Source organism: Acinonyx jubatus, chromosome X, assembly GCF_027475565.1.
Source record: "Acinonyx jubatus isolate Ajub_Pintada_27869175 chromosome X, VMU_Ajub_asm_v1.0, whole genome shotgun sequence".
Classification (NCBI taxonomy): domain Eukaryota; kingdom Metazoa; phylum Chordata; class Mammalia; order Carnivora; family Felidae; genus Acinonyx; species Acinonyx jubatus.
Window position 1 is genome coordinate 41,026,060 of NC_069389.1, and position 144,179 is coordinate 41,170,238.

At 39.7% G+C, this 144,179-nt stretch overlaps 1 protein-coding gene, 1 long non-coding RNA gene and 1 pseudogene across 5 annotated transcripts; 2 read left to right on the forward strand and 1 right to left on the reverse strand.

Moving 5' to 3' along the window:
• Window positions 1-1,656: 1,656 nt before the first annotated feature.
• LOC113597540 (uncharacterized) lies at window positions 1,657-22,863 on the reverse strand. Its single transcript, XR_003418318.2, has 3 exons — window positions 22,653-22,863; window positions 21,837-21,937; window positions 1,657-2,307 (listed from the first exon to the last, which is right to left on the reverse strand). It is a non-coding gene; the product is annotated as an uncharacterized LOC113597540 (long non-coding RNA).
• An 84-nt stretch (window positions 22,864-22,947) lies between these two features.
• On the forward strand, window positions 22,948-115,510 carry ZNF81 (zinc finger protein 81). Of its 4 annotated transcripts, none has more exons than XM_015080999.3 (6): window positions 22,948-23,068; window positions 24,531-24,558; window positions 28,870-29,108; window positions 83,988-84,114; window positions 92,869-92,964; window positions 104,219-115,510. In XM_015080999.3, the coding sequence occupies exons 3-6, from the start codon at window positions 29,037-29,039 to the stop codon at window positions 105,925-105,927; spliced, it is 2,004 nt and encodes a 667-aa protein (XP_014936485.2). In that variant the 5' UTR covers window positions 22,948-23,068; window positions 24,531-24,558; window positions 28,870-29,036; the 3' UTR covers window positions 105,928-115,510. The 4 variants fall into 4 exon arrangements, with proteins under 4 accessions (XP_014936485.2, XP_026909772.1, XP_026909773.1 ...); XM_027053971.2 differs by having other exon boundaries at window positions 22,954-23,195; XM_053202273.1 differs by having other exon boundaries at window positions 22,965-23,048; window positions 104,219-115,509.
• A 7,446-nt stretch (window positions 115,511-122,956) lies between these two features.
• Window positions 122,957-124,236, forward strand: LOC106982823 (zinc finger protein 205-like; annotated as a pseudogene).
• The last annotated feature ends 19,943 nt before the right edge of the window (window positions 124,237-144,179 follow it).

Here is a 144,179-nt window from a genome sequence, read left to right on the forward strand (position 1 = left end):
TCCATCTCTCTGTCTGTACTTCTCTCTCTCTCTCTCATTCTCTCTCTCTCTCTCTCCCTCTCAAAAATAAATAAACATTAAAAAATCCTACAAAATACAAGAATAGTACTGGACACAAAATAAGAAAACTAATAGTTATTATTTTAGAATATGATACAAAATTTAAGCACATGGAGAGACAAACCATATCCCTGGACAGAAATATAATAAAATAAAGACCTCACTGCTTCAAGGTTAACCCTATTGAAGTAATGAAGTGCCAAACAGCATTCCAATTCTTTTCCAATTTGGTAAAACAATTTCAAACTCTATATGGAATTTAAAAAGCCAAGAAAATTATGTAAAGAAATACTGAGAGGGTCTTTGAACTAGCAGATATTAAAAATTACATTAGGGGTGCCTGGGTGGCTCAGTTGGCTAAGTGTCTGGCTTATGACTTCAGCTCAGGTCATGATCTTGTAGTTTGTGAGTTCAATCCCTGCATCAGGCTCTGCACTGACAACATGGAGCCTGCTTGGGATTCTCTCTCTCCCTTTCTCTGTCCCTCTCCCACTTGTGTTCTCTCTCTCTCAAAAAATAAATAAATTAATTAATTTTTAAAAAGTTAAAAAAATTAAAAACTTACAATAACAATGAATGCAATCAAAACAAGGATAAATCAGCCAGTAAAATATAGGGAAATGTCCAGGCATTGATCTTAATGCATATAGGAATAGATATAACACTGGTGATGTTCAAATGAGGGAGTACAGGAAAGTTCAATATGTAAAAGCCAGGGGAGGGAGAGAAGAGGAATGAACAAAGGATACAGGAATGCACAGAAGGAATCTAAGGCCCAATTAACCAGAAAAGATGTTCAACCTCACTGAGAGGTGGAAAAAGTAACACAGAACTAGGTATAATTATTCACCCCTCAGAATGATAAAAATGAAAAGTACAACATCATTCCGTGCTGGAGAGGATTTGGGAAAATGGGGTATTTATACATTGCTGGTATGAATATTTCATAAATCTGTATGTTTGTATACATATATATTACATGTATTGGGTATGTAATATATATTATATATATATACATATATACTTATATGTGTATATATACATATATGTACATACATACATATATACATACATATATATGTATACATATATATGTATGTAATATACTGTATATGTATACGTATATATATGTATGTAATATAATGTATATAAAATTTTTGAGAGTCAACTAGCAATATCTAATATAAAAATATACACACCTGTACCTCATAAGTTTCAAACAATACACAAAAATTGACACAAGCAAAACGAAATGCACAAAATCACTGTCACACTGCCCTCTACAGAGCAAGTAGGTGACAAAAGACCAGAGAGAGTATACAAGTTTTGAAAACCAGAATTAACAACTGGGGAACACATATTCTTTTAAAGCAATAAATGGAATATTTATGGGAAGATGCAAAGGACTTTATCATAAAGGCAAGACTCCACAGGTTTCAAGAAACATTCATGCCACAATTCACATTCTCTTACAAACTGAGAAACTAGGTTAGAAATCAGTAACAGATTAACTGTTTATTGCAAATAGAAATGCACTTCAAATGACACGTGTGAAATGAAAAAAAAATCGTAACTGAAATTTTGAAATATTTGGAAATGAACAATAATACCATATAATGTATCTTTTGGGCCTTATATGGAAATGTAAGGCCTTAAGGCTTACATTAGAAAAAGTTAAAGCTGAATAACAATTAGCTGGGCATCCAATGTAAAAGACCCCAACACTGAATCCACACAAGCCCCATCACCAACACTGATGATCTGCATAACTCAGCACAGTAGACCAGGAGAGGTAACTACTGAAAACTCACCTCAGCCCGGCTCAAGTACTAACCCGCATGCCCCTGAAAACCCCTTCTCTTCTGAGTTCTGACTTTTAATAGCACGGCGTCCAAGGGAGGAATGGGTTGGGCGGGTGTCTGGTGCGCATGCTCAAAAGCACCTGCGAAGCTACGGTCTGCAGTCAACAGGGCGCAGTTACCGAGCAGTCTGTGAAAGTTTCCTTACCATCCCCAGTTCTGTTGGGCTCAGAATATGACTGTTCGCAAGTGGCGCTGCTCCGTGGGGACTGCCATCTTGGAAGGGTGTCCATGCCGTATGGTGGAAGAAACTTGCCTTCCATCTCTCTAAGTAGAACAGTGGGGCTGCCCTGGGAAGAGGTGGCCAGCCCTTCTTTGAGTAGACTTCTTGGAGACAGGAGTCTCTGGAGTTATGCTCTGGAGCTCTTCTGGAGACACTATGGGGCGCCTAAGGGACAGAGCACAGGGGAGAGGGGAATCATTACTAATGAAAAGAGTGAGAACCTAAGTGACTCTGAGAGGTAATACTGGGGGGAAGGGGAGAAATGTCACAATAGTAGCCTCCCCTGGGTGATATTATAGAGTGTTCTAGAAGGGATGCAGTAGGAGCATATAGTCCCCCACCCCCCAGATAACCACAGGAGAGGGGAGAAATGTCTGAGTCGTAGCATCTAGTCCCACCACCTCAGGCAGGGGAGTGAGGGCCTAAAGGTGACTGTAATCTCAAACAGCCCCTACACCAGCCAAACCACCTCAACTAAAATAATAATAGGCATCAGAAAAAATAAATTTTACACTGATATGTCAATGGTTGTTTTCTCTATCTAAATGTAATGTGTCAATAAAAGCATCTTCTAGGTCACTATTATTCATACCTCCTTATGAAATAAAACCTAAGTAATAATTATGCAGGTGAAGCAATTACCACAAATTTTCAACACTGCTCTACAGTGAGTTTGCTGCCCCTTAACACCTCAAATATGGAAATTACGGAGATGCCATTGACCCTCCGGTGCAGAGGTAACTATGTCTTCAAAGGATGAATTGCTACACATTCTTCAAAACCCAGCTCACATATCTCTTATGGGAAGCCCTCCCTGACTGGGGTAGGAGAGGCCACACCAGCTGAAGGCCCTTCTGACTCAGCGGGTGGAGAAAGCTTTTTGAAAAGACCTAGGCCTGAGCTCTGGTATTCTCCATCTTTGTGCCCTCAGACCAGTCACATCCTTTTTGGACCCCGGTTCAACATTCTGGACAGTAGTGGACTGGACTCTCTAATGACCAAGTACTCTGTCCCTCCCACAGCCCTGGATTGGATAATAGTTTGTTGAGTGAGCAAATAAAAGAAGAAATTGAATCTTTAGAAGCTTGCTAGCATACAGCCATGTATAAAAAACAGCAATAATGTCAATTTTGTTAGGTTGATAATGGTAACGTCAATTTTATTATGTGTGATGGTTATGCTAAAAGAAGGGGGATGCCTGGCTGGCTTAGTTGGGAGAGCGTGTGACTCTTGATCTTGGGGTCATGAGTTTGAGCCCCAAATTTTGGGTATAGGGATTGCTTAAATAAAAACTTTTAAAAAAGGAGGAGGAGATGAATAAAAAAATGAAAGCAAAGTATCCTTAGATGCTAGAGATTCATCCTGAAGTATATGGGTGAAATGATATGAAGTCTGGTATCAGCTTTCAAATACTCAAACAAGGGAGGATACGAGTGAGGAGTAGAAGAGTGAGGGGTAGAAGAACAAGAAAGACAGAATGTTGATAACTGTTAAACATCAGTGACAGGTACATGGGGATTTGGTATGCTATTTCATCATGAAAAGTCTTTCTTTTAAAGATTTTATTTTTAGGGGTGCCTGGGTGGCTCAGTCGGTTAAGCATCTGTCTTTAGTTCAGGTCATGATATCGGGGTTCGTGAGTTCAAGCCCCACCTCAGGTTCTGTGTTGACAGCTCCGAGCCTGGAGCCTGCTTCAGATTCTGTGTCTCCTTCTCTCCGCCCCTCCCCTGCTTGCGCTTTGTTTCTCTCTCTCTCTCTCTCTCTCAAAAATAAATAAACATTAAAAACAAAAATTTAAAGACTTTAAGTAATCTCTACACCCAACATGGGGCTTGAACTCACAACCCCAAGATCAAGAGTCACATGCTCTATCAACTGAGTCAGCCAGGTGCTTCTGAAAAGTTTTTTTTTTTTAATTTTTAAATGTTTATTTAGTTTTGAGAGAGAGAGAGAGACAGAGTGCGAGTGGGGGAGGGGCAGAGAGAGGGAGACAGAGAATCCAAAGCAGGCTCCAGGCTCCGAGCTGTCAGCACAGAGCCTGACGGGGGGCTTGAACTCATGAACTGTGAGATCATGACCTGAGCCGAATTTGGTCACTTAACCAACTGAGCCATCCAGGTACCCCAATTTTTTTTTTAATGAGGACAACAAATGGATGGAATATTCACAACTAATAATGTTAATATTAGAAAAAATAGATTTCAAAGTGATGAATTTTAAGAGAAATAAACAGATTTCTCCATTTAAAAGCATACAGCCATTGAGAGAATGCACCAATCATGAGCATTTATGTGTGTGTGTGTGTGTGTGTGTGTGTGTGTGCGCACGCGCATGTATGCTTTTAAAATATATAAAACAAAAACTGATACAAAAGGGAAGTTTTTGCAAATATTCAATTACAGCATAAGAATTATATTTCTCACAGAAATGGACAGGTCAAGGGATGAAATGTGTAAGGTATACAGATTGGAATAATACAACTTAAAAACTTGATATTGTGTATGTCAACATTCAATCTTTATTTTGTACTCAACAGAGAATGCACATTTTTATACATAAATGAAACATTCTGAAAAAAATTCTCCTTGCACTATGCCATAAAGGAAATAACACATCTTAACAAGTTATACCACACAGGCCATATTCACAGACTACAATGCAATAAAAGTGGAGATAAAGACAAAGAGACCACGAAAAACTCAAATGCCTGGACAGAAAAAGCACTTGCACATAATTAATACTTAGGTTAAGGAGGAAATTAAAACAGATTACCAACTATTTAGAACTATTAAAGCATGAGAACACTACACATAACATCCATGTGATGTGTAAAGTGATATACTTACAACGATTCATATCACAAAGTAAATTTATTAGTAAATGAGAAAGACTGAAACCGATTATTTAAGCTTTCAGTCCAAATTGTAGAAAAGGGAAAAAAATATCCACAGAAGAATTAAGTATAAGCTAAAACAGAAAAAATAAAATTAGCAAATCATTAATGGTCAAAGAGATGCACATTGAGACCACAGTGAGATCCCATATATACCCTCTCATTTGGCAAAAATAAAGCAATTGGGCAAGACTTAATGTTGGTGAGGGTGTGGACCCACAAGATCTCTTACACTATTCATGGAAGGATAAATTAGTGAAGCCACTTTGGAAAACTGTTTGGCATCCCCTTCTATAAATACCTCACCACACTGCGAGTCCACTCCTAGGAGTAACCCCAAGAGAAACTCTTGCCCACATGCCCAGAAAACATGTAAAAGGACATTCATGAAAGCCTGTTCACAACATAAAAACCTGGAAACAAATCAGATGCTCACCAAAGGAGTCAAAATGAACAATGTACAGTGAGACCCAACAATATGAGGAGTATTATGTAGAAAAAATTAATCAGAAACAATTGTATGCAGTATGACACATTCACTCCAACTTTTTATTGTGAACATTTTTTTCAGACATAAAGAAAAGTTGAAAGAATTTTAAAGTGGGTGTGCATAAAAACACATTTTATTATATTTATCTCTCATACTCATTTATACACCCTCTTTCCACTCATCAACTCATCTTTTTCTGATGCATTTCAATATATTTTACAATAACCAGCACACATCACCCCTAAAGACTTCAACATGCATATCATAAACTGAAGGTCCATACTTGTTTACATTTTTTTTATTGATAGTGAAGAGTTTTTATTTTTTAAATTTTTTTATTTTTTTTTTTGAATTTTATTTTTTTATTTTTTTCAATATATGAAGTTTATTGTCAAATTGGTTTCCATACAACACCCAGTGCTCATCCCAAAATGTGCCCTCCTCAATACCCATCACCCACCCTCCCCTCCTTCCCACCCCCCATCAACCCTCAGTTTGTTCTCAGTTTTTAAGAGTCCCTTATGCTTTGGCTGTCTTCCACTCTAACCTCTTTTTTTTTTTTTTATTCTTTCTCATTGCCACGTAGTACTCCATTGTGTATATAAACCACAATTTCTTTATCCATTCACCAGTTGATAGACATTTAGGCTCTTTCCATAATTTGGCTATTGTTGAGAGTGCTGCTATAAACAGTGGGGTACAAGTGCCCCTATGCATCAGTACTCCTGTATCCTTTGGGTAAATTCCTAGCAGTGCTATTGCTTGAAAAATAACAGCTTTGTGTTGATACTGAAGGTTACAAGATAACAGCCTTGCTTTACTCTTGTAAACTACGCCTCATACTCTTGTAAATTAGGCTTCACCAATTAAGGAAACCAAAGTTCAAAGAAAAGAGCATCAGAGGCAGGGTCAAAGAGATCCATTGGTTGCAACTTAGAGGCAGAAAGTCTAAAATAAACACCTCATTAGGCAACTGTTTCTAACTCATCTGGCAACTGTTTCTGACTCATCTGGAAACTTTCTTTGTTCTGTTCCCAGGTGATGATAAAACGATGTAATCGGCTATAAATCTCTGTACCCCGGCTGTTTGGGGCGCACTCTTATCAAGAGTGTTGGTCCTGATCTGTCGGCCTTGCCTGTCATTGTAATAAACTTTGTTGTGACTGTCACTGGTGTCCGTAGCATTCTTGTTTCAGGAGTCGTGTGGATGCAACAAGATTCACATGAAACTTCACACTAAAGGCCCATATACCTCCGATAGCCAACACATCATGTCTAGCTTTCAACAAAAACTTATAAAAGCAGGCTAAAAGCAAGTGAGAAGGAAAGCTGGTAAAAGCAGATTAAAAAGGACCAGCCAGATGTCTGAGGTCAGATACTCCTCTTGTATGCTTTTGGCTTCTGCAATATTGCTTGCCTCTCAAATCAGCCAGTGGTCAGGAAACAGAAGCTTGACTATACTAGTCCAGCCCAACACGGAAGCAGATATGTGTAAAAGATCAGTAAAACCTGAGCAGTATGCTCAGCCTTTGGAGGTGACTCCACTGGGCTGGCACCTGTGTGAAATAAACAGTCTTTCCTGATGCCCTGAGTGCATGTTGCTTGTCTCTTCCTGGGTGCTGAGTATTCACTGTAACACAAGAAAAACAGTTTAAAGAAACAAAGCATGCATCAGAACCAGACACAGATATGACATAGAGTTTGAAATTATCATCTAGGAAATTTAAAATAACTATGTAAAGTTAAAATAAGTATGTTAAGGATTCTAATGGGAAATACAGACAACATGTAACAACAGATAGGTATTGCAAGAAGAGAGGTGGAAACCCTAAGAAAGAATTGAAAGGAAATGCCAAAAATCAAAAACATTGTAACAGAAATTAAGAATGCCTTTCATGGGCTCATACGTAGACTGGACATAGCAAAGGAAGGAATCAGTGAGGTTGAAGATAATATCAATAGAAACTTCCCAGACTGAAATGCAAATAGAAAAAAATATCAAATAAAAGACCCCACACAGAATATCCTAGAACTGTGAGACAATTATAAAGGGTGTAACATATACACAGTTGGAAAATCAGAAGAAGAAAGAGAGAAAGAAGCAGAGAAAATTTGAAGAAATAATAATGGAGAATTTTACAAAATTTATGGCAGACACCAAACCACGGATTCATCAAGTTCAGTGACCACCGTATGGCATAAGTACCAAAACAATCTACACCTAGGCATATGATATTCAAACTGAAGTACCAATGGCAGAAAGAAAATCTTGAAAGAATCCAGAGCGGGGAAAGCCATCTTATCTATAGGGGAACGAAGATAAGAATTATATCAGACTTTTTTCTTGGAAAGCATTCAAGCAATAAGAGAACAGAATGAAATTTTTCAAGTGTTAAAAGAAAAAAACACCCAACAACTTAGAATTCTATAACCAGTGAAAATACCCTTCAAAAGTGAGGGAGAAATAAAGACTTTCCCAGCAAACACACATTGAGAGAATTCATCACCAGATCTACCTTGCAAGAAACATTAAAAGAAGTTCTTCAGAAAGAAGGAAAATAATATAGGTCTGAAAGTAAGATCTACATTAAAAAAGCAGAGTGCTGGAGAGGAATAAATGAAGTTGAAAGGAACTGGGATATGCCAACCCCAAATATACCAATTTGGCTTAAAGAGTGTTTTGAGCTGAAAGCAATTAGCTCTCTGCCTTCCAGCTTTCCATTTGAAAGCAGGGCATAGATTTCTTTTCTGTAAAGGAAATTTCCATTTGTAAAGGTGTCCTCCTCTCCTATACTAGGAAAAGGAAAAAAGATGCTGGAGACAACTCCTTTCTCACCTGATAACTTGAGTCTGCATAACAAACCTTACTAAACAATCCTTATTTGCCCATCACCTTCCCACAATTTATTCCCCCATCCCAAGACCAAATTTCCTTTTCCTTTGTTTAATTTCTTCTCTACACTCAATTACCCTTTGTTAAAATGGAATATAACTCCCCAGGTCTAATTATCTCTTTGGGGTCTTCACTTCTTTCTGCTTTGAAAGGCAGGCTCCATAACTGTTTCTCCTGTTAATCTGGTTTTCTTTTGGTCAGTTTAATTAGCAGGGCCCCAGGTACACAATTTAAGAAGGGAGAGGAGGGGCGCCTGGGTGGCTCAGTCGGTTAAGTGTTCGACTTCGGCTCAGGTCTTGATCTTACGGTTCATGAGTTCGGGAGCCCCGCATCAGGCTCTGTGCTGACAGCTCGGAGCCTGGATCCTGCTTCAGATTCTTTGTCTCCCTCTCTCTATGCCCCTCCCCCACTCACACTCGGTCTCTCAAAAATAAATAAACATTAAAAATTTTTTTAAAAAAGAGGGTAGAGGAAAAAGGATTTTGTCCCCTACAAAGTTAAACTATTTTATTTTTCTTGTTCTAAATCAATCTAATAGTCAGCTACTTATTCAAAATAATAATAGTTATCATGTGTTACATGATTATAACATATAGATAAATGAAATAAATGACAGCAACATTATAAAGGACAAGAGGGAGGAATTGCGAATACTTAGCTATAAGACCTGCACTGCCCATGATGTAGTATAGTGTTAATTGAAAGTAGCCTTGGATTAGTGGTAAATGTATATTGCAAACTCAGGGGAAACCACTAAAAATTTTAAAAAGAAGTATAATTGGTTTGCTAAGAGACGAGAGAAAATGGAATAATATATAATGATCAATTAAAAGCAGAGAAGGCAAAAATTATGGAAAGATTTTTAAAAAGGAAAATAACAAGTGCAATGAATAGAAAACAGTTCAAAATATGGTAAATACTTCTTAAAATTTTTTTTAAAGTTTATTTACTTTGAAAGAGAGAGAGAGTGTGTGTGTGCAGGGAAAAGGCAGAGAGGGAGAGAGAATTGTATCAGCACAGAGCCCAATGTGAGGCTCAGTCCCATGAACCATGAGGTCATGACCTGAGCCAAAAGCAAGAGTCGGAAACTCAACGGACTGAGCTACCCAAGTGCCCCAAACGTTAATTAATTAATTAGTTAATCATGGTAAATATTAATCCAAGTATATCAGTAATCACTTTAAATGTGAATGATCTAAAGACACCTATTAGAATACAGGGACTTTTGGAGTGGATAAAAAAAAAAAAACAAAAAACAAAACAAGACCCAGCTATGTTGTTGTCTATAAGAAACCCATTTTAACATGTGTAAATGTGTAACATGTATACATGTATAACATGTATAACTATGTTTAAATATATAAATAGAAGTGCTAACACTAATGAAAAGGAAGACGAAGTAGCTATATTAATTTCAGACAAAACAGACTTCAATACAATGACATTTATCAGGGATAAAGAGGGATATTACATAGTGCTAAAAGGGTCAATTCTCCCAGAAGGTCTAACAATCAATGTGCATGCACCTAACAACAGAGCATCAAAATACCTAAGGAAAAAATGGACAGACAGCAGGGAGAAATGGACAAATCCACTACTATAGGTGGAGACTTCAACACTGCTCTTTTAGTAATTGATAGATTTGACAGGGAGAAAATCAGTAAAGATATAGTTGAACTGAACAGAATAAACTGGATCTAATTGACAGTTTTAGAATACTTCATCCAATAACAGCAGAACACATTCTTCTCATGCTCACATGAAACATTCCCCATGATAGACCACTTTTTGGGTCACAAAACACACCTTAACAGGTTTAAAATAATAGAAATAATAAGTATGATCTTATATCACAATGGAATAAAACCAGAAACAGAAAGATAGCTAATAGAAAGATAGCTTTAAAATATCCTAAAGTGGGGCACCTGGGTGGCTCAGTCGGTTAAGCAGCCGACTTCGCCTCAGGTCATGATCTCGCAGTCCGTGAGTTCGAGCCCCGCGTCGGGCTCTGTGCTGACAGCTCAGAGCCTGGAGCCTGTTTCCGATTCCGTGTCTCCCTCTCTCTGACCCTCCCCTGTTCATGCTCTGTCTCTCTCTGTCTCAAAAATAAATAAACGTTAAAAAAAATTAAAAATAAAATAAAATGAAATAAAATATCCTAAAGTATTTATGGGAGTCTGGGTGGTTCAGTAGATGGAGCGTCCGACTCTTGATTTCAGCTCAGGTCATGATCTCACAGTTCACGGGATCGAGCCCTGTGTTGGACTCTGTGCTGGCAGTGCAGAACCTGCTTAGAATTCTCTCTCTCTCCCTCTTTCTCTCTGCCCTTCCCCTGCTTGCATGCTCTGTCTTGCTCTCAAAATAAATAAACTTAAAAATATATTTGAAGGAAACAAAAACGAAAAATACAACTTATGAAAATTTGTGGGATACAGTGAATGCAATGTTTAAAAGGAAATTTGTGGGGTTTTTGTTTATTTGTTCTACATGTTTCAAGTTTTTATTTAAATTCTAGTTAGTTAGTGGATAGTGTAATCTTGGTTTCAGGAGTAGAATTTAGTGATTCATCACTTACATATAACACCCAGTGCTCATCCCAACAAGTGCCTTCTTTAATACCATCACCCATTTAGGCCACCCCCCCCCCCCACCTCTCCTCCAGCAACCCTTAGTGTGTTCTCTATAGTTTGGAGTCTGTTTCTTGGCTTGCCTCCCTCTCTTTTTTTTTCCTTTCCTCTATGTTCATCTGTTTTGTTTCTTAAATTCCACATATGAGTGAGATCATATGGTATTTGTATTTCTCTGACTGACTTATTTAATTTAGCATAATATACTCTAGCTCCATCCACATCGTTGCAATGGCAAGATTTCATTCTTTTTGATGGCTAAGTAATATTCCAGTGTGTGTGTGTGTGTGTGTGTGTGTGTGTATTTATCCTTTCATCAGTTGATGGACATTTGGGCTCTTTCCATAATGTGGCTATTGTAGATAATGCTGCTATAAACATCAGGGTGCATGTGCCCCTTTGATTCTGTATTTTTGTGTTCTTTGGGTAAATACCTAGTAGTGCAATTTCTGGGTCATAGGGTAGTTCTATTTTTAACTTTTTGAGGAACCTCCATACTGTTTTCCAGATTGGCCGCACTAGTTTGCATTCCCACCAACAATGTAAGAGAGTTCCCTTTTTTCCACATCCTCACGCAACATCTCTTGTTTCTTATGTTCTTAATTTTAGCCATTCTGACAGGTGCAGTGGTATCTCATTGTGGTTTTGATTTGTATTTCCCTGATGATGAGTGATGTTGAACATCTTTTCACGCATCTCTTAACCATCTGGATATCTTCTTTGGAAAAATGTGTGTCCATGTCTTCTGCCTATTTCTTAACCGGATTATTTCTTTTTTTGGGGTGTTGAGTTTGAGAAGTTCTTTATAGATTTTGGATACTAATCCTTTATCAGATATGTCTTTTGCAAATATCTTCTTCCATCCCATAGGTCACCTTTTAGTTTTATTGATTGTTTCCTTTGCTGTGCAGAAGCTTTTTATCTTTTCTTTTTCTTTTTCTTTTTTGACAGAGTGAGAGAGTGTGAGCAGGGGAGGGGCAGAGAGAGGAGTGAGAGAGAATTCCAAGCAGGGTCTTCACTGTCTGTGCAGAACCTGATGCAGGGCTCAATCTCAGGAACTGTGACATGATGACTAGAGCCAAAATCAAGAGTTGGACACTTAACCAATTGAACCCCATCCAGGCATCCCCAGAAGCTTTTTATTTTGAAGTCCCAATAGTTCATTTTTGCTTTTTTTTCCCTTGCCTCTGGAGAAATGTCTAGTAAGGAGTTACTATAGCCAATGTCAAAGAGGTTGCTGTCTCTGGCCTCCTCTAGTATTAAAGGGAAATTTGTAACCTTGAATATTGAATATTGAATATTGGAAAAGGAGAAAGACTAACATCAATAATCTAAGCTTTCTCCTTAGGAAACATACAAATGGCCATTAAGCAAACAGAAAGATTCATTAGGCAGCAGGAAAATGCTAATTAGAACCACAATGAGATATCACTTGACATCCATTAAAATGGCTAAAACTAAAACAATTTCGCCCAGCATTGGCAAGGATGATGAACATCTGGGACTATCATAAACTGCTGGTGGGAATGTAAAATTGTACAAGTACATTGGAAAACAGCTTGGGAGTTTCCTAAACATGTAAACATATACCTACCATTGACCCAGCCTTTCCACTCTTACATATATACCCAAAAGATATAACAGCTATGTCCACACATAGACTTATACATGAATATTTATAATAGCCCAAACCTGGGAAGAATACAGAGATCCATTAAGAGTTGAATGGATAGACTAATTGTGATGGATCCATACAATGTAATACTATGCAGCAATAAAAAGTAAGTGATACACAGAACAACCTGAATGATTTCAAAATAATTATGCTGGATGAAAGAAGCCAGAGACAGAAGAGAAACACTGTATTATTCCATTTCTGTAATATCCTAGAAAATGCACATGAATCTCTAATGACAGAAAACACATCAGTGGTTATTTGGAAGTGAGGATGGAGGAACTTATGAAGAAATTTGGTGGGGGGCAGTGATAGAAATATTTGTTATCTTGATTGTGGTGATGTTAACATGTGTGTATATTGACCTGTAAAGTTCTGCAGAAAAATAAAAAATTTAGAGCATTCTAATTTAGAAACATCAAAGAAAAAAGTTCCTAAGTAAAACATTAGAAAACAGAATCCAACAGTACATTAAAAGAATATTATGTCATAACCAAATAAGGCTAAAGGAGGACTACAAGGGAGTTTAAAATTTTTGAAGAATATTAGTATGAATCATCATATTAATTGAACTAAACATGGACAAAAATCATTAAGAGAAAAACTAATACAGATGATTTTAAACATATGAAAAGATACTCAATCACTTTCATACTAAGAGAAATGAAAATTAAAACTATACTTGGGATATCATTTCTCACTTATCAGATTGGCAAAAATCTAAAAATTTAACAACTCTCTCTGTTGGTGAAGTTGTGGGAAAATGGACACTCTCATCTATAGTTGGGGGGTAGTCAAAGTGATACAATCCTATGGAGGTGAATATGAAAATATTCAGCAAATTCTAAATGCATTTAATTATGGCTCAGAAACTACATTTCTGGGACTCTATTCTAGGAATACACCTATACATATTTGGAAGGTATAGTACAAGGTGGTTCATTGTGGCATTGTTTGAAATAGAAAATACTGGAAAATCCAAGTGTTCATCAGTAGGACTCAAAGAAATCAATGAAATCAGATGATCAGCATGATTCCAGTCAACAGAATCAAGAAGCATCTAGATGTAACATTAGAAGTAAGAATAAACATGGTTTCAGAGCAAGACAAAGAAAAATCAGGGGACTAGTATATATGACAAATCGCAATTTGGGAGGGAAACTGGAATCTATGAGTACAGACTGTGTCCAGGAGTTCTAGTAGAATGTTATGATAGTACTTATTATTCATTAATTGCACTGATATTTCTTAAGCACTAATTGTGTATTATGTACACATTATGATGCAAATACATTATGATGCTGGCACATGAATATAATAATTCTCAACAAACAAACATGCAAGAGGAAGGAAAACTCTTTTTTTTTTAAAGTAGACTCCACACCCAGCGTGGAGTCCAAAACAGAGCTTGAACTCACGACCCTGAGATCAAGACCTGAGCTGAGTCAAGAGACAGATGCTCAACCAACTGAGCCACCGAGGCACCCCAGGAAACTGTTTACAGAACAATGCCAACTAATAAATACAGAAAAATAAAGAATTAGAAAACCACCATTTTGCAAACCCCAAGTCAATCATTGTTTAGGCAAAGATCATCAATGGATGATAAAACTATTTTGTGAATGCTTACTGAGTGTTGTGGGCTGAATTTTGTTCCCCCCAAATTCGTATGTTGAAGCCCTAACCCTCAGTATCCAAGAATATGACATATTTGGAAATAGGGTCTTTAAAGAGGTGATCCAATCTGACTGGTGTCTTTATATTTTAATGTTTATTTATTTTTGAGAGAGAGACAGAGACAGAGACAGAGTGAGAGTGAGGGAGGGGCAGAGAGAGAGGGAGACACAGAATCTGAAGCAGGTTCCAGGCTTTGAGCTGACAACACAGAGCCTGATTTGGGGGCTTGAACTCACGGACCGTGAGATCATGACCTGAGCTGAAGTGGAACGTTTAACCAACTGAGCCACCCAAGTGCCCCAAGACTGGTGTCTTTATAAAAGGAGATTAGAATTTACAGAGAGATACCGGGTACACAGAGGAGCAACCTTGTGAGAATGTGGCAAGAGGGGGACCATATGCAAGCCAAGGAGAGAGGCCTCAGGAGAAACCAAACCTGTCAACATCTTGATCTTGGATTTCCAGCCCCTGGAACTGTGAGAAAATGGATTTCTGTTATTTAAGCTACCCACTTTGTGGTGTTATGTTATGGCAGCCCTAGCAAACTAATACATTGAGGGAAAAGATTATTCACAGTGTCCCCAAAGAATCACCCCACAGGTAAGTAATTAAATACAAAAGAAAAAAGATTTCTTTGCAATGAAGAAGTTAAACTTAGCATTACCAAATACAGGATGCATGGACACACGTTTCCAGACATGACTCACTGAGAAGGACATATCACCCAAGCAGATTTCTTACCCAACCTCTTTGACCTGAATCTATTCATGAGGAAACAATCAGAAATGCAGAACCATCTACAACACAATTGGCAAATGCTGGCCAAAAATATCAAGGTCATGACAGACAAAACAGGCTGGGAAAATCCTCTTAGATTAAAGAGAGATTAGAGACTAAAGAGGCATGATGCTATGCACAATGCCAAATGTCATGCATGAACCCTGTTTGGATTTGGGATTTTAAAAAGTTGGAAAGAAATTTGAGGATAATTAGAAAAATTTGAATTTGGGATACATAATATTATTGTATCCTTGTTAAATTTCTTAGGTGTGATGAGGTGTTTGTAAGGAGTTGGGGGGAAGTGATGGAATTCTTCTGTATCCTGATGGCAGTGGTGGTTACACAAATCTATACATGTATTCAAATTAATGAACTAGACACCAAAAAGTTAATTTTACTATATGATAATTTTTTAATTAAATTGAAAATCATACCTTAAATTTCTTAGATATGAGAATGGGCTCGTGGCTATGTAAAAAAAAAGTCTTTGTTCTTAGGAGCGTGGAAATATACAAAGATCACCGAAATGAGAACAGAAACTACACAGGTCTCTATAGCAAGGGAGTCAGCCACTATCACGTGGGAAAGTTTTATAGTGAAAGAAGGAAAGACTTCATGTATGCCTTGTGGAAATAAATGAAGACAGACCAAAAGAGAAAAGCAAAGGCCATTTATTCCAAGCTTGCTATAGCAAGGAAGTTCAACCTTGTCACTTGCCTTTTGGCAGAGATTCAAAGGCAAGCAGAAGAATGGGAAAACTTTACAGTAAGAAAAGGGAAGGCTTCAGGTATGCCCTAATTGCAAAGCCATTGGCATGGGGAAGCTGTAGGCAAGCTAACTAGAAGCGGGGTATCCTGGGTGATTGGTTTGGGGAGCAGATTTGGTTTTCTCTGGTTGGACCTGAGCCGGAAGTGGAGAGTGGAGGCAAAAAATAAGGAGGCTCGTGGTCATTGACCAGATCCTAACTATCTAGACCCATTGCTGCAGGGGTAGCGGTTTGGCTTCCCAGGCTTGTTGCTACAGAGCTTGTAGGTCAGAGTTCTATTGTCATATACAGTTGACCCTTTAACAAGGCAGGAGTTAGAGGCACCGACCTCCCTTCCCCCAACACAGTGGAATAACTTTTGATTTGCCCCAAATGTAACTACTAGTAGCCTACTGTTGACTAGATGCCTTACCAATAACACAGTCGATTAATACATATTTTGTACGTGCTTTGTATTATATACTGTATTCCTACAATAAAGCAAGCTAGAGAAGAGAATGATATTAAGAAAATCATAAGAGAAAATACATTTACAATACCGTATTTATTGAAAAAATTCTGCCTGTAAGTGGACCTCCACAGTTAAAACTCCCATTGTTCAAGGATCAACTGTATGTGGTCTAGCCATTATCTGTTTGTATATTCAGTCCCTCAGGAGATACATGCTGAGTATTTAGCCTTTAGGGAGCATGATGTCCACAGTTTACTGTAGAAAGGTATTATAAAACAAACATGCCAGAGTCCTTCCCTTCCCTTTCCTTCCTCTTTCTTTCTTCCTCCCTTTCTTTCTTTTTCTTTCTTTCTTTCTTTCTTTCTTTCTTTCTTTCTTTCTTTCTTTCTTTCTTTCTTTCTTTCTTTCTCTTTCTTTCTTCCTTTCATTACCTATCCCTTCCCCTCCAGCATGAACTTTGACTAGCAGATAAGCCACAAGGCTTACAAAAATAATTCTCAGAAAGTGCTGTTCTTCTGGTATGTGGCTCTCATCGAGAGAGGGGAACAAAAATAAGAGCAACCCTCTAACTGTGAGTTTCCCTTAAAGTACACAAAACTATCACCTAAGCCCAAACTGCAAAGATACATATTCAACTTTCCCCTATAAAAACCCTAATCCTGCTTCAATCAGGGTGTTACCTAATGCCCATCAGCTGAATACAACCTTCAATGACTTAAATAATTTTCTTTGGACATTATTTTTATTTATTTATTTATAAAAGTTTATTTATTTGAGAGGGGGGAGGGGCAGACAGAGAGAGAGAGAGAGAGAGAGAGAGAGAACCCCAGCTCTGAGCTGTCAGCTTCCACCCTGACATGGGGCTTGAACTTATGAACCGTGAGATCATGACTTGAGCCCAAATGAAGAGTCAGATGCTGACCCACCCAGGCTCCCCTGGACATCATTTTTAAATGATGGGGCCTGTATGTATGTACGTATGTATAAAAAGATAAAGCAAATGTGGCAAAAGGTAACAGTTATTATATCCAGGTGGAGGGCATTTGAATGTTCATAGCACAATTCTTTCAACTTTTGTGTAATGTAAAAAATTTCCATTAAAAAGCTGAGTGTAGGGGAGTGCCTGGGTGGCTCAGTTGGTTAAGCATCTGACTTTGGCTCAGGTCATGATCTCATGGTTCGTGAGTTCAAGCCCTGCATCAGGCTCTGAGCTGTCAGCTAGCTCAGAGCCTGGAGCCTGTCTTCAGATTCTGTGTCTCCCTCTCCCTCTGTCCCTCCCCTGCTTTCTCTCTCTCTCTCTCTCTCTCTCTCTCAAAAATAAATAAAACAAAACATTTTTTTTTTAAGTTGGGTGTAGGGGCACCTGGCTGGCTCAGTTGGCAGAGTGTGTAACTCTTGATCTCAGGGTTGTGAGTTTGAACCCCACATTGGTTGGAGAGATTACTTAAAAATTAAAAAAAAAACTTAAAGGGGCGCCTGGGTGGCTCAGTCAGTTGAGCGTCCGACTTCGGCTCAGGTCATGATCTCACGGTTCATGAGTTTGAGCCCCGCATCAGCTTCTGTGCTGACAGCTCTGAGCCTGGAGCCTGCTTCAGATCTTGTGTCTCCCTCTCTCTCTGCTCCTCCCCTGCTTGCACTCTCTTCCTCTCTCTCTCTCTCTCAAAAATAAACATTAAAAAAATTTAAAAAACCTAAAAAATAAAATAGAAATTAAAATCTGGGTGTAGAATAAGTAAGCTGAGGTTCCTGCTTAGCCATTGAACCTGATGCTTTCATGAAGTGTTCTATCTCTGTCAGTGGGAGACAGATAATATGTTACAATGTTGTGAAATATTTTTCAGCTACTAAAAGAAAGTGTGCAAGACAAGACTGATCAGAAGACTGATCTTTGTATTTACTGTAGGACAAAGAGGTGCTCATCATTATGTCCTTAGCTGCAGATGTGAAAATATTCTGACCTTGCATTCTTACTTGTTTTCAACTGGACGTTGGCATAAATGGGAAGATTCACAACTGGCCTGCTCCAGGATTCAAGACAGTCATTTGTAGAGTTTAAAAGGAAACTGCGATCTCTAGGGGCTCCTGGGTGACTCAGTCAGTTGAGTGTCCAACTCCTCATTTTGGCTCAGGTCATGATCCCAGGGTCATGGGATCCAGCCCCATATAGGGCTCCGTGCTAAGCGTGGATCCTGCTTAATATTTTCTCTCTCTCCCTCTGCTCCTCTTCCCTTCCTCACGCCCTCTCTGAAATTTAAAAAAAAAAAAAAGGAGACTGATCTATTTGACGTGGCAACTCCCCTCCCTCCCACATTTCTAACTCATATCACTGTCCCACCACCCCCTTTAGCAGTTATCAACTTTTGATAAACAATGTTTATTGCCCTCTTTCCCCCTAGGATGCTGGGCTCATGAAGCTAGGAATTTAGGGCCTGTTTTGTTTTGCCAAACATCAAGCATCAAGAGCAGTGACTGGCGATCAACAAATATTTTATGGATGAACAAATAGGGTCTTATATATACTTGTAAGTTCTGCATCTTTTTACTGTTTCCTGCATTACTCCTACCAAGTCAATTTTGTAACTAATTGTGTCATTCAGAGATGCTTGCAGAGTCTTTTGAAGGGAATAAGTAATCTTTTAAGACGATGAACCTGGTTGTGTTTTACTGCTCTCTGCATGTGTGGTGGAGATACCAAAAATAAAGTAGTTGATTACTCCACGTATGTGAGAAGCAGAAATCACTTCATTATCAGCGTGAACAAGTAAAGGAGCAAACAGCACATGAATACAATCATTTCCGGTAAAAAGGAAGGGTAGGGGCATCTGGGTGGCTGGGTCAGTTAAGCGTCCAACTCATGATCTCTGTTTGTGAGATGGAGCCCCGCATCAGGCTCTGCGCTGACAGTGGGGAAACTACTTGGGATCTTCTCTCTCTCCCTCTCTCTCTGCCCCTCCCCTCCTTGCTCTCTCAATCTCTCTCTGTCTCAAAATAATAACAAAACATTAAAAATGTTTTAAAGGAAGGCTATGAAGAAAACAAAAGCATGGTGAGGAGCTAGAGAGTAGTGGGGTAAGTCAGGAAAGAAAGACATCTAAAGAAAAGACACTTGAGCAGGTGTAATGGAACTAGAGCATCTCTGTCAGGGCCAAAGTAAGTGTCAAGTTCTGGAGTTCCTGCCTCTCTGCTCATCCTACCACTGGATGGCATCTCTAGGCTGGGGCCAAAGATTTTCTTGCCCCATTCAAGGAAAGGACAGCACTTTTCTCCATGGCGACTTTCTCTTTTTATATTTAGATTTTTATCTAACAGTTTAATTTTCCCAATTAATTTAAATAGTTTTAATAATAAGGTTAGTACTTAATGTGCCTACCACCCATTGTATGGCCTTGACAATAACCCCCATCTGTCCATGTGGTCCCCCAATTCATTGCCCTGCCTCCCCTTAACTGAGGTAAGTATCATCCTGAATCCCAAGTTCATCAATCTTTTATTTTTTAATATGATTTTATCACAACTACACACAATCCTAAATAATTTATGTTCTTTATACTAGTAGCTTTTAATTTTGTGAAAGTGTGTTATTCTTTATATAATCTTTTGGGAATTACAGGGCTCTTTTCCTTTAATATTCATCCATATTGTTGTTGGGCATTGTTCTAGTTTATTCATTTTGACTCCTGTTGATGAGCATCCATTTTTGTTTCCTGGTTTTGCTGTTGTGAACAGATTGTCATGCATATCCTAGGTTTGTGCAGAGTGTTTCTTTTGGGTATATTCCTAAGAGTGGACTGGTTGGATTGTGAGATATGTAAATATTCACTGTAGGAGGGAATGCCTACTTTCTAAAGCTGTTACACTGATTCACATTCCTTCAACAGGGCAAAAAGATCCTGTGGGTGCACATCCTCTTGGTATTTACGGAATGAAATTTTTGTAAATTGAATGGGTGTAAAACATAACCTCATTATGTCTTGATTTGTATTTCTCTGATCGCTAATGACTTTGAACATCTCTTCATATGTTTATTGGCTCTATCTTTCCTTCTCTGAAATGGTCTAACAGATGACCTATTATTTTTTTAAACATAACCGTAGTACTATTAGGATGTTCAACAACATCAACAATGATTCTTTTTTAATGTTTATTTATTTTTGAGAGAGAGAGAGAGAGAGAGAGAGAGAGAGAGAGAAGGCAGGGGGAGGGGCGGGGGGGGGCAGAAGATCTGAAGGGGGCTATGCGCTGACAGCAGGAAGCCCAATGTGGGGTTCAAACTCGAGAACCACGAGACCACGACCTGAGCCAAAAGTTGGAGGCCTAACCGACTGAGCCAGCCAGGTCCCCATGTAAACACAACTTTTATATGCACAGGGAATCCAAAAAATTCATTTGATTCACTTTATTGCAATATTTATTTTATTGCAATGGTCTGGATCCAAACCTGAGATATCTTCAAGGTATGCCTGTAGATCACCACTGAAATGTTTTATATATCAGGAAATCATTTTAATATGATTATCTTTCTTACAAGCCATGAGATCATGACCTGAGCTGAAGTCAGAGGCTTAACCAAATGAGCCATTCAGGCACTGCCTCCCCCTTTTTTCATTAACAGTGATTCTTGGAGCTCTGTATAGAAGTGTCTGCATGCCAGACATGCTACCCTTGATTCAATTTCTTCTTCGTTTATTCATTCAATAAACTCTCAGACCAGGCTTATAGATGTAGAAAGAGAATTTGGAATAATTAGAGAGTCCAACACTGTAAAAAGCAAAAATTATCTCAGACTATAAAAACCTGCCCTGCCATTCATCAGGCTGGGAGAACAATCACAGATGCAAAATTAACAGGAAACATTATTTCTCCCAAGGACTGCAGCTGTAATGTCACACAGAGCTCTATTTTGAGTGACTACTACTTTCTTAGTTGCCGGGAAACTTCCTTCTCTACAATCATAGACTATCAAAAAACTGCCATTCAAAACGGTATCAGTACGAATGAAACATCCTACTCTTGCTGGAGACTCTAAGTCACTTAGACCCAAAAATGCAGCCAAGATTTTCAAACCTGAACAGAGATAAGGGTACTTAGACACAACACTCTACATCTATCTTAATTTTATCGTTTCCAAAAAAACAGGACTCGGTTCACTTTGCAGTTCACATACGGCCTTGTTTTGCTTTCATGTTACCAAAACACTTTCATTTATATTTCACCCGAACTTCACCAGTTTTCAGAATCCTATAACTCTATCTTTTCCTTTGATTAGTGAAATAATCCGTGGTTCCTCTGGTGTGTGGTCTCCCTCATTGATTGATGGATCTTTCAGACCACAAATTAGTCCCAGATGGTCTTAGGCTGAGTAGGACACCCTTACATTCCAGATTGTTAAACTGAGACCCAGAGGGGATGTGACTGGGCTGAGAGCATCCAGCAAGTTCATACCTGAGACTGTGTCAGTTCCTCTCAAAACATCTTCCTCACCTGACGATTCAGAAAGGCCTTCAGCGGGGCACAGGGCCTTCTACCTCGATCAGGAGGATTCCCTGGAGGAGGAGATATCTGAACTTGGTTTTGAAGGAAAAGTATGCATTCCCAGGTAATGGCAACGGGACTTCTTCTCTTTCTGCCCAGTGACATCTCCTAGAAGGGTATAGGCATCCCCAGAATTTCTATATGAGAAGTACTATTAGGGACAACAAACTGGCTGAAGTCAGGCAGAATCGGTCTTGTCTTAAAACTACATTTTCAAAGGGACTATCACTATGCAGATTTTATTTTATGTGGAAATAAAAATAATGGTTCCCTAAAGATGCTTTTATTGCCATATTGCTTTAGATTAAGAAAAAATCAAAAGATATATTATTTTATACCTTTTATTTTATCTGGAGTTGCTGGAGTGGGAGATAATGTAGACTAATGGGAGCATTCAGACCCCCACAGCCAACCCCCACAAGCACAGCAGAGGGGAATCTAACACTGACTTCTCCCCTTTTCCCCCCCAGTGCTACATCCTAGTAGGGTTTGCACACCCCCAATTTCTTCCCCTTCTTCCTTCGTGGTATGTTCCAGGATGGGACTGTAAACCAGTCTGACTTCTCCCCCTTCTCATCCTGTGGTATCTGCCAGGAGAGAACAGCCACTGGCACGTCTGCGTCTTTCCAGAGGCCCTTCAACTTCTCTGAACATTATTGCACAGATCCAGAGTACCGATGCAAAGACCCCCTCCCCCAGGAAGACCGCCCAGAATAACGTTCGCACCCATGCTCTGCGCCACCTGTGAGACGGCTCCACTGCTCTGCCTTGTGAGTTTAGAGGCTTCCCCTCCCTCCGTACGGAATGATCACTCCCCCAACATGGCGCACCCCACAGGGAAGTGCGACCTGGGCGCGGCCATTTTCCCCGCTTGATAACACGGGCGAGGGGCACTGAATGCGCCAAAGCACCGACTCCGTAACGTCCCCACGTTGACTTTGGGCTGACAGTGGCTTCGAATGTGGTTTTGCGCGTGTGCAGAACCACGCCCCCTTCGTTCCTCACCCCAAACCCTGAGAAGGGGCGGTGCTAGGGTTGGTGACCGGAAGCAGTTACGGTTCTCAGCAGTGGTTCAATAGTTGTCGGGAGGATCTCTTTGCACTGTGTCGGAGGGATGTGGAGGTGATGGGTCCCCAGGGAGGGTGAGTGTTGGGGAGTTCTGTGTGGTCAGTGGTAGAATCGGTTGTCTAACCGTAGTTGGATGATTCGATCATTATTTTCCTCTTCTGTCAACGTTAAGATCCTGAACTTCACTCCAAGACCCACAAGGTTTGGTGCATTATGTTCTGAGTGTTCCCTAAGAGTTGATTTTTCTTCTGCCCCAGTTACTTAGAAGTGCGTTTTTAGTTTCCAAAAGTTTATCTTTTTAATAGATTTCTAACCTTAGTCTTCTGTGGTAAGAAAAGTGGCTACGTGAAGCTCCCTCCTTGAAATAGGAAGACACTCATGGTCTAGGCCATAGTTAATTTTTATAAATGTTCCGTATTTTAATCAGAAATAATATTTAGTTGTTTAGTTGTCAACTGTGTCATACAAAATTTGCACTCTTTGTTGTCTTTTTCTCCTGTTACTGACAGAGGAGAGGGAAACTCTCCAGTGTGATGGTGATTGGTGCATTTCTCTTTCCTGCTGTCCATGATGCCTTTTGAGTTAATAATGTATAAAGTGTGAGACTTAGATTGAAGCTCATCTGTTTGGATGTCCAATTACTCAAGCACCATTTGTTGAAAACTAGCCTTCCTTCCTTGACTTGTTTTGCGCCTTTGTCAAAAATAAATTGGCCATACTTGTGTGGGGCTATTTTTAGGTTCTTTATTCTTTATTTTGGAATGTTGAACCAGCCTTACATTCCAGGAATAATTCTCACTTGGTTTTGGTGTATAGTTCTTTTTATATGTTGCAGGAATTGATTAGCTAATGCTTTTTTTCTGAGGAATTTTTGAGACTCAGTTTATGACAGCTACTGGTCTATAGTTTTGTGGGTTTTTTTGTTATGTCTTTGTCTGGTTTTAGAATTAGGGTAATATACAACTCATAGAATGAGTTGGGAAGTATTCTTTTGTTTTGTATTTTCTGGAAGAGATTGTGTAGAGTTATGCTAATTTTCCTTTAAGTGTTTGGTAGCATTCTCCAGTGAAACCATCTGGGCTTGAACATTTCCTTTTGGAAGCTGTTTGATTATGGCTCCAACTTCTATAGTAGTTATAGGACTATTGAGATTATTTTTTTCAGAGTATCTATTTAATAGTGGGTGAGTTGTGGGAGTTTGTGTTTTGTGGAGAATTGGACTATTTCATCCAAATTGTTGGATATATGTGGATTTAAGTTGTTTATGGTATTCCCTCACTTTCCGTTTAATGGAAAGTTTAGCGTCTATAGTTATGTCTTCTGTTTCAGTTCTGATATTGGTAATTTGTATCTTCTTTTTATATTTTTCAGTCTTACTAGAGGATTACCAATTTTATCAATCTTTTCAAAGAACCAGCTTTTGGTTTCATTGATTGTTCTCTATTGTTTTTCTGTTTTCAATTTCTTTCTTTCTTTCTTTCTTTCTTCCTGTGTTTACATATATATTTTTTTCTCAACTATTTTTGTTTATTTCAGGTGTACTATAGAGTGATTCAACAATTTGGTAAGTGTTTTAAATTTATTGATTTATGCTCTTTTATTTATTACTTCCTTCCTTTGGCTTGCTTTGAGTTTTCTTTGTTCGTTTTCTAGTTTCTTGAGATAGGAGCTTAAATTATTGATTTAAGACCTTAATTCTTTTCTTTTAAAAAATTTTTAAAACATTTATTCATTTTTGAGAGAAAGACAGAACACGAGCATGGGAGGGACAGAGAGAGAGGGAGACACAGAATCTGAAACAGGCTCCAGGCTCTGAGCTGTCAGCACAGAGCCCGACGCGGGGCTTGAACCCAGGAACCATGAGATCATGACCTGAGCCGAAGTCGGACACCCAACCAACTGAGCCACCCACACGCCCCATCTTAATTCTTTTCTAATATAAACATTTAGTACTATAAATTTCCCTCTCAACACTGCTTTATCTGCATCCAAAAAATTATGATATGTTGTGTTTTTAGTTTCAATTCATTACTTCTTAATTTCCATTGATCCATGGATTATATAGAAATTATTGGGGTGCCTGGGTGGCTCAGTCGGTTAAGCGTCCGACTTCGGCTCAGGTCACGATCTCACTGTCCGTGGGTTTGAGCCCCGCGTCGGGCTCTGTGCTGACAGCTCAGAGCCTGGAGCCTGTTTCAGATTCTGTGTCTTCCTCTCTCTCTGACCCTCCCCCGTTCATGCTCTGTCTGTCTCTGTCTCAAAAATAAATAAATGTTAAAAAAAATTAAAAAAAAAAGAAATTATTGTTTGATTTCCAAGTGTTTAGACACTTTCCTGTTATCTTTCTGTATTGATTTCCAGTTTGATGATATTAGAGAACATACACTATATGATTTCAATTTACTGAGGTTTGTTTAATGACCCTGGGTGTGGTAGGTATTGGAGAATATTGCATGGGTGCTTGAAGAGAAAGTGTATTCTGTTAGTATTTGGCTGGAATGGGATGGATATGTTTAGTTAGTCCACCCTTTTCTTGGTCCTTTGATTAAGGAAGTAGGCTTTTCTCAGAGTTTTTGTCTCTGTACCTGTTGACAGTTCTGAGTTATAAGCTTCTCCAGTGCCCTGTTTGTGATATATGGGAGGAAAAGGAAACCTAGGGAACTCACCACTGTGTTGTTCCTCAGACCCTGAGATCCATGGGCTATCTGCCTTTCCTTTCTACATCTCAGAGTCTTACTATTTGTATTTGTTGTGTGATGTCATTTTTTTCCTGGTCTCTTAGACATTTATTCTCTTTTGTTTTTTCCCTGTATTAACTTTGTTAATTTACACCTTGCTAGGGAAGCACCTGTTTCACATCAATATGAAAATATGTTGCTATACAGTTATGCATAATATCCCACAATAAGTAGTTTGAAACACTGCCTTATCTGGGAAAGATATCTATATCTATATCTACATGTATATCTACATCTATGTCTATATATCTATATCTATACCTATTATATGTTTTAAGCTATCCTCCTTTATCTGATTTGCCATGGGGTTATCTCTGACATTGGTCATTTCAAAGGACTAGCTCTTTGTTTTCTTTAAACCCCCTATTATATTTATTTGAATTATTTAAGATTTTATTTTTATTAGCAACTACTTTATTTTTTTGGTGGAGGGGGCTTCGCCTAGTTTTGTTTTTTCTAATTCTAATGTTTTAGGCTGAACACATAGTTCTTTTGTTGTTATATTTATTTTTAATTAAAATCAACCATTTAAAGGTGTAAGTTTCATTCTATATGACTTTAGTGTGTCCCATGACTTCTGGTAAAAATTGTGTGGCTTCTGTATTGACTTCCCACTTACCCTGGATTATTTAGGAATGCCTTCCTTTTCTTTTAAAACAGATTTATTTAAAAAAGTACAAATTAAAAAATAAGTCAGCTTTATTTAGATATACAAAATAGATTTAGATATATTCCAGTAACATAAAATTCATCCATTTAAAGTATACAGTTCAGTGGTTTTTAGTACATTCACAGAGTTGTGAAATCATTATCACAGTCTAATTTTAGAGCATTTTCAATACCTCAGAAAGAAACCTGGTACACATTAGCAGATATTCACCATTCACGCCACCCCACACTCCCAGCCTAGGCAACTACTAATCAAGTTTCTGTGTCTATGTATTTGCTTATTCTGAATATTTTACATAAGTGGAATCATAAAATCTGTGGTCTTGTGTGACTGGCTTCTTTCAAGTAAGATAGTGATTTCATGGTTTATTCATGTTGTAGCATGTATTAATACTTCTTTTTTATTGCCACATGATATTCCATTGTATGGCTATACTAAACTTTGGTTATCCATTTTCAGATGATGGACATTTATGTGGTTTCCAGACTTTGGCTACTGTGAATAATACTGCTGTGAATAGTTGTGTATATAAGTTTTGGAGCAGACGTGTGTTTCCATTTCTCTTGGCTAGGTACCTAGGAGTGGCATTGCTGGATCATATGGTGACTCTATGAGTAACATTTTGAGGAACTGCCAAACTGTTCTTCAGGGCGGCTATCCCATTTTACAATTCCACTGACAATATATGATCCAATTGATTTGCATCTCACCAATGCCTGTTACTACTGTCTTTTTCCCCCCCTTATTTTAGCCATCCTGATGGATGTGAAGCAGTCTCCTAATGAATAGAATATTTTGGTTTTGCTTTGCATTTCCGTAATGACTAATGATATTGAACATCTTAAAAAAATTTTTTTAATGTTTATTTAGTTTTGAGAGAGAGAGAGAGAGAGAGAGAGAGAGAGCGTGAACATGGGAGGGGCAGAGAGAGAGGGAGACACAGAATCCGAAGCAGGCTCCAGGCTCTGAGCTGTCAGCACAGAGCCCAGTGTGGGGCTTGAACTCATGAACAGCGAGATCGTGACCTGAGCTGAAGTTGGACACTTCATCAACTGAGCCACCCAGGTGCCCCTATATTGAACATCTTATACTATGATCAGACAATGTAGCCTGTCAATTCCCAGTATAAAAACATCTACCAGATTTCCTTCCTGGCCAAACTATTTGGTGGAATTTTATAAAAGTTAATGCGCATAAGAAAAGAAAGCATAGTCCCTCTTTCTTTGGTATAACATGTTTATGTATTTAAAATTCAACTTGATCATGCCTTTTATTTTACTCCTTATTTACTTTCTTGTTGCCTCTTTATCCCATTTCTTATTTTTGTTGTCTTTCTTACTTCTGTTCCTCTTCATTTTATAAAGGATACTTTCCCTTTCCTACCAAGAATGACTAAATCTATAGTGCTTCCATTAGTTGATCAGAATAAAATTGTTCCTCAACATAGACACAGAGACATCCTCTCCTCCCTAGACCCCGTAAAAGGAGAAACAGTTTTACCTCTGAATATTTTGAAGTAATTAAAACATTACAGTCCCAGGCTATTAATATTTTCCTTATGGCATATCTCTTCTGTTTTAAGAAACTTTCCTCTTTTTTTATTCCAAACCGCAGTCATGTTTTCAACATCTGTTAAACAGAACCATGTTTATTTTAAGCCGACCACACAAAAGGTACTGTGTTGCAGTGTTGAGAATGTGAGCTTTGAAGCCAGGTAGACTGGGTTTGACTTAATATCACTAAATCCCTGTTTCTGTGTGCATAAAATGAAATAATAATGATTATGGCAACATGTAGGGGACAGGATTGTTGTGCAAATTCAGGGAGGTACCTGCTTTTGCATATTCCATGATTCCGTGTAATCACAATGCTTGCTAATATGAATTAAATGTTTTACTTGGGCCAGCCTGGTGCTAAGTGTCTTATGAACAGCACTGCATTTAATTTTCACAGCCTCATGAGGTAGTTTTGACTCATTTTGAAAAGAAAATGAAGAAACATTTTTTGACATGTTTATTTTTGAGAGAGTGCAAGTAGAGGAGGGGCAGAGAGTGGGGGACAGAGGATCTGAAGCGGGCTCCCCGCTGACAGCAGTAGGCTAGCCCGATGTGGGGCTCAAACCCACAAACTGCATGATCATGACCGGAGCCGAAGTCGGACACGCAACCGACTGAGCTACCCAGGTGCCCCTTTTAATTTTTTAAAAATATTTTTGAGAGAGAGAAAATGAAGAAACATTTTTATACTCTCGTAGCTAAAAGTTGGCAGAGCTAGAATGTAAGCCTTTATTAATTTTAATCTAAATCTCATGGTCTTGCTTATATTCCATTTTGATGAATAACCAGAATCGATATTCACTGGACTTTGTCTACCCCGCAGTATCCAGTGCCAGGAACTGTACTTGGGTGCCTCCAGGAAGTGTTCGTGGGGTGACTGCTGAATGACTATGTGGACTCTGTCTTTCCAGGTTTCTTGGAGTCTCTGTTGAGCCCGTGGGCCAGACCCCATAGCGGAGGCTGCAGAAACTTCCTTCCGGCCCCAGCAGCTCTGTTTGAGTCCACGGACCCCACCTGGCTTCCGGCTCTTGGGAGGAGCATCAGGAAGAGAGCTGGAGGGCTGAGGCCCAGCGGGAACATGCCAGCCAACCAGAGCTCTCCCGGGCCATCCCTGGCTCTGGCTGTGGGGAGATGTGACAACCCGTGTGAGGTGAGGAGGAAAGGGTGCCCAGGGGCAGGAATTCATCCAGAATGAAAGATAGTATCTGATTATTTTAATTTGTACAACTTGTATTTTAATCAAGCAGCATAATGAGGGAATTTTTATTGGTCATTCCTTTCCCTTGTGTGAATTTCCTTCTCTTGTCTATTGCTGTTTTATTTATCTTAGCTTATGGACTTTTTTAAATTGAGCTATAATTAACATAGGATATTCTATTAGTTTCAGATGTACAACATATTGATTGGAAAGTTTTATACATTACTAGATACCACAATAAGTGTACTCACCATCTGTCACCATACAATGTTATTACAGTATTACTGACTCTATTCCCTATGCTGTACTTTTCATCCCTGTGACTTATTTATTTTATATCTAGAGGTTTGTACCTCTTACTCCCCCTTATCTATTTTGCTCATTCCCCCATTGACCTCTCCTCTGGCAACCACCAGTTTGTTCTCTGTCTTTAAGAATCTGTTTGTTTTGGTTTTTGGGTTGTTCGTTTTGTTTTGTTCTTAAGATTCCACAGATAAGTGAAATCCTATGGTATTTGACTTTCTCTGTCTGACTTATTTCACTTAGCATAATAGCCTCTAGGTCCATTCGTGTTGTCATAAATGGTGAGATTTCATTCTTTTTTAAAAGATTTTATTTTTTAAGTAATCTCTACACCCAGTGTGGGGCTCAAACCCACAGGCCCGAGATCGAGAGTCACACACACCACTGACTGAGCCAGCTAGGTACATCAAGATTTCATTCGTTTTTATGGCTGAGTAATATTCTATTGTTTATGGGGTGTGTGTGTGTGTGTGTGTGTACCACATCTTCTTTATCCATTCATCTATTGACAGACACTTGGGTTGCTTCCTTATCTTGACTATTGTAAATAATGCACTAAACATAGGGGTGCATATATCTTTTTGAATAAGTATTTTCATTGTCTTTGGGTAAATACACAGTAGTGGAATCAGTGGATCATATGGTAATTCTATTTTTAATTTTTTGAGTAATTAAATTACTGTCTTCCAAAGTGGTAGTACCCATTTACATTCCCACTAACAGTGCACGAAGGTTCCCTTTTCTCCACATCATCACTGACACTTATTTGATTCTAGCCATTCTGACTGGTGTCAGGTTACATCTCATTGTGGTTTTGATTTGCACTTTCCTGATGATTAGTGATGTTGAGCATCTTTTCATGTGCCTGTTGGCCATCTGGATGTCTTTTTTGGGAAGATGTCTATGTAGGTCCTCTGCCTAGATTTGAATCAGATTACTTGGACCTTTTTGGTGTTGAATTGTATAAGTCCTTTATATATTTTGGATATTAGCCCCTTATTGGATATGTATTTTTAAGTATCCTCTCCTATTCGCTAGGTTGCCTTCTTGTTTTGTTGATGGTTTCCTTTGCTGTGCAAAACCTTTTTATTTTGGTATAGTCCCAGTAGTGTATTTTTGCTTTTGTTTCTTTTGCCTCAGGAGAAATATCCATAAATATGGATTAGTGCCTGTGTTTTCTTTTAGAAGTTTTATGGTTTCAGGTCTTACATTTAGGTTTTCAATCCATTTTGAGTTTATTTTGCATATATTGTAAGAAAGTGGCCCATTTTCGTTCTTTTGCATGTAGCTGTCCAGTTTTCCCAGTACATTTACTGAAAAAGACAGTCTTTTCCCTATTCTATATTCTTACCTACCTTTGTTATAGACCAATTGACCGTATACATGTGGGTTTATTTTTGGGCTCTCTTTCCTGTTCCATTGATCTGTGTGTCAGGTTTTCTGTCAGTACTATGATATTTTGATTATTACAGCTTTGTAGTAGATCTTGAAATCCAGGATTGTGAAACCTCCAGCTTAGTTCTTCTTTCTTACGGCTGCTTTGGCTATTTGGTGTCTTGTGGTTCCGTACAAATTTTAGGAATATTTATTCTAGTTCTGTGGAAATTGTTGCTATTTTGAAGGGATTGCATTGAATCTATAGCTCACTTTGGGTAATATGGACATTTTAAAAATATTAATTCTTCCAAACCATGATCTGAGTGTATCTTTCCTTTTGTTTGTGTCATTTTCTTTTTTCAATTTTTTTAAGTTTACTTATTTATTTGAGAGAGACAGAGACAACACGAATGGGGAAGGGGCAGAGAGAGAGGATGAGAGAGAATCCCAAGCAGGCTCCATGCTGCCAGCGCAGAACTCGATGTGGGGCTTGAACTCATGAAACTGTGAGGTCATGACCTGAGCCAAAATAAGAGTCAGATGCTTAACCTTCTGAGCTACCTGGCGCCCCTGGTGGTGTTATTTTCTTTTCTTTCTTTTTTTTTTTTTTATCATCAATGTTTTATAGTTTGCAGAGTACAGATCATTTACCTCCTTGGTAAAATTTTTTCCTAGGTATTTTATTCTTTTTTGGTACAATTGTAAATGGGATTGTTTTCTCAATTTCTTTTTTGGCTACTTCATTATTAGTATATAGAGATGCAATAGATTTCTATATATGGATTTTGTATTCTGTAGCTTTACTGAATTTATTTTTCAGTTCTACTGGTTTTTTGGTGAAGTCTTTATAGAGTTTTCTATATAGAGTATCATGTCATCTGCAAATAGTGATATTTTACTTCTTCTTTACTCATTTGGCTGCCTTTTATGTCTTTTTTCTTGTCTGATTGCTGTGGTTAGGACTTTCAGTACTATGTTGAATAAAAGTGGTGAGAGTGGACATCCTTGTCTTGTTCCTGATCTTAGAGGAAAAGCTTTCAGTTTCTTACCATTAACTATGATGTTAGCTGTGGGTTTTTCATGTATGGCCTTTATTATGTTGAAGCATGTTTCCTCTAAACCCACTTTATTGAGAGTTTTTATTATGAATGAATACTGTATTTTGTCAAATGCTTTTTCTGCATTTATTGAAATGATCATATAGTTTTTATCTTTTCTCTTGTTAATGTGATATATGGAATAAATTTCACTTGATTATGGGTTAGGATTTTAATATATTGTTGGATTCCATTTGCTAATATTTTGTTGAGGATTTTTGCATCTATGTTCATCAGAAATATTGGCCTGTATTTTTCTTTTTTTGTAGTGTCCTTGTCTGGTTTTGGTATCAGGGAAATGCTGGCCTTGTAGGATGAACTTGGAAGTTTTCTTCCCCCTTCTATTTTTTGGAATAGTTTGAGAATAGGTAGTAACTCTTTTTTAAACATTTCACCTGTGAAGCCATCTGGTCCTGGACTTTTGTTTGTTGGGTGTTTTTTGATTACTGATTCAGTTTAATTGCTGATAATTAGTCTGTTCAAATTTTCTGTTTCTTTTGGGTCCAATTTTGGGAGATCATATGTTTCTAGGAATGTATCTAGTTCTTCTTGCTTGTCCAATTTGTTGGAATGTAATTTTTGATAATATTCTCTTACGATCCTTTGTATTTCTGTGATGTCGCTTGTTATTTCTTCTTTTTCTTTTCTGGTTTTATTTGTTTGAATATTCTTTTTTCTTGATGAGTCTGATTCAAGGTTTATAAATTTTGTTGATCTTTTCAAAGAACTAGCTCTTGGTTTCATTGATCTTTTCTATTGTTTTTTTTTTTTTTTTTGGTCTTTATCCCATTTATTTCAGGTCTAATATTTATTATTTCCTTCCTTCCCTAGCTTTGGGCTTTGTTTGTTCTTCTTTCTCTAGCTCCTTTAGATGTAAGGTTAGGTTGTTTACTTGAAATTTTTCTTGCTTCTTGAGGTAGGCTTGTATCTCTATAAACTTCCCTCTTAGAGGTGCTTTTGCTGAGTCCCAAAGATTTTGGACCATTGTGTTTTCATTTTCATCTGTCTGTATGTATTTTTTGATTTCCTATTTGATTTCTTGGTTGAACTATTTGTGGCTTAGTAGCATGTTGTTTAGCCTCCATGTGTTTGTGTTCTTTCCAGAGTGTTTCTACTTGATTTCTAGTTTCATAGCTTATGGTTTTTTTAAAGTTTTTTTTTTAATATTAAGTTTCATGACCCTTTATGGTTCTTGTATATTTTTGTGAATATTTTTTGCCACTTTGTAATTTGAAATTAGTTTTTTGTTTTATTTACAAGTGGTAAAGGGTGTCAAACAGTTCTGTAAGTCGTATTTTATTTTATTTCATTTTTAATGTTTATTTTTTCTCTTATTTTTTTAATGTTTATTTTTGAGAGAGAGAGAGGGAGAGGGAGAGAGAGAGAAAGAGAGTGTGAGTGGGGGACAGGCAGAGAGAGAGGGGGACACAGAATGTGAAGCAGGCTCCAGGCTCTGAGCTGTCAGCACAGGGCCCTATGTGGGGCTTTAACTCATGAACCATGAGATCATGACCTGAGCTGAAGTCGAATGCTTAACTGACTGAGCCACCCAGGCACCCCTACTTACACGTTTTTAACTTTTTTTTTTCCATTATAACCCAGTACAGTTACTATAATGACCTGGATTTTGTAGTTTAAGTTTCTCTGGAGTTTGATGGGTTTTTTTGTATACTGTGATTCCCTCTTTACTGCCAGCCAGTTGGCTCCAGAATACTGTTCCTTTCAGGAACAAGCTTTTTTTATTTTTTTAAATGTTTGTTTATTTTTGAGAGAGGGAAAGAGAGAGCGAGAGCATGAGCATGAGTAGGGGAGGAGCAGAGAGAGAGGGAGACAGAATCTGAAGCAGGCTCTGCGCTGGCAGCAGAGAACCCGAGGTGGAGCTCAAACTCATGAACCCCGTGAGATCATGACCTGAGCCAAAGTCAGAAGCTTAACCCACTGAACCAACCAGGCGCCCCAAATGTTTGTTTATTTTAGAGAAAGAGAGACAGACAGAGCATGAGTGGGGGAGGGACAGAGAGAGAGGGAGACACAAAATCCGAAGCAGGCTCCAGGCTCTGAGCTGTCAGCACAGAGCCCAATGCGGGCTCAAATTCACAAACTGCAAGAACATAACCTGAGCCAGTCGGTTCCTTAACCGACTGAGCCACTCAGGTCTAAATTGACTTTTAGAATGGTTCTTCCCTGCTTTGTTTCTGCCAGATTCCAGCTTGCTGGAGGCAGACATTCTTAATCTTTTCAATGGATTCAATTTTTTTTTTAATTTTGGCTTAAATTATCTGTTGACTTTCCATTATGGAAGGTGGAGATTTAGCTTTTCCATACACCCCCACCAACATAAACGTTTGCCTATAAATACTGTTTTGATCAGATTCATCATAAGTGTTTATTACTGTGACTATTTAGAGTTGGATCACATAGTGTCTATGCTGTGATTACTGTTTCCGCACAACTCTTTCTTTTCCCTGGAATTAATAATTTTCTGGTTTAGTCATTTCTTTGCTTTACTAGATACATATCAATGATTCAAGTCCAGATTCTTCACAGTTGTTTAAGTCTCCTCTCTGCATATTCAGACATATTAGGTAATAATCATAATGACAATAATTATAAACACTCATGTCATGTTTACCATGTGCCAGCAGTGTTATATGCACACAACATATACTAACCTATCTTCATAACAACCTCCTGGAGCTGGTTGACTTGCTCAAGACTGGTCAGGTAGCTCTCAGCTTCACCCGCAGCTATTACCTTGGTAATACATTTGCCATCCTCTAAACAATCTTTCTTACCTCTGTCTTGTGTCCTATCCCCTTTCCCGGGGATCCTCTGCCTTCTTTCCTGTTTCCTGGGTCCTGTGTCTTCCTCTTTCTTGATTTACCCCCTCATTTTGTGGGAGTACATTCTTCAGTCTATCCCTGAGAATGGATGCATGACAGGTAGATTTTATGAAACTTTGTATGTTTGACAATTTCATGCAAGAATATATTATTTACTATCTATAATTGTATAAGTACATTTATAGAAATAAAAAAGTAATACATGCCATGGAAATATACTCACTTGACCTTGACACTAAAATATATCTTTTTGGCTGATTATAGAATTCTAGGTTGGAAATCATTTTTGTGCAGAATTTTATTGTTAAAATTTTTTAAATGTTTATTCATTTTTGAGAGACAGCATGAGTGGGGGTGGGGAGGTACAGAGAGAGGGAGACACAGAATCTGAAGCAGGCTCCAGGCTCCGAGGTGTTAGCACAGAGCTCAAAGCAGGGCTCTGACCCACAAACCACAAGATCATGACCTGAGCCGAAGTCGGATGCTTAACTGACTGAGCTACCCAGGTGCCACAATTGTGCAGAGTTTTAAAAGCCTAGTTTCCAGTCTAGTCCTTTTCTATTCATGCACACATTTTTCTCAGCTTTACAGAAAAACGGTTATTTGGTTGTTGGTTCTCCATTTTAAAAAATTCTTTGTTCTGATTTTCATTTCTTTTTCTTTTGTTCTCTTTTCTAGTTGTTTTTTTTTAAAAAATTATCTCCCAGGTCTTCTTTTGTGTTGCTCATTAATACTTATATTTTTATTTCAAATAGCTCTTTTTATTTTCAGAATATTTTTAATTTAAGAGAGAGAGAAAGAGAGCAGGGGAGAGGGGCAGAGGGCGAGAGAGAGAGAGAGAGAGAGAGAGAGAGAGAGAGAGAGAGAACGCATCTTAAGCAGATTCCACGCTCAGCATGGAGCCCAACACAGGGCTCAATCCCATGACCCTGGGATCATGACCTGAGCTGAAATTAAGAGTCGATGCTCAACCAACTGAGCCACCCAGGTGCCCCCTGTTTTCAGAATTTTATAAAGGCTTTATGGGTGTAGTGTCTTATCAGTGTAAGGATATCAGTAATAGTTTTTTAGTTTAATTTTTTGAATAATGATATGGACACATGGCTCAAAAGTTAAAAAAGTATAAAACTGTATAAAATTTAAAAATGTAAAAGTGTACAGTCTAAATTCTCTTACCATCTTTCTCCTCTCAGCTTGGTTCTCTCTAATATATTCTAACCAATTTAGTTACTTTTCTCTGAATGATTAGGGTTTTTTATGTAAATAAAAGCAGCTGTGAACACATTCTTTATCCTTTTTATTTCATGAATGGTGGCCTACTAAACTTATCAGTTTTATTAATTTTAAGTCTTTTGGTGAAATACAGTATGAATTACAAACAATGCTGCCATGAACACTTTTTATCATGTCTCCTCATGTACATGTGTACCCCTGTCTCTTAACTATATATATAGGGGTGGAGTTAATGGGTCATAGCTTAAGCCTATATGTAAAATTTTTTATTGTAAAATACATCTTACATACATACAGAAAAGTGTACAAAACACACATGTATAGCTCAGTGATTTTTCACGATAGGTCTAGAAAGTATCCTTACTCAGCATTCCAGGATCTCCCTACTCCCAAAGATAACTACTACCCTGACTTTTACAATAATCACTTCCATTAAGAGGATCACAAGCCTCAGGGTAGGAGAAGAAATAGACAAGACAGGACTTATATAAGAATATATAAAGACTTGTATAAGAATATATAAAGAACAACAAAACAGTAAGAAAAAGCAGACTACCCAGTAGTTCAGAGACTTTATTTGAACAGACACGTAACCAAAGAAGATGCACAAATAGCTAATAAACACCTGAGAAGGGGCTCAATCTCATTAGTCATTAGGGAAATGCACAATTTCAACCACAATATAATACCACTACACTGTCACCAGAATGGCTAAGATTAAGAAGACTGACAATGACAAGTGTTGAATGGATAAAGAGCCATATCAGTGGCTCATATGCTCGTGTCAGCGCATACAGCTGTTGATACATTAGCTTATATCTGCAGTTCTGTGCTGCTGGTGGGGCTATAAATTGGCACAGTCTCTTTGGAAGACATTTTAGCCTTCTTCCTCCAAGCATGTGTAGACCATATGAGGAAACAATTCTCCCAGGAAAATGTGCAACAGAAACCCTTGGCTGATGTACCAGGACTCATGTATAAATGCTTCCTGTAGCATTACTTGCAACAGCCAGAACCTAGAAATAGCTTAAATGTCTATTAACAGTAGACTGGTTAAATAAAGTGAACATAATATTGAGTAAAAGAAGCCAGACACAAACAAATTTGTGTTATTTCAATTTGCATAAAGTTTAAGGCAGGCCAAAAAAGTCTGTATTGTACAGGGGTGTATGGTGAGGTTGTCAAACTAGAAAGTAAATCAAGGAAGTGGTTACCATCAGAGGTAGGACAGTGGTTTTCTTGATTGGCGGGAGTTAGGGGTCGGGGAGAGGAAAGAGGCATGAGGAACGCTTCTGGGCAAGGAACTAGCACTGTTCTGTTTCCACACTAGGGTGAGAATTAGTCAGTATTTGCCTTGAATAATCAGTAAGCCAAATATTTATGTTTCATATATTTTTACATGAATATTATATTTCATAATAAAATCTTTTGAAAAGAAAAATTTTTTTAAGTTTTTAACTTTAATTCCAGTATCGTTAATATACATATTAGTTTCAGCTGTACAATATACCATCAGGATAAGTGTACTCTTTAAACCTCTTCACCTATTTAACCCAACCCCTCACCCACCTCCCCTCTGGTAACCATCGGTTTGTTCTCTATAGTTGAGAGTCTCTTTCTTGATTTGTCTGTCTCTCTCTTCTTTTTTCCTGTGCGCATTTGTTTTGTTTCTTAAATTCCACATATAAGTGAAATCATATGGTATTTGCCTTTCTCTGACTGGGTTTTTTCACTTAGCACTATACTTTCTAGATCCATCCATGTTGTTGCAAATGGCAAGATTTCATTCTTTTTTATGGCTGAGTAATATTCCAGTGTGTGTGTGTGTGTGTGTGTGTGTGTGTGTGTGTGTGTGTATACACCACATCTTTTTTATCCATTCATCTATGGGTGGACACTTGGGATGCTTCCATAATTTGGCTATTGTAGATAATGCTGCTATAAACAGAGGGGTGCCTGTATCCCTTTGAATTAGTGTTTTTGTATTTTGGGGGGAAATATCCAGTAGTGCAATTACTGGATCATAGGGTAGTTCTATGATGAACATTTACACTGTTTTCCACAGTGGCTGTACCAGTTTGCATTCCCACCAACAGTGTATGACTGTACCCTCTAATTTTGACCCCAGTCTCCCATATACCCTTTGCAAAGGCAGATGCACACACACGCACACACACACTCACACACTCACACCTCTATATCCATTTTTGAGTTTTCAATATTTGCTTTTCCTACTTAATAAATCTTGGTGATCATTCAGTGTTAGTAGATGTATTGAGTTACATATTCTTTTTAAAGACTGAATTGAAATCTTACTCTAATATGTGGATATATCAAAATATAACCAGTCTCCTCTTTATGGACATTTAAGATATGTCCAATCTTTTGCTATTACAAACAGTGCTGCAGTGAAAATCCTTATACATATTTCACTTGACACAAAAGGGAGTGTGTTTAAAGAGAAATATCTGCAAATGGAATTCTCAGAAGAAATTAATAATGCATTTTCATTTTTTTATTTTTGGAGAGAGAGAGCATGCACGAGTGAGTGAGAGGGGCAGAGGGAGAGAGAGAGAGAGAGAGAGAGAGAGAGAGAGAGAGAGAGAGAGAATATCTTAGGTTCCACACTCAGCACAGAGCTCAGCTTGGGGCTTGATCCCATGACACTCAGATCATGACCTGAGCTGAAGTCAAGAGTTGGACACTCAGCTGACCAAGCCACCGAGGCACCCTGGCATTTTGGCCTTCCTTGTGGTTTCTATCAGTTACAGAAGAGTGCCTGTTTTTACCATACCTGGTGGAGTACAGTGTCTTGTCATATTTGTTTTTTCTTTTGGGCACATTAGATAGATGAAAACATGGTGTCTCCGTATGGATCTAATTTGCATTATGGAGCTAATTTGCATTACTCTCAGTATGGCCAAAGTTAAATATATTTGACTGTGTTAAAAGAGCCATTTATATTATTTTTCCTGTGCTGTTTTTAAATTTTCTTTGCCCATTTTTCTATTAGGTTGTTGCCATTTTTTAAATGTTTATTTATTTTGAGAGAGAGAGACAGACAGAGAGAGAAAGAATGTGAGCAGGGAATGGGCAGGGAGAGAGGGAGAGAGAATCCCAAGCAGGCTCCTTTCTGTCAGCATAGAGCCTGATGCAGGCTCGATCTCACAACCATGAGATCATGACCTGTGCCAAAATAAAAAGTTGGACACTTAACCAACTGAGCTACCCAGGCACCCCTAGGTTGTTGCTATTTGTATCTTAAGGAGAGTAGCTCTTTGTCTTTTATAGGAGACCCAAATATTTGTCCTCATTTGTCTCTTAAATGAAAATTTTGGTGTTTTCTCCAGGTATTTTACGTAATTGTGTTTATGAATCTTTTATGTCCTCCAAGTTTTGTATCATAACTAGGAAGGCTTTCCCCAATGCTCAGCTATGCTTGAGCAGTTTTTTTTTTTCAGTACTTTAATGTTTTTGCCTTTAACCTCTACTTCTCTGACTATCTAGATTTTCGGTGGTTGTTTTAAAACCTTAGGTAGGAATCCATTTTTTTTAAACATTTATTTATTATTGAGAGACAGAGAGAGACAGACCGTGAGCAGGGGAGGGGCAGAGAGAGAGGGAGACACAGAATCTGAAGCAGGCTCCAGGCACAGAGCCCGGTGTGGGGCTCAGACCCACGAACCATGAGATCATGACCTGAACTAAAGTCAGACGCTTAACTGAGCCACCCAGGCACCCCAAGGTAGAGATCCATTTTCATTTTCTTCAAGATGCCTATTGATCTGTCCCAGCACCATTTATTGAATGACCTATATTTTCCCCACTAACATACAATACTACATTAGTATATGTATATATTCTAATATGTAACTCTGGGTATATTTATGGACCTTATTCTGTTCCATTGATCTAATAATAGTCATAATCTTTGTGATTCTAATTCCCCTATATTTATAATTTATTCTAATAGATTGTAGGACTAAGTCTCTGATTACCCTTCTTTATCAGAAATATACTGTACTCTTGATTGTTTTAATTTCTGTACACAATTTATAATCAGCTTGCCAAATTTAAAAACAAATCTCCTTGCTGTTGTCAGTGAGCTTGCATTACATTTATATTTTAAGGTAGAATCATTTGTCCCTTTATGACGATTCAGATTTCCTGCTAAAGAATAAGGTATGTCATCTATATTTTTTCAAGTAATCTTTGCATTTCCCATTAGTGTGTTAATATTTTCTTCAAATATATTCTTGACATCAGTTTTTGTTTCTGTTATCTGAAGGAAAAATAACAATGCAAATATATGAGTGTATATCATCACAAATTGGACCTGAAATTATAATTCTATACACAAGAGGTAGTTGGAGAGTGGGTAAAAGGAAAAACAAACAATACTGTGGTTCTCTTATTCTTTTGTTTTTTTGTTTTAATGTTTGTTTATTTTTGAGAGAGAGAAAGTGTAAGTCAGGGAGGTGCAGAGAGAGAGGAGGACAGTGGATCTGAATTGGGCCCTGATGTGGGGCTCGAACTCATGAACTGTGAGATCCTAACCTGAGCCAAAGTCAGATGCTCAACTGACTGAGCCACCTAGGTGCCCCTCTGTTATTCTTATTATGATAAAGATATAGATATTGCTAGAGCTTGTTAGAGAAACATACATATAACTATGGTCTTATGCTGGAATAAGTGAGCAGAAAAATGAAAATAGAATGGGTAATTTTCAAATGAGCATTAAATAGGGAAACACCCAAAAGTTGACTTGTCAAGGAGATTAAAAGAAATGAAAAGAACTATATAAATAGCAGAAATCAGTCCTAGTGTTATAGTAATCATATATTATGAATGCATTAAAATCATTCCTTAAAAGAAAGAGATTCTCAGACTGGATGGGAAAGAAAAGCAAAAACCGTCCAAGGTCAAGCATTATTTTATAAACTCTAGTTACACTTAAAATGAAAAGATGGAGGAAATATGAAAATAAAGGAATAGAAAATGATAGACTTGGCAAATAAGAACCAGTAGAAACCTGGAGCTGCATTTTTAATATCAGACCAGAGGGAATAGAAGGTGAAATATATCACAAGGGATGAAGGTAAATGGTTCAAACTATTAAATGCTAAGAAATATAAAAATGATCAACACCCTTAAAGCTGATGATATATATCCTTAAAGTATGTAAAATTGAAACTAGCAGAAGTAGTTGGGGCGCCTGGGTGGCTCAGTTGGCTGGGCGTCCGACTTCAGCTCAGGTCATGATCTCGCGGTCTGTGAGTGCGAGCCCCACATTGGGCTCTGTGCTGACAGCTCGGAGCCTGGAGCCTGTTTCAGATTCTGTGTCTCCCTCTTTCTCTCTCCTCTCCCACTCATGCTCTGTCTCTCTCTTCTCAAAAATAAATAAACGTTAAAAAAAAAAAAGAAACTAGCAGAAGTAGTTAATTCTACCCTTAGCCATTTTAACCTACCCTTGGTCACACAAAGCAAAATAATCTAAAGCTTTGCTATAACGTAGGTGGTGATATTCTACAACCACAGAGAATTAAAAATAAAAAGCAAAAAGCTAGCAAAAATAAATAATATCTGCAAACATTAAAATATTTTACATGAATATGTTTTTAATTTTTTTTAACATTTATTTATTTTTTGAGAGACTGAGGACTACAGAGTGCGAGCAGGGGAGAGGCAGAGAGAGAGGGAGACACAGAATCCGAAGCAGGCTCCAGGCTCTGAGCTGTCAGCACAGAGGCTGACGTGGGGCTTAAACCCGTGAACCATGGGATCATGATCTGAGCTGAAATCAGATATTTAACTGACTGAGCCACCCAGGAGCTTCTACATGAATATGTTTTAAATAGAAAACAATTTTACAAAAGACATAGAGGGTGTTTTAGCTCGAGCTGTCATAATAAAATACCTTAGACCGGGTGGCTTAAGCAACAATATTTTTACCCTTACAATTCTGAGGACTGGAAGTCGGAGATTCTGATGCCAGCAGGGTTGGGTTCTAGTGAGGACCTGGCATGTAAGTAACCATCATCTCACTTTCTTCACGTGATCTCTTCTTTGTGTGCACGCGGACGGGAATTGCAGAGAGCCAACAGGTTCTCTGGTGTTTCTTCCTATAAGGGCAGTCATATTAAAGGCCCCAGTCTAATCCCATCATTAGGGCCCCATCCTCATAAGGTCATGTGTTCATTACCTTCCAAAGGCCATATCTCTGCATACCAAGTCATTGGGATCAGGGCTTCAACATAGGAATTTTAGGGGGACACAAGCATCCAGTCCATAACAGGTGAGCTTCAAGTGGCACATTTTTAAGTTTATGCAGTAAAGCAAAACTTGCAGGTAGAGGGAAAATGATAGGGTTGAATGCCTTTACATCTGCCCTCCCTGTGCCCATGAACTTTCCTTTCTGTTAAAAAGAAATGAGCTCTCCACTGAACCCCTTCCCACCCCCCATATAGGTATCTCCTCTTTCCTGTATCATCACCTTTCCTCTTCTGTGCTGGTACCTTCCCAAAGCATATAACGTGCAGTCACATTTGTCATGTCAAAAATTCTCCCCTCGACTCCTGATCCACTTCCAGCCAAGGTGTTTCACCAGATAAGTAATTCCTGTAAGCTCACAGACAAGACCTTCTGTTCTATATATGTTTAATGTCCTCTCCTGTTGGTTGGGTTTTTGGCCAGGGACTTGGTTCCTCAAACTGGGGTTGGGGGTGTCACTCCCCCTATAGCCCTCCCCCATTGTACCGTTCCTCTCTGCCCATCCTAGGAGTCTCAGTTAACCCAACCTCCCAGCCCTCAACTCTTTGTTTCTTGGGCTGCAAGCCTCCATTCTCCCTACATACTCTATATCCCTGCGAGAATCCTGCTTTCCCTAGGGTCTATTATACTTTCTGTTTAATGTTTTGGTACAGAAGCCTGACCAAGGGAACACCCGCTACAGATCAGTCTCGCTTGTGCATAGTGACGGGGCAATTATAAATGAAATATTATCAAACGGAATCTAGCAGTTCCTTAAAAATGCTTTCTTTCTGAGCACATGGTTCAATATTATGAAATCTCTAGGTAATTCACCATATTAACATACCATTGGAGAAAAGTGATTTGATAAAATTCAACATCCATTCTTGATTTTAAAAAGTATCAAAGTTGAGCATTTCACACTTTGGTTCCTTCCCCAGACTCACAGTAGGGATTGTCACTGACACAATGGGGTTTGATTAATGACATCCAGAATTCTTCATTTTGAATTGAGTCCTTTATCTTTATATATTGCCTTCCTGTGTCTTGTTTCATACTTTTCCAGAATTCTCCTCTGACTGATATTAAAATGGAGACCTTGCTTCCTTTTTGTGGATGCGTCTTTATACATTGATGATGTCCAGAATTCTTTATTTTGGATTGAGTCTTTTACTTAGAAAGTGTCTTCCTCTGTCTTATTTAATTTTGTTGTCCCAGAATTCTCTTGTGATTGATATTAAAATGGAGACCTTGCTTCCTTTCTGCTGGCATTTGCTCATCCTTTTTATCATTATCACTCTGAGTCGTTTTTGTAGAGCATTTTTGCTATACAACATATGAGCAGTGTGTTTTATATGTCTTCTAATTTTAAAAAAATGTTTATTTATTTTTGAGAGAGAGAGAGAGAGAGAGGGAGAGAGAGAATCCCAAGCAGGCTCCACATTATGAGCGTAGAGCCCAATGCAGGGCTTGCACCTGCAAACTGTAAGAGCATGACCTGAGCCGAAATCAAGAGTCAGATGCTTTACTGACTGAGCCCACCCAGGTGCCCCTGACATCTTCTAATTTTAATGCTGCTTTTTAAAATATCTTTCACTACGTGGTCTGTTTTGCTTTGTTTTGAGTTCCTTCTAGTAATTTGGGAGGGTTGAATTCTTTTTTGGTTCTTTCAGTGGTTACTATTATAAAAATATAATTAATATTCCAATTATTGAAACAATATCTACTAACTGCCCAGTATGAGTAATGACAAGATTTGTATACTGCTATTTCAAGAGTTCTTTTATTTGTTGTAAGCTTTCCTTGAATTTTATTTGAGAGCTTGTCTGTTCAATTTGTTTGGGTCAGTCTAGGGACACAAATTATATGTATATTGAATTTCCTGTCTTCCCTGTTTTTGTTGTTTTTTTTCTCTAGCAGATTTTAAAGTCTTCATTTCCACCTCACTTTGTTATTAGTCATAATTCTTTCTCTGTCCCCTGTTCTCCAGGCAGGAATTGTTCTAGACATCATTTCTATATTATTTCTTGTTTGTTTGTTTTTTCACTTTTTTTTATTGAGGTCTGCCAATATATTACACCAATTTAAAAAAAATTTTTAATGTTTTTTTTTTTGAGAGAGAGAGACAAAGACCGAGCATGAGCAGGGGAGGGGCAGAGAGAGAGGGGGACACGGAATCCAAAGCAGGCTCCAGGCTCTGAGCTGTCAGCACAGAGCCCAACGTGGGGTTGGAACTCACGAACTGTGAGATCATGACCTGAGCCGAAGTCAGATGCTTAACTGACTGAGCCACCCAGATGCCCCAATATTACACCAGTTTTTAATGCAGCTGAAGCAAGTGTCTTTTCAAAGTTGGTTACTTCAAATCAGAATCCACATGAAGTGCACACATTGCATTTTTTTTTCAGTTTTTATTTTCATTCCAGTTAGTTAACATACAGTGTTATATTAGGTTCAGCTGTGCAACATAGTGATTCGAACACTTCCATTCATCACTCGGTGCTCCTCAGGACGAGTGCACTCCTGAATCCCCATCCCTTATTTCACCCATTCCCCGCCCCCCCCACTTCCCTTCTGGTAACCAGAAGTTTGTTTTCTATAGTTAAGAGTCTGTTTCTTGATTTCTCTCTGTCTCTCTCTGTCTCTCTCTCCCCCTTTGCTCATTTGTCTTGTTTCTTAAATTCCACATAGGAGAGAAATAATATGGTATTTGTCTTTCTCTGACTTATTTCGCTTAGCGTGCTACTCCCTAGCTCCATCCGTGCCATTGCATTTTGTTCCTGTGTCTCTGTCAAGAATGGGAAGGGTCTGAGATTTTATCTACTTGCAAGCTAACAAACAAGCCTGCCACAGTGGCCTGGATGCTGGCAGAAAACTTGAGACTTCAGGGTCAGAGAAAGAGGACTTAATACCCTTGGCATTTGTGCCAGTTCCCTAAGTCCCAGTTCCTACAGGGTGACATGAAGAGGACCACGTGACACTTGCACACACAGTGGGTTACTTAGATTACCCGAATCTTTTTTTTTTCATGTTTATTTTTGAGAGAGCAAGGGAGCGTGCATGCGTGCGCAAGCAGAGGAGAAGCTAAGAGAGGGGGACAGAGGATCCAAAGCGGGTTCTGCGCTAAAAGCAGCAAGCCCGATGCGGGGCTCGAGCCCTCAAACTGCGGGATCATGACCTGAGCCAAAGTTGGGCGCTTAACCCGCTGAGCCACTTACGCGTCCCCACCTGAGTCTTTTATAATGAGTAGTAAGCAAACCTATCCTTTGCCCTGGAGCGGGGCACACACATGTTCCAAGGCTGTTTGCAATGAGAACATCCTTGAAGTGATAGTCCAGACCAAAAGGGCAGTCTGTGCTTGTGCCCACAAGACATGTAGAAGTGTGAGAGTCCCATGGAGAATTGTCTCCCAACAGTGTCCACCCCTCATTTCTATATTGTCTTGCCTTCTGCAAATTTTCTCATGAGTACACTATTCCATTGGCCACTCTGATTAATCTGACTGAGGGAGGCTAGGGCCAAATCTGTTGTCTCATGCAGCACTTAGTTGAAGTTATTATCAACAGGACCCGAAGTGGCAGAATGAGGCCGTTGTACAGTATTTTGCTCAACCATGACCTCCAGGGTTCTAGACTCCATCAGCTGAACATACCCCATAAGTCCTTAAGGTTTACCTTTAGAGCCAGGTGCTTTTCTCCTTAAGTTTCTGTATTAACCTTTCTGCTTGGCCTGAGACACTAATCCAGGTGCCACAGCATGTATTAGCAATTGCACAGATTCTGCCTTGGCAATTTCGTCATCTGTGACAACCCTGGACAGTAAGCTGAGGCTGACCAGAACACCCTCCAAGGCCAAGGTAGTATGATTGATCACCTCAGCTAAAATCAAGGACAAATGTCTTAACCACCTTTTCTTTTTCTTTTAATTTTTTTTGATGTTTTATTTATTTTTGAGAGAGAGAGAGAGAGAGAACACAAGCAGGGGAGGAGCAGAGAGAGAGAGGGAGACACAGAATCCAAAGCAGGCTCCAGGCTCTGAGCTGCCAGCACAGAGCCCAACGCGGGACTCGAACCCAGGAACTGGGAGATCATGACCTGAGCTGAAGTCAGGTGCTTAACCGACTGAGCCACTCAGGTGCCCTTCTTAACCACCTTTTCTATGGATGATTCCTGTTATAGGAACAACTTCCCTCAGTGTGCACATAAATACCAAGGCATTGGGGCACCTGGGTGGCTTAGTCAGTTGAGCATCCGACTTCAGCTCAGGTCATGATCTCATACCTCGTGGGTTCAAGCCCTGCGTTGGGCTCTGTGCTGACAGCTTAGAGCCTGGAGCTTGCTTTGGATTCTGTGTCTCCTTCTATCTCTGCCCCTAACCTACTCACATTCTGTCTCTGTCTCTCTCAGAAATAAATAAACATTAAAAAATTAAAAAAAAAAACCACCAAGCCATTTATCCCTCTAGGAAGCTCCTTCTAGCAAACCAAGAGTAGCCTCCTTTTGGAGAGATCTCCAGAATCATTTAAGGGCTACCTGAACCACCAGTCCCTACCGTAAACACTTGCAGGTCACTTATGACCACCCCTAAGATGCAAAGCACTATGATTTTTTTTGGGGGGGGGGAAGGCAAGTTAATGTCTGGCTTCCACACATAAAGTACAGTTACAAGGTGTCCCTCCTGAATGAAAGTGGCATTTACAACAGGTGGAGCCCTCTAAGTAGGACCCCTAGCAGTCAGGGGACACAGGTTGAGATTGCTTCCAATGTGACCTGTCAGCCAGCCGATAGCCTTTACCTGTTAAAGACAAAACCGAACAAGAAAGGAGATTGATTTCTGTTCAGGCTGTTGTAGTAAGGAGAGCCCCCCAGATCTGAAGATCAGACTGTCTCAGTAGGGTGGTTTTACCTTTTACTCTCATAGGGAGGAGTAGACAAGTTATAGGAGGGCGATTTACAGGTGGGATTGTTTCTGCATTGGGGGAAGTCTCAGCTGAAAAGAAAATGTTTATCTCTGTGTCTAGCTAGTTTAAGTGGGACAGACTGCCAATCTCAGTCATTCATGAGACAAAGAATGGGGAATTGGAAGGTCTGTGTTTGGCCTTTCAGCAGATTCAACAAAAGGAGAAAGGTCTGTGTTTGGCTTTGTCACAGGTAAACTCAGGAGTCTTATGGAGGTTATGAGAACAGGTGGACAGCAAGTCTTATCTAAAGTATATGGGGCAAGGTATTCTTTGCCATAAGTTATTTCCAAGAATACAAAAGGGTGAGATGATTTCTTAACTGTTGCTATTTTCAGGGCTCAGGTGGAATTCAGCATTCAACATTGTCAGACCCCCTCTTGTTCAAGATAACCATTAGGTTGTCCTTAAGCAACTTTGTCTGGAAACAAGGCGATGTGAGCAATGCCCAGGTCTATATGATTTTCAGTCCAGATTTGGTCTCCACAGGTAAAATTGTCAGTTCAAATTTGGCCTGTGTAATCAAAGTCAGTTGGAGGAGTAGTTGTTCTTAGGTCTGTTGTTGTTGAATCATTTGTCAAGACTGGCTGAATAGTAGCATTTAAGACTCTGGGAAGGATGCATTCCCAACCGCAAGGGGTAAGATTATAAACAGTAGCCTTCTTGAATTTAGTGATTATTTGGCCTGTGGTGCATATCCAAGTGCAATGAGATGTGTTGTTGGCTGTGGCACAGAGGCCTCCCTCACTAGGAAGGAGGTCAAGAGCTACACCATTCTCCATAATGACTTGGGCCAGTGAATTTAAATGTACTCACTGTGCTCCTAAGGTAGAAGTGGTATCATTTATTACTTCAGCAAGGGTTGAGTAGGGATTTTTTTTTCTAGTGGTATAATTCCTTTGGTGGGTGAAATGGCTCTCATAAAGAGATGGTTCCCAGGGGCGCCTGGGTGGCTCAGTCGGTTAAGCGTCTGAATTTGGCTCAGGTCATGATCTCACCATTCGTGAGTTTGAGCCCCGCGTTGGGCTTTCTGCTCTCAGCACAGCCTGCTTCAGATCCTCTGTCTCCCTTTCTCTCTGTCCCTCCCATGCTTGCGTGCTCTTTCTCAAAAATAAACATTTAAATAAAGAGATGGTGCATAGAGAATTGCTGATTTCCCAGGGAAGTTCAAGGACACCCTATAGTCACCTCATTTTGGAGTGACTGTTTAAGTCTCCAAAGGGACATGTGGTCAGCAGGTGGAGTGGTAGTTTTCAACATTTGAAGGTCCCAGACAAGGATTATAAAGACACAGGAAAGATCCATGTGAGGAAGGCAGGGGTAGGCTGGCAGCTATAAAAAAAAGTAGTTTCATAGGGGTCACAGACAGTGTTTGTGTTGTGGGAACTGTTACTTTTTTTTTAATGTTTCTTTATTTTTGAGAGAGAGAGACAGAGAGACAGAGTGCGAGTGAGGGGGGAGGGGCAGAGAGAGAGGGAGATAAAGAATCCAAAGCAGGCTCCAAGCTCCCAGCTGTCAGCACAGAGCCTGACGCCAGGCTTGAACTCACGAATTGTGAGATCATGACCTGAGCCGAAGTCAGACGCTTAACCGACTGAGCCACCTGGGCACCCCTGGGAACCATTATTAATAAATGGCTGTGGTTAACCTTGGCATGGCCCCTCAGGACAGAAGAGTCTTTAGGGAGAACTAAGCCAAGTCTGTAAGGCTGATCGGAAAGTGGTAGAGGAGAAAATGGTGATTATCAGGGATGAAGAGGGCTCCTATATATTTTTTTATACCCGATCCTGAGGAAGTGAGTTGTGGAGTTGGGAGATTTCAAGAGAAGCATTAATTATGTTGGGGAATAAGGTATAGTTAGCATATACCGAAAGGTTGGGGTTGATGGTGTGGGGTGGTTTAAATACCAGTATGGACCACTAAGGGCAGACAGGATGTGCTGAGGGGAATGGTTGATTAGATTGTTGGTCCTGAGGGTCTGATGAAGGATGAGACATGCTTGAGTGCAGTATAACAGTTGAAAATCGAACAAGGGATTTCATCTTCTTTGTTCATACTGTGGGGATGTAAAGGGGAGAGGACCACCATGAGGGGCCAATTCACCTTACAGGGTTGGATCGAGAGATGGTTGGGTTAGAGGTCAATGGAAGAGAAGGAGAGATATAGAAAGATGCATAATGCCAGAGGTTAATTTTGACTGAAACAAACCCAAATTCTAATTTTGCTTAAGTGTAATATTTGATGCTAAAACTTCTTAAACAACCTATACATAAACTTTTTAAACCTCAGCCAACTTTGATTACAGCAAATAAAATTCCCTTTCTGTGAACTTTCTACAACTTTTGGTGTCCATTCAGGTTTTGTCCTGCGTTTTCCTCTTTCTCATTCTGGAACAACCAGTCATTTTACTTTAGGAAAAACTGCTTGCTTTTTCCTTAACAGAAACATACCCTGCATACCTTGCATACAGAATTATCCCTCTCTGCCACTCTTGCTCCTAGCAGAATCTCATTCACATATTATTGATTATGACTTTTTTCTTTTTGAGAGAAAGGGCACAAGTGAGCAAGGGGCAGAGAGAGAGAGAATCCCACAATGGGGCAGAGAGAGAGAGAGAGAGAGAGAGAGGGAGGGAGAAAGAGAAGTGGGGAAAAAAAGAGAGGCAAACCAGGAAACAGACTCTCAACTATACAGAACAAACTGAGGGTTGCTGGAGGGGAGGTGGGTGGGGGGATGGGCTAAATGGATGATGAGGATTAAGGAGGGCACCTGTTATGATGAGCACTGGGTGTTATATGTAAGTGATGAATCACTAAATTCTACACCTGAAACTAATATTACACTGTATGTTAATGAACTGGAATTTAAATAAAAACTTGGAAAAAGGAAGAGTAGACATGGCTATAGCATTAAAAAGCTGAAATCCATCAGTAATCTAAGAGCTTCCTTTCAAATGATACTCTACATCAAAAAATTGAGATTGAACAGGAACAAACATACATTTTTATTCTGCTTGGGTAATTCTTTCTAAATTTTCCCAGGTTTACTGGGTAACCTTTGAGCTCACCTGATGTGGGGCTCATGCTTACCCAATGCAGGGCAGGAGATGACCTGATGTGGGACTCGAACTCATGAACTGTGAGATCATGACCCGAGTCGAAGTCAGATGCTTAACGACTGAGCCACCCAGACGCCCTGTTTACAACTTTTAACTGCAATAGCTTCTATTTCACAGAGAAAACCAGGGGCTGTGAATAACTGTGAATTGTCTGCCTGCATCAACATTTTGTAGCCAACCAGCAGGTCTTATGAATATACATCTCACAGTTTTTCATAGCATTCACATCCTTGGTAGTACAACTTCTCACAGTGGCAAAACCAAATATGTTCATTGACAGAATCAATATATGTAACCTCCCTGCACCATATAAATAAGTTGCAAAAGGTATATAAACTTAAAATTAATCTTAATGTTTCAGTTTTATGTCTTATCTAGAAATGATACAGGTGTCTAACAAATATCCATTAACATAAGTCCAAGGTTACAATAAGTTACCTAAAGATATTGGAAACTATCTTTAAGCTAACACACTACAAAACATAATTACTGTTGAAATACAGTTTGTCAGAAAGGTGGTTCAGTTTGGTTAAATATAGATTTATATGTTTCATAACCTTAAACCTCTGATAGATGTGATGCTAGCTTATGCACTCAGTAAACGTGGGTAAATTTAGAAAGAATTACCCAAGCAGAATAAAAATGTATGTTTATTCCTTTTCAATCTCAATTTTTGATGTAGGGAATCGTTTGAAAGGAAGGTCTTAGATCACTCATGGATTTCAGCTTTTTAATGTTATAGCCATGTCCACTGTTTGTTTTTTTTTTTTTCCTTTTTCAAGTTTTTGTTTAAATTCCAGTTTGTTAACATACAGTGTAATTTCATACAGTGTAGTTTCAGGTGTAGAATTTAGTGATTCATCACTTACATATAACACCCGGTGCTCATCATAACAAGTGCCCTCCTTAATCCCCATCACCCATTTAGCCCATCCCCCCACCCACCTCCCCTCCAGCAACCCTCAGTTTGTTCTGTATAGTTGAGAGTCTGTTTTCTGGTTTGCCTCCCTTCCCCGCCCCCCGCCATGTTCATCTGTTTTGTTTCTTAAATTCCACATATGAGTGAAATCATATAGTGTTTGTCTTTGACTTAATTATTTCATTCAACATTATACTCTCTAATTCCATTCACATTGTTGCAAATGACAATATTTCATTCTTTTTTTATGGCTAAGTAATATTCCGTTATATATATACCACATCTTCTTTATCCATTCACCAGTCGATGGACACTTGGGCTCTTTCCATAATTTGGCTATTGTTGACAGTGCTGCTATAAACATCGGGGTGCATGTACCCCTTCAAAGCAGTATTTTTGTATCCTTTGGGTAAATACAAGTGCGATTTCTGGATCATAGAGTAGTTCTAGTTTTAACTTTTTGAGGAAACTCTATACTGTTCTCCAGAGTGGCTGCAGCAGTTTGCATTCCTACCAGCAGTGCGAGAGGGTTCCCCTTTTTCCGCATTCTCGCCAGTGGACCTGTTGTTTCCTGTTAATTTTAGCTATTCTGACAGGTGTGAGGTGGGATCTCATTGTACTTTTGATTTGTATTTCCCTGATGATGAGTGATGTTGAGCATATTTTCATGAGTCTGTTAGCCATCTGGATGTCTTCTTTGGAAAAATGTCTATTCATGTCTTCTGCCTAGCCATGTCCATTCTTTTTTTTTTAATTTAGTTATTTATCTTTCAGAGAGAGCGAGCACATAAGCAGGGGAGGGGCAGAGAGAGAGAGGGAGACACAGAATCTGAAGCAGGCTCCAGGCTCTGCGCTGTCAGCACAGAGCCTGATGCGGGGCTGGAACTCATCAACGGTAAGGTCGTGACCCAAGCTGAAGTTGGATGCTCAACTGACTGAGCCACCCAGGCACTCCGCTATGTCCATTCTTAACAGAAGTAATAGTCACTTAGCCTGCAGGGGACTACAGAGAAGTCGGTGATCCAGTGATTGACGGTCATTTGGAATGAAAAGCAAGATGGCAATTTTCCAGGAAGCACTGATGTGCTGAGAACCTCCCCAGTAATGCTGCCTGAGGGACAGAACTTTCTCTGTCCACTGAGTTCATGCTTATTTTGTAGACTTCAATCAGACATTCTGGATTCTTCAGGCAAATATTTTATCTAATGGAAAATGACATTGCAATCTGTTGCTTTGCTTGTCCTTCAAGGCAATCTGGCGCATAGAGCAAAGGCTTTCAAACAAGCAAGGGTTGTTAAAGCAACCCTTAGAGCAAGGGTTTTTAAAAGGTCATTGAGCCTTTTTGCACACATTTTGAACTGTGAGGCAAGGGGAGAAGTACATTTTACATGGTGACTGGTATATACATCCTGACTGTATATATACACATGCTCACACTGTACACACACACAAATATAATAAACCAAAGTTTTAGAAGCAGTACCCTTTAGAAATAATGTGCTGGGATATTTTCTCTCCTTTTCTCCTTTATTTCATTAAAAATAAAAGCTGCTTGCAATTTTAGACAAGTATGCTTGTATTATACTTGATGCTGGTAATGCAGAAGACATGGCTGTTTTTTATTAACCAACAATATTAAACTAGTTCCATTTGCCCAAGATTTACCTCAGTTATTTGAACTTGAGTTCTTAAAATATTTGAGTTAGTTTCTGTAAGAATACCTTGTTGTAAGCACATTGAAAGTATTAGAAGTTCAAAGGTATTTAATTTGGTGGAATTTTAGGACTCTTCATTTTTCCCTCGAGGTAGGAATACATTACTTCCTCATAGACATGTAAACACACATACAGACACAAATAGAGGGCTGATAGCTCACTGGTTCATGTGAAAGAGCTATTTTTTCCCCAGGGGGCTTACTGGGGTAGTAGAGCTAAACAGAACCCTGTGCTGGGTACTGAGAGAACCCGGTAAGACAGAAGGAGGTTTAGATGGAAGAAAGTCATGTGGTGGGTTATCCAGATCCACCACAGGTATGGTGTGTATATCCTGAGGGAGGGTGGTAGGAAAATAAGAGGTGTTAGTAGTGGAATTTGTTGCCTTGCGTCCACTAGCAAGGTGATGGGATGTCCATGGCTTGGGGATGATTATTTCCACTCGCACATTGAGTCAGGTGTGGGCACAAGTGGGAGGGTCCCTTTGAAGAAAAAGCCATTGAGGAGATGGAATTTTAGACTTGTTCCCTTTTTTAAAAAAAAAGTGTTTATTTATTTTTAGAGAGAGAGGGAGAAAGAGAGCAAGCAAAGGAAGGGCAGAGAGAGAGGGAGAGAGAGAGAATCCCAAGCAGGCTCCACACTGTCAGTGCACAGCCCAATGCGGGATTGGACTCCCAAACCACGAGATCATGACCTGAGCCAAAATAAGAGTCAGAGTCAGGTGCTTAACGGTCTGAGCCACGCAGGTGCCCCTAGACTCTTGTTCCCTTTTGTATTTTTAGGCCAAGAAATCCCAAGTCTGGTGCCCCTTTCCTTTTTAAAAATAATGTGGAGGTTTTGGGTGGAGCAGATTGACCTGGCTTGTTTTCTTCTAATTATTTAAGTTGAAAAGTCTTGGGTTTGCATTGTGTTGACTAGGGGAATCCTTATGGTGTTGAGCTAGTTAGTGTATATATTTAGGAGAGAAGAGTAGTTCACCAGTTTACATTATGTTTTTGGATAATGTCTTTAATTTCTGGTTGTAAGCCATCAACAGTTAGCGACCAAGGTGGATGCAATTTGATGGTTGAGAGTGAGAGCAGAGTAATTTTTTCAAATGTTTTCTAATCTGTCTGTAGTTAGAGATCAACTCACCTCTCTGTTGTCTGCAGTGTTGTATCTTTGACCAATAAATTTTTGAGGGGACTTCGGTGGGAATGGATTGCAAAAGGCTCTCCCCAACATTGTGATTCACCTTCTCTATACAGTATGCTGAGCTCACCACAAGTGTAGCGACCATCTGTCACCATGCAATGTTATTACAATACTATGGACTATATCCCCTATGCTGTGCCTTTTATTCCTGTGACTTACTCATTCCATAACTGGAAGCCTGCCATCTCCTACTCCCCTTCTCCCATTTTGCCCATCCCCTCACTCCCCTCCCCTTTGGCAACCATCTGTTCTCTGTATTTATGGATCTGATTCTGCCTTTTGTTTATTCATTTTTTTTAAGATTCCACATGAGTGAAAGCATGTGGTATTTGTCTTTCTCTGACTTATTTCACTTAGCATAACAATACCCTCTGTGTCCACCCATGTTGTTGCAAATGGCATAATCTCATCTTTTTTATAGCTGTATAATATTCCTGTGTGTGTGTGTGTGTGTGTGTGTGTGTGTGTGTGTGTGTGTTTGTATTTGTATTTATTTATACACCACATCTTCCTTATCCATTCGTTTATCAGTGGACGTTTAGGTTGCTTCCATATCTTGGCTATTGTAAATAATGCTACAGTAAACATAGGGGTGCATACATCTTTTCGAGTTAGTGTTTTTGTTTTTGGGGGGTAAACGCCCAGTAGTGGAATTGTTATGCCCAGAATTCGTGATCCCCAAAGACCACTAGGGAGCCGAGTCCGATGCAAAAGCAAAGAGCCTTTATTCGAGCTAGCTCGAGCTCAATCCCCTACCTGCACCGACGCAGCGGTGAGGACGCAGCAGTGAGATACCAGGGAAAGAGAGCGAGTTTCAAAAGGACAAAGGTTTTATTGGGGCCTGGGGGCAGTTGGTGAGGTAATGGCTATGGCCTCAGCCGATTGGCTGGGGAAGGGTCCTGGGGAAGGGTCGAGTCCTGTTAGGCAGGTGAGGGGGGGGGTTACTCAAGGGGAGGAGGTGTGGTCAAGGTGAAGGACACAGAACAAGATGGAGTCGGCTGGCGTAGGCCCGCCCTTTCAGAATTAATGGATCATATGGTATTTCTTTTTTGTTTAATGTTTGTTTATTTTTGAGAGAGAGCACAAGCGGGGAATGCGGGTGCAGAGAGAGGAGAAACAGAGAGAGGAAGACACAGAATCCAAAGCAGGCTCCAGACTCAGAGCCCAATGTGGGGCTCAAACCCGTGGACTGCAAGATCATGACTCAAGCTGAAGTCGGACTCTTAACTGACTGAGCCACCCAGGTGCCCCTGTGGTATTTCTATTTTTAATTTTTTGAGGAACCTCCATGAAGTTTTCCACAGTGGCTGCACCATCTTGCATTTCCACCGGTAGTGCATGAGGGTTCTTTTTTCTTCATATCCTTGCCAACACCTGTTATTTCTTGTCTTTCGATTCTAAACATTTTGGCAAGTATAAGGTGATAACTCATTGTGATTTTGGTTTACATTTCTAGGATGATTAGTGATGCTGAGTATCTTTTCATGTGTCTGTTGGCCATCTGTATGTCTTCTATTCAGGTTCTCTGCCCAGTTTTTAATTGGACTCTGTGTTTTTTTTTTTTTTTGATGTTGACTTGTATATGTTCTGTATGTATTCTGATATTAACCCCTCATTGGATAAATCATTTGTGAATACCTTCTCCCATTCAGTAGGTTACCTTTATGTTTTGTTGATGGTTTCCTTTGCTGTGCAAAAGCTTTTTATTTTGGTGTAGTCCCAAAAGTTTTTGTTTCTGTCTCCCTTACCTAAGGAGACATACCTAGAAAAATATTGCTACAGCTGATGTTAGAGAAATTATTGCCTGTGTTCTCTTTTTTTGGTTTCAGGTTTTATGGTTTCAGGTCTTACATTTATAAAGGGCTTTAATCCATCTTGAGTTTTTTTTTTCTGAATGATGTCATAAAATGGTCCAGTTTCATTCTTTTGCATGTACCTGTTTAGTTTTCCCAACACCGTTTGTTGAAGAGACTGTCTTTTGACCCTTGTATATTCTTGCCTCCTTCACTGTAAACTAATTGTTCATATAATCATGGGTTTGTTTCTGGGCTCTCTAGTTTGTTCCACTATTCTATGTGTCTATTTATGTGCCAGTGCCATACTGTTTTGATTACTGAGGCTTTGTAGTAAATCTTGAAATCTGGGATTGTGATCCCTCCAGCTTTGTTCTTGTTTCTCAAGATTGCTTTGGCCATTCAGGGTCTTTTGTGATTCTATATGAATTTTGGGATTATTTATTCTAGTTTTGTGAGAAGTGTGGTTGGTACTTTGCTCTCCCTTATGGTTTTAACTTGCATGCTAGCCTCGGAGGAGGTGTTGTGATTTTTTGAAGGTCCATCGTTGGGGCCCATTAGCAGTTGTATTAGTTGACATAAACCAGGGAGCCCAGGAGACTATGCCCCAAAGGCCAGTCTGAATAGATGGCTAAATTCCTCTTTGTTGTTACAGGGGTCTGGAAAATCTTTAACAATTGTATGTAAAGCTGAACGAGACCAGGCCTTGTTCAGCTAGGCACTCAGGTTGTTGACCTTCCATCATAGTTGGAGAATGGCAGTAATCCAGGTGAGGGTAGGTGTTTGGGAGCAGTAAAGTATAATGAGCCACAGAAGGTAGAAGAGGGGGAGTAAGGGCTAAAGGCGGGATAAAAGGAATCTACAGAATAAGGAGTAATCATAAGTAGGGAAAAGGACTAGGGTGGCACACAAGGAGGGTTCTGGTGAGGAAAGGGTTGTAAGGAGGTGAAGGAAGAGCAGGAGGGGTAGGCTGGTGGTGAGAGAGATAGTCCTTAAGGGACTATACAGTTTGGGATAGATAGAAGGCATTTTCTCATTTTTCAGCCTCTTTGTGCCAAACAAAGAAGCTGACCATTGGTGAAAAGAGATCTTAGAGCCCTAAGATTTGAGGGTACTTCATAAATGAACAGGTTTAGGGAGATCTCAAATGCCCCAAAGGGGACAATGGAGTTCTAAGTTGTCCTTAGTTATCAAAATATGCTATTTTTGGAGGCATTGAATTGTCACCATAGTGGCGAGGCATGTAATCAGCAGGAGTTTTTTGAAGGAGTTGAGAACTGGATGGAGAGTTTCCAGTGGATACCAACATTGAACAAAATCCAGCAACAAGATAAAACCAGAAGAGCATTCAAAGAATGAAAATCACATCCTTACTGTACTACCATGGACAGTGTCCAAGCACAGAGATCAGAAGTTGAACTCGTCATGGGATCCCCGAATCACCAGTCAGGGAAGGAGCACAGTGTGCTGCAGGGACCTCAGTACCTGGGTGGGGAAGATAGGGTTCCCGGGGTGGGCTTTCCAGTCCTAATTCAAGTCATGGCACCATACTGTCCAAGACAAAAACTGAATAAGCAAGAAGATTGATTTTATTCAGGCTATTGCAATCAAGAGAGCACTTGAAATCTGAAAACTGGAGTGCTTGGGCAGGGCAGTTTTGTCTTTTACTTTCACAGGGGGGAGTAAGCAAGTTGTAGTGGGGAGATTTATGGGTGGTATTGTTTTAGCAATCAGGAAAAGTCTCAAATCAGCTGAAAAAGAAATGTGGTTTTTTTTTTAAAAGAAATGTTTGTCTCTGTGTCTGCCTAGTTTAAGAGGGACAAATTTCTTTTATTTTTCTTTACTTTCTTTTTTTAATTAATTTATTTTTTAATTTATATCCAAGTTAGTTAACATAATGCTGCAATAATTTCAGGAGTAGATTGCAGTGATTCATTCCCTATGTATAACACCTAGTGCTCATCCCAACAAGTGTCTTCCCTAATGCCCCTTACCCATTTAGCCCATCCCTCTACTCACAACCCCTCCAGCAACCCTCAGTTTGTTCTCTGTATTTAAGAGTAAGAGGGACAAATTTCTCATCTCACTTAATCATTCATGAGACAAAGAACAGGGAGTTGGAGGGTCAGTGTCTGGCCTTGTCTGCAGGTTCAGGCCAAAGGGGAAAGGTTTGCATTTGGCCTTGTCACAGGCAAATAAGGGAGGTGTTTGAAACTCTTATGGGAGTCATGAGGAAGAGTGGATAGCCAGGCTTATCTAAGTTCTATGGGAAGAATGATTCTTTGTGGCGAGCCATTTCTTGAGGAAGAACACAAACAGGTGGGGGTATTTCTTAACTGTCACTATTTCCAGGGCTCAGGTGACGTTCAGCATTATCAAGCATTCTCAGTTCTGTTTGGAGGCTGGAGTCTAGTCCTATATGTCTGTGCCACCAGCCACCTGGCATTCTTCTGCCTCTCAGAATGGCTGACTGGTGGCTAAGGGAAGTGGTTCAAGGAGACATTTAGAGGTGTTGACAGCTGTTCTGCCTGTGAGATGCAGGAGCCGGGGCCCCTTCCTGCCGTTTCTGATAGACTTCTTGGCAACATGAAGGGGAAGGGTGATAACATCCTGGTTGCATGTATTGGCAGACCCGATCATCGTTAAATTTAAGGCCCTTGCAACAGTTTGGGGGAGGTGCACCAAGACACTTTCCTTTGTGAGGAAGTCTCCAGGGGCAGTTATGAAAGACCAAGATCATTAACGTCCCTCCTTTTTCTGACCTCTTGGGATCAAAGGTGTTTCTTCTTCAGGTTCTGTGTTGATGCTCACCCTCTACTCACAAAAAAAAAAATCGTTATGGCCTATGCTAGTAACTGCCCACCCCAAGTCATCTCCTACTAGTTCCCAGACCTTTCCTCTGACTGGGTCAGATGCAAGAGGGGCAAGGGCGTTTTTATAAATTTACAGAGATCATTACATTCTGCACTTTAGCCCATGTGGGTCACTGTAAGGGGGCACAATGAATAATGTTCTAAACCAAGTAGTAATTGTCCTTATGATCTAGGACTATGTCAATCCAACCAGAGAGTTCAAGTGGCTGAACCAGAATTAAATTTATTGTATCTTTTTAATGTATATTTATTTATTTTGAGAGAGAGAGAGAGCATGCATAAGCAGGGAGGGGCAGAGAGAGAGAGAGAGAGACAGGGAGAGGTAGAATCCCAAGCAGGCTTCCTACTGTCAGTGCTGAGCCTGATGTGGGACTCAAACTCACGAACCGTGAGATCATGACCTGAGCCAAAATCAAGAGTTGGGCGCTTAACTCACTAAGCCACCCAGGCACCCCCGGAATTAAATTTAAATCTTAGGCTCCCTCCCTTCTGGCTGGGCTGCCACCCAGTGGGTTAGCGAAGTCTGGGGTTGTTCTTAGGTGAAAGAAAGAGGATTATACCCAGGAACTTTTAAGACAGCATCCCAAACTGTCAAAATATGTCCATATAACCCCTAACACCTTTTGTTCTGATCATTACCCAGGGAATGGCTGAAAGATTATTCTGGGGACAGCCATATTCATTGATCAAACTTCCTTGCTAGGGTATATGGACCAGGAAGAGGTGGGGGAGGTAGAGTCTGAAGTTCTTTTGGGCCCATTTTTGAGGAGGCCATTCCAGTGTTCAACAATACCAGATGCCAGTGTAGTGTCCATTGAATACCTTGACTATCAGCCCACAGTTACATGGCTTTCTTGCAATAAAAGAAGAACCATCTTCAGGCTGCAGTCCAGAAAGCTGACAACCTGACGCACATTAATTCTAAGTGCCACAATTGTGTGGCTGGAGCCAGATGAGCAGACCGAAACAGTCACACTTTCACCTGAAAAAAATGTCAACAGGGGTGCAACACCAGTGAAAGCCCTAAGAGGGGGCTTGAGGTGTGATACAGTCAGTTTGTCATGAGTGGGTGGGGCCATATTTCATGCAACATGTCCTTCCTCCTTACAATGAATGGGTCATCTTTGGGAAGGAGTGACAAGTCTGGCATGCAATGGTTAACTTCTGCATCAGAAAGGTAGAGTCTTGACATTTGTGCCCAGTCTGTGTTGATGGATGTGTTGCCATGTCCAATATGATGATGGATGCAGAAAGCAGTGGCAGTAAGCTGGGCAGAGAAGGCTCAGCCAGCAGCTTTATTCTAGTCAGTGTCATCAGAGAATGGCCCTTTACCATAGGCATCTATCTGGGTGACCCAGACTGTTACAGTTACAAGCTGCGATTTGTTTCCACAGTCCATGATACCAAAGAGGGCTGTCCAGCCTCTCAGTCTATAGTCTTCCAAGTGGGAGACTGAATAGCTGGACATTGGCAATAGCTCAAGGATCAAAAAATACCAAAGGGGGTTGCACCTGGTTGGCTCAGTTGGTTAAGTGTCCGACTTTGGCTCAGGTCATGATCTCGTGGTTCATGAGTTCGAGCCTCGCGTCAGGCACTGTGCTGACAGCTCAGAGTCTGGAACCTGCTTTGGATTCTGGATCTCCTTTTCTCTCTGCCCCTCCCCCCTCAAAACCAAATAAACATTAAACAATTTAAAGTAAGCAAATTCTTAAGAAAAAAATACATCAAAGGAAATATTGGCTATGTCATGAGAATGGCCTTGACTTCTGCCTTCTGAGTGGAGTGTCCACATCTCGTCTCAGTTCTGCTGAGATAGAATAGCTACAGAGCCTAGTGGAAAACATTAGATTCCAGCTTGGCCAAACCATCAGTGGATCAGGTCCAGGCATTTGGGGAAACCTCTGTGAATCAAGGCCCTCATTAAGCCCAGCAGCCTTGCTCTCCTTGGCAGAGTGGGAAATGCATTTCCTCCAAAGGAATAGCTGTCCTGTTTTCATATAAAGCTAATATGCTGGGGTGCCTAGGTGGCTCAGTTGGTTGAGCATCCAACTTCGGCTCAAGTCATGATCTCACAGCTCTTGAGTTTGAGCCTCATGTCCAGCTCTGTGCTGGCAGCTCGGAGCCTGGAGCCCACTTTGGATTCTGTGTCTCCATCTCCCTCTGCTCCTCCGCCGCTCATGATCTCTCTCTCTCTCTCTCTCTCTCTCTCTCTCTCTCTCTCTTTCTCTGTCGCTCTGTCTCAAAACAAATAAACTTTAAAAAAAGAAATAATTTGCATAATTCCTGAACAACAGTGGAAATAAAGTGACTTCCTCTGTCTGATTCCGTGTGCTCTAGTATCCCCAAAGTGGGAATTATATATTTTTTAAAGCTTATTTATTTTATTTTGAGAGATAGCGTGAGTGGGTGAGGGGCAGAGAGAGAGAGAGACAGAGAGAGAGAATCCCAAACAGGCTCCACAGTGTCAGCACGAAGCCTGACACAGGGCTTGAACCCAAGAACTGCGAGATCATGACCTGAGCCAAAATCTAGAGTTGGACGTTTAACCCACTGGGCCACCCAGGCGCCCCAGGAGTTATATTTATTAAAGAATGTTTACCATTGCCTGAACATTGGTTTTGGAGAAAGGGAAACTTCAGACCCTCCTCACATCATATATACCGTATCTAGACAAAACCTCTTACCTTCTGCAAGCATCAGTGTATGAAATCCCACTGCCACCAGGTCCTGGTAAAGTTGGTTGGGGAAAACCTCTGGCACTTACCTTGAGAATGGCCTGGAAAGAACTCGGCTGACAAATAGCACATCTCTTTAATATGTTTTGAGTACATTCATCTTTTTGTGAGCAGAGTAAGAGTCTCATGGCTTTAAAATCCCTCTCTGGCTTAGCTGATTTTGTTGGTGACCCAACAATACCCTCCAAGTATGGTAGAGACCGTGGACGAGGAATTATATTGTCAGGTAATTCCCATGGTACAGTTGAATTTCTTTTTTGCCCCTTTCTTAATCTGTTTGTCCATTTCCTTTTGGCAGGCATCTTTTTAAAAAAGAAGGAAGGTTTCCTGTTGTATTAGAAGTGGGGCTTCTAAGCCGAGTCTGCCACGTTTTAACAGTGACTTTCGCAGCTCGGGCAGCAAAATCCTTGCCTTTAGAAATGTAGTCATTCTGTCCTGTATGTGCTCTGCAATGGAGTACTGATATCTGGGCAGGCAGTTGTGAAGCCACTGACAACTCAGATATTAATTTTTCATGAGACATTTTAGTTCTCATTGAAGTCAAGGACCCCCTAGTTTTTCACATTTTCCCTGTTACATAACAGACACCAAACACATATTTACTATCAGTATATAGACTCGCTTTAAGTCCTAAGCCAAGCATTGTAGCCCTAACATTGCTATTTGCTTGGCTGCTGCTCATTTAATTTCAGGCAAAGCATAAGCTGCCAAGATTTCCTGAGCAGCCGCCACAATGTTTGAAGCCTCAAGGTGGCCCTTTTCCTCCCGGGTAAATGACCCAGCGGTAAATATTTATCAAATATGCATTTTGAACAGGAATATCAGAAAAATCAGGTTGCTGCCCAGTGTCTTCTGTTACCATTATACACTCATGATCATCTGTTTGGTCAGGATCCAGTAAAAGAGCAGCAGGGTTTAGGAGATTACATCTTCTAAGCACAAGATTAGGACTGGATAATAATGCTTATTCATGGTCAGATGGGGTACCAATAAATGCTGGCTCTTATGTACTTGGAAGATAGCTGGCATAGCATGTGGGACATGCAGATAAGTCAAGTGACCCAAGGTAAGGGCTTGAGTCTTTTCACTAAGTGTGGTGGCTGCTTCCACCACTCCAGGGCATCCAGAACTGAGAAATATGCCATTGGTCTATAGTTTTAGCCCATCTTTTTTTTCTTATTTGTTTTAAATGACACTTTTTATTTGTATAATAATAAAACAAAAATAACATTTTATTGCATAGGTAACGTACTGAAAACTACAATGGGAAGTGAGTGTGCCAATATCTTATACAAATGATATACTTCATAAAGTAATGCACATCTAAAATTGGATTATTAAAAATTTCGTAAAATAGATGTTGCAAAATTTTGTTACTTCAAAAAGCATATTCATCTGATTTTTTTTGCAAATGGCAAGATTTTATTCTTTTCCATTGTGGTTTTTCTTATTTTTAATGTTTTATTTATTTTTGAGAGAGAGAGAGACAGAGCGTGAGTGGGGGAAGGGGCAGAGAGAGAGACACACACAGAATCCGAGGCAGGTTCCAGGCTCTGAGCTATTAGCGCAGAGCCCAATGCAGGGCTTGAACCCACGAACTGTGGGGTCATGACCTGAGCCAAAGTCGGATGCTTAACCAAGTGAGCCCCGCCCCCCGGCACCCCGAACCCCATCTTTTGAGTGAAAATTCCACCAAACAAGTGGGAAGGTTTTTTAAGATTTGGAATCCCCAAAGATGGGGGGAGCCTATAGCCAATTTCAGTTGTTCACAAGCCTCTTCAGGTTCTAGGGACCAAATCAGAATCTCTGAAGACTCACTATGTAAGTGCTCCACTAAAGGTTATGTCCTCTCTGCGGAAGCTGGGATCCACTGTGTATAGTACCCTACCAGTCCCTCAAGTTGTCTGAATGTCTTAGTGTAATAGAACCTTCCATCTGTTAAATTACAGCCTTCCCCTGTCAACAGATTCCCTAAATGTCTTACTTCAGCATGGCAATATTAGAATTTGTCCAAGGAGGCCTTGTGCCTCAGAGAAGCAAGGAATAGTAACAAAGCCAAAGTCCCAGCCTTGTATTGTTCTTCAGGTTTCAGAGGCTGCTAGCATATAACCTACATATTGAATAATTGTAGATTCCTCCAGTGGGACAGATTTCACTAAGCTTTCCTGTGAATGGCTAGAGAAAGTAGTAGGAGAGTCCCTTGCCATAAATACTGGAGTCCTTAATGAGTAAAATCAGACAAGAATTTAGACTCATAAGCTAGAGGAACAGAAAAAAAAAGCAGGACACAGATACACTACAGAAACACACTTTGTAGACTCTGGTACCAAAGTCAGAATAGTTGCAGGGTTAGGAACTATAGGGGTTAATGGAACAACAAATTTATTTACTTCTCTAAACTCTTGTACAAATCTATATAGCGATTGTCCATTGTCATCAAATTTTATCTTCTTTCTTTACTGGAAGTGTGGGGGTATTAGAGGGTGAATTCCCTTTTTAAATTATCCCTGGTTTTTCCAATTCTCTTATAACCGATTTTATTCTAATTGGGCTCTCTGCAAAGAATATTGATTTATACATGGCCACAGCTCATCCTTTTGGAAAGCTACTTCTATCGATTCTCTGTCTTCAATTGAACCAATATTATTATTTTCTAGGGCCCGAAGCAATGCAATGATTTGTCTCAGTTTGGGGTATTTTTCCAGCACGGTGTGAGACTGCCGCTCTCTCCCACACCCCTTTTCTTTCTGAAGGCACATAGCCACCAAATCAGGTGTCTTTTCTGTAGGCAGCGCCAGAACAGTCTGTCCAGGGTACAGAATATGGTGGCTTTTATTTTGCACAGCAAATTTGCAAGTGGGTCTCTTGCCAGTAGGTTTACAGGAGAAAGTAAGAAAGCATATTCTTCATCAGGTGGCCTATCTTTATGGAAACTATGGAAGAAAAGGAACAAATAGAAAACATCAACAACCTGTGTGGACCTACCACTAGATGAAAGTGACAGATTTCTGAGGGAATTTCAGAATAAGTAGCATCAGTATTTACCAGAAAAGGCAAGCATAGTTTAGCCTGCGGGAAAGTTATTGAACTTGTGGTTCACCAGGACCCACCTCCAAGACATCCTCGATCTGTCAGGGTTTTTTTTTTTAAGTTTATTTATTTATTTTTGAGAGAGAGCAAGCGGGGGAGGGGCAGAGAGAGAGAGGGAAAGTGAGAATCCCAAGCAGGCTTTGTGCTGTCAGTGCAGAGCAAGATGTGGGGCTCAATCTCACAAACCCCTCCCCCGCTCGTGCTCTGTCTGTTGCTCTCAAAAATAAACATTAAAAAAAAAAAAAAAAGAAAGGACTCTTGGAGGTGAAAGCTAGCATAAGCATGAGATGGAATCGGACACAAATCTCACACAGGGCAAATAACTCATTACTGGCTCCAAAAGCTGTGCCCCTGCTCCTCTTTGCAGGGAAATCTGCTAATTAACAGAACTGCCTGTCTCAAAGATCATAGCTTCTTTCTTACCAGGAGTCAGTGGAGACAGGAAGGAATAAAGAGATCCAGCAGAAGAAGGGGAGCAAGGGAGTGGGACAGCAGAGAAAGGAGGAGAGTTTAGTAAAGAAAAAGTGACTTTAATGCTCTCATTTCTTCTTCCATTTTGTCATTCTTTCTAAATAACTTTTAACTTTTTCCCTGGAATGATATTTATCCCATGAGCACAAGTAATTCATTTGCTCAGGGTGAGGTCCTTCTAAAAACCAACACAGATAAGTTAATTCACTCAAACCAAAGGCATTGTCCTCAGGCCACTGTGATACTGGCTTTTCATTTCAAATAGATTCCATTCCAAATGTTCTCTAGAGATACAAGAGCTCTTTTAGAAAAACACGTGCAGGCAACATTCGTGGCTTACCATATTTTTCCACCATCAAAGCTGGTGGTGGTCCTGATGGATTTTAGGTCCTGTATTTTGCATGTTTACTCAAGAATAAAATCTAGAATTCGAAAAGCATGATTCATCCAGCTAGTATTTGAAAAGAGCACAGAGTTAGAAGGGAGACATGTTATAGTTCGCCTTCAGCTGGTCTGCTTAGTTCAGGAACTTTAAGGCTATGCCATCCTCAGCAGATTGTTGGGGAAAATTAAAAACAAAATCTCCTGGCAACCCCATGGGTAATCTGCTAAAAAGATTGCAGAGAGAGGGGTGCCTGGGTGGCTCATTCAGTTAAGCGTCTGACTCTTGATTTCGGCTCAGGTCATGATCTCATGGTTTGTGAGTTTGGGCTTCCCATCGAGCTCTGCACTGACAGTGCAAAGTCTGCTTGGGATTCTCTCTCTCTCCCCCTCTCTCTCTGCCCTCCAAGCTTGTTCTCTCCCTCTCTAAATAAATAAATAAATAAATAAATAAACAAAAAAACTTTTTAAAAAGAGAGACAGAGGCAGATTGCAGAAATGGAAAGAAATCTCACCCTCTTTTGTAGCTGAGCAGATACAGTCCATTATATGCACGTTTTCAAGATAAATGGTAACCAGTCCTCATGGAGATTACTTGGTAGCACCATTTGCTCCACATTCTTTCATAGTTCATCCTAAATTCACCTGGTCATTGGAGTGGCCATCTGTGCTAGTTCATTGCATAGAAAGGCAAAATCAAATTTCCCCTGCCTCTGTGACAAGCAGGTAGTACAGTTTAGAGCCAGGCACCTAGGCTAAGCTCCCAACCTGACAGGGAATTAGGGACGCCATCGTCCTTTACATTCAAAGAGATGGCTTCCAGGCCCTTAAGAAAAACCTCCCTGGGTTGTAATGCTGACAAAAGGCTTATTTAACCTTTTTAAAGATTTGCATACATATCCAAGGGGCAGAGGAAAGATTTACAAATACCAGTTTTTTTTTAAGTTTTTTTTAATGTTTATTTATTTTTGAGAGAGAGGTACAGAATGTGAGCAGGGGAGGAGCAGAGACACAGGGAGACACAGAATCTGAAGCAGGCTCCAGGCTCTAAGCTGTCAGCACAGAGCCCGATGTGGGGCTCAAACCCACGAGCTGTGAGATCATGACCCGAGCCGAAGTCGGACACCCAACTGACCGCCCAACTGACCGAGCTACCCAGACTCCCCACAAATGCCAGTTTTCTTAAGGAAATGCTCTAAGGGAAGGGGGGGGGGAAGGTCTCTATTTGGGCTACAGGGAAAGTTCCCTGTTTTTAACCTTCCAGGCTACTGGTACCCTAAGCTGCAGTCCCCCCAGGGGTGACTCAGGTTGTCCTTGACAGCTGCCTGCACAGGCAGTGAGTTGCATGACAGAAAATGAACACGGAGCCTGGGTAATCGGCTGCTTACTAGCAGCCTGCAAGGCGGCCTCAAGGCTGCTTGCTGCAAACGCAAACCTGAAAAATGCCAAGGAACGAGTGTTCAGGGCCTTGCTTTCTTGTCCTACCCAGCAGGCTGTATGGGAGCACAAGAGACCCATGGAGGAGTGTCTTCCAACCCCACTGGAACAGAAAAGAAAACTTAAGGCAGTGTCTAACCCAGCATCCCAAATGCCATCGGTCTGTGCAGTATATTTAGTTACAGTCACCATGTCTGGAAGAGCCAGGGCCATGGGACTGACAGCTGAATTCCATTGGCAGAAATCCATAGTGAGCTGCAGCTTCTGCTAGTATTTTTAAAAGTTTATTTATTTTGAGAGAGAGAGAGAGAGCGAGCAGGGGAGGGGCAGAGAGAGAGGGAGAAGGAGGATTCCAAGCAGGCTCCCCCCACTGTCAGCACAGAGTCCGATGTGGGGCTCAAACTCATGAACCGCAAGATCATGACCTGAGCCGAAACCGAGAGTTGGACACTTAATTAACTGACTGAGCCACCCGGGTACCCCTCTGCTAGTCTTTTTCACTGGCCATATAGGGCTGTTTTATTGATGTGTTCCTTATCTTATTGTACCTGCTACATATTAGTCTTAATCAAGGCTGTGACTTGCCTTTGTCCTCCAGGGATTCTCTGTTATTTCTGTTGGGCCACGTGGGAGAGGCTAGGGAGATAGGTTGGGGAGCAGTGTGCATGCCTCACTACCATGTCTCTTCATATGGCAGTCCCTGAACAGGTGAACCCCCTTCAGACTTTATGAACATTCACAGAACAAGCATGTAAAACACCATACCAGTGATGCATTTAGTCATGGAAGCCGCAATGACAGTACATTGAATTGGCCTAAAGCCACCCCCCCCCACCCCAGTCCCTTTAGCTTCCTTTCCTTGCTAATCCATGCCAAAACCCCATCAGTTGAATTTGGGTGCCCCCTTGTTCCCTTGAGATAAGATAGTTTGGTTTCGGGCAACTCTCTCCAACAGAGCCTTAAAAAATCTGAGCTCTGGGACGCCTGGGTGGCTCATTCATTTAATCATCCAACTTCAGCTCAGGTCATGATCTCGTGGTTTATGAGTTTAAATCCCGCGTCAGGCTCTGTGCCAACAGCTCAGAGCCTGCTTGGGGTTCTCTCTCTCCCTTTCTCTCTGCTCCTCCCCCGCTCATGCTTTTTCTCTCCCTCTCTCTGTCTCTCTCAAAATAAATAAATAAACTTAAAAAAAAATCTGAGCTCTCCCATCCCTGAAGGGGTGTCTATGGCCTTTGGTCTCTCTTGGGAACAGGGAGCCTCTGTCCCATTCCTAGTCATTTCTTCACAGCAGCTGTTTTCAGGGTAGACAGAGAGAAAGGGATGAGACATGGAGTGAGAGGGCGGATGCACGCCATCCGGCAAGTCCTTATGTTTACTTTTGGGTTTGAACAATAAAGCGGCTACTCAGAGCTCACCCAAATGAACATCTTATGTTTTCAGGATGTGCAGAGCTCTCTATAAGGTGGCTAAGTCTTCATGACTGGCACCATCTATTTCAACTTTGGGGATGCCCCAATTCTACAACCACAGCCACATTGCTTACCAGCTGTGCCCATTGACTAACTCAGGCTTTATGAGGACAGTAGCAACTTTTATTCAAGGATATCCGCTTAAAATTTTTTTAATGTTTATTTATTTTAGAGAGAGAGAGAGAGAGAGACAGAGCACAAGCGAGGGCGGGGAGAGCAGAGAGAGAAGGAGACACAGAATCCGAAGCAGGCTCTAGGCTTCGAGCTCTCAGCACAGAACCCAATGCGGGGCTCGAACCCATGAACCGTGAGATCATGACCTGAGCCGAAGTTAGGATATCTACTTTAATCTGGGGCACTCACTGGTCATTTTAATGACAGTGTAGGGGAGGAAAAATTTTGACCTTGACCTTCTTCGGGTCCCTGGCTGGGTCTGAAAATTAAACTGACAAAAGACAGACTCATGAGAGAAGAGCATACAGATTTAGTTAATATAAGTTTTATGTGTCAGAGGAGCCTTCATAAGGTGAACATCGACATATTCATTTCTGGTTCCCATGGGCTTCCCTCAGATCCCCTTAATTGGCCCATGTATTACTTCTATCACTTCTGTAACAAATGGCCACAACTTTAGTGGCTTGAGACAAGCAAAATATGTTATTTTCTAGTACTGTAGTTCAGAAGTCAGAAATAACTCTCACTGAGCTAAAATCAGGGTGCCAGGCAAGCTGCATTCTTTTCTGAAGGCTCAAGAGGAGAATCCATTTGCCATTCCCAGCTTCTGGAGGCCACTCACATTCCTTGGCTTGTGGCCCTCTTCTTTCATCTTTAAAGCCAACAACAACAGCATATGGATTCTTCTCATATTGTATCACTCTGACCTTATGTTTCTAAGGACCCTTGTGATTACATTGGCCTCACCCAGATAATCCCAAATACTCTCCCTGTTTTAGGGGCGGCTAATTAGCAATCTTAATTCCATCTCTAACCTTAACGCCCTTTTGCCATGTAGTATCATGTAGTCACATGTCCCAGGGATTAGGATGTGAACATCTTTGTGGCAGTGGCGAGCGGCAGGGGGTGAGGGGTGGTCATCATTCTGCCTACCAGAGGCCCACGAAGCCCTCATTCTTCTTTTTCCAGAAAGCCACATCTCTGTGCGCAACCATTCCTAATCACCAAAAACTTTCAAGAACTGTGAAGGGTCTGAAATTTTATCCTATTTGCAAGCTATAACAACTTACCTGCCACCATTTTATGGAGTCTGGCAGAAGAGACAAGACTCCTGAGTCAGAGACAAAGGACTTTAATACTCACAACTCACAACAGGAGTGGGAGCCAGAGTGTGGACATTTGTGCCAATTCTCTAAGGCTCGATTGCCACAGGGTGACACGAAGAGGGCCAGATGGTACTTGCCCGTGCAGTGGGTTCCATTAGGTGAAAGGAACCCCAAGCTTTTGGACCCCAAATCTTTCATAATGAGCAGTAAGCCTGCCTGATCTTTGCCTGGAGGGAGAAATTATCTTGAATGTAATTTCTTACATTACCTATCCCATAGTTCTGGAGTTGGGGGACTCTATCTTATAAGGCTGTTTGCTGTATAAACATGTTTGAAAAGATGGCTTGGAAAAAAGGCAGTCAGTGAGGGTGCTTGCAAGGCGTGCAGAAATGTGAGAGACCCCTGGAGAGTTGTCTCTCAAGTCTCTTTTAATCTGTAACAGATCTGCCACATTCTCCTCCTTTGCATTTCCCCCTTGCTATTTGTTTCTTGAAGAAACTGGGCTATTTTTCCTCAACCATGTCCCACATTTTGGGAATTGGCTAGTTGTATTCTTGTGGTTGTTTATTTAACAGTTCCTGTATCTCCATTTTAATTTGAACTGACAAATCTCAAGGCTTGATTAATTCAGATTTAATTTTTTAGTCAGAATACTTCATAGGTGGTGGTGAATGCTTGCTAATTCATCCCTCCGGCAGCCACATAATGCCTGGTTATCTCTCTCAGTGTGTTCAGGGGTGTCAACCCGAGCCATAGATGGTGAAGTTCCTTCAGTCTTTGACCCTAATGGTTTTCCACCCACTGAAGATCTCTGCTTTTATTAGCACCAATTAGCTCGAAAACTTCTGCAAAGAAAAGATTTCCATAATCAACTATTTATCTTAAAATGCAGTACTTAGAGGAAAAATAATCATTTTAGTGGATATCTTTTTTCTTTAAGTTTATTTATTTATTTTGACAGAGAGAGAGAGAGGGAGGGAGAGAGGGAGAGGGAGAGAAAGGGAGCGCACAAGCAAGGGAGGGACAGAAAGAGAAAGAGAGAGAGAGAGAATCCCAAGCAGGCTCTGTGCTGCCAGTGCAGAGCCCTGTGCAGGGCCCAAACCGTGAGATCATGACCTGAGCTGAAACCAAGAGTTGGACACTTAACCAACTGAGCCACCCAGATGCCCCACGAAAGACAATCGTATTAAAATGATTTCCTGATATATAAAATGCTTCAGTGGTGATCTATAGGCATACCTTGAAGATATCTCAGGTTTGGATCCATACCATTGCAATAAAGTGAATATTGCAATAAAGCAAATTGAATGAATTTTTTGGATTCCCTGTGCATATAAAAGTTATGTTTACATGGGGGCCTGGGTGGCTCAGTTGGTTAAGCCTCCGACTTTTGGCTCAGGTCATGATCCCGTGGTTCATTAGTTCAAGCCCCACATCAGGCTGTCTGCTGTCAGCACAGAGCCTGCTTCAGATCCTCTGTCTCCTCTCTCTGCCCCTCCCCCACTCCCTGACATGCGCTCTTTGTCTCTCTCTCTTTCTCAAAAATAAACATTTTTTAAAAAGTTATGTTTACACTATACCATAGTCTATAAAGTATGCAATACCATTCTGTCTAAAAAAATGTCCATGCCTTAATTAAAAAACACTTTATTGCTAAAAAATGCTAACCATCACCTAAGCTTTCAGCAAGTCAATCTTTTTGCTGGCAGAGGATCTTGCCTCAGTTTCGATGGCCATTGACTGATCAGGGTGATGTATGCTGAAGGTCGGGGTGACTGTGGCAATTTCTTAAAGTAAGACAACAGTGAAGTTTACTGCATTGATTAACTCTTCTTTTCACAAATGATTTCTCTGTGGCATGTGATGCTGTTTGATAGCATTTTACCCACAGTAACATTTCTTTCAAAATTGGAGCCAATCCTCTCAAACCCTGTCACTGATTTATCAATTAAGTTTATGTAATATTCTAAATCCTTTGCTGTCATTTCAACAATCTTCACAGCATCTTCACCTTCTGGGGCACCTAGATGGCTCAGTAGGTAGCAGATGTGACTCTTGATCTTGAAGTCATGAGTACAGGCCCCATGTTTGAGATAGAACTTACTTAAAAAAAAAAAAAAGAAACCATTTTCGGGACTCCTGGGTGGCTCAGTCTGTTAAACTTCGGCTCAGGTCATGATCTCACAGGTTGTGGGTTTAAGCCCCACGTCGGGCTCTGTACTGACAGCTTGGAGCCTGGAGCCTGGAGCCTGCTTCGGATTCTGTGTCTCCCTCTCTCTCTGCCCCTCCCCCACTTGCACTCTGTCTCTGTCTCTCTGTCTCTCTCTCTCTCTCTGTCTCTCAAAAAATAAGTAAACATTGGGGCACCTGGGTGGCTCAGTCAGTTGAGCGTCTGACTTCGGCTCAGGTCATGATCTCACACTCCATGAGTTCGAGCCCCACATCAGGCTCTGTGCTGACAGCTTGGAGCCTGGCGCCTGCTTCAGATTCTGTGTCTCCCTCTCTTTCTCTGCCTCTCCCCTGCTCATGCTCTGTCTCTCTCTGTCTTAAAAATGAATAAAAACATTAAAAAAATTAAAAAAAAGTAAGCATTAAAAAAATTAAAGAGGCATCTGGGTGGCTCGATCGGTTGGGCGTCTGACTTTAGCTCAGGTCATGATCTCGCAGTCTGTGAGTTTGAGCCCCATGTCGGGCTCTGCGCTGACAGCTCAGAGCCTGGAGCCTGCTTCAGATTCTGTCTCCATCTCTCTCTGCCTCTCCCCCTCTCTCACTCTGTCTCTCTCTCTCAAAAATAAAATAAAAACATAAAAAATTTTTTTTTTAAAACCACTTTCTTTGCTCATCCATAAGAAGCAACTCCTCATTCAATAAAGTTCATCATGAGACTGCAGCAGTTCAGTTCCATCTTCAGGCTCCACTTCTAATTCTAGTTCTCTTGCTATTTCCCCCACATCTGCACTTACTTCTGCACTGAAGTCTTGAACCCCACCCCCCCCAAAATCGTCCGTGATGGTTGGTTGGAATCAACTTCTTCTAAACTCCTGTTAATGTTGATATTTTGACCTCTTCCCGTGAATCATGAATGTTCTTAATGGCATCTAGAATGGTGAATCCTTTTCAGAAGGTTTTTGATTTACTTTGCCCACATCCATCAGAGGAATCTGTGGCAGCTATAGTCTTACAAAATGGGCTTCTTAAATAGACTTGAGAGTTGAAGTTACTCCTTGATCCATGGGCTGCAGAACGAATGTGATGTTAGCAGGCATGAGAACAACATTAATCTCATTGTACATCTCCATCAGAGCTCTTGGGTGACCAGGTGCATTGTCAATGAGCAGTAATATTTTGAAAGGAATCTTTTTTTTTTCTGAACAGTGGGTCTCAACAGTAGGCTTAATATATTCAGTAAACCATGTTGTAAACAGGTGTGCTGCCATCCAGACTATGTTGTTCCATTTATAGAGCACAGGCAGAGTAGATTCAGCATAATTCTTAAGGGCCCTGGGATTTTCAGAATGGCAAATAAGCGTTGGCTTCAGCTTAAAGTTACCAGTTGAATTAGCCCCTAACAAGAGAGTCCTTTGAGGCTTTGAAACCAGGCATTGACTTCTTTCTAGCTATGAAAGTCCTACATGGCATCTTCTCCCAATAAAAACCTGTTTCATCTGCATTAAAAATATGTTGTTTAATGTGGCCCCCTTCATTAATTATCTTAGCTAGATCTTCTGAACACCTTGCTCCAGCTTCTACATCAGCAGTTGCTTTTTTCACCTTGCACTTTTTAAAATAATTTTTTAAATGTTTTTATTTTTAAGAGAGAGACAGAGCACCAGCAAGGGTGGGACAGAGAGAGAGGGAGACATAGAATCGGAAGCAGGCTCCAGGCTCTGAGCTCTCATCACAGAGCCCGACGTGGGGCTGGAACCCATGAACTGTGAGATCATGACCTGAGCCGAAGTCGGATGCTTAACCGACTGAGCCACCCAGGCGCCCCAACCTTGCACTTTTATGTTAGGGACACAGCTTCTTTCCTTAAGCCTCATTGAACCAACCTCTGCTAGCTTCAGCCTTTGTTCTGTGGCTTCCTCACCTCTCTCAACCTTTGCAGAGTTGAGAAGAGTTAGGGCCTCGCTTTGGATTGGGCTTTGGCTTCAGGGAATGTTTTTGCTGATTTGGTATCTTCTGTCCAGACCACTCAGACTTTCTCCATATCAGCAAGAAGGTTGTTCCACTTCCTTATCATTAGTGTGTTCACTGGAGAAGCACTTTTAATTTTCTTCAAGAACTTGGCTAACTGGTTCAAGAGGCCTGGCTTTTGGATTATCTCAGCTTTTGACATGCCTTCCTCACTCACTAAGTTTAATCATTTCTAGCTTTTGGTCTGAAGTGAGCCGTGTGACTTTTCCTTTCACTTAAACACTTAAGAGGCCATTGTAGGGTTATTAATCGGTCCAATTTCAATATTGCTGTGTCTCAGGGAATAGGGAGTCCTGCCCAAAGAGAGGGAGGGGGATGGGGGGATCGGCTGGTCAAGCGAACAGTCAGAACACACACATTTATCAATTAAGTTCACGGTCTTATGTGGGTGCAGTTCGTGGCACTACCAAACCAATTGCAATAGTACCATCAAAGATCACTGATCTGAGATCACCATAACAAATAAAATAATAATGAAAGAGATTGAAATATTGCGAGAATTACCAAAATGTGACACAAAGACACAAAAGGAGCAAATGCTGTTGGAAACATGGCACTGATAGACGTGCTTCAAGGCAAGATCTCAACAGACCTTCCATTTGTAAAAAATGCAGTGTCTGCAAAATGCAATAAAGTGAAGCACAGTAAAACAAGGTATGCCTGTGTTATGAAAAGAATGCATGTTACTTTCATGATCAGACCCTAGCGTACTTCCTTAGATTTTTTTTTTCTTATAATCACCTGCCTGACATATTGTATAGTCTTCTCTCCTTTTTTTACAGAGCCATTCGTTCTTTCATTAATCACCATGCGTTTTCCTTTTTCCATACCTTTCCCTTTGTCTTTTCTAGAAAATTCTTTCCCCCATTTGTCTCCGTCACACTTACTTTTTCCCCAAGATCCTATATAAACTGTACCAACTCTAAGCACTCGAGTAGACTTACTTTTTCTGTGGAGCCCACAGTGTACCTCAAATATATTTCTAACATACACTTTGTGTGTGTGTGTGTTTTGAAACTGAGTTATATTTGAAAGACATTGAATTATATATAGTTTGATGAGTTTTGACAAATATATATATATATATATATATATATATATATATATATATAAAATTGACCAATATATTTATATATGTAACCATCACTCAAACTGAAATACAGAATGTGTCCATCACCCTTGCAAGTTCCCTTTTGACTAGTCAATTTCTTACCCCTGAGGCAACCAGTTTTAAGATTTTTAATCCCTATAGATTAGCCCTGCTTGTTCTTGATTGTCACATAAATGGAATCATTTGTTCTGTGTTTGGCTTCTATTTATAAAATAAAATATATTTGGGGCACCTCAGTAGCTCAGTTGATTAAGTGTCCAATTTCGGTTCAAGTCATGATCTCACGGTTCTTGAGTTCAAGCCCCGCGTCAGGCTCTGTGCTGACAGCTCAGAGCCTGGAGCCTGCTTCAGATTCTGTGTCTCCCTCTCTCTCTGCCCTTCCTCTGCTTGTACTCTGTCTCTCTCTGTCTCAAAAATAAATAAACATTAAAAATTTTTAAAAATAAAATATTTTTTAATGTTTATTTAAATTCAAGTTAGTTAACATACAGTGTAGTCTTAGTTTCAGGAGTAGAGCCCAGTGATTCATCTCTTGCCTATGATATCCAGTGCTTATCCCGAAAAGTGCCCTCCTTAATGCCTGTCACCCATAAAATAAAATATTTTTGAGAGTCATTCAGGTTGTATCTGTCACCAGCTCTTTCCTTTTTATCACTGAGTATTCCATTGTATGAATATACCATATTTTGTTTATGCAGTCACCTGCTGATGAACATTTTGAATGTCTTCTAGTATTTGGTTATCATGAGTAAAGCCTGCTATAAACACTCTTGTAGAATTTTTCTGAGGATATATGTTTGCATTTTATTTTAGTAACTACAGAGGAATGGAAACACTAGATTATAGGGTGGGTGTATGTTTAACTTTATTAGAAACTGCCACACAGGGTTCCAAAGTGATGATTCAGTTTACATTCCTTCCAGCAATTTTTTAGTTTATTATAAATTTTAGCTTTTCTAGTGAGTGTACATTGCTATTTCAGTGTAATTTAAATTGCATTTTCCTCATATTCTTTGAGTAAATATACAGTAGTGCAATTACTAAATCATATAGTAATTCTATTTTTAATTTTTGAACAGTCTCCATACTGTTTTCCACAGTTATGCACCTTTATGTTTATTGCAGCATTAGTGACAATAGCCAAATTATGGAAGCAACCAAAGTGTCTACTGATAGATGAATAAGGAAGGTGTGGTATATATACATACACAATAGAATATTACTCAGCCATAAAAAAGAATCTTACCATTTGCAACAACATGGATGGATCTAGAGAGTATAATGATAAGTGAAATAAGCAAGTTCGAGAAAGACAAATACCATATAATTTCACTCATATGTGGAATTTAAGAAACAAAACAAGCAAAAGAAAAAGAGACAAACCAAAAACCAAACTCTTAGCTATAGAGAACAAACAGATGGTTAGCAGAGGAAAGGTGGGTTGGGAGATGTGTGAAACAGGTGATGGGGATTAAGAGTATACTTACCTTGGGGCACCTGGGTGGCTCAGTCAGTTAAGCATCCAACTTCAGCTCAGGTCATGATCTCGCGGTGAGTTCGAGCCCCGCATCCGGCTCTGTGCTGACCGCTCAGAGCCTGGAGCCTGCTTCAGATTCTGTGTCTCCCTCTCTCTCTGCCCCTCCCCTGCTCATGCTCTGTCTCTCTCTGTCTCAAAAATAAATAAAAACATTAAAAAAGGAGAGAGTACACTTATCTTAACAAGCACTGGGTGATGTATAGAATTGTTGAATCACTATAGTGTATACCTGAAACTAACTGTATGTTAATTGCACTGGCATTAAAATAAATTTTTTACAAAATAAATAAATTGCATTTTCCTCATAACAAATGATATTGAACAACTTTTCATATGCTTCATTGGCCATTTGTATCTTTTTTGGTGTCTGTTAAAGTTTTGTCCCATTTAAAAAAGTTGGGTTATGTGTCTTTTTGTTATTACTTTGTAGAAGTTCTTTCTACATTCTTACTGTGGGTGTTTTGTATATGTGTGTGTGTGTATATATATATATATATATATATATATTGCAAATTTTTTCTCCCAGTCCATGTCTTGACTTTTCATTTTCTTAATGAAATCTTTTCTGAACAGAAATTTTAATTTTTGTAAGCTCCTATTTATCAAAATTTTCTTTTATATTTGTTGCTTTTTGCACTATGTCAAGAAATCCTTGCTTGACCCAGTGTTGCAAAGATACCCTTATGTTTTCTTCTAGAGCATTTTTAGTTTTGTTTTTTTTTCCTTTTTAAAATTATAATTTAACTAACATGAAATGTCATATTGGTTTTAGGTGTACAACATCTTGATTCAACAATTTTATGTTAGTGCTTGGAACAATAAATGTCGTCAACATACGTTATTACAGTGTCATTGACTGTATTTCCTCTACTGTACTTTCTGTCTCATGACTTATCTATTTTATAACTATAAGTTTGTACCTTTTAATCCCTTTTACCTGTTTCACCCATCCTCCCTCCCACCTCCCCTCTGGCAATCACCAGTTTGTTCTCTGTATTTAAGATTCTGCTTTTTCTTCTCTCCCTCTTTTTTTTTTTTAAATGTTTATTTATTTTTGAGAGAGACAGAGACAGAGTATGAGCAGGGGAGGGGCAGGGAGAGGGACACAGAATCTGAAGCAGGCTCCAGGCTCCGAGCTATCAGCACAGAGCCCAATATGAGGCTCGAACTCACAGACCTAACAGACTGAGCCACCCAGGCACCCCAAGAGTCTGATTTTTCATTTGTTTCTTCATTTGTTTTGTTTTTTAGATTCCACATATAAGTGAAATCATACGGTATTTATCTTCTCTGACTTATTTTACTTAGCATAATACCCTCTAGGTCCATCCATGTTGTCACAAATGGCAAGATCTCATTCTTTCTTATGGCTGAGTAATATTTCATCACACACACACACGTATATAATTCATATATATATATATATATATATATACACGTGTATATATATTTTTTTATCCATTTTCTTGATCCGTTCATCTATGGATGGATACTTGGGTTGCTTCCACAATTTGGCTATTGTAAATGTCATGCTGCAATAAACATAGGGGTGCATATATCTTTTCGAATTAGCGTTTTCATTTTCTTTGGGTAGGTACCCAATAGTGGAATGCTGGATCATATGGTATTTTATTTTTAATGTTTTGAGGAACCTCCACACTGTTTTCCACGGTGGCTGTACCAACTAATTTACATTCCCACCGACAGTGCACAAATGTTCCTGTTTCTCCACATCCTCACCAACACTTATTATTTCTTTTTGATTGTAGCCATTCTGACAAGTGTAAGGTGATCTCTCACTGTGGTTTTGAGTTGCATTTCCCTGCTGATGAGTGATGTTGAGCATCTTTTCATGTATCTGTTGGCCATCTGTATGTCTTTTTTGGAAAAATGTCTATTCAGGTCTTCTGCCCATTGTTAAATCAGATTATTCGGGATTTTTTTTTTTTGGTGTTGAGTTGTATAAGTTCTGTATGTATTTTGGATACTAATCCCTTATTGGATATATCATTTGCCAATATCTTCTTTCATTTACTAGGTTGCTTTTTTGGTTTGTTGATCATTTCTTTGCTGTGCAGAAGCTTTTTATTTCGGTGTAGTCCTAATAGTTTGTTTGCTTTTGTTTCCTTTGCCTGAGGAGACATATCTACAAAAATGGTGCTAAGACTGATGTCAAGGAAATTACTGACTATGTTTTCCTCTAAGAGCTTTATGGCTTCAAGTCTCACATTTAAATCTTTAATCCATTTGAGTTTATGTTTATGTATGATGTAAGAAGTTGGTCCAGTTTCATTCTTTTGCATGTAGCTGTCCAGTTTTCCCAGCACCATTTATTAAAGAGGTTGTCCTTTCCCCATTGTATATATTTTTTCTCTTTTGTTGTAAATTAATCGACCATATATGGCTGGGTTTGTTTCTTGCCTTTCTCTTCTTTCTATTGATCTAAGTATCAGTTTTTATGCTAATACCATAATGTTTTGATTACTAGAGCTTTGGAAAATAGTTTGAAATCAAGGTTATGATATCCCCAACTTTGTTCTTTCTCAAGATTGCTTTGGCTATTCAGAGTCTTTTGTGGTTCCATACATACTTTAGGTTTGTTCTATTTCTGTGAAAAATGCCATTGGAATTTTGACAGGGATTGCAGTGAATCTGTAGATTGCTTTTGGTAATATGGACATTTTAACAATATTAATTCTTCCAACCCATGAACACAGAATATCTTTCTATTTACATATCTTATTTAGTTTCTTTCATCAGTGTGTTATAATTTTCAATGTATAGGTCTTTCACCACCTTGGTTAAATTTATTGGTAGATATTTTTCTTGATGCAGTTATAAATTTGGGGGATTGTTTTCTTAATTTCTTCTTCTGGTAATTTATTATTAGTGTACACAAACACAACAGGTTTTCACATATTGATTTTGTGTCCTTGCCACTTTATTAAATTCATTTTTTAGTTCTAACAGGTTTATTTTTGGTGGAGTCTTTAGGGTTTTCTATATATAATGTGATGTCCTCTGCGAATAGTGATAGTTTTCTTTCTTCCTTTTCGATTTGGATGCCTTTTATTTCTTTTTCTTGTCTATTTGCTCTAGTTAGGAGTTGCAATACTCTGTTGAATAAAAGTGGCAAGAATGGACATCTTTGTCTTGTTTCTGATCCTAGAAAAGCTTTCAGCTTCCCACTGTTGATTATGTTAGCTGTGGGCTCGTCATATATGGTTTTTATTGTGTTGTGATACCTTCTGTCTATACCTGCTTTGTTGAGAGTTTTTATCATAAATGGATGTTGAACTGGGGCACCTGGGTGGCCCAGTCGGTTAAGTGTCATACTTTGGCTCAGGTCATGATCTCACGGTTCGTGGGTTCGAGCCCCATGTGGGCTGTGTGCTGTCAGCCTGGAGCCTGGAGACTATTTCGGATTCTGTGTCTCCCTTGCTTTCTGCCCCTCCCCTACTCGCGCTCTATCTCTCTCTCAAAAATAAATAAATGTTTTAAAAAATTAAAATAAATAAATGGATGTTGAACTTTGTTAAATTCTTTTTTTGCATCTATTGAGATGATCATATGATTTTTATCCATTTTGTTAGTGTGGTGTGTCATATTTATTGATTTGCAGATGTTGAACCATCTTTATGTCACTGGAATAAATCCCACTTGATCATTTTGTACGATTCTTTTAATGTATTGTTGAATTCAGTTTGGTAATATTTTGTTGAGGATTTTTAAATCTGTATTCATCAGGGATAGTGACCTGTAACTTTCTTTTCATGGGGTAGCCTTGTCTGATTTTGGTATCAGGGTAATTTTGACCTTGTAAGATGAATTTAGAAGTGTTCCTTTCTCTTCTGTTTTTTGGGAAGAATTTGAGAAGGATTGATATTCTTTGAATATTTGGTAGAATTCATCAGTGAAGCTGTTTGGTCCTGGACTTTTCTTTGTTGGGAGGTTTTTGATTACTGTTTCAGTCTCCTTATTAGTATTCAGTCCGCTTAAATTTTCTATTTTCTCATGATTCAGGCTTGGTAGGTTGTGTGTTTCTAGGCATTTATCCATTTCTTCTAGGTTGTCCAGTTTGTTTGCATGTAATTGTACATAGTGGTCTAGTTGGTGATTTTTATAGTTTTTTCTCTGTTGAACCATCCTATTATTCTTTCACTGTGAGCATATTTTTGTTTATGTCTTGAGCATACTTATAGAAAGCTGGTTTAAAATCCTTTACTGCTACTTCCAGCACTAGAATCAGTTCAGGGTCAGTCTCTGATTGCATTTCCTCTTAAACCTCTGTTATTTCTCTTGATACCTTTCTGTCTCTTTCTGTGTTGGTTATTTTCAATTGTATCTTGGTTGTTGTGAATCATATATTGTAGACATTTTTAATTCTGTTTAGTTCCCCTGAAGATTGCTGATTTTTTGTTTCATTTGGGTTAGCAAGTATTTAACTTGGCTTAACTAAAACTGGAAAACTGTCTCCTCTGTGGCGTGTGGTAACCCAAAATTTAGTTAATTTGTGTAGTCAACCAGAGATTAGGAAGAGTTCACATGCAGAACTTAGGCACCTTTTTCTGTCTGAATTCTCCCTTGACTTTCTGGTGCTCATGATGTCTGCAAAAACTCTCCTTTGATTCTTCAAGTCAATAGTTAGATTTTTTTAAATGTTTATTTATTTTTTGTTTGTTTTTTTTAAATTTTTTTTTCAACGTTTATTTATTTTTGGGACAGAGAGAGACAGAGCATGAACGGGGGAGGGGCAGAGAGAGAGGGAGACACAGAATCGGAAACAGGCTCCAGGCTCCGAGCCATCAGCCCAGAGCCTGACGCGGGGCTCGAACTCACGGACCGCGAGATCGTGACCTGGCTGAAGTCAGACGCTTAACCGACTGCGCCACCCAGGCGCCCCAATGTTTATTTATTTTTGAAAGAGACAGAGCACGAGTGCGGGAGGGGCAGAGAAAGAGAGACAGAGAATCCAAAGCAGGCTCCAGGCTCCAAGCCATCAGCACAGAGCCCCACACGGGGCTCGAACTCAAGGAACTACAAGATCATAACCTGAGCTGAAGTCGAATGCTTAACTGACTGAGCCACCCAGGCGCCCCTCAAGTCAATTTGACTGAAGTTTTTCTAATGGAATTTTAGTTACCGCCCCCCCCCCCATGGCAAGTGACTAGGTCTACACGCAAACTAAAGGCTGTAAATTTGGTAAACATATCCAGTGCTGTCCCTTTTTCTAATTGTCAATTCTCCTCCAGGAAATACCTGATTTTGTTGCTCTTCAGTATCTCCAGATAGTTTTTTTTTAATATTTTGTTCAGAGTATAGTTGTTATCTATGTGAAAGTTGGTCTGATAAAAGAAATTCAGTCATTCTGGAACTTAATTACTGTTAATTTTTGTTTTTTGGGTTTTTTTTAATATGAAATTTATTGTCAAATTGGTTTCAATACAACACCCAGTGCTCATCCCAACAGGTGCCCCCCCTCAATGCCCATCACCCACTTTCCCCTCCCCCCCCATCAACCCTCAGTTTATTCTCAGTTTTTAAGAGTCTCTTATGGTTAGGCTCCCTCTCTCTCTGTTTTTTTTTTTCCCTTCCCCTCCCCCATGGTCTTCTGTTAAGTTTCTCAGGATCCACATAAGAGTGAAAACATGTGGTATCTGTCTTTCTCTGTATGACTTATTTCACTTAGCATAACACTCCAGTTCCATCCACGTTGCTACAAATAGCCAGATTTCATTCTTTCTCATTGCCAAGTAGTATTCCATTATATATATAAACCACATCTTTATCCATTCGTCAGTTGATGGACATTTAGGCTCTTTTCATAATTTGGCTATTGTTGAAAGTGCTGGTATAAACATTGGGGTACAAGTGCCCCTATGCATCAGCACTCCTGTATCCCTTGGGTAAATTCCTAGCAGTGCTATTGCTGGGTCATGGGGTAGATCTATTTTTAATTTTTTGAGGAACCTCCACACTGTTTTCCAGAGTGGCTGCAAATTATTGTTAACTTTTGTATGTGGTATAAGGTATGGGCCAAGGTTTGTTTTTTTCATCCAAAACTTACATCCATTGTTCCAGCACAATTTTTGAAAAGACCTTCCTTTTCCCCAATGAATTACTGTGGTGCCTTTGTCAAAAAGAGTTTGTATGGGTATGGTTCTGTTTCTTGACTCTGTTCTGTTCTATTGATATATCTATCTGTACTTACATCAATACCACACTGTCTGAAGTATTGTAGCTTTATAGTAAGTCTTAACACTACATATAAATCCCTGCTTTGGCTATTCTAGGTTCTTTGCCTAGCCACATAAACATTAACATCTCCTTGCCAGTTTCTACCAAAAAGTTGACAAATAATTGATTGAACAAGTAGAAGACAAATGAGTATGGTGATAGAAAATTTCAATAACACTCAACCAATTTGATGTATATATTAATAGAATACTACAGCCATCAACAGCTGTATATATATTCTTTTCCAGGGACACATGAAACATTCTCCTAGATAGACCATATGTAGAAATCATACAGAGTATATTTTCTGACACTGTGGAATTAAGTTAGAAATGAATAACAAAAAAGCATCAAGAGAAAATGGCTGTATTTTTGACGAATAAATTAAAGCAATTGTAGAGGGAGCTATGTATAATTTAATTTAAAAAAGGTATACATGCTTCCTTCTAAAAGTTATAGAACACAAACTTCCCATTAAAATTAACAACAAAATAGGATCAAGGTCAAATCCTGTACAAAACTATTATTCTTAAAAATGTATGACTGACTGGGGTACCTGGGTGGCTCAGTCGGTTAAGTGCCTGACTTTGGCTCAGATCACGATCTCATGGTTTGTGAGTTCAAGCCCCGCATGGGGTTCTGTGCTGAGAGCTCAGAGCCTGGAGCCTGCTTCGGATTCTGTGTCTCCCTCTCTCTGCCCCTCCCCAGCTTGTGCTCTGTTTCTCTCTCTCAAAAACAAGTGGACATTAAAATTTTTTTAAATTTTAATTTAAACAATTGGTACAACAACTGACTGTTGTACCAATGAGTAGCAAAAATTTACAATTCAATATTTGTATTCTACACAACATTATATATAACTAGGTATTTAATAGACACACCATATAGCATATTCTAGTGAAAGTCATTTAAAAAACTTCTTTGGGGTGCCTGGGTGGCTCAGTCGGTTAAGCGTCTGACTCTTGATTTCGGATCAGGTCATGATCTCACAACTTGTGAGTTCGAACCCCACATAGGGCTGTCCGCCGACAGCACGGAGTCTGCTTGGAATTCTCTGTCTCCTTCTCTATCTGCCCCTCCCCCACGAATGCTCTCTCTCTGTCTCAAAAATAAATAAATAACACTTAAAATAAAATAAAATAAAATAATTTCTTACTGATCTTCTCCCTATCACCCACTGCTGGCCATGTCACCCTGAGCAGGATTGTGTTGTTACAGGGCTCCGTGTCGTTCGAGGATGTGACTGTGGACTTCAGCAGGGAGGAGTGGCAGCAGTTGGACTCTACACAGAGACGTCTGTACCAGGATGTGATGCTGGAAAACTACAGCCACCTGCTCTCATTGGGTAAGCACAGCCATTCTAAGAATCTACAAAGGAGCACGTAACGGATAAAATTGTATCCTCCCTGTAAAATATGTTGAAGTCCTGACCTCCAGTACCTCAGAATATGACCTCTTTTGGAATTAGGGCCTTTATAGAAGTAATCAAGCTTAAATGAGGTCATTAGGGTGGGTCCTAATCTGGTACGACTCGTGTACTTAAAATAAGGGAAATCTAGACAGAGAGACACATACACACGGAGGAAAGACTGTGTGAAGACACATAAAGAAAAGAAGATGGCCGTGTCACTAGAGTGATGCATTTGTAAGCCAAGAAATGCCCAAGACCACCAAGATGTTGGAGAGCAACATGAAACGGTTCCTTCCTGTTTTGAAGGTTCTACTTCAAAAAGAGCATGGCCTTACTGATACCTTGATTTTGGACTTCTGGCTTCCAGAACTGTGAGACAGGAAATTTCTGTTATTTCAAGCTGTCCAGCTTGTGGTATTTTATCATAGCAGCCCTAGGAAAGTAACATGAATTTTTATACTTGGGAAGTGGGTTGCTGTTGTAACAAATACTGAAAAAAACATGGAAGTGGCTTTGGAATTGGGCAATGGGTAGAGGCTGGAAAGGTTTTAGGTACTTCACAGAAAAGGCCTAGATTGCTTTGAAGAGATTGCTGATAGGAATGTTAAAGGGGCTTTTGGTGAGGTCTCAGAGTGAGGAGCATGGAAACTGGAGGAAAGGAGATCCTTGTTATAAGGTGGCAGAGAGCTTGACTGAATTCTGTTCTGTTGAGTGGAAGGTAGAAATTGTAAGTGACAAACTTGGAATTTTAGCTAAGGGCATTTTTTTCCTTTAATGTTTATTTATTTTGAGAGCAAGAGAACACGTGCTAGCAGAGGAGAGAGAGAGAGAGGAAGAGAGAGAATCCCAAGCAGGCTCCACACTGTCAGCGCAGAGCCTGATGCAGGGCTGAATCTCATGAAGTGTGAGATCATGACCTGAGTCAAAATCAAGAGTCGGACACTTAACTGACAACCACCCAGGCGCCCCTGGCTGAGGAAATTTCTAAGTAGTGTTAAAAGGCATGGCCTGTGCTTTCCTTGCTGCTTATAGTAAAATGTAGGAGGAAAGAAAGACATTGAAGAGGAATTGTTAGTAAAAATGAAGCAGAACTTGAAGATGTGGAAAATGTTTGGCCTATCCATATCACAAAAAAATGAGATGGACTCTGGAAAGAACACCAAAGAGGTGGACAACCAGTCGCTAAAGAGATGAGATGTATGCCTTGTGGATCCAGTCAACCCTGTCAATAGAAATACTGCCAGCTTAGACTGAAGAGGACGGAGACAGGAAAAAATGAGCTGTCCAGGACAATGAGGGAAGGCTGTAGGCTATCTGGGATTGTGCAGATAGGAGGTAGGCTGGTAAAACCGTTTGGCTGTGTACATGCGTTTTCCTTCAAGAAGAGGGATGAATGACTTCAGGGATGGGTCAGAGGCCAACAGGGCTGCTGCCACCACCACAGGCCCAGAAGTCACTGTCTGGGAAAATGGCATGTGACAGACCATCACCTCCTCAGTTCCAGAGGGCAAGCCACCTGCTTGGTTCCAGGCCTGAAGGGGCAGAGCTCTCACCCAGGGTCAAGGGTGTGGAGTTGCCACATCTGATCTGAGGTCACACCTCATGACAACTTTCGGCTCTCTTGAATTGCTGCTTCAAAGTTCTTTTCAACTCTCCCTTATAGTACTTGTCGACTGTCACGTTTGTGCCATTATTTAGCCTTAGATGGAGTTTGCCACCCACCTTGGGAAGCATGCTCAAGCAGCACACTCCGGGAAGACCCAGGCTCAGTGCTCTAGGGGTTACTACTGACCTCTCACCATCTATAGGCTGGGGCTTGATCAGAAGGACTTGGGCCCCCTGTGAGTGGGGAGTGGGTCTCTCCTGCTGGCCACATTTCTTGTGTCCCACCACTGGGTGAGGATTCAGCACTGGACTCTTCCATGTTCACTGCCCATTACTGAAGGAGTCATTGGTCCTTTTTTAAAAAATTTTTTAAATGTTCGTTTATTTTTGAGAGGGAGGGCAGGGAGAGGGGCAGAGAGAGAAGGAGGCACAGAATCTAAAGGAGGCTCCAGGCTCTGAGCTGTCAGCACAGAGCCCGACGTGGGTCTCGAACCCATGGACCTGGAGATCATGACTTGAGCCAAAGTCAGACGCTTAACCGACTGAGCCACCCAGGCACCCTGAAGGAGTCCTTGTTAAGTGTCCTTTCTTCCACGCGCTAATAACGCTTAAATTCAACGAGTAAGTTGAGACCAAGTAGGAAGCTAAAAGCTGTTTCTCTATAGGAGAGCAGTTATCCTCAGAGGAGCAGGGCTTTGCTCCAAAATCCTAAGGTTTGCTCTGTGATTCTCCTGTGAGGGCCTGCCAAAAGCTTTATCCCTATCTGCCACGAACACTTCAAACACCACTGGATCTGCCAGATCATATGGCCCAGTGGCAGAGCAGCTTATATGGCAGTCTGGATCTGTAAAGAGCCTTCTTTCATTCTGGGCTTTGTTCAAAACTAGCAGTTTTTTGGATCACATGGTAAATGGGCCAGAATAGCACACCCAGATGAGGAATATATTGCCTCTGAAGTCTGTAGAGGCCCAGTAGGCATTATCCCTCTTTTACTTATAGGAAGAACCAGATGCAAAAACTTATTCTTCACTTGGAGATTTCTAGGGGTCCAGTGGCATGGAACTTTCCCTCAGGTACATGGCCCCTAAATTTTTGTCAGATTTATGTCCTACCCTGTGACATACAAATATCTCACCAGTAAGTCAAGGGTCATTACTACCTCTCGTTCATAAGGTCCAGTCAGCATAATGTCATAAATGCAATGGGCCAATGTGATATCTTGTGGAAGGGAAAGGCAGTCAAGATCCCTGCAGACTGGGGCACTTGGGTGGCTCAGTCAGTTGAGCATCCGACTCTTGGTTTCAGCTTAGGTCATGATCTCGCCGTTTGTGAGTTCGAGCCCCTCATCAGGCTCCATGCTGGCGGTGCAGAGCCTGCTTGGGATTCTGTCTCTCTCCCCAACTCTCTGCTCTCCCCCTCCCATTCCCCCCACTCACTTGTTCTCTCTCTCAAAATAAATAAATAAACTTAAAAAAAAAAGATCCCTGCAGACTAAATTATGACATAGGACTGAAAGGCTGATATATTTCTGAGGTAGGACAGTAAAGGTATATATATAGTTGGTCGTAACAACTGAAAGCAAACTGTTTCTAGTAGTCTCTACTAACAGGTATTGCCAAAAAAAAAAAAAAAAACCCAACCCACACCCATTTGTCAGATCAATAGCTACCATACCAGGTACGAAGGGATGCGTTAATTTGCTTAAGCAGTGAACCCGTGTCTCGTACAGCAGCTGCTATTGGAATTACCACCTGGTTAAGCTTATGATGAGCCACTGTCATTCTCCAAGATCTATTTGTCCTCTGCACAGGCCAAATAGGTGAGTTGAATAGAGATGTGGTGGAACTCACCGCCCTGGCATCCTTCAGGTTCTTGATGGTGGCCCTAATCTCTGCAATTCTTCCAGGAATGCATATTTCCTTGGTTTACTATTTTCCTAGTAGAGGCAGTTCTAGTGGCTTCCACTGGTCCTTTCTCACTGTAATAGTCCTCACTGCACAGCTCAGGGAACCAGTATGGGGATTCTGTCAGTTGCTGCGTATCTGTATTCTAATTTTGCATTCCTGAACCAGGGAGATAACCACAGGATGGGTTTGGGGGACTGCTGGGCCCCCTGTGAGATGGAGCTGCGCTGAATCGCAATTGATCACTTTACTCCCATAAGCCCCTATGCTGTCTAGTGGGCCACAGTGACATCCTGCATCTCCTGGAATTAGTGTCCATTTAGAACTGGTGTCCAATGATCTCTGAAAAACCTCACTATGTCCTTTGCCTCAACGCACAGTCACCCTGACAAGGGGACTGTAAATCCCTTTAGAGAAGGCTGGGAGAAAGATTAGTAGTATAAATTTTGACAGTGTAGTGGGGGTCCTTCCTCAGGGGAGCTGTCTCCCCTTCATTCAGAGATTTCTGGGTCTGTAAACTGGCTCAAGTCTGAAAATTGATGGAGGAGCTGAGACTCTCTGTTTTTATGTTTCAAGTTAGACTTGTGTTCACTTGAGCTAGAACTCTTCTCTTTATACAGATCAAGTAAGAATTTAATAGATTGCTGGGGTGTCTGGGTGGCTCAGTCGATTAAACATCTAACTTCAGCTCAGGTCATGATCTCACGGTTCGTGAGTTCGAGCCCCACGTCGGGCTGTGTGCTGACAGCTCAGAGCCTAGAGCCTGCTTCAGATTTTCTCTCTCTCTCTCAAAGATAAATAAACATTAAAAATTTTTTAAAAGAATTTAGTAGATTTAGACCCAGCCAACACCATGGGTCTCTCTGCACGTCACACTATTCTGATCACTGCTTTGACCCTGCTGTCCACTATAGTAGCTGTGCCCACCTTGCATTTAGCAATTCAGTGCTTCCATGTGGCCCCTGCCACCCCAGGATCCAATTATGCCCATTGCGTTTGGGTTTCCCAATTGAGTGGCAGCACTTCCACTATAATTGTGTGTCCTACAGAGAAGAAGCAATCACAGAAATCTTCAAGGATTCTGCCCCCTCCCCACACCCACCCAAATTTGTTTGTCACAGCCATGGTCACAGATATGTCCTCTGGGTCCTCCCAGTGCGGGACAGAATGTCTTACATGATAAACCCACTCTAACATCCCAGTATCCCCAAGCCTTTGAATGCCTTTCTGTATAGTATAAAGAGTCCTTCCAAAGCAGTTCTGCATTTCAGCTGCATTTAGTACAGGCCATGTTTTGATCCACGTTCCTGCCAACCAAGCAAAATGTTCAAGCCCTCTCTAACCCAAGTGGCCACATTAATTTCAGAATCTGTTTAGTGCGCACATACCACTAAATCCGGCCTGATCCAACTTTATGTTCTCTCCATTATCCCGCGCTCTTTTCAAGTTTATTTATTTTGACAGAGAGAGAAAGAGAGAGTGGGGAAAGGGAAGAGAGAGAAAGGGAGAGAGAATCCCAAGCACACTCCACACTGTCAGCACAGAACCCAATGCAGGGCTTGATCCCACAAACTGTGAGATCGTGACCTGAGCTGAAATCAAGGGTCGGATACTCAAGTGACTGAGTCACCCAGGTGCCCCCATTATCCCACACTCTTCATACCCATTTTTACCCAGATTTCCCAGATTTCTGTCTATATAAATTGGACAAATAATGCAGTTCTTTTGCACCTTCTCATGAATTTACACTATATCTCACTCTTTGGGCCCTGATGAGACTTGAGTCTAGTTAGAGGTCTAGAAGCAAATAAGGGTATATCCTGGGAGAACTCAGCAGTACCTTGCAAGGCAAGTACCTCAGAGGAGGCCATTGCAAGGTCCTCAGGCAAAGTAGGGTTAGTCTTCTCAGAGAGGGGTAGAAGGGCTACTTCTACTGGCAAAGAAGACTCATCAGAATGTAGAAGTTCAGTGTCCTCGTATGTTTCCATTCCAATTTTTAGGTTTCCTTCCTTCTCAGTCAGTTCCCTCACCTGAATAGCAGACACCCTGTGAGGTTGGGAATTCAGTTTGTGTTGTAATGTAGCCATTCACAGGATGAGACTCTGGGTTTGGTTTTCAGCAATATCAACTCTGCAGCTACAGGAGGTAGGGGTTTCTTTCAGGAAAGACATAGAAATGTTCAGGTCATGTATGCAGTGCTTGAGCTGGGAAATCAAATCCCTGAGTGCATCCTTTAGTTTCCGGCCCCCCACTTTGACCAGCATAATTAAGAGCAACCAGGCAATCTTATACTTGTAAGTTTGACAAAAATGTCTAGGGTATCAAATATAAGGTCCTGCAGAAAGACGCCTCTCATCAGCATTTGATTAGGAGTATCCAGGGGTGATATGTTGCATATCTCTTTTGCCACATCATGCCATGGACTATTAGTGCCCTCTTTACTACTGGAAATAGAGTCGTTAGCGCATTCAAATCTAATCAGAATAGGGAACCAATTCTAGAAACCCCATAGCCAGTTCAGAAAACTCATTCTTACTATTCTTTTCCTCTAGAGTCACCCTCAAAAATCTGTATTATGGCTCTCCAGAGAAATGGAACCAATAAGATACGGTTATATACGTATACAGAGTACACCCACACACTATACATACATACACATACATAGAGACAGAGAGAATGAATACATGTACATATACACAGAATCTGGGAAAGAGGTTTATTTTAAGGAACTGGCTCACCTGACTGCAGGGACTGGCAATTCTGAAATTTATAGGGCAGGCCTGCAGGCTGGAAATTCGGGTGAGCTGATATTGTAATCCTGAGTCTGGAATCTTCAGGGCGGGCCAGAACACTGAAAACCGAGGCAAGGTGTCTGTGTTGCAGTCTTGAGGTAGAATTCCTTCCTTCACTAGCCGTTCCTTGTTCCCTCTGCCCTCAGCAAACACCTCAGTGGGTTGTGGTTCTTCACTTAGTGGGGTGACCTGAAAATTCATTCCTTGAAGGATCTGCCTGAATTGGATTGTTGTAGTCAATGTAGTTTCCATTGACTTTAATCACAGGACACAGTAGTACTAAGAGACCCCCCGCCCCCCAAAGGATTTCCTGTATTCCAGACATGCTTCTTCCTCTTTTCCATTGTGGGGCAGGAGTCCAATTCCCCTGAGTAATCAGGATCGGTCACCCAGGCCAGCACAGTAATTCCCTTCTTTGCCTTTTGATTCAGAGATGTGAGGGGCCCAAAATGTCAGGTGGCAATAAGTCTCCCAGTTCAGTGGAATCACTATTGTGTCTCCCAGTGGAAGCATTCCTCCCTTTGGAACAGCAGAGCTTAAGGTCATAAGAACAGGAAGCAAATATTTTGCTAATGGACCAGGAGAGGTAATAGTGAATGGTGCCACTCCTGGGCTGGGGCCAACGGAGTGCGGCCACCGCCATTGTAGGCTTGGAGGATAGAATATTGAGCCAATAAGAATTACTCTCAAAACTTAAAATCTAGTGGAATTTGCCTTGTTAGGCTTTGGACTTTGTTGGGACCTGTGATCCCTTTTTTCATTCCAGTTTCTCCCTTTTGAAATGGGAATGTCTATCCTATGCCTGTCCTACCACGGTATTTTGGCAGATAAGTTGTCTGCTTTCACAGGTTTGCGTGGAGAGAAACTGCCCCAAGATGATTCACACTCCCAACTCATTCATAACCAATTTGGGTTATTTAGATAAGATTTGAGACTTTGAGTTGATATTTTGATAGATTTTGAACTTAAGACTTGATGCTGGAATGATTAAGACTTTGGGGGATATTGGGATGGGGTTAGTATATTTTGCACGTGGGAAGGACATGAATTTGGGGGGTCAGAGGGCAGATTTTTATAGGTTGAATTGTGTGTCCCCTGAAAAAAAGATATGCAGAAGTGTGAACCCCCAGTACCCAAGAATGTGACCTTATTTGGAAATAGCGTCTTTATAGAGGTAATCAAGTTAAATTTTGTTAATGTTTATTTATTTTGAGAGACAGAAAGCATGAGAGGGGAGGAACAGAGAGAATCCCAAGCAGGCTCTGTGCTGACAGAGCTCACGACTGTGAGATCATGACCTGAGCCAAAATCAAGAGTTGGTTGCTTAACCAACTGAGCCACCCAAGCACCCCTGAAGAAATCAAGTTAAAATGAGTTCATTGGGGTGGGCCCTAATCTAATATGACTGGTGTCCTGGGGCGCCTGGGTGGCTCAGTTGGCTAAGCATCCGACTTCAGATCAGGTCATGATCTCAAGGTTCCTGGGTTCGAGCCCTGTGTCAGCCTTTGTGCCGACAGCTCAGAGCCTGGAACCTGTTTCAAATTCTGTTTCTCCCTCTCTCTCTGCCCCTCCCCTGCTTTCTCTCTCTCTCTCTCTCTCAAAAATAAATAAACATTAAAAAAGATTTTTTTTTAATTTTTTTTTCAACGTTTATTTATTTTTGGGACAGAGGGAGACAGAGCATGAACGGGCGAGGGGCAGAGAGAGAGGGAGACACAGAATCGGAAACGGGCTCCAGGCTCTGAGCCATCAGCCCAGAGCCCGACGCGGGGCTCGAACTCACGGACCGCGAGATCGTGACCTGGTTGAAGTCGGACGCTCAACCGACTGCGCCACCCAGGCGCCCCTAAAAAAGATTTTTAATATGACTGGTGTCCTTATAAAAAAAGGGAAATTTGGGCATAGAAATAGACACACATAGAAGGAAGACGGCCATGTAACTGAAGTGATGCACTTACAAGCTTAAGAACATCAAAGAATGGAACGTCGTGGCTGGCAAAGAACAAGCTAGAAGAGTCAAGGAAGGATTCTCCCTTACATCTGTGAGAGAGGGCATGGCCCTGCTAAACACTTTGATTTCAGACTTGAGCCTCCAGAAGTGTGAGACAATGATGTTCTGCTGTTTTAAGTCACCCAGGTTTTGGTACTTTGTGAGAGCAGCCCTAGGAAACGAACACAGAGCCTCCATGAGAGTATTTCCATTCTCAGCTGCTGAGATCTATGCGACATCTGATGTGTGTGCTGGTGGCATCCTTGATTGGTCTGAGATGCTTCAGTCCATTAACCTCTGTGATTATTGCGCTTTTCCCAGTGAAATGTGGTTACTTTTTTAAAGAACAAGTGGAAAGCAGTTAGCTGGACCCAATTCTATCATGTCCTGTTAACAGGGTATGAAGTTCCCAAACCAGAAGTCATCTTCAAGTTGGAGCAAGGAGAGGAGCCATGGATTTTGGAGAGAAAAACCCCACATCAGAGCTGTTCGGGTGAGTGAGTGCAACCCAGGCAGATCTGGGGGCACAGAAACACTTTTCTTTTCCTAAGAGGTTGGTGTGTTTAAAACTCTATTATTTCTACCATCTTGAAGGTTCTAAACTTTGGAAGCTGCTTAAGGAAAAATAACATTGGCCTCTTAGGTACCAGACTGCTCTCTCCCTTTATTTCCCTTACTGTTGTCAACTGTCTTTTTGGCCTGACTTGCGTCCAGGAGAATTGCTACAGTTCCTACGCGCTGGATCATGTGCCAGGCTTCCTCCCTATAGATCTTGCTTTTTTGGATGTTCTGTCCTTCCATCACATTTTTATGCTTCATTATTTAAACCCCACCCCCAGGGTCTTAGATTCTTATCATATACTTTCAGGTTCTTTTTGTTGTTAATTTTTTTAATCGTCCTTTATTTTTGAGAGAGAGAGAGAGAGAAAACAGGGGAGGCGCAGAGAGAGAGGAAGACACAGAATCTGAAGCAGGCTCCAGGCTCTGGGCTGTCAGCACAAAGCCCGACGCGGGGCTTGAACCCACGAACTGCGAGATCACGACCTGAGCCGAAGTCAGATGCTCGACTGAGTGAGCCACCCAGGCACCCATATACTTTTAGGTTCTAATGAGTTTGCCTTCTTTGTAAACCAGCTTGTTGCCTCACTCCACCTTCTTTCTCCTAAGTTTTATCTTCTCACATCTAAGATACCAATAAACTGTCATCTACAACCAGCCTCACCTCCTCCTCTCTCTGTAGGAATTGCTTTCATATTCCTTACTCCTCTCCGCCTCCCCATCACAATGCATCTCTCCCATCTTCTGACCTTAGGATCATTGTCATTTAGCATGTTTTCTTTTAAATAAGTCAGCTGTATTCAGGTATAATTTACATACAAAAATGAGCCTTTATGCCCCTAGTAGTTAGTATGTACCACCCCTTTAGCCCCAGGCAACCGTTGACCTGCTTTCTGTCACTATAGATTAGATTTGTCTTTATTAGGGTTTCATGTGAATAAAATCATACTATATATACCCTTTTGGGTCTGGCTTCATTTGTTTGGCATAATGATTTTGTGATTCATCCGTGTTATTGAGTATATAACTAGTTTACTCCTTTTATTTTATTTTTTAATGTTTACTTTTGAGAGAGAGAGACATACAGACAGAGTACGAGTGGGGGAGGGGCACAGAGAGAGGGAGACACAGAATCCAAAACAGGATCCAGGCTCTGAGCTGTCAGCAGAGCCCGACACGGGACTCGAACTCACAGACTACGAGATCATGACCTGAGCCGAAGTCAACACTTAACTCACTGAGCCACCCAGGTGCCCTTAGCTTATTCCTTTTAAATGCTGAATACTGTTCCCTGATATGAGTAGATTGCCATGTTTATCTATATACCTGTTGATGACAGGTGGTTATTATTTGGTTATTGTGAATAAAGCTGTAGTGAACATTCTGGTATGTCTTTGTGTGACCATATGTTCACAATTCTCTTGGGTAAATACCTAGGAGTGGAGTTGGTGGGTGATATAATTGTGTAAGTATATGCTTGCCTTTATAAGACGTGGCCAGGGGCGCCTGGGTGGCTCATTTAGTTAAGCATCTGACTCTTGATTTCGGCCCAGGTCGTGATCTCACGGTTTGGGTGTTCAAGCCCACGTCGGGCTCTTCACCGATGGTGCGGAGCCTACATGGGATTCTCTCTCTCTCCGTCTCTCTCTGCCTACACTCGCTCGCTCTCTCGCTCTTGCTCTCTCTCTCTCTCTCTCTCTCTCAAAGTAAATAAACTTAGGGGCGCCTGGGTGGCGCAGTCGGTTAAGCGTCCGACTTCAGCCAGGTCACGATCTCGCGGTCCGTGAGTTCGAGCCCCGCGTCAGGCTCTGGGCTGATGGCTCAGAGCCTGGAGCCTGTTTCCGATTCTGTGTCTCCCTCTCTCTCTGCCCCTCGCCCGTTCATGCTCTGTCTCTCTCTGTCCCAAAAAATAAACGTTGAAAAAAAAATTAAAAAAAAAAAGTAAATAAACTTAAACTTTTTTTAATAAAATAAAATAAAAATAAAAATAAGACATGGCCAAACTATCTTCCAAAGTGGCTGTGATTTTACACTTCCAGCAGCAACACACAAGAATTTCGGTTGCTCCACATTCTTGCCAACCCTTGCCACCATCAATCCCTTTCATTTTTGCTATTATCCTGGATGTGTAATGGCATCTCATTATGATTTTAAGTTGCATTCCTCTGATGAGTAATGAAAAGTATTTTTTCATGTGCTTAGTGACCTTTGTACATTTTTGTTTGAAGTGTCTGTTCAACTATCTTTCCCATTTTTTTTTATTGGGTTGTTTCCTTAATGAGTTTTCAGAGTTCTTTATATTTGCTGGCTATAACTCCTGTGCCAGATATATCCATTGTCAACATTTTGTTTTAATTTGTGGCTTTCACTTCTATCTTCCTACTGGTGTCTGTCAAAAAGCAAGCATTTTTGGGGCACCTGGGTGACTCAGTTGGTTAAGCGTCCAACTCTTGGTTTCTGCTCAGGTCATGGTCTCATGGTTTCGTGAGTTCGAGCCCCACACTGGGCTGTGCACTGACAGCACGGAGCCTGCTTGGGATTCTCTCTCTCTCCCCTTCTCTCTGCACCTACCCCACTCACTCTTTGTCTCTCTCAAAATAAATAAGTAAACTTCAAAACGAAAAGATAGTTTGTAACTCACAGTTCCCAAGAAGAGGAGACATGCCACTGGGAAGCCCCAGGGTCAGTCAGAAGGCCAAAGTCATGAGGGGAAAGCACAGCAAGAGCCTTTATTGTTATTTTCCTGGGAAAGAATGGGTAAGGCAGAGTGAGCAGGCTGGGAAGGTTTACCATTGGCTAGTTTGAGTAATTTCAGCAGGGCTTCTGGGGTGTAGGGACTGTCTGTAGTTACCTGGTACCTGGTATTGAGGTGATTAGGGCAGCGGGATAGTGGCTCAACCTGTGAGAACTTAATAAAGGAGATAGTTGGTGGACATGGGCTCTGGATTGGTTGGTTTGCATATGAAAGTTATGCTTACAGGGAAGTCATTTGCTATCTCTGGGCATGAACTAGCACTGGGAGAGGCATTCTCTCCAGGATGAGCAAGGCACCAGATGGCAGAGCATCAAGAATACAGAAAATAAGGGGTGCCTGGGTGGCTCAGTCAGTTAAGCATTCTGACTTTGGCTCAGGTCATGATCTCATGGTTCGTGAGTTTGAGCCCCACATCGGGCTCTGTGCTGACAGCTCAGAGCCTGGAGCCTGCTTCGGACTCTGTGTCTCCCTCTGTGTTTGCTCCTCCCTCGCTTGTGCGCTCTCTCTCTCTCTCTCTCTCTCTCTCTCTCTCTGTGTCTGTCTCTCTCAAAAATAAATAAACATTAAAAATAAATTTTAAAAAAGAATACAGAAAATAAGATAAAGAAGATATGATACACACACGCACACATGCTGGAATACTATTCGGGCATAAAAAAGAATGAAATCTTGCCATTTGCAACAACATGGATGGATCTAGAGATATAATACTAAGCGAAATAAGTTAGAGAAAGACAAATACCATATGATTTCACTCATATGTGGTGTTTAAGAGATAAAATAAATGAACAAAGGAAAAAAAGAGAAAGAGAAACAAACCAAGAAACAGACTCTCAACTACAGAGGACAGACTGATGGTTACCAGAGGGGGGCGGGAAGGAGGGATGGGTGAAAATAGGTGAAGAAGATTAAGAGTACACTTCTCATGATAAGCACTAAGCAATGTATAGGGTTGTTGAATCAGTATACTGTGCACCTGAAACTAATACAGCATGTACGTTAACTATAGTGGACTTAAAGTTAAAAACTTAAAAAAAAACAAAATAAGAAAATACAGTTAATATACTGTCCTTTTGGCAAACCCACACTTGCTTTATTACTGTAGCTTTTATAATGAGTCTTGAACTCAGGTAGTCTGCCGGGATTTTATTTGGAGTTGAGTTGACTCTATGGACCAATTTTACGAGAAATGATATCTTCACAATATTGAGCCTTCTAATCCATGAGCATGGCATACTTTCTGCATTTATTTGGGTGTTTGATTGCTTTCAGCAATGTTTTATGGTTGTCAGTGTAGAAGTCTTATGCATCCTTCATTAAATTTATCCCTAAGTATTTGATGCTTTTTGACACTGTTGTAAAATGGCATTGTTTTTTAAATTTTATTTTCAGATTGTTCATTGCTAGTATGTATAAATTGCTCATGATTGATTTTTGTACATTGACTTTGTATCCTGAGGCATTTCTACATCCACCTATTAGTTTTCTTGTAGGTTCCTTGGGGTTTTTCATGTAAGCAATCATTATCACTTCAGAAACACTTTTACGGGATGCCTGGGCAGCTCAGTCGGTTGAGCATCCGACTCTGGCTCAGGTCATGGTCTCAGGGTCTGTGAGTTCAAGCCGCACGTCGGGTTCTCTGCTGTCAGCACAGAGCCCACTTCAGATCCTCTGTCTCCCTCTCTCTCTGCCCCTTCCCCTACTTACTGTCTTTCTCAAAAATAATAAACATTTTTTTTTTAAAAAAGAAATATTTTTACTTTTTCCTTTCCAATTTCATGCTTTTTCTTACTTTTCCTTATTTCACTAAGACCTTCAATTTGATGTTGAGTAGAAGTGGTGAGTGTGGGCATGCTTGCCTTGTTCCTGATATTAGGGATAAAAAATTCATACCATTGTGCATGATGTTTTTTGAAGCTGCCTTTTATCGAGTTATAGGAGTTCTTTTTTTAAATTTTTTATTAACATTTATTTATTTTCAAGAGGGGGGGGGAGGGGTGGAAAGAGAGGGAGACACAGAATCTGAAGCAGGCTCCAGGCGCTGAGCTGTTAGCACAGAGCCTAATGCGGGGCTTGAACCCACGAACTGTGAGATCATGACCTGAACTGAAGTTGGACGCTCAGGGGACTGAGCCACCTAGGTACCCTTATAGAAGTTCTTTTTAAATCCTAGCTTGTTTAAGAGTTTTTTAAAATCATGGTTACATGTTGAATTTTGTCAAATGTTTTTATCCTCATCTTATTAATCATATGAGTTGTTTTTATTTTGCTAATATGTGAGTTATTTATTTTCAAATGTTAAATTAACCTTATATTTCTGAGATAGATACTAGTTGTTTATGATATATAACCCTTAATATATATTGTTGAGTTATATTAACTGATACTTTGTTTTAAACATTTTCATTTTCATAAGTGATTCTGGTTGTAGTTTTCCTTTTTTTCAATGTTGTCGGGTTTTGGTATTAGGATTATGCTGGCCACATAAATGAGTTGTGAAGTGTTCCCTTTTCTATTTTCTGAAATAGTCTGTGGAAGATTGTTATTCTTGGGGCGCCTGGGTGGCTCAATTGGCTGAGCATCCAACTTTGGCTCAGGTCATGATCTCACTGTTTGTGAGTTCAAGCCCCACATCGGGCTCTGTGCTGACAGCTCAGAGCCTGGAGCCTGCTTCAGAATCTGTGTCTCCCTCTCTCTCTCTGCCCCTCCCCTACTCACACTCTGTCTCTCTCTCTCTCTCTCTCTCTCTCTCTCTCAAAAATAAATAAACATAAAAATTAAAAAAAAATAAATCCTAGTTAACATACAATACAATATTGGTTTCAGGAATAGAATTCAGTGATTCATCACTTACACACAACACCCAGTGCTCATCATAACAAGTGCCCTATTTAGTACCCATCACCCATGTAGCCCATCCCTGCACCCACATCCCCTCCAAGAACCCTCAGTTTGTTCTCTATTGTTAAGAATCTCTTATTGTTTGTTTCCCTCTTTTTTTACACTCCCATATGTTCATCCGTTTTGTTTCTTAAATTCCACACATGACTGAAAACATATGGCATTTGTCTTTCTCTGCCGAACTTATTTCGCTTAGCATATATACTCCAGCTCCATCCACATCATTGCAAATGGCAAGATTTCATTCTTTTTGATGGATGGGTAATATTCGTGTGTGTGTGTGTGTGTGTGTGTGTGTGTGTGTGTGTGTGTGTGTGGTGTGTGTATACATGCCATATCTTCTTTATCCATTCATCATTCAATGGACATTTGGGCTCTCTCCATAGTTTGGCTGTTGTTGATAATGCTGTTATAAACACGGTGCATGTACCCCTTTGAATCTGTATTTTTGTATCCTTTTGGTAAATACCTAGAAGTGCAACTGCTGGATTGTAGGGTAGTTCTACTTTTAGTTTTTTGAGGAGCCTCTGTACTGTTTTCAGAGCAGCTACACCAGTTTGTATTCCCACCAGCAGTGCAAGAGGGTTCTGCTTTCTCCACATCTTCGCCAACACCTTGTTGTTTCCTGTGTTGTTAATTTTAGCCATTCTGACAGGTATCTCATCAAGTGGTATCTCATCATCGTTTTGATTTGCATTTTCCTGGTGATGACTGATGTTGAGCATCTTTTCATGTGTCTGTTAGCCATTTGGATGTCTTCTTTGGAAAAATGTCTATTCATGTCTTTTGCCTGTTTCTTTTTTTTAATGTTTTTATTTATTTTTGAGACAGAGGAGGGGCAGAGAGAGAAAGGGAGACACAGAATCTGAAGCAGGCTCCAGGTTCCGAGCTGTCGGCACAGAGCCCGACACAGGGCTCAAACTCACAGACTGTGAGATCATGACCTGAGCTGAAGTCAGACGCTTAACTGACTGAGCCACCCAGGCGCCCCATCTTTTTCCTATTTCTTAACTGGAGTATTTGTTTTTTGGGTGTTGAGTTTGAGAAGTTCTTTATACATTTTGGTTTCTAACCCTTCATCAGATATATCATTTGCAAATATCTTCTCCTATTCCATAGGCTACCTTTTAGTTTTGTTGATTGTTTCCTTCACTGTGCAGGAGATTTTATCTTCATGAAGTCCCAGTAGTTCATTTTTGCTTTTGTTTCCCTTGCCTCCAGTGATGTGTCTAGTAAGAAGTTGCCATGGCTGAGGTCAAAGAGGTTGCTGCCTACGTTCTCTTCTAGGGTTTTGATGGTTTGCTTTCTCTCACATTTAGGTCCTTCATCCATTTGGAATTTACTTTTGTATATGGTATAAGAAAGTGATCCAGTTTCATTCTTCTGCATGTTGCTGTCCAGTTTTCCCAACACCATTTGCTGAAGAGACTGTATTTCTTTATATTGGATATTCTTTCCTGCTTTGTCGAAGATTAGTTGACCATATAGTTGTGGGTCTATTTCTGGATTTTCTATTTTGTTCTATTGATCTATGTGTCTGTTTTTGTACCAGTACCATACTGTCTTGATGATTAGAGCTTTGTTATATAGCTTGAAGTCTGGAATCATGATGTCTCCAGCTTTGCTTTTCTTTTTCAAGATTGCTTTGGCTATTCAGGGTCTTTTGTAGTTCCATGCAAACTTTAGGATTGTTTGTTCTAGCTCTTGAAAAATGCTGGTGGCATTTTGATAGAGATTGCAGTAAATATGTAGATTGCTTTAGGGAGTATAGACATTTTAACAATGTTTGTTCTTCCAATCCAGGAGCGTGGAATAATTTTCCATTTTTTTGTGTCCTCTTCAATTTCTTTCATAAGCTTTCTATAGTTTTCAGAGATCTTGTATCTCTTTGGTTAGGTTTATTCCTAGGTATCTTGTAGTTCTTTGGTGCAGTTGCAAATGGGATCAATTCCTTGATTTCTTTTTCTGCTGTTTCATAAGTGGTGTATAGAAATGCAACAGATTTCTGAGCATTGATTTAATATCCTGCAACTTTGCTGAATTCATGTATTAGTTCTAACAACATTTTCGTGGAGTCTTTCGGGTTTTCTACAGAGTATCATGTCATCTGCAAATAGTGAAGTTTGACTTCTTCCTTGCCAATTTGGGTACCTTTTATTTTTTTTTAATTTTATTTTTTATTTTTTAAAATTTACATCAAAATTAGTTAGCATATGGTGCAACAATGATTTCAGGAGTAGATTCCTTAATGCCCCTTACCCATTTAGCCCATCCCCCCTCCTACAACCCCTCCGGTAACCCTCAGTTTGTTCTCCATATTTATGAGTCTCTTCTGTTTTGTCCCCTCCCTGTTTTTATATTATTTTTGTTTCCCTTCCCTTATGTTCATCTGTTTTGTCTCTTAAACCTTTTATTTCTTTTTGTTATCTGATTGCTGAAGCTAAGACTTCAGCACTATGTTAAATAGTAATGGTGAGAGTGGACATCCCTGTCTTATTCCTGACTAGAGAGGAAAAGCTCTCGGCATAAATATGTTTTCCAGTGGCACAGAAGAAATTAAGTGCTAAGCAGGCTAAATGGAGGAAAAAAGTATAAATGTGTCTTTTGATTTAAGAATAAACTGGACTTTTTGAGGCATTTTTGTGAGTGGCAAATAGAATGCAAGCTTGCACCACAGGTTTTATCTAGACCGTCGACTCTTCATTTATGTACTGTTCATTGAATCTGTGGGCTCAGGAAAAGTGTAGGGAAGCTTTTTATTGCAGATTTTTTGCATTAAAAATTGGTACTGGTGATGTAAATATTGTCCAATACAGCAGGGGTTTAGAAGCTAACTTAATTATTTGTAAGTTTTATATTTATACTCATTATATATTAATATATAATATAATAATATATAATTATATGTATAATTTAAAGTGAAAAGCAGAACCTCTTCTGTATATTAATATGTATAATATTATAATTATATATATATACACATATATATATATATAATATATATAATTTAAAGTGAAAAACAGAACCACTTCTAAAACCATGACTCGGAATCCAGTGCTTAATATCTCCAGAATACATTAAAGCCAAGCGTGTGAGAATAAAAACACGACATAAGAATAAAAGGATGAGATTTTTGGCTGGGATATGTATCCAGAATACAGCATCAAAGTGACCAACGGGGTAAAACTGAACTTGATGACTCAGAGCATTCTCACAATCTAAAATCTCTTGCTGAGGAAATAATGTATAATTTTTCCATTTTAACATTATCAAGAATCTCATATGTCTCATGCACTATACTGGTCATGGAAACATCTGTGATTCCCACTCTGGGTGAAAATAGTGTATTCATTATGTTGACGCTGGGGCACCTGGGTGGCTCAGTTGGTTGAGCGTCTGACTTCAGCTCAGGTCATGATCTCACAGTCCATGAGTTCGAGCCCCACATCAGGCTCTGTGCTGACCGCTTGCTCGGAGCCTGGAGCCTGCTTCAGATTCTGTGTCTCCTTCTCTCTCTGCCCCTCCCCCACTCACGCTTTGTCTCACTCTGTTTCTCAAAAATAAATAAATAAATGTAAAAATTTTTTTAATTATATTAAAGCTTATTTGCAGTAACAAAGAGATTATAAGGTAAAGTGACTTAAATACTGAAGAATATTCCTCTCTCAGATAAAGTTGCTAATATCACAGCCCTTTGGAAAACCTTGTTGCTCATGTTTATTTGGGAATCCAGGTTCCTTCCATTACATAATCCGGCCATCTCTTGGGTTTGTGCGTGCGTGTGTGTGTGTGTGTGTGTGTGCGCGCGTGCGTGCCACCTGCACATTTGTATCTGTGTTGCTGCCAAGGCCAGGTTTTAGTAAAGCAAGAAGGCTGAAGAGGGTATAGAGAAAACATGCCTACTGTCGCAGTGCGCTGACTTGAAAGTGGCAGCTATCGTATTCTCTCACGTTCTGTTGATGAGAACGTTGTCACATGGCCAAACCAATTTTCTCAAAGGAGGCTGAGAAATGCTATCATGACTGGGCAGCCATATGCCTGGCTACTTTCCTGTTATTGCAAAAGAATGCTGAAATAGGTTGTAGTGGACAGCTTTCAGTCTACCACAGATAGCTGATCTTCTCTCTGATTTTATGCTTCTTGTTAGATGTGTATGATTTTAGGTCCAACAAAACAGTTATACCTAGATGGAGAGTTGGAGTGTGGATATCTACTTATTCTTTTATATAGGCCAGAATAGCTATCACCCCCAGTATTTTTCCTATAGGCGTAAGTTTTTCTCGATTTTATGGAGATTGACATACATCACTGTATAGATTTAAGGTGTACTGCATCATGATCTAACTTAAATACATCGTGGAAGATCAGCACAATAAGTTTAGTTAAAACCCATTGCATAAGATACCAAAAAAAAAAAAGGTTTTTTTTTTCCTTATGATGAGAACTTTAATGATCTACTCTGCTGGCAAATTAAATTGGCTTTTTGATCACATTAATTTGGTCTAGTTGCTAATAAACAAAAAGGAACAAGACTAGTGAGGATTTAGAATCAAAAGCTAATGAGGACTTAGACTCTGAATCACCTCCTCCAAACCTAGTGTATCCACAGATTATTTTCCCTTAAAACCTTTGTCTTTTAAAACTTCAGTCCACCCTACTTTATATCCGAGCCTCCTACCAAAATAGAGCTAGATTGGTTATGTTGAACTCCGATCTCCAATGCTTAATAACTTATGTTTTAGTGCAAATTATACGTATAACCATTCTGAGCTTTACTTTCCTTATCTACGATAGGTAGATAATAATAGAAATACCTAATAATAGAAAATACCTCAAAGGGCTTGTGAAAGGATTAAGTGAGTGAGTGTGTGTGTGTTTCTTTTTTTTTATTTTTTACTTTTTTTAATGTTTACTTTTGAGAGAGAGAAAGAGAGACAAAGTGTGAGTGGGGTAGGGGCACAGAGAGAGGGAGACACAGAATCCGAAGCAGGCTCCAGGCTCTGAGCTGTCAGCAAAGAGCCTGAGGCAAGACTGGAACCTACAAACTGTGAGATTATGACCTGAGCTGAAGCCTGACGTTTAACTGACTGAGCCACCCAGGCGCCCCACTGTCTTGAAATTCTCAATAATGTGAAATTTTGACATTTTTAATGTTTATTTATTTTTGAGAGTTGGGGCGGAGGGGGAGAGCAGGCTCCAGGATCCAAGGTGTCAGCACAGAGCCTGACGCGGGGCTTGAACTTAGGAGCCACAAGATCATGACCTGAGCTGAAGTCGTACGCTTAACCGACTGAGCCACCCAGGCACCCCAATGTGTGTATGTATTTCTCAGAACAATGCTTGGAACATCATAAGTGTCATGCAGGAACTTGGCACATAGTAAGTGCTATATGTGTATTTCTTGTTATCACTGTCATTATCATCATCATATATACTGGTTTCCCTGTGTTCAATTTGGATTAGCTTATGTGTACCTTTTAATACCCTGCTATCTATTCTTTGTGTCAATTTTACTTTTTCTTTCTCTTTTTAGATGGGAGGCTTGGGATTAAGACCCCACAAAGAAGAATTTCTGGAAAAGCTTCATTTCATAGTGAAATGGAGGGTGAAGATACAACAGATGATTCATTGTATTCCATTTTAGAAGAACTGTGGCAAGATTCTGAACAGATTAAAAGATATCAGGAAAAACAGAGCAAACCTCTGAGTCATGCTGTTTTCATCAATAAGAAAATATTGAATACAGAGTGGGACTTTGAATATAAAGACAGTGGAAAATTTGTGCCTTCAAGCCCAAATCGTATTCCTTCACAGAAAAGACCCCATAAACGTGACTCATTTGGAAAGAGTTTTAAGCAGAATTTAGACTTACATACTCCTAGTAAAAACATTGCAACAAAGAATTTTGATAAAAATATTGGACGTGGTCAAGTTTTCACTCAGAGCTCTTCTTATACTAGCCATGCAAATACTCCTACAGGAGGGCAATTCTGTGAAAGTAATCAGTGTGGAAAAGTCCTCAGCCTTAAACAAGCATTCAGTCACAATCTGAAATTTCCTGCTGGGGAGAAAACAAATGTGTGTACTGAGTTTGGGAAGATCTTCACCCAGAAGTCACACCTCTTTGCACCCCAGAGAATCCATACTATGGAAAAACCTCGCGAACTTGGCAAATGTGTAAATGTTTTTACACAGAAGCCACTACTCAGTATATATCTGAGAGTTCATAGAGACGAAAAATTGTACATATGTCCTGACTGTGGGAAGGCATTCATCCATAATTCAGAATTAATTATGCATAAGAAAACTCATACTAGAGAAAAACCCTATAAATGCAGTGAATGTGGAAAATCATTTTTCCAGGTGTCATCTCTACTTAGGCATCAGACCACTCATACTGGAGAAAAACTCTATGAATGCAGTGAATGTGGGAAAGGCTTCTCCCTGAACTCAGCCCTCAATGTGCATCAGAAAATTCATACTGGGGAGAGACACCACAAATGTAGTGAGTGTGGGAAAGCCTTTACCCAAAAATCAACACTCAGGATGCATCAGAGAATTCACACAGGAGAGAGATCTTATATATGTACTGAATGTGGGCAGGCCTTCATCCAGAAAGCACACTTGATTGCCCATCAAAGAATTCATACTGGAGAGAAGCCTTATGAATGCAGTGACTGTGGGAAGTCTTTCCCTTCTAAGTCACAACTCCAGATGCATAAGCGAATTCACACAGGAGAGAAACCCTATATATGCACTGAATGTGGGAAGGCCTTTACCAACAGATCAAATCTCAATACTCACCAGAAATCTCATACTGGAGAGAAGTCTTACATATGTGCTGAATGTGGAAAGGCCTTCACTGACCGGTCAAATTTCAATAAACACCAGACCATTCATACTGGAGAGAAACCCTATGTTTGTGCTGACTGTGGCAGGGCCTTCATCCAGAAGTCAGAGTTAATTACACATCAGAGAATTCATACTACAGAGAAGCCTTATAAATGTCCTGAATGTGAAAAATCCTTCTCCAAGAAACCACATCTCAAAGTACATCAGCGAATTCACACAGGAGAGAAACCTTACATGTGTGCCGAATGTGGGAAGGCCTTCACTGACCGGTCAAATTTCAATAAGCACCAGACAATTCATACTGGAGAGAAACCCTATAAATGCAGTGACTGTGGAAAGGGCTTCACTCAGAAATCAGTTCTGAGTATGCATCGCAATATTCATACATGAAAGTAACCCTGTTTCTTAAAAATGAGAAAGCCTTATCACAGAAGTCAGGTCTACATGTGTATTATGAAATCTATCCAAGACAGACCCTACATGAATACACTGCATAATAAAAAGCATTTTTCAGGCTCTTGCACCTGAGATGAGAAAAACTATTCCAGAGACCCTCTAAGAATGCATTGATTCAAAGGGACTTTTCATATTTGCATGGCTTCACAAAATAGAATCGAATCCTGTCAGTTTGGGGAAAATGCTGTCAGTTTGATGCATTAGGTAAAGCCTTCCTGTAGAAAGTGTGATAAGGCAAATTGTTACCCAATTCTTTATAGATGGAGTGAGCAAAATTATGTAAATGACAGTCATGTTTACTGTGTTATATTAGGCAATTTAAAGTGGCAACAAAGTGAAAGGAAGAACAACAAAATAATGTATTTGATGTGTAAACCTACACTCAGTTCTGTAGGGTGTTTGTGGCAGAACACATTGCACAACAGAAGGAATAATTGAATTGAAATTCTTTTTTGAATTTAATATAATTGTGTCTGTCAAATATGTTTCCTATTGAATCCTCCCGCGAATCCACAGTTTTAATGTCATTATGGTTTTATATATACCCACATCTGCAGATATACTCTTACATGAACACATAAATATAATCCTATCATTCATACTGGTTTCCACAACATTCTATTTTTATCTTCTTTAATTGTGGTACAATGCAAAATAGCCACAGACCTCTCCCATCCTTTTATGCACACCCCTTTGCAATGTTACTCTTTTTTTCTTTTATTAAGAGGTAGAACTGTGTCTACTCCTTGACTCTCGGCTTGGCCATGTGATTTGCTTTGGCCAATATACATTAGCAAAGAGATTCAAGAAGAGGCCTGGAGAAAAGTCTGCCTTGAGGCTTATCTTCTCTTGCTGCTCTTTGGAATTCTGAGACCTTCCTGTGAAGAAACTCAAGAGTACTCAGCTGGAGGGTGAGAAGCCACATGGAACAGAAATGAGCCAGCACAGATGAGGCCTCTTAGACCAACTGCCAGACATGAGAGTGAGGCCTTCCTCAACCTCCAGCCCCAGCCAAACTGGCCCACACCAAAAGAGCCATACCAGTTAACCAGGCCAACCAGAATTGGGGGATAAATAAAATGATTCTTGTTTTAAGCTGCTAAGTTTTTGGTAGTTTGTTGCACAGAAAATGCTAAGCAATACCTAAAAGTGTATGCTTGCGGAGGTATTGTACCAAAACCTAAGACATGTGGCATTAGCTTTGGGCCTGGGCGGCAGGTGGAGACTGGAAAAACAATGAGGAAAACTGTTAAGAAAGGCTGAAAAAGATGGCAGCTTATGTTATTTACTAAGGAAAAGAATAACAAAACAGTTACCATGCTGTGTGAGAAGATAGAGAATATACCAGATGAACTTGTGGATCTGGCTAAGGAGATTTCCAACAGAATGTTGGAAATATCAATTGGCTTCTTTTTAGCTGCATATGGTAAGGTACAAAAAGAGATGAACTAGGGAAATAACTGTTCCATTTGCAAGCAGAATTCAGAAGAAATATTTAAAAAGCCAGGACTTGCTGGGTTGGAAAATAACTATTTCTCACATCTCCAGTCTCTCCGGACATCAAAATATTCTCAAGGTGAAAAGTGGCCTCAGGGTAGAGATCAAATCATGGGTGTGGCTATAAGACCCTTTGTTAAAATGTGTGGAATATTTAAGTTGGTGTTTGGGAAACTCTCTCAGCTAAACCAGATGGCTTCTAAAAACTTCATGACATCGTCCAGTAACCTGACATATTGATAAAGTAGAGAAGGGGCCTGTCTTAAAAAGAATGGTCAGTGTGGCATTTGGGGCATGGAGTAAATACAAACCAGATTCATAGAACACCTATAAAGTTTCTAATAGAGTTTTACTACCTCCAGGTTGGACTTAAAGGAATTGAAACAGTCCAAAATGAAAAGTGGTCTCTGGACTACCTTTTCTACCTTCTATGAACATGAAGCAAGCAGAAAAAGTTATTCAGCTGCCATTTCTTATGGAAAAAGAAGGATGTCTCAGAAAGGAGACCCAAGAACAATATATTAAAAAGGACTGGGAAGCTGTTCCCGGGTAGAACTGTGACCCAATCAAGAAACATCCTGCCCCTGGAGCAGGGAGATCTGACAACATTTGCTCTGTGGGATTTCAGAATTATTATGGAGCAGTGACTAATATGTGCCTCTTGTTCCTCCCTTCTTTTAAATGAAAGTGTCTATTGTAGTTCTCCAGTCCCTACCCTATGTTTCCATTTGTGTGTGTGTGTTTTGAGTGTGTGTGGGGGGGGGGAGGGGAGGGGTGATGGTCATATAACCTACCATTTAGCTCACAGGTCTCTGGATCAAGAAACAAATTGCACCCAAGGAGCTTCAGCCACATCTGAACCTGATACAGAAGACTTGAGGTCCTGGATTTGATGCCATAATTTGGGATAAGACATTTAGAGGTCTTGGAATGAGGATGAACATATTTTGCATGGTGTGATATGTAAATAGTGACCAGAAGATAGATTGTGTTAGATAGAAAAACGTTACAAATTTCTGCCATCCCTATATGTGTGTCCCTTTACAATCTTTATTTTGCTTTGTGTTTCAGTTGGGATAACTTCTATTAACCTATCTTCAAGTTCACTAATTTTAACCCCTTCCCTGTTAGGTCTGTTTAACCCCTACTTCTGTTAGGTCTACTGATGAACCCATGAAAGGCATTCTTCATCTCAGTTATGTTTTCTTTTTTATTTCTAGCATTTCCATTTGACTCTTCTAGTTTTCATTTTTCTGCTGAAATTCCCCATCTGTTCATACCTGTTGTTCACACTTCCCACCATCCTCTCTAACATATGAATCATTGTTATTTTAAATTCCCTATTTGATAGTACTAACAACTGGGTCAGCTGAGTCTAGATTTATTTTTATTGCTCTGTCTCTTAACAGCAGATTGTTTATTCTGTTTTGCATCTAATAATTTTTGGCTGAATGTAAGATATTGTATGTAGGAGAGTAGAAACTGAGATAAATAATATTTATTCCTGGAAATAATCATGGCTGCTCTTTTGATAAATCATTAGAGAGGAAGGGGGGAAGGTCCATCTAGTCAGAATTTGGGCTGGATTTAGGTTTTGTTGTTGCTGTGGTTATCTTCATTGTACCATAGACTTCAAATTTCTCTAGTATTACCTTGGGCTTAATGTAGGCATTGGTTTTACAGATCATTTTTCTCAATATTCTTGCACCACCCTTGCCTTTAGACCTTTCCTGTGTGCCTGCATCTCAGGGAGGATCTCTCTCCATGCCTATGTCTCTCCCTTAGTAGTAGACTACTGTTATTACTTGGGCCGTAGTGACCCGATGATGGCAGTTGTCCTAAACCAACCTTAGTTTTAGGCAGGCCCTGTATCCCTAGGTCTTGAGGGTGGTGCTTTTTCAGTGATCCTGCACCTCCCCGTTGGTAACATGCCTTTAATGGTCTGAGCTCAGGATGATTACCTGCCCTTCCCCCAAAAATGGAAGTTTTTTTTTCCCTTTTCCCTTTTCTCTAGCCACAGTGGATCTGCACCTGTATCTGGGAACAACAGGGTTTGCATCACTTCTCTTTAAGTGGCTTAAGGCTTTTGTTCATTAAGGAAATAGGGTCCCATTGGGGCTTCGTGCTATTTCTGTATCAGCAGCTTTCCCCTTGCAGGCCTATACCACTGAGAGAGGCTTTCTCCAGTCTCCTTCCCTACCCCCATTATTTCTTGTGAGGATCCAGTGGAGGTTTGTAGGGAAGAGCTTGCAAGTGAAGGCCAACTACCTTTAGGTCTCCAGCCCTCAGTGCTTCTATATTCTCATATTATCCCGCACTCAGCCTTTAGAACTTCATTAAAACTTCTTGCTGAAATTTTAACTGCTGGCATGGTGGGCCCATATTCCTTCTTGCTTTGCCACAGGTGATCCAGGGACAACTTCGTGTCTCCCTTGAGGCACTTGTCTTATATATAAGCTAGTTGGTTGCTCTATGATCTTAGTTCTCTGGTGAGTTCAAGAAAAGTTATGATTTTATAGATTACCCATATTTTCTTCTTATTATAAGAATGGGAGCTATGCTCTTTCCAGATGTCTATATCCTAGGCAGAAGCCAGAAATCTGGACGGTCTCCTTTGGCCACTAGCAGCAGAAAATATGCCCCCCCCCCTTCAATGTGACTCTTCCACTTCACCCATCAAGAGAGAGAGAGTCTATTTCTCCATCCCTTGAAACTGGGATCGCGATTTCTTTGGCCAATGGGACATTAGCAAATATAACATAAGCAGAGGTTTGATAAGTGCTTGCATATTGAGGTTTGCCCATTCTTGCTCCTCTTTGGAATCCTAAGGACAAGGGTTGTGCTATTAGATGATGAGAGACTTCATGGAGCAGTGATGGAACAGAGATGACCCATCCCAGTTAAAGTTCCCTACGCCAACCAGATTTTCATCTGCCAGACATGCAAATGAAGCTATACTAGCCACCCAACCCTAGCCACCCACAAGCCCACTGTGGTCAGTGTCATCTGAGCTGACCCTGCATGATCCACACTTCCTGGTATCCACGCCTTTTTATAATCTCCTCCTCAAGCTTGGGCTGGATTTAGTGACTTGATTCTAGTAAATAGAATGAGGCTGAGGTAATGGGATGTTACTTCCAAGGTGAGGTTACAGAGGGATGTGGCTTCTGTTTTGGATACTCAGATGGCTCACCCTAGGGGAAGCTAGTTGCCATCTCATGAGGCAGATCTATGGAGAGACCCATGTGAGTGAGTTTGGGAACATATCCTCCCAGCGTAGCCTTCAGATGAGAGCCCCAAATGACAGTCTTTTGAAGATCTTCAGCCAGAGGCACCCTTCTGAGCCTCACTTGAATTCCTGACCCACAGAAACTGTGAGATAAATATTTGTTGTTTTAAGCTGCTAAATTTTAGGGTAACTTGTAACATATTAATAGATTAATAATACACTGACCCAGACTAGAAAAACTCTGCCATCCATCTCACCCATCCCAGACAACTCACAGAATCATGGATTAAGTATTGATTGTTTTAAGCCACTAAGTTTTGGGTGGCTTGTTACCCAGAAAAAGGTAACTAATACATTTACTATTTACTGAATTTCCTTCTCCACTCTTCATCTCCAACAGATAAACAGTACTAATCAACTACTATGAACACTTTTCATGTTTTAATCTGTGCTCTTAATTATATATAGACATATGTATGTTACCATGCTTATAATCAGAGAGAAGCTATGTAAGAATTATTTTTTTCCTTGATTTTCAAATATGGGATCTTCTCATACAACTGTCTCTGCATCTTGCTTTATTCCCCAATAATAACTATTTTGAATGGTTGCATGATAGTTCATAGGGATGAATATAAAATAGTTTATTCAATCTTTTTCTTATTAAGGTTTATACACCTGTCACTTCTCAGCCTTTTGGCTAAGATCGAGTGAAGATTTAGACACACACACACACACACACACATCCTTTTTTCAACCTTTTGTTACTAGGAACAATGCAGTTAAAAATATTAAGAGTTAGTTTGTATAGTGGTTAGGTAGATGGGCTCAAGAACCTGTCTGCTAGGGTTTTAATCCTGGCTCTACTAGTTACTAGCTGTGTTACCGTAGGCAGGTTAGTTAACCTTTTTGTCCTATTTTCTTCAGCTTTAAAGGATGTTCACACTAGTACCTATCTTAAAGATTTGACATGAGAAGTGTATTAGCTTCTTAGGGCTGCTGTAACAAATTGAGTGGCTTAAAACAACAGAAATTGTTTGGTCTTACAGTTATGGAGGCCAGAAGTCTGAAATCAAAGTGTCAGCAGGGCCATGTTCCCTCTGAAATCCCTAGGAAAGGAACTTCCATACCTGTCTCCTGGTTTCTGGTAGCCTCGGGCATTCCTTGGCATTAGATAACATTAATCACATGGCCATTTTCTCCCCATGTATCTTCACATTATATTCCCTTTGCATGTCTGTCTCTGTGTCTAATCTTCTTCTTGTAAGGACACAAGTCATATTGAATTAAGCCCACTCTAATGTTAACTTGGTTGCTTTCTATAAAGACTTTTTCCAAACAAGTTTACATTGTGAGGTGCTGGGGGTTAGAACTTGGACATATCTTTTCGGGGAGACATGATTACCCATAACAAGAAGTTAATGCACTTACCTGTATGAAGCACTTAGAACTATGCATGGAGAGTTCTTGATGAATATTAGATATACCCCACTTCCTGTACCTGCTCAAATCCCCCTATAATTCTCTGTGCCTGGGCAGGATATGAGAGCTTCTCTGTGGTGTCTTAGTCTCATCCAGTTACCTAAAGAAAATGTATTGGGTGACTGGAAAAGTAGGCCTCAGACCAAGGTTTTTGCTTCCAACGTTTGAGGACCAGGCCAAGAGGGATTCATCTATAGAGGATAACAGGAAGGAGCAGCCAGAGGTAAAAACATACCAGGTGAGGAAGGGGCTGACAGAAGACAGTGTTGGAAACACTGTGGAAGCAGTGCTTCAGCGGGGAAATTGTCCAGACTGGAGGTCAACTCATATGAGGATGGAAAACTGCTTCTTGAAATTTGTGACAAGGAGGTCATTGTTAACTTAGATGAGTGTTATTTAAATTTTTTTTAATGTTTACTTTTATTTTTGAGAGAGACACGGAGCACAAGCGGGGGAGGGGCAGAGAGAGAGAGGGAGACACAGAATCCGAAGCAGGCTCCAGGCTCTGAGCTGTCAGCACAGAGCCCCACGCGGGGCTTGAACTCACGAACCATGAGATCATGACCTGAGCCTAAGTCAGACGCTTAACCTACTGAGCCACCCAGGCGCCCCAATGAGTGTTATTTTAAAAGTGAATTTAACTAAAGGGAAAAAACTTAGCAAACCTGACGGAATTTCTGAACTCAGGTAATGTTACTTCACCACAAAACTTTTTCAGTAGAAAAATAATTAGGTCATTGGGCTGTACTGCTCTGTTGTCTGGGTTATACTAAGAAATGCGTTTTTCAAGAGTCCTATTTGGCTCCAGATTAGAATTGTCCAGAAGTAAAAATTGCATGAGGTTTGGGAGGTCAAAGTGAAGGAATAACCATTACTCTACAAGTCTGAGATTAGATACAGTAGAGGAGAGATGCAGAGGTACCCAGAAAGTTTTAATTTTTCCTCTCTCTCTTCCATTCTATATTCCATCCTTCTTTGTATCTCCCAGCCCTGCTGACCACCAGTGATCCCAGGTCTACCACCAGATGCTTGGTTGAGGCCCATAAAGGCAACAGCTTTTCATAGACTTCTCTTTAAGTTCTCCCTTGACAATCTCACTGTGGCAGCTGGATGTGCCTGGCTTCTCAGATTTTCCTGCAAGCTCTGCCTTATCCTCCCATGCCAGCATTTCAAAAGGGCTGTTTTAGTGACTTCTCTAATCTTCCATCTCCCCTTTCCATACCTTTACTTTCCCAGCTACTCTCACAATTGTGCATGGTCGAATTCATATTAAAAAACTCCTTATTCCATAATAATTATAGTGAATCCACTCTCTAATTGAACCCTGACTGCTAAGTTACTTCCTTTTCCTGAAAACTTAGTGAGTTTTGCTTTTCTAAAATTGGGTGATGCCATTGAGAAGTCTTAGGCTAATCTCTCTTTTTGTCTTGTACCTTTCTGCCTTATGATTCTTTTATATACTCAAAGTTAATGATCTTTAGAAGCATATGCCTTGGTCTTGATTTTTGTGAATTAATTTTAGTTACAAAGAGCAGTTTCAATCATGATTCAAGCCTTTCATTTCAGTGAAGTTTTAATTTACCTAAATTTTTTTCTGATCCATTTCTTTTCTTCTTCAAGGATATCAATTATGCATATATAATGTCTTTGTCATCTTCTCCATCCATTTCATACCAGTCTACATTCATTTAATATCATTATTTATTTTAGTTGTGAGTGATTATCTCTAGCCTCCTGTTCAAAGATAGATCTCCATGAATCTCTCATATTTCTTATTGTCTGGATATTAACAGCCAGTGTGTTCAGATTTATTTATATTCCAGGACAGTAAAGATAGAAAATGTCTTTCTCCCTGGAGAAATTCCCAGAAAAGATCTGCCTACATTCCAGTATGATAGTGTCAGTGTCTCTCTCTCTCTCTCTCTCTCTCTCTCTCTCTCTCTCTGAAGAGGAGGATGGGCAATAAAACAATATAGCAATATTGGTTTTCCCCCACATTTTAATTATTCAAATTTCCAATCATATAGAAATACTGAAAGAACAGTACAGTGAACACACATAACTTTCACCTAGATTCAACAATGTATATGTAAATTTTTTCTGAAAAGTTGATGGTAAGTTATAGACATAGCATTACACTCATAAATACTTGAGCATCCATTTCCTAAAAATAAGGACATTCTCCCACATAACTGGATTATCATTATCAACCTAATTCAATGATACTTCATATCTAGCCTATTTTCAGATTTCTTCCATTGACCCCCCAAATATATTTTACAGCTTTATTGAGGTATAATTAGCACATGGTAAATAGAATTTGATGAGTTTTGACATATACATGCACCTTTAAAACCATCATTACAATGACAAGCATGTCCCTTGTCATCCAACTGTCCCTCCCACACCCTTCCCCATCCACAGGCACCACTGATCTGTTTTCAGTCATTATAGATTAGTTGCATTTTCTACAATTTTGTATAAATGGAATCATACAATAGGCACTCTTGTTTGGCTTCTTGCATTTACCGTAATTATTTTGTGATTTATTTGTGTTGTTACGTGTATCTATATACGTTCCTTTTTATTGCTAAGTGGTATTTCATTGTATAGATATACCAAATTTGTTTATCCATTCATGTGTTGATTAACATTTGTTATTTCTAATTACAAATAAATTACAATAAAGCTGATATGAACATTTATGTACAAGTCTTTGTGTGGACATAGCTTTCATTTATCTTGTATAAATATCTGGGAATGAATGGTTTGGTCATATGGTGAGTGTATATTTAACTTTTTAAGAAACTGCTAAACTGTTTTCCAAAGTGGTGTACCAATCTTGTATTCCAGCGGTATATAAGTGTTTCATTTGCTTCACATCTTTGTCCTCATTGGGCATGATGATTCCTATTAATTTAAGCCATTTTAGTGGGAGTGAAGTGGTATCTCACTGTGGTTTTAATGTACACTTTCCTAATAACTAATGCTGTTGAGAATCTTGTGCTTGTTTGTCATTTATATATCATCTTGGTGATGTTTCCCTGAAAATATTTCGCCCATTTTTAAATTGGGCTGTTTGTCTTATTATTGAATTGTAAGAGTCCTTTATGTATCCTAGATACTAAATCCTTTGTTAGGTATATATTTTGCAAACATTTTTCTCCCAGGTTTGCCTTTTCATCTCAATAACAGAAGAGAAAAAACTTTTAATTTTAATGATTCCAATTCATTTATACTTTCTTTTATAGCTCATGCTTTTTGAGTAATGGTTAAGAAATTTTTGCAGAACTCAAAGTCACTAAGATTTTATCTTATGCTTTCATCTAGGTGTGTTATAATATTGGCTCCTCTATTTATTTTTAAAGATTTTATTTTTTTTTAATATATGAAATTTATTGTCAAATTGGTTTCCATACAACACCCAGTGCTCATCCCAAAAGGTGCCCTCCTCAATGCCCATCACCCACCCTCTCCTCCCTCCCACCCCCCATCAACCCTCAGTTTGTTCTCAGTTTTTAAGAGTCTCTTATGCTTTGGCTCTCTCCCACTCTAACCTCTTTTTTTTTTTTTTTCCTTCCCCTCCCCCATGGGTTCCTGTTAAGTTTCTCAGGATCCACATAAGAGTGAAACCATATGGTATCTGTCTTTCTCTGTATGGCTTATTTCACTTAGCATCACACTCTCCAGTTCCATCCACGTTGCTACAAAAGGCCATATTTCATTTTTTCTCATTGCCACATAGTATTCCATTGTGTATATAAACCACAATTTCTTTATCCATTCATCAGTTGATGGACATTTAGGCTCTTTCCATAATTTGGCTATTGTTGAGAGTGCTGCTATGAACATTGGGGAACAAGTGCCCCTATGCATCAGTACTCCTATATCCCTTGGATAAATTCCTAGCAGTGCTATTGCTGGGTCATAGGGTAGGTCTATTTTTAATTTTCTGAGGAACCTCCACACTGCTTTCCAGAGCGGCTGCACCAATTTGCATTCCCACCAACAGTGCAAGAGGGTTCCCGTTTCTCCACATCCTCTCCAGCATCTATAGTCTCCTGATTTGTTCATTTTGGCCACTCTGACTGGCGTGAGGTGATACTTGAGTGTGGTTTTGATTTGTATTTCTCTGATAAGGAGCGACGCTGAACATCTTTTCATGTGCCTGTTGGCCATCCGGATGTCTTCTTTAGAGAAGTGTCTATTCATGTTTTCTGCCCATTTCTTCACTGGGTTATTTGTTTTTCAGGTGTGGAGTTTGGTGAGCTCTTTATAGATTTTGGATACTAGCCCTTTGTCCGATATGTCATTTGCAAATATCTTTTCCCATTCCGTTGGTTGCCTTTTAGTTTTCTTGGTTGTTTCCTTTGCTGTGCAGAAGCTTTTTATCTTCATAAGGTCCCAGTAATTCATTTTTGCTTTTATTTCCCTTGCCTTTGGGGATGTGTCGAGTAAGAGATTGCGACGGCTGAGGTCAGAGAGGTCTTTTCCTGCTTTCTCCTCTAGGGTTTTGATGGTTTCCTGTCTCACATTCAGGTCCTTTATCCATTTTGAGTTTACTTTTGTGAATGGTGTCAGAAAGTGGTCTAGTTTCAACCTTCTGCATGTTGCTGTCCAGTTCTCCCAGCACCATTTGTGAAAGAGGCTGTCTTTTTTCCATTGGATGTTCTTTCCTGCTTTGTCAAAGATGAGTTGGCCATACGTTTGTGGGTCTAGTTCTGGGGTTTCTATTCTATTCCATTGGTCTATGTGTCTGTTTTTGTGCCATAAAGATTTTATTTTTAAGTTATCTCCACATGGACCCAACTTGGAGCTCAAACTCACAACCCCAAGACCAAGAGTCACTCACTCTACCGACTGAGCCAGCCAGGCACCCCAATATTGGCTCTTTTAGTTCTGTGATCCATTTTTATTTACTTTTCTATATGGTCTTACTTAGGAAAATATTTAAGTTCGTTTTGTTTTGCATATGGCTGTTCAATTGTTCTAGAACCATTTGTTGAAAAAAATTATTCTTGCTCCACTGAATTGCCTTGTCATCTTTGTAAAAAATCAGTTGGCAGTATTATTTCTTGAAGTACTTCAGTTCTGTTTTTCTCTTTGTCCATTTTTTTTACATTTATTTATTTTTTGAGAGACATAGAGAGGCAGAGCACAAGTTGGGGAGGGGCAGAGAGAGAAGGAGACACAGAATCTGAAGCAGGCTCCAGGCTCTGTGCTGTCAGCACAGAGCCTGACGCGGGGCTCGAACTCACAAACCGCGAGATGCTGACCTGAGCCGAAGTCGGACGCTTAATTGACTGAGCCACCCAGGCACTCCTCTTTGTCCATCTTAATGCCAGTACCACTACTGGTATTGCTGTAGATTCTGTATTACTATAGCATTAGTGCTTACTGTAGCTTCCTGAAGTCAGTTGGTATAAGTCCTCCAACTTTACTTTTCTACAGTCGTTTTGACTATTGTAGGTCTTTTGAAATTCCATATGAATTTTAGAATCAGTTTGTTGGTTACTATAAAACTATAAAATAGGCTGTTTGAGTTTTGATTGAGATTGAATTGAATCTATAGATCTATTTGTAAATAATTGACATTTTAACAATATTGAGTTTTCAGGTCCATGAAGAGGATATATCTTTCCATTTATTTTATTATGAAATTACTCTATCCTGGTTTAAAAAATTATACAATAATAGCCACTCCATTTTTTCTTTTGATTAATTTTAGCAAGTATATATTTTTACGTATATATAAATATATATAATCTCTAGCCCTCCAGAGACTGTGCTGATACCACATGGCCCAAAGCCCCTACCATAAATTATACTCTTAGTGTAGACTGTCCAGCATGGCTCAAGCCTTCAGGTAAACAGACTCTCTTATCAAACAAGACACTCCAAAGGCTTAGAAGTTACCTCCTAGAAGCCAGGGCAAAGGACCAAACCTTTCTCTGGACAAGGTTAATCCTTTACTGTACACTAAGCTTTTTCTGTTTCAGAATCCAATCCAGGATATCACATTCCTTTTAGATGTCACGTTTCTTTAGTCTCCTCCAGTCTGTGACAGCCTCTTGGTATTTCTTGGTCTTCCATGAGCTTGACACTTTTGAAGAGTAGTCATGTACCTTGTAGATTGTCTCTCAGTTTTTGTCTGTTTTATCATGAACAGATGAGGTTATATATTTGAGGGATGGATATCACAGAGATCATGTGCCCTTCTCATTGCATTGTTTCAGGGAACAGATGATATCAACATGACTTATTACTGGTGATATTAACCTTGGTTACTTTGTTATAGTGGTATCTCCCAAGTTTCTCTGTTATAAAGTTATTATTTTTCATCTTTCCATTATCTTCATTAGAAATGAGTCAAAGTCCTCAATATTAAAGGAGAAGGGGGATTAAGCTCCACTTTCTGGTTAGAGAGGTAGCAAAGAGTTTATGGCCATATTTTAAAACCACCACAAGGGAATTACTTTGAGGTTATGCAAATATCCTGTTTCTCCTTAAAGTTTTACCCAGTAATTTTAGCATTCATCAGTGGATCTTACCTTAGGCAATACTGCTGTCTTGTTCTAATAGTAATTTTCTGTTTCCCTCATTGCTTCTGCATTTATTAATTGAGATTCTTCTGTAAGAAAGATTTGCCCTTTCCATCTTGTATTTATTTACTTATTCATTTGTTTATAGCAATATGAATTAATGGACATTTATTTTATTCTTTGTGTTATAATCCAATACTGCATTTTTTAAATATGTGGCACAAATTGTTACAGATTTGGCCATTGTTAGGTCTTGGAAGTTGGTTCCTGCATCCCTCTGACATGCCCCCATCCTTTTATTGTAGAAGAGGGCACTTCCTTATCTACTAGAACTATAGGATGGTCCAGGGTCATCTTGAATTTTCCCTATTCCAGATCTAGAGTCAGCTACTAATTTCTCCAATGAGATCTGGTTCCTTTGCTGGAAATTGGCATTAGAAACCAAACCCTTGGTATTAGTTGTGTTCATTGCTACTGGTGTATTACTGCTAATAGTGTCAAAGAGCAAGGAAATACATACAGATATTCTAACCCATGTACACATGCATATTTATTTTTATTTCTTTAGCTGTGTATATCTTTAAATAAACAAGAGTTTATACTGATATTTTTGACTCAAACCCAGTACCAAAGTGTTCCTTTAGCCTTCTCCCTGTTCTTGTTTATTTATACTTTTTTCTCTGACAGGAAAGAAAAACAGTTGATTCCATTTGTGTGAGCCAATTTTAGGATTCTCTATATTGTTCTCCATTCTCTATTCTGTTCCATCAATCTATGCTTCTTATGCTTTGTCAATACTACACTGTTTTGATAACTGAGTCTCTACAGTGAGTTGTAAAATTTAGTAATGCAAATATTCCAACTTTGTTTTATCTTTCAGAATTGTTTTGGCTATTCTTGCCCCCTTATTTTTTTTTCTTTTTCAAATTTCTATTTAAATTCTAGTTAGTTAACATATAGTGTAATATTGTTTTCAGGAGTAGAAGTTAGTGACTCATCACTTACATACAACACCCCGTGCTCAACAAGTGCCTTCCTTAATACCCATCACCAATTTAGCCCATCCCCCACCCACATCCCTCCATCAACCCTCAGTTTATTCTCTAACATAGTCTCTTATGGTTTGTTTCCCTCTCGTTTTTTCCCTTTCACATATGTTCATCTGTTTTGTTTCTTAACTTCCACGTATGAGTGAAATCATATGACATTTGTCTTTCTCTGCCTGACTTATTTCACTTAGCATAATATACTCAAGCTCCATCCACATCATTACAAATGGCAATATTTCATTCCTTTACAAGGCTGAGTAATGGATTATAGGGTAGTTCTATTTTTAGTTTTTTGAGGAGCCACCATACTGTTTTCCACAGTGGCTGCACCAGTTTGCATTCCCACCAGCAGTGCACAAGGGTTCCTTTTTCTCTGCATCCTCGCAACACCTGTTGTTTCTTGTGTTCTTAATTTTAGCTATTCTGACAGGTGTGAGGTGGTATCTCATTATGACTTTGATTTATATTTCTCTGATGATGAGTGATGTTGAACATCTTTTCATGTGTCTGTTAGCCATCTGGATGTCTTCGGTGAAAAAATTGTCTATTCATGTCTTCTGCCCATTACTTCACTGGATTATTTGGTTTTTGGGTGTTGATTTTGATAAGTTTTTTATAGATTTTGGATACTAACCCTTTATCAGATATGTCATGTGTAAATATCTTCTCCCATTCTGTAGTCTTGCTCCTTTATTTTACCACATTAATTTTTGAATTAGTTTGTTTGTATCTAAAAAACAAAGGCTTGCTGGGAATATGACTGGGATTACCTTGTATCTATAGATCAAATTGAAGAGAATTGTCATCTTAATTTTTTGAGTATGGTCCTTCTTCCCATTTATTTAGATGATGTTTGATTTCTCTCATCAATTTTTTTTTTTTTTTACTTTCAGTATACAGATCCCATACAAATTTTGTTAGGTATCTACCTAAGTAGTTCATTTTTGTGTTTTGTGGTGATATTGTATGTGTTATATTTTTAAATTTCAAATTCCTATTGTTCATAACTGGTATATAGGAAATAAATGACTTTCATATATTGACAGTATATCCTGAGACTTTACTAAACTCCCTAGTTCTAGTTGTAGATTTTTAAATTATCCTTGTGTGGACAACAATGTCTGGAAATATAGTTTTCTTTCTTTCTTTCTAATATGAATGCCTCATTTCTTTTTCTTATCTGACAGCACTATCTAGGACTTGCAGCAGAATGTTGAATAGTCAGAGAGGGCATCCTTGCCTTTTTTCTGATCTTAGGAAGAAAGCATGCAATATTTCACCATTCAGTATGATGTAGGGTTTGTGTAGATGCTATTTAAGTTAAGGAATTTCCATTATATTCCTAGCTTGCTTTGAACTTTTATAATAAATAAATATTTAATTTCATAAACTGCTTTCTTTGCATCTACTGAGATAATTATATGGCATGACTTACATAGTCTGTTAATATGGTGAATTAAAATGATTGATTTTCATATGTTGAAACACCCTTGCATTCCTGGCATGAACCCTCATTGTTGTGATGTGTAAGATATATAAATACGTGTGTGTGTGGGGGGTGATCTCCTTTATAAAATCTCTTGTATGTTTTCTATATCTTTTAATAAATGTAAGTATATAAAATATATTTACATATTTATATATGGCTAATAGTTTAATGAAGACTTTCGTGTCATGTTCATGAGAGATATTGGTCTTCAGATTTCTTTTTCTGTCATATCTTTTTCTAACTGTAGTATTTGGATAAAGCTTGCCTAATAAAATGAGTTGGGAAGTGTCCCCTCCTCTTTTTCTGAAAGAAGTTATGTACTCCGAAATGTTGGCAAGGATATGGAGAAATTGGAACTTACAGACATTTCTTATGGGAATGTAAAATTGAACCACCTCCATGGAGAATAGTTTGGCAGTTCCTCAATAAGTTAAACATAGAATTACCATATGATTCATTGATTCTACTTATAGGTATATATCCTAAATAGTTGAAAACATGTGTTCAAATAAAAACTTGTACGCAGATATTCATAGAGGCACTATTCACAATAGCTGAAAGGTGGAAATAACCCAAGTGTCCGTCAGCTGATGAGTGGATAAAGAAAATGTGGTATATTCACACAGCCATAAAAACAAATGAAGCATGGTTGCATGCTGCAACATAAACTTTGAAAACATTATGCTACGTGAAAGTAGCCAGATGCAAAAGGCCACATATTGTATGATTCCATTTATTTTAATTTATTTATTTTGAGAAAGAGAGAGCACAAACAGGGGAGAGGCAGAGAGAGAGGGAGAGAGAGAATCCCAGGCCAGCTCCACGCTGCCAGCACAGAGCCCAATGCAGGGCTCAGTTTCACAAACTGTGAGCTCATGACCTGAGCTGAGATTAAGAGTCAGTCACTTAACTGATGCATAGGGGCACTTGTACCCCAATGTTTATAGCAGCACTCTCAACAATAGCCAAATTATGGAAAGAGCCTAAATGTCCATCAACTGATGAATGGATAAAGAAATTGTGGTTTATATACACAATGGAGTACTATGTGGCAATGAGAAAGAATGAAATATGGCCTTTTGTAGCAACGTGGATGGAACTGGAGAGTGTGATGCTAAGTGAAATAAGCCATACAGAGAAAAACAGATACCATATGGTTTCCCTCTTATGTGGATCCTGAGAAACTTAACAGAAACCCATGGGGGAGGGGAAGGAAAAAAAAAGAGGTTAGAGTGGGAGAGAGCCAAAGCATAAGAGACTCTTAAAAACTGAGAACAAACTGAGGGTTGATGGGGGGTGGGAGGGAGGGGAGGGTGGGTGATGGGTATTGAGGAGGGCACCTTTTGGGATGAGCACTGGGTGTTGTATGGAAACCAATATGACAATAAACTTCATATATTGAAGAAAAAAAAAGAGTCAGTCACTTAACCAACTGAGCCACCCAAGTGCCCCTGTATGTTTCCATTTAAAGGAAATACCCAGAATAGGCAAATCTGTAGAGACAGACAGTAGTAGTTGTTGCCAGAGGCTGGTGGGAGAGTGGGATGACAGGTGACTGTTTAATGGATTGGTTTCCTTTTGGGGTGATGGAAATATTCTGGAACTAGATAGTGGTGATGGTTGCTGAACATTGTGAATATACTAAATGCTACCAAATTGTACATTTTAAAGTGAATAAAGCATGAATTTTGGAGGGGCTGCCCCTAGAGTGAGGGTGTCTGCGACGGGACGGCTGCTTGGCCTGCCCCTCCTTTCGGTGATGACCATTGTCCTCCAGAACAAGGATGGAGGAAATAGCCCAGGAATCAGCAGGATCACCAATTGTCCAGTTTCAGTCTTTGGAGAGCCAGTCTGAGGGTCTGTCCCCAGAGCCTCAGTTCGCACAGGGCACTGACATAGAACAGGAGCTCGACGGGGCTCCACCTGTTCCCCAGGTGCCTGCTCTTCCCCATGAGGGAAGCCCAGGAGACCAGGCAGCCACGCTCCTGCCAGCCAGGTACCAGGAGTTTGTGACATTTGAGGATGTGGCTGTGCACCTTACTCGAGAGGAATGGGGATGCCTGGACCCTGTTCAGAGGAATCTCTACAGAGAAGTGATGTTAGAGAATAATGGGAACGTGGTCTCAGTGGGCTACTTCTCTGCCTTCCTCCACCCAGTTTCATAGTGTGAATTCCTGCCTGGCCCTGAGTCATACCCAGGCAAGTGCTTTCTCTGGAGAAACACTTGGCGGTTCTTTCAGCTGGAATCTCCAAGAGATGGCCCAGGTATCGACTTCCCATCGATATTGCTCGGCCCCGCTTGGAAACTCCTTTTCCACGATTGTAAGATATTAACAATTGCTGCTCTCAGGATACCACCACTATGTAAAATTGCAGCTCCTCAGATGACCTTTGTTAAATTTCTGAAGGGCCAAGGAGGCCCTAAGTTGCAGCCAGATGCATTTTGAACCTGAGTTCTGAGTTCATTCATAAGCCACGGTTGGTGGTCATCTACTTGTGTTCTGTGAAACTACAAAGTTCAACTCCAGCTCTTCAGTTATGATCTTTTCATGTTTTAGAATGTGGGACATATGCTGTGCACTGTTCTTTTCTGAGTGAACGTGACCCTGCCATTTCTGTTGCCTAATTTTCCTACAACCCCTGGCCTTTCTTCATATTTAACACTCTAGTCTTCTCCTTTACGTCCCTGTGGCCCCTTCCAAAGCCCTGCCTTTGTCTCCTTTACTCTTTGTGGTGCTATACAGATTGATGCATTTATATGACCTTTCCTGATCAAGTTTTCCTTAGCTCTGTCCTTCATGGATGGGAGATGGGAGGGCAAAAGAAATGAATTTCCTTATTTCAGGGTATTAAACTGAATGTATATTTAACAACTTTGTAAACTGTAAAGTGACATGTAATTGTAAACTACTGTTAATTTTATCTAATAATTACATAATTTCCAACAGTTAAAAAAAAGATGAATTTTGTGTTACGTATATTTTACCACAAAAAAGTGTATCATAGACCTAAATGTAAAACATAAAAATATAAAACTTCTAGAAGAAAACATGGAAGATGGAAGAAGAGCTTGTGATCTTGGGTTAGCAAAGATTTCTTACATATGAGATGAAAAAGTACAATCCATTAAAAAAAATCAATAAATTGGGAGTGCCTAGGTGCCTCAGTCAGTTAAGCAGCTGACTCTTGATTTTGGCTCAGGTCATGGTCTCACAATTCATAAGTTTGAGCCCCGGGTCAGGCTGTGCACTGACAGTGTGGAGCCTACTTGGGATTCTCTCCCTCTCTTTCTCTCTCTCTCTCTCTGCCCCTCCCCTCCTTGCACTTGGTCTCTCTCTGTCTCAAAAATAAATAAACATCTTTTAAAAATCTATAAATTAAAAATTAAAAATTAAATTCAATTAATTAATTAAATTCAATTAATTAAAAATTAAAAATCTATAAATTAGACTTCATTCATGTCTGTGGTGGTGGATACATGACTCTGCATTTGTCAGAACCCATAGAAATGTATATGACAAAATGTGAATTTTATAACATATAATTTTTTTAATATTTATTTTTTGAGAGAGAGAAACAGAGCATGAACAGGGTAGGGGCAGAGAGAGAGAGGGAGAGACAGAATTGAAGCAGGCTCCAGGCTCTGAGCTGTCAGCACAGAGCCTGAAGCGGGGCTCAAACTCACAAACCTTGAAATCATAACCTGAGCAGAAGTTGGACACTTAACCGACTGAGCCACCCAGGTGCCCCAATATATAATTTTTTAAAAAGGGATATGGAGGTGATGGGCATTGAGGAGAGCACTTTTTGGGATGAGCACTGGCTGGGTGTTGTATAGAAGTCAATTTGACAATAAATTATATTTTTAAAAAATAAATAAAATCAAATAAAAGGGATATGGGGGGGACCTAAAATGGAACAAAAAATTTAAAAAATGAACCTAATTGGTTTACAAATCACTAAGACTACACTGAAGGGGTGGGGAAGAAAAGACATAACCTACTTAATTTGGGAAATAGCATTTCTGCTAGATATTAGTGAAAAGAACTGAACATAGTGTACTATAGTTAATAAATTTTTTTCTCCCAGGGGTATGGGTTGGCAATTTTGAATTTTTTTTATGTGAATACAATAGTTGAACAAATAAGTAAATTCACTGTAGTTAATGAGAGCCAGATTTCTCACTGTGAGTGAAAGATGTTAAAATTAAGGAAAAGGGTAAGGTTGGAATGAGCCCTGTGGTGTTGGGTTGGAATCAGAGGCGGGTAGGTAGGTAGAGAGGTAAGTAGGTAGGCAGGTAGGTAGATGGAAGACAGAGATGGAGAGAGACAAAGAAAAGAGAGTAGGAAGGTAGGGATGGAGGGAGAAAAAAAAGAAAAGAAAAGAAGGAAAGAAAGAAAGAAAGAAGAAATAAGGAGAGAGAGAAAGGGAGAAAGGGGTAAAGAGACAGTGAGAAAGGAAGAAAGAAAAAAGACAAAATGTGTGCGACATGGGATAATAATACATTCATATATTTCCAAGTCTCCAAGTTACCTAAGATAGTGTAGAAGCAATAATAGCCCAATGAGTACCAGTGAACATAGGTGGTAGTCAGAAGGAACCAGAGTTCCTTGAAGAAGTATTTGAACTGGGACAGGGAAAATACAAGATGAGTTGGAGCATCTTGTAGTCCCAGAAATTAAGGAAGTACTCAAAAAAAAAATTTTTTTTAATGTGGGCATATCAAACAAGCACTATAGCCAACCTGAAAGAGCTTGTAATGGCCATAGGTGGAACAATTTGAACCAGAAAATAATGATACTATTAGATTATAACCCATAGAATAAAATAAATGAGTCCAAATTGATGTAAATAACTAATTGAATAAATAAATGAGGGGAAAGAGGCAACTTTTACTTACAGAATAATTCTAATTAATAAATGTGAAAAGAATGAGATCAGAAAAGCGCTATTAGAATACCACTGTAATAATTGTTGCAGACAAGATCCATACATAGGTACTAAAATTAGTAGGTGAAAGTTTGATGAGAAACAATGTATTTGCATAGTCTCAACATATCTTCCCCAAGATATTTATTAATTACAAAGGGAAAATAGTAACTTTATGGTTTAGAAACCTGGCATTGAGTGTCGACTTCAGCTCAGGTCAGCTCAGGTCATGATCTCACAGTCTGTGGGTTCGAGCCCCCCGTCAGGCTCTGTGCTGACAGCTCAGAGCCTGGAGCCTGCGTGGGATTCTGTATCTCCATCTCTCTCTGCCCCTCCCCTGTTCACGTTCTCTCTCTCTCTGTCTGTCTTTCAAAATAAATAAAACATAAAAAAACTTTAAAATGTGTAGCCTCAGTAAAGGCCATACATGAAAAACTCACAGCCAACATCATCCTTAATGGAGAAAAACTGAGGGCTTTTCTTCTAAGGTCAAAAACAAGACAAAGATGTCCATTCTCACTACTTTTATTTAACATAGTCCTGAAAGTCCTAGCAACAGCAATCAGAAAACAAAAAGAAATGAAAGGATGTAAGGCAGAAGTAAAACTGTCACTATTTGCAGATGACACGATACTATGTATAGAAAACCCTAAAGACTCCACCAAAAAACTGCTAAAACTGATAAATGAAATCAGCAAAGTTGCAGGATATAAAATCAATGTGCAGAAATCTGTTGCATTTCTATACACCAATAATGAATCAGCAGAAAGAGAAATTAAGGAAACAATCCCATTTGCAATTGCACATAAAATAATAGGGTACCTAGGAATAAATCTAACCAAAGAGGTGAAAAACCTATACTCATAAAAGCATAAAACATTGATGAAAGAAATTGAAGATGACACAAAGACATAGAAAGAATTTTTATGTTTGTGGATTGGAAAAACAAATATTAATAAAATGTCTATACTACCCAAAGCAATCTACAGATTTAATGCAATCCTTATCAAAATACCAACAGCAGTTTTCAGAGAACTAGAACAAAAAATCCTAAAATTTGTATGAAACCACAAAAGACCCCAAATAGCCAAAGCAATCTTGAAAAAGAAAAGTGAAGCTGGTGGCATCACAATTCCAGACTTCAAGTTATATTACAAAGCTGTAGTAATATAAACAGTATGGTACTCCACAAAAGTAGAACAGAATAGAAAATCCAGAAATAAGCCCACAATTACATGGTCAGTTAATCTTCAACAGAGCAAGAAAGAATATCCAATGGTGCTGGGAAAACTGGGCAGCACCATGCAAAAGAATGAATCTGGACCATTTCTTTGGCAGTAACTTCTTTGACGTTGGCTATAGTAACTTCTTTCTATATATGTCTCCAGAGACAAGGGAAACAAACGCAGAAATAAGCTATTGGGACTTCAAAATAAAAGGCTTCTGCACAGCGAAGGAAACAACAAAACTAAAAGGCACGTTTAGAATGGGAGAAGATATTTGCAAATGACATATCTGATAAAGGGTTAGTATCCAAACTCTATAAAGAACTTCTCAAACTCTGACACCAAATAAACAGGTAATTCAGTTTAAAAAATGGGCAGAAGACACGAATGGACATTTTTTCAAAGAAGACATCCAGATGGCCAACAGACACATGAAAAGACGCTCAACATCACTCATCATCAGGGAAATACAAATCAAAAGTACAATAAGATATCACCTCACACCTGCCAGAATGGCTAAAAATCAACACAAGAAACAGCAGGTATTGATGAAGATGTAGAGGAAAAAGAACACTCATGCACTGTTGGTGAGAATGCAAACTAGTGAAGCCACTGTTGAAAACAGTATGGAGGTTCCTCAAAAAGTTAAAAATACAACTACCTAATGATCCAGCAATTGTACTACTGGGTATTTACCCAAAGAATACAACAACACTAATTCAAAGAGATACATGCATCCCTATGTTTATAGCAGCATTATTTACAACGGCCACGATATAGAAGCAGACCAAATGCCTAGATGAATGGATAAAAAAGATATGGTATGTATGGGTGTGTGTGTGTGTGTGTGTGTGTGTGTGTGTGTGTGTTATATTATTCAGCCATAAAAAGAATGAAATCTTGCCATTTGCAATGACATGGATGGAGCTAGTGAGTATAATGCTAAGTTAAATAAACCAGTCAGACAAAGACAAATACCAAATGACTTCACTCATACATGGAATTTAAGAAACAAAACAAAAAGAAAAGAGGAAAAGAGAGACAAATCAAGAAACAAACTCATTTTTTTTTGTTTTGTTTTAGAGAGAGAGAGAGGGAGAGAGAGAGAATCTTAAGCAGGCTCCATGCTCAGCATGGAGCCCAATGTGGGGCTTGATCTCATGACCATGAAATCATGACCTGAGCTGAAATCAACAGTCAGATGCTTGACTGAACCACCCAGGTGCCCCAAGAAGTGGACTCTTAACTATAGAGAACAAACTGATGATTACCAGAGGTGAGGTGGGGGGGATGTGTTAAATAGGTGATGGGGATTAAGGAATGTACTTGTGATGAGCACACAATGAGGTATGTAAGTGTCGAATTAGTATACTGTACACCTGAAACTAATATAACACTCTATGTTAACTAACTGGAATTAAAATATAAGCAAAAAAATTGTAGCTTCAACCTAATAACAAGAAAACATAAAACCAACCCAAACTGAGGGACATCCTGCAAAATAGCTGACCAGTACTCTTCAAAAGTGTCAAGGCCATGAAAGACAATTAAAGACTAAGGGGCTGAACAGAGTGGATGACACAATAAAACTGTGAAAACTAAATTACCATGTGGTGTCTTGGATTGTTTCCTGGAACTGAAAAGGAACGTTAGTGGAAGAACTGGTGAAATCTGAATAAAGTCTTTAGGTCAAGTAATGATATTGTTCTAACGTTGATTTCTAGTTTTGATAATTATATCAATGATTATATAAAATGATTATGCAATGTGTTAACATGAGCAATATGGAATATGTTAATATGAAAGGAAACTAGGTGAAGGGAATAGAAGAACTCTCTGTACTATTTTTTCAACTTTTTTCTGTCTAAAATTATTTCAGGGGTGCCTAAATGGCTCAGTTGGTTAAGTGTCCAGCTCTTGATTTCAGCTCAGGTCATGACCCTGCAGTTTGTGAGATCCAGCCCCACATTGGGCTCTCAGAGTATAATGCTAAGTCAAATAAGTCATTCAGAGAAAAACAAATACCATATGATTTCACTCATGAGAAACAAAATAAACAGAAGGGAAAAGAAAAGACAAACCAAAACCCAGACTCTTAACTTACAGAGAACAAATAAATGGTTACCAGAGGTGAGGTTAGTGGGGGGATGGGTGAAATAGGTGAAGGAGATTAAGAGTACACTTATCTTGATAAGTAATGAATACTATATGGAATTGTCAAATCAGTATATTGTATACCTGAAACTAATATAACACTGTATATTAACTACACATAAATAAATAAGTTAATAAGTAAGTAAATAAATAAATAAATAACAGTTTCAGTAGAAACAGAAAAAAAAATTTTTTTAAAGTGTGAGGGGTGCCTGGGTGGCTCAGTCAGTTAAGTGTCTGATTCTTGATTTCAGCTCAGATCATGATCTCACGATTTGTGACATCGAGCCCCACATCAGGCTCTGTGCTGAAAGTGAGGAGGCTGTTTGGGATTCTCTCTCCACCTCTCACTGCCCCTCCCTCACTTGTGCATGAACTCTCTCTCTCTCTCTCTCTCTCTCTCAAAATAAAAAAACGTTTATAAAAACAATAAAATATTTCAAAATAAATGGTTAAAGTTTATGAATGATCATGATCAAAAAAGTGAAAGATGTAGAATTGTTGGTCTCATAGTAAGTATATGGTTAACTTTATAAGAAACTGTGGAACTAATTTCCAAGGTGATTATACCATTTCACACTCCCACCAGGAACTTATGGGAGTTCCAGCGGCTCCACATCTTCACCAACAGTGGGTATATCAATGTATATTGTGGTAGTCAGCTTCTAAGATGGCCCCAATGATACCACCTTCTAGTATTTACTCCCTTGTATAATCCTCTCCCCCCGAGTGAGGCTAGACTTATCAATTCACTTCTAATGAAGAGAATTCAGCAAAAGTGATGGAATGTCACTTCCAAGATTAAGTTATAAAAGATTGTGGCATCCATGTTGGGCACTCTATCTTGTATCACTTATACTGACAAAAGAAAAATTCCATGTTTTGAGCAGTCCTATGTTTTAAGCTGCTGAATTATGGGTAATTTGTTACTCAGCTATAAATAACTAACACACATATCCAAACCACATTAAGGTATTATCCTTCAACTGTGATATGGTGGGGGGAGGGGGAAGGTTGATGATGGAATGGGGACACAGGCACTCTCATACAGTGATGTTATAAGTATAAAATAAAAATAGTAGAACTCTTATGGGGCTCATTTAGTACTTTAAAAATGGAGAAGTATTTACCTTTGAGAAATTCCACTTCTAAGAATTTATTAGAGACATATGATGTAAAACATGTGTTTATATACATATGATCATGTAAATGTGTGTGTGTGTGTGTGTGTGTGTGTGTCAAGAGAATGAGAAGATAAGCTACAGGCTGAACTGGGAGAAAATATTTCCAAAGGATACCTGATAAAGGATTATTATCCAAAATATACAAAGAACTCTTAAACTCAGCAATAAGAAAACAAAGAACCCAATTAAAAAAAAAAGGTTAGAGAGAGAGGGAGCCAAAATATAAGAGACTCTTAAAAACTGAGAACAAACTGAGGGTTGATGGGGGGGTGGGAGGGAGGGGAGGGTGGGTGATGAGTATTGAGGGCACCTGTGGTGATGAGCGCTGGGTGTTGTATAGAAACCAATTTGACAATAAATTTCATATTTAAAAAAATAAATAAAAATGGGCAGAAGAGCTCTCTCTCTCCCTTTCCCCCTACATAGCATCCCCTACTATCAACATCCCCCATCAGAGTAGTACCTTTGTTAAAATTGATGAACCTACATTAACATCATCACCCCATAGTTTATGTTTGAGTTCACTCTTGGTGTTGTACATTCTATGGGTTTTGAAAAATGTATAATGGCATGTATCTGCTATTACAGTATCATACAAAATAGTTTCGGTGTCTTAAAAGTCTTCTGTGCTCCACATATTTATGATTCCCTACCTCCTATCCCCTGGCAACCACTGTTTTTTGTTTGCTTTTTTTGTCTTGTTTTTTGTTGTTGCTATTTGTTTGTTTGTTTTTGCTGCTTTCATAGTTTCCCTTTTTCCAGAATGTCATATAGTTGGAATAATACAGTATGTGGCCTTTTCAGATTGATTTCTGTCACTTAGTAATATGCAGTTAAGGTCTTCCCATGTCTTTTCATGCTTTTTAGCTTATTTCCTTTTCATAGTAAATAATATCCCAATGGGGTGCCTGGGTGGCTCAGTCGGTTAAGCGTCGGACTTTGGCTCAGGTCACGATCTCATAGTTTGTGGGTTTCAGCCCCATGTCGGGCACTGCGCTGACAGCTCAGAGCCTGGAGCCTGCTTCGGATTCTGTGTCTCCCTCTCTCTCTCTGCCCCTTCCCTGCTCACGCTCTCTCTCTCAAAAATAAATGAACATTTTTTTAAAATGCAAATAAATAAATAAATAAATAAAATCCCATTGTCTAGATATACCACAGTTTACCTATCCATTCACCTACTGAAAGACATCTTGGTTGCTTCCAAGTTTTGACACTTGTAAATAAGGCTGCTACAAACAACTATGTATAGGTTTTCATATGGATACAAGTTTTCAAGTTATTTGGATAAATACCAAGGAGTGCAATTTTTGGATCCCACTAATAAATGAGAGTTCATGTTGCTCACCAACATTTTGTGTTGTCAGTGATTTGGATTTTTACCATTTTAATAGGTGTGTAATTGTATCCCATTGTTGTTTTAATTTGTAATTCCCTAATGACATATGACATGGAGTATTTTGTCATGCTTATTTATCATCTGTATATATTCTTTGGCGAGGTGTCTATTCAGGTCTTTTGCCCATTTTTCTTTTTTTTATTATTCCTTTGCCCATTTTTAAGTTTATTTATTTATTTTGAGAGAGCTAGAGATAGAACGGGGGAGGGGCATGGAGAGAGGGGGAGAGAGAATCCCAAGCAGGCTCCTCACTTTCAGCACAGAGTCCGATGCAGGGCTCAATGTCACAAACCATTAGATCATGACCTGAGCTGAAATCAAGAATCAGACACTTAACTGACAGAGCCACCCAGGCACCCCTCACACTTTTAAGAAAAGTTTTTTTCTGTTTCTAATGAAACTGCTTTATTTATTTATTTATTTATTTATTTATGTGTGGTTAATATACAGTGTTATGTTAGTTTCAAGTATACAATATGCTGATTCAACAATTCTATATATTATTCATTACTCATCAAGATAACTGTACTCTTAATCCCCTCCACCTATTTCACCCATCCCCCCACTAACCTCACCTCTGGTAACCATTTATTTGTTCTCTGTAGTTAAGAGTCTGGTTTTTGGTTTGTCTCTTCTTTTCCCTTTTGTTTATTTTCTTTCTTAAATTCTACATATGAGTAAAATATATGGTATTTGCCTTTCTCTACCTGGCTTATTCACTTAGCATATACTCTCTAGTTCCATCTATGTTGTTGCAAATGGCAAGATTTCATTCTTTTTTAAGCCTGAATAATATTCCATTGAATATATATACCACTTCTTCTTTATCCATTCATCTATCAACGGACACTTGGGCTGTTTCCATAATTTGGCTATTGTAAATAATGCTGCAATAAATTCAGGGGTGTATGTATCCTTTCAAATTAGTGTTTCATTTTCTTTAGGTAAATACCCAGTAGTGTGATTACTGAATCATAGGGTAGTTCTATTTTTAATTTTTTGAGGAACCCCGTCAACAGTTGCACAAAGTTTCCCTTTTCTTCACATCCTTGCCAACACTTGTTGTTTCTTGTGTTTTTGATTTTAACATTTCTGACAGGTGTGAGGTATATAAAAACAGTAAGGGAGGCAAACCATAAGAGACTCTTAAATGCAGAGAACAAACTGAGGGTTGCTGGAGGGAGGTGGATGAGGGGATGGGTTAAATGGGTGATGGACATTAAGGAGGGCACTTTTGGGGATGAACACTGGGTATCCTATGTAAGAGATGAGACACTGGGTTCTACTCCTGGAGCCAAGACTACATTGTATGTTAACTCACTTTGAATTTAAATTCAAAAAAGAAACAACCTTATAAAAATAGACTGTTTAAAATGCAGTTTTATGTTCACAACAAAACTCAGAGGAAGCTACAGATTTCTCTGTAGCCCATTCTCTGTCTCCTCTCTCTCTGCCCCTCCTCCCTCTCTCTCTCTCCCTCTCTCTCTCTCAAAAATAAACTATAAAAAAGTGTGCATGTGGACTGAAAAAATAAAAAATAAAAATCTATTAAATAATAACATATGGAAACAGTTATGTTGTAGTATTGTCTGTACTACTAGAAGACTAGTAATAACTCAATTGTTCATCAATAGAAATAAAATATGGTGATATGCACACTGGAATACATTGAAATAACAAAACCATGTATATATTCATAGGCAGATCTTTAGAATATATTGAGAATAGAAGACCAAACTAGGTATAGAACAGTATATATAGCATGCTAAATTATGTGTGAGAAAAGGGGTTAAGTAAAAATATATATTGGTATTGCTTATATTTGCAAAAAGAAAACCAAGTAAACCAACAAGCGAATTAAATAAATTTTTGCTAAAACCTAGACATGTGTGTGAAAGTGTGCACACACACACACATGGGTGGGAGTGGGACTTCTTAATTTATATATTGTTATATCACTTTGATTTCTGAACCATGTAAATTTATTACCAAATCTTAAATAGGTATATTTATGAAAAATAAAATAAAAACATAACCCTGGAGGAGAGAAGAAGCTGTTTGAGTTCTGAATACACTCCCTACCGTCAGTTTCCCACTCAGGTAGGTTATACACATACGTTCTAGAGATAATTAAACCGCAAGAATGGTTCACATGAGCAGCCCCACCCAGGCCACAATTCCGTGTTGTTGGATTGCCTGATGTTTGTGGAGAAACAAAGCTCTAACAGAGAGGGGGCCATTGTATCTAGGGCACCAGACTCAGTGTTCCTTCTTCCACTGGAGCAGTTTCAATCCCCTCCCCATCCTATATGCCTCTGAGAATTAACAGATGTAAATGTTCCCTGAAATGCAGCCTTGTCTCCTACTGGAGGTAGATGCAAGCTGGGCTGGAGGAAGTCATTCCTCGACTTCCTCACTTTGTTCCTCCAAAGCCCTCAATATGGACCACACATTCTTTCTGACCTCTGCTTTGCTCCTGGTTCTGTCCATTAGCACTCATGCACCCCAAGTCCCTTTAATATGACTTGGACTTGTGTAATTCTGGATAAACTCCTGAAAATTCCCTACCATGGGTATCACAACAAGGGGTTCTAGAAGGGCCATAAATACCATCTCTTGATGTGGCTGCATGGGAGGAGCTTGGGAAGTGGTTCTATACACTATCTTCCGGAGATTTTGAAATGAAGAAATCTTGAATCTGTGAATGCTTGATCCATTTCTTCCTGTACAGTGTTGTGGCTTGTTTGTTGGTCAAAACCTCCATCACTCAGGCAATATGGTATTACCCTATAAACTTCAACAGAGCTATTTACGTACTTTTTTCATACATATCTCCCACCAGAACACAGTCACCTCAACTCTGTTCTTGTGGAGGGAGTAAGGTGGATCCCCGGGGCTTAATAGGTCCTGGTGAACTGCAAGCATTCAGTCCCTCACCCCATAAATTCTCTTCAGTTCCAATGTTCCTCATTCCCTTGAAAACAATCAAGGCCTCTCAAGGGACTAGACCTCTGGTTTGTGGAAACACCTGAAAATAAAGAGAAATGTGATCATGTCTATAAAAGGACATACCCCAGCATGATACTTCTCATTGCAGATGAGTCCACAAATTCCATTCACTTGCCCTCCATTGTCTCTGTAAACAACTCTCCCACTTGCCCCACTGCACCAGTATAAGTACCTGGGATGCCCTTTTAGGCATTCTCTCCAGATCCCAGGACAGAGTTTGAAGGACCAGCCAACCATGGCTATATTTACACCCATCCACACCCCAGGATGTTCTGATCAGCATAGCCAGGCTCCGAAGTTGAACCCTCAGAGACAGACACTTTGTGCTGACCATTGGGATATAGCCTCTGTTCCTTTCAGACTCTTTTAGGAATAAGGTTTCGAATCCTTTCTATTATCCTTTTTGTAATCCTAAATTTTATTTGGGAATATCTATATGAAGTAATGATATACCTTCTCTTAAAATGTATATTTCTTCACTCTGTTCCACCTAAAAAGAACTGGAAATGATGACCAATCCAGAGCCATGAGAACACATAGCAACCCAGATTGTGGGCTCAAATACCATCTCCCACCTAAAGGAACAGCTCCTGGAGAAATGTCTGATTTTCAGGTCTGGGGTAGCAAAGATATATATGATAAACCTGGAACCTGAAACATCAGAAAGCAGAGAAGCTATCAAAGAGTGCTAATTCATGCCAAACAGACCCAGGAGCCAACCCAAACAGGCTCCTATTGGCCAAAGATGGGACACCTATGTAGCAGTAAATAACTGCAATGGATTGAAATATATCAAATATGGTTTTTTATTATTTAAAACATTTTTAATGTTTTTATTTATTTTTTAGATTTTAATTTTTATTTATTTTTTAAACACAACTTATTAACAAATTGCCTTTCATACAACACCCAGTGCTCATCCCAACAAGTGCCCTCCTCGATGCCCATCACCCATTTTGCCCTCTCCCCCACCCCAGCTCCAAAGTTGAACACTCAGAGACACCCTCAGTTTGTTGTCTGTATTTAAGAGTCTCTTGTGGTTTGCTTCCCTCCCTCTCTGTTTGTAACTATTTTTCCCCTTCTCTTCCCCCATGGTCTTCTGTTAAGTTAGTATTACATCTTTAGAGGATGCAAGATAATCATCTCATTATTTGATAATTGACCAAAAAAAGAATCAAACATTTATCCTGACCTTTTTATGTGAACTGTACTTCAGCATAGCCAGATAAAGACAAAAAGATAGAATTTAAATTCACCGTTGTCAACTTCTAACGAATTAATGGATCTAGGAAACAATCATCAACAGGTGATACTATTACAAGAGAAAAACTGGTCAACATGTTCCTTCTGTAATGGTCTTCTGTGTTGTGGTCTTGCCAAAAAAAGAAAAATATAATTTGCATGTGACCAACCCCTAAATGTAACTATCAATTTATAGGAAATTAAAAATATAAAAGAATATGTTTGACAACATCATGGGGATATAATCAGCAAAATCCAGACTATGGGAAATAGTACAGGATAAATGACCTGGGTTTTTCAATAACAACAATTAAAATGTAAGAAAAGCTATTTTAGAGGAGACTCTATAGATTAAATGCACATAAAAATTATTAGACATTTACAATATATACCCCTTGTAGGGTGTAGACCCTATGATGACCTTATGATTCCTGACACCTGGTATTCATGCCCTTTATAATTTGTGAGTGTGGACAGGACCTGTGACGTGCTTCTAGTCAATAGAATATGGCAAAGGTGGGGCGCCTGGGTGGCTCAATTGGTTAAGTGTCTGACTCTTGATTTCAGCTCAGGTCATGATTGACACAGGATTGAGCCCTGTGTCATGCTCTGCACTGACAGCATGGAGACTTCTTGGAATTCTCTCTCTATTTCTCTCTGCCTCTCCCTCACTCTCCCTAAAAATAAATGAATAAACACTTAAAAAAGAATATGGCTTTACAACGTTGTATTAGAGGCTAAAGTCTGGGATTGTGATGCCTCCCGCTTTGGTTTTTTTCTTCAATATTACTTTGGCTGTTGGGGTCTTTTGTAGTTCCATAAAAATTTTAGGATTGTTTGTTCCAGCTTTGAGAAGAATGCTGGTGCAATTTTGATTGGGATTGCATTGAATGGGTAGATTGCTTTGGGTAGTATTGACATTTTAACAATATTTATTCTTCCAATCCATGAGCATGGAATGTTTTTCCATTTCTTTGTGTCTTCTTCAGTTTCCTTCATAAGCTTTCTATAGTTTTCAGCATACAGAACTCATCAAGACAGTATGGTATTGGCACAAAAACAGACACATAGACCAATGGAATAGAATAGAGAACCCAGAATTGGGCTCACAAATGTATGGCCAACTAATCTTTGACAAAGCAGGAAAGGACACCCAATGGAAAAAAGTCTCTTTAGCAAATGGTGCCGGGAGAACTGGACAGCAAAATGCAGAAGAATGAAACTAGACCACTTTATTACACCATATACAAAAATAAACTCAAAATGGATGAAAGACCTAAATGTGAGACAGGAAACCATCAAAACCCTAGAGAAGAAAACAGGCAACAACCTGTTTTACCTCAGCCACAGCAATCTCCTTCTCGACACATCTCTTTGCAAAGGCGGGGAATTAAAAGCAAAAATGAACTATTGGGACCTCATCAAGATAAAAATCTTCTGCACTGCAAAGGAAACAATCAACAAAACTAAACGGCAACTGACGGAATGGGAAAAGATATTTGCAAATGACATATCAGATAAAAGGTTAGTATCCAAAATCTATAAAGAACTTACCAAACTCAACACCTGAAAAACAAATAATCCAGTGAAGAAATGGGAAGAAGACATCAATAGACACTTTTCCAAAGACATCCAGATGGCCAACAGGCACATGAAAAGATGCTCAACGTCACTCCTCATCAGGGAAATACAAATCAAAGCCACACTGAGATACCACCTCACACTGGTCAGAGTGGCTAAAATGAACAAATCAGGAAACTACAGATGCTGGTGAGGATGTGGAGAAACGGGAACCCCCTTGCACTGTTGGTGCGAATGCAAACTGCTGCAGCTGCTCTGGAAAACAGTGTGGAGGTTATTCAAAAAATTAAAAATAGAACTATCTTATGACCCAGCAATAGCACTACTAGGAATTTACCCAAGGAATACAGGAGTGCTGATGCATAGGGGCACATGTACCCCAATGTTTATAGCAGCGCTTTCAACAATAGCCAAATTATGGAAAGAACTTAAATGTCTCTCAACTGATGAATGGATAAAGAAGATGTGGCTTGTATATACAATGGAATACTACTTGGCAATGAGAAAGAATGAAGTCATGCCATTTGTAGCAACGTGGATAGAACTGGAAGGTACTATGCTCAGTGCAATAAGTCAGTCAGAGAAGGATAGATATCATGTTTTCACTCATATGTGGATATTGAGAAACTTAACAGAAGACCATGGGGGAAGTGAAGGGGAAAAATAGTTACAGAGAGGGAGGGAGGCAAACCACAAGACTGCTAAATACAGAAAACAAACTGAGGGTGGATGGGGGCGTGGGGGAGAGGGAAAACGGGTGATGGGCATTGAGGAGGGCACTTGTTAGGATGAGCACTGGGTGTTGTATGTAAGCCAATTTGACAATAAATTATATTTAAAAACGAATATGGCAAAAGAGAGGGGATTTTGCACATGTAGATCAATTGATTTTTAGTTAATAAGGGCATATTACCCCATCTGTGCCTGCTTAATCATGTTAAAAATTCTAAAAGGGGGACTGGGCCCTCCCTGAGGTCAGAGACTCTCTAACTATGGGTAGCTTTGAAGAAATAAATGTCATAAGGTGACTATAATAGAGAAGCCCACATGGCAAGGAAATATGGGCAGCCCCTAGGAGCTGAGGTAAAGGGAGAAATACATAATTCAACAATAATAAGTGGAGATTTCAATACCTCACTTTCTTTTTTTTTTCAATATATGAAGTTTATTGTCAAATTGGTTTCCATACAACACCCAGTGCTCATCCCAAAAGGTTCCCTCCTCAATACCCATCACCCACCCTCCCCTCCCTCCCACCCCCCATCAACCCTCAGTTTGTTCTCAGTTTTTAACAGTCTCCTATGCTTTGGCTCTCTCCCACTCTAACCTTTTTTTTTTCCTTCCCCTCCCCCATGGGTTTCTGTTAAGTTTCTCAGGATCCACATAAGAGGGAAACCATATGGTATCTGTCTTTCTCTGTATGGCTTATTTCACTTAGCATCACACTCTCCAGTTCCATCCACGTTGCTACAAAAGGCCATATTTCATTCTTTCTCATTGCCACATAGTATTCCATTGTGTATATAAACCACAATTTCTTTATCCATTCATCAGTTGATGGACATTTAGGCTCTTTCCATACTTTGGCTATTGTTGAGAGTGCTGCTATAAACATTGGGGTACAGGTGCCCCTATGCATCAGTACTCCTGTATCCCTTGGGTAAATTCCTAGCAGTGCTATTGCTGGGTCATAGGGTAGGTCTATTTTTAATTTTCTGAGGAACCTCCACACTGCTTTCCAGAGCAGTTGCACCAATTTGCATTCCCACCAACAGTGCAAGAGGGTTCCCGTTTCTCCACATCCTCTCCAGCATCTATAGTCTCCTGATTTGTTCATTTTGGCCACTCTGACTGGCGTGAGGTGATATCTGAGTGTGATTTTGATTTATATTTCCCTGATAAGGAGCGACATTGAACATCTTTTCATGTGCCTGTTGGCCATCTGGATGTCTTCTTTAGAGAAGTGTCGATTCATGTTTTCTGCCCATTTCTTCACTGGGTTATTTGTTTTTCAGGTGTGGAATTTGGTGAGCTCTTTATAGATTTTGGATACTAGCCCTTTGTCCGATATGTCATTTGCAAATATCTTTTCCCATTCCGTTGGTTGCCTTTTAGTTTTGTTGGTTGTTTCCTTTGCTGTGCAGAAGCTTTTTATCTTCATAAGGTCCCAGTAATTCATTTTTGCTTTTATTTCCCTTGCCTTTGGGGATGTGTCGAGTAAGAGATTGCGACGGCTGAGGTCAGAGAGGTCTTTTCCTGCTTTCTCCTCTAGGGTTTTGATGGTTTCCTGTCTCACATTCAGGTCCTTTATCCATTTTGAGTTTATTTTTGTGAATGGTGTCAGAAAGTGGTCTAGTTTCAACCTTCTGCATGTTGCTGTCCAGTTCTCCCAGCACCATTTGTTAAAGAGACTGTCTTTTTTCCGTTGGATGTTCTTTCCTGCTTTGTCAAAGATGAGTTGGCCATACGTTTGTGGGTCTAGTTCTGGGGTTTCTATTCTATTCCATTAATACCTCACTTTCAATAATGGACAAAACAAGTAAGAAGAAGATCAACAAGGAAACAGAAGACATGAAGAACAATAAAAATCAATTAGATCAAAAGATATCTATAGAGCACTCCACTCAACAGTCTTAAACTACATGTTACACATGAAACATTCTCCAGAAGAGAGCATATGCTAGGCCATAAAGTAATCATCAGTGAAGTTAAAACAATTGAAATCATACAAAGTATCTACTGTGACCACAATGGAAAAAAATGGAGATCAATAGAAGAAACACTGGAAAATTCATAAATATGTGGAAATTACACAACACACTCTTAAACAATCAATGGGTCAAAGTAAAAAAATAAAAGTGAACTTAGAAAGTACTTTTAGGCAAATGAAAACAAAAACAAAATTTATGGGATGCAGTTAAGCAGTGCTTAGAGGGAAATGTACAAGCTGTAAATTCCTCTATTAAAAAATAAGAAAGATCTCAAATCAATAATCTAACCTTCCATCCTAACAAACTATAAAAAGAAGAACAAACACCAGAGCAACCAGAAGGAAGGAAATAAAAAACAGGAGGGGAAATGAATGAAATGGAGAATGAAAAACAATTAAAAAAAACCTCAACAAAACCAAAAATTGTTCTTTAAAAAGGTCAAAAAACTTGAAAAGTTTCTAGCTAGATTGATCAAGAAAAAAAGAGAAAATATTCAAATTACTAAAATCAGGAATGAAATAAGGGGTATCATTATTGACCCCACAATAATAAAAAAGATCATAAGACACCACCGCTATGGACTGAATGTCCATATTGAAAGTCCAACAAAATTCATATGTTGAAATCCATTGCCCAATGTGATGGTATTTGGAGGTGGGGCATTTCGGAGGTGATGAGAGCATGAAGGCAGAGCCCTCGTAAATAGAATTAGTGCCTTTATAAAACAGACCCCACAGAGATCTCTAGTCCCTTCCACCATGTGAGGTTACAATGAGAAAGCTAGGGCTCACCAGACACCAAATCTTTTGGTATCATGATCTTGGACTTCTCAGCCTCCAGAGCTTTGAGAAATAAATGTTTGTTGTTTATAAGCCACCCAGTTTATAGTATTTTGGTTATAGTAGCCTGAAGGGATTAGGACACCTATTAATAACTGTATGTCAACAAATGAGATAATTTAGATGAAATAGCCTAATTTCAAGAAAGACAGAAACTACCAAGATTGGTTCAATAAATAAACCAGGGGCACCTGGGTGGCTCAGTCAGTTAAGAATCCGACTTCAGCCCAGGTCATGATCTCACATTTTGCGAGTTCGAGCCCCGCTTCGGGCTCTGTGCTGACAGTGCAGAGCCTGAAGCTGGTTTCAAATTCTGAATGTCCCCATCTCTCTTCTGCCCCTCCCCCCCCCACTCTCTCTCTTTCTCTCTCTCTCTCTCTCTCAAAAATAAACATTAATAAATAAATAAATGAATAAATAAAATAGACCATAGCAGTATTAACTATAATAGCCAAATTATGGAAATAGCCCAAGTGTCCATCAACTGATGAATGGATAAAGATGTGGCATATATATATATATATATATATTACTCAGCCATACAAAAGAATGAAATCTTGCCATTTGCAACAACGTGGATGGAGCTAGAGTGTATTATGCTAAGTGAAAGAAATCAGTCAGAGAAAGACAAATACCATGATTTCATTCATACATGGAATTTACAAACGAGCAAGGGTAAAAAAAAGAGAAAGAGAGGCCAACCAAGAAACAGACTTTAAACTACTGAGAAGAAACTGATGGTTACCAGAGGGGAGGTGGGTGTGGGGATGGACTAAATAGGTGATGGGGATTAAGGATGCACTTGTGATGAGTGCCAGGTGTTGTATGGAAGTGTTGAATCACTATATTGTACACTGAAAACTAATAATATACTGTACGTTAACGAACTGGAATTTAAATGGAAACTTTAAAAAAAGAAATAGACCATCTAGATTGGCCTATAACAAGCAAAATGATAGAATTTATAATTTTAAAGCTTCCAACAAAGGAAACCCCAGGCCCAAATGGTCTCATTGGTGAATTCTTGCAAACATTTAAAGAATTGTTACCAAAGTTCACAAGCTCATCCAAAAAATAGAAGAAGGGAAACATTTCCCAACTCACTCTATAAGGCTAGTATTACACTAATATCAAAACTAGATAAAGGTACCACAAGAAAATAAAACTACAGACCAATAAACTTTATGAACATGCAAAAAATTGTCAACAAAATACTAGCAAAACAAATCCAGCAACATAAAAAAAGGATTATATACCATTCAGCAGGTGGGATTTTATGCAAGAAATGCAAGGTTGATTTAACATGTGAAAATCAACATAACAATACACAAAATTAATAAAATAAAAGATTAAAAACCATATGGTCATCTCAGTAGACACAGAAAAAGCATTTGACGAAATCCAATACCCTTTCAGGATAAAAACACCGAAAAACTAGGATCAGAAGTAACTTTCTCAGTGTAATAAGACCATCTACAAAAAATCCACAGTTAACATCACATTTAATGGTGAAAGACTGCTTTCTTCTCACTAAGATCAGGAACAAGACAAGGGTGTCTGTTCTCACCACTTAAATTGAACATTGTACTGGAAGTTATAGCCAGGGAAATTAGGCAAGAAAAAGAAATAAAATGCAGCCAGGTTGAAAAGGAATAAGTAAAAATGTTTACTTTCATACGACATGATTTTTTATATAAAATCCAAAGGGATCCACAAAAAAACTTGTTGGAACTAATAATTTTTCTTTCAGCGGCAAGATACTTTATCTTATTATTGACAGCTCCCTGTGGTCTCCCTCTACTGCCTAAGTAAAAACAAATGTCTCTTGTATACTTTTACTTGAACATAGCTATTGCTCTGAATTTAATCAATTGCTGGATCCGTCATCTTCCACTCAACTCTTTCAATAGAATTCAATAGCTGTTCCTTTGAAAACTTCAGGTCATATTCCTCTAACAAGTCCGTTCTGGTACTTAAGGTTCCCGTTATTAATCTAAACCTTCAGGCTTATAAGGATTGTACCCTAACCCCAAGTCAACAAAATGTTGCTTCTTAGGTCACTACAAATATTGGCAGATTCTAGTCCACCCAGAGCAGGACAGAGCATTGAGAGTAGGCCAGATATGATAGCCAAGTTACTATCATCAAAGGCACTCCAGCCTGCTTTGCAGAAACTGTTTAATTCAACTGAGTTTTTCTACCATAAGGGACACAAAATTGGCTTATTCCTGTTCTAATGATACTTACACTACACTTATGCCCCAATAGGGTACTACTTCTAACACAGACATTAGGCCTATATTTGCCTGCCACACACAAACCAGTATAAACTCTGGTATGACTGGGGATGGAAAATATCATTGCCCTTGATTCCTTAACGGCCACCCTAAGGCAGGCTGTATGAGGTTGCCAACACCTCTTGCTGAACCTGGATTAATGACATAGCTGGCTTGGATCCAGACTAAGAGTCTGGCTGCTGTCCATCCTCCAGTGGGTCTGATTATTCTATTTGGAGTCATAACCATGGTCACTCCTATCTTATGTCACCTAAGACAAATAGAAAAGACTTCATCCAAGCCCTTATCAGTACAAATAACTGGGGCAACTGATGGGATGGCTTATGATTC

Excerpts from the sequence above, each read along its gene's own strand:
- ZNF81 (XM_015080999.3), top strand. The coding sequence starts at position 29,037 with ATGCCAGCCAACCAGAGCTCTCCCGGGCCATCCCTGGCTCTGGCTGTG. Across the intron at positions 29,109-83,987 it reads GATGTGACAACCCGTGTGAG|GGCTCCGTGTCGTTCGAGGA; the intron begins GTGAGGAGGAAA and ends GTGTTGTTACAG. Across the intron at positions 92,965-104,218 it reads CCCACATCAGAGCTGTTCGG|ATGGGAGGCTTGGGATTAAG; the intron begins GTGAGTGAGTGC and ends TTCTCTTTTTAG.